The sequence below is a fragment of the Benincasa hispida genome, chromosome 10 (assembly GCF_027475165.1).
Source record: "Benincasa hispida cultivar pf3 chromosome 10, pf3_genome.v1.1, whole genome shotgun sequence".
NCBI lineage: Eukaryota > Viridiplantae > Streptophyta > Magnoliopsida > Cucurbitales > Cucurbitaceae > Benincasa > Benincasa hispida.
In genome coordinates this window covers 46,835,291-46,979,469 of record NC_143487.1, presented here as the reverse complement: position 1 = coordinate 46,979,469, position 144,179 = coordinate 46,835,291, and the positions used below count along the sequence as shown (strand labels likewise).

The 144,179-nt window shown below is 34.6% G+C and overlaps 7 protein-coding genes across 14 annotated transcripts; 4 read left to right on the top strand and 3 right to left on the bottom strand.

Annotated features, from left to right (window-relative positions):
• The first annotated feature begins 20,861 nt into the window (after positions 1–20,861).
• Positions 20,862–22,014, top strand: LOC120088701 (putative BOI-related E3 ubiquitin-protein ligase 3). Its single transcript, XM_039046124.2, has 2 exons — positions 20,862–21,210; positions 21,294–22,014. The coding sequence occupies exons 1-2, from the start codon at positions 21,004–21,006 to the stop codon at positions 21,807–21,809; spliced, it is 723 nt and encodes a 240-aa protein (XP_038902052.1). The 5' UTR covers positions 20,862–21,003; the 3' UTR covers positions 21,810–22,014.
• A 9,749-nt stretch (positions 22,015–31,763) lies between these two features.
• Positions 31,764–35,731, top strand: PIS2 (Putative CDP-diacylglycerol-inositol 3-phosphatidyltransferase 2). Of its 5 annotated transcripts, none has more exons than XR_016523722.1 (13): positions 31,772–32,002; positions 32,200–32,326; positions 32,472–32,602; positions 32,773–32,857; positions 32,962–33,011; positions 33,501–33,540; positions 33,712–33,756; positions 33,860–33,925; positions 34,032–34,146; positions 34,237–34,293; positions 34,378–34,476; positions 34,853–35,082; positions 35,513–35,731. XR_016523722.1 is itself a non-coding variant. In XM_039045454.2 (13 exons), the coding sequence occupies exons 3-12, from the start codon at positions 32,536–32,538 to the stop codon at positions 35,064–35,066; spliced, it is 855 nt and encodes a 284-aa protein (XP_038901382.1). In that variant the 5' UTR covers positions 31,772–32,002; positions 32,200–32,326; positions 32,472–32,535; the 3' UTR covers positions 35,067–35,082; positions 35,513–35,731. The 5 variants fall into 5 exon arrangements, 4 of the variants coding, with proteins under 4 accessions (XP_038901384.1, XP_038901382.1, XP_090161827.1 ...); XM_039045454.2 differs by having other exon boundaries at positions 34,836–35,082; XM_039045456.2 differs by lacking the exon at positions 34,853–35,082 and having other exon boundaries at positions 31,764–32,002.
• Positions 35,732–36,231: 500 nt separating this feature from the next.
• Positions 36,232–40,756, bottom strand: LOC120088271 (high-affinity nickel-transport family protein). Its single transcript, XM_039045451.2, has 2 exons — positions 40,232–40,756; positions 36,232–37,163 (listed from the first exon to the last, which is right to left on the bottom strand). Exons 1-2 carry the CDS (start codon positions 40,544–40,546, stop codon positions 36,324–36,326), a joined length of 1,155 nt encoding a protein of 384 aa, XP_038901379.1. The 5' UTR covers positions 40,547–40,756; the 3' UTR covers positions 36,232–36,323.
• Positions 40,757–55,241: 14,485 nt separating this feature from the next.
• On the top strand, positions 55,242–61,967 carry LOC120087926 (uncharacterized). 2 transcript variants are annotated; one of them, XR_005484726.2, is made up of 14 exons: positions 55,242–55,452; positions 55,817–55,954; positions 56,127–56,208; positions 56,727–56,803; positions 57,631–57,731; positions 58,121–58,247; positions 58,561–58,677; positions 58,763–58,848; positions 59,703–59,769; positions 59,978–60,056; positions 60,192–60,283; positions 60,966–61,109; positions 61,218–61,393; positions 61,734–61,967. XR_005484726.2 is itself a non-coding variant. In XM_039044938.2 (13 exons), the coding sequence occupies exons 1-13, from the start codon at positions 55,345–55,347 to the stop codon at positions 61,254–61,256; spliced, it is 1,257 nt and encodes a 418-aa protein (XP_038900866.1). In that variant the 5' UTR covers positions 55,242–55,344; the 3' UTR covers positions 61,257–61,647. The 2 variants fall into 2 exon arrangements, 1 of the variants encoding a protein (XP_038900866.1); XM_039044938.2 differs by lacking the exon at positions 61,734–61,967 and having other exon boundaries at positions 61,218–61,647.
• Positions 61,968–64,813: 2,846 nt separating this feature from the next.
• PIP2;8 (plasma membrane intrinsic protein 2;8) lies at positions 64,814–68,235 on the top strand. The gene is given in 6 exon segments (XM_090305700.1): positions 64,814–65,214; positions 65,216–65,267; positions 66,081–66,340; positions 66,423–66,432; positions 66,435–66,562; positions 67,987–68,235. Coding segments are annotated over 6 exon segments (822 nt in total). The 5' UTR covers positions 64,814–64,956; the 3' UTR covers positions 68,101–68,235.
• Positions 68,236–68,916: 681 nt separating this feature from the next.
• LOC120087927 (GCIP-interacting family protein) lies at positions 68,917–72,315 on the bottom strand. 2 transcript variants are annotated; one of them, XM_039044940.2, is made up of 7 exons: positions 72,127–72,315; positions 71,327–71,483; positions 70,852–71,063; positions 70,534–70,774; positions 69,907–70,043; positions 69,587–69,815; positions 68,917–69,142 (listed from the first exon to the last, which is right to left on the bottom strand). In XM_039044940.2, exons 2-6 carry the CDS (start codon positions 71,448–71,450, stop codon positions 69,588–69,590), a joined length of 942 nt encoding a protein of 313 aa, XP_038900868.1. In that variant the 5' UTR covers positions 71,451–71,483; positions 72,127–72,315; the 3' UTR covers positions 68,917–69,142; position 69,587. The 2 variants fall into 2 exon arrangements, with proteins under 2 accessions (XP_038900868.1, XP_090161825.1); XM_090305699.1 differs by lacking the exon at positions 72,127–72,315 and adding an exon at positions 71,912–72,052.
• Positions 72,316–82,279: 9,964 nt separating this feature from the next.
• Positions 82,280–87,016, bottom strand: LOC120089496 (uncharacterized). 2 transcript variants are annotated; one of them, XM_039046984.2, is made up of 5 exons: positions 86,627–87,016; positions 85,930–86,061; positions 84,908–85,054; positions 83,376–83,587; positions 82,280–83,264 (listed from the first exon to the last, which is right to left on the bottom strand). In XM_039046984.2, the coding sequence occupies exons 2-5, from the start codon at positions 86,051–86,053 to the stop codon at positions 82,452–82,454; spliced, it is 1,296 nt and encodes a 431-aa protein (XP_038902912.1). In that variant the 5' UTR covers positions 86,054–86,061; positions 86,627–87,016; the 3' UTR covers positions 82,280–82,451. The 2 variants fall into 2 exon arrangements, with proteins under 2 accessions (XP_038902912.1, XP_038902913.1); XM_039046985.2 differs by having other exon boundaries at positions 83,376–83,787; positions 86,627–86,978.
• Between the last annotated feature and the right edge of the window lie 57,163 nt (positions 87,017–144,179).

Below are 144,179 nucleotides of genomic sequence, written 5' to 3'. Positions count from 1 at the left end.
CTTGGTCATATGAGTGAAAAAGGGATGCAAATTCTGTCAAAAAGAGATCTTTTTTGTGGGCACAAGATGCAGGATTTTGAATTTTGTGAACATTGTGTATTTGGGAAGCTTCATCGCAGCAAGTTTCCAAGAGGTGTTCATCGTACAAAAGGGGCACTTGATTATATTCATTCAGACTGTTGGGGACCTTTCAAAGTTGAATCTATTGGAGGTAGTAGGTATTTTTTGTCTATAATTGATGATTACTCAAGAATGACTTGGGTTTTTATGATGAAACATAAAAGTGAAGCTTTCAAGAATTTCAAGCAGTGGAAGATATTGATTGAAAATCAAACTGGGAAGAAGATCAAAAGGTTGCGATCTGATAATGGTTTGGAATTCTGTGGATCTAAATTTAATGAGTTCTGTAAAGATGAGGGGATTGTTCGCCATCACACTACTCCACAGCAAAATGGGGTTGCGGAACGTATGAATCAGACGTCGTTGGAGAGAACAAGATGCATGCTCCCTAATGCAGGGTTGACAAGAAGGTTTTGGGCAAAAACAGTAAATACATCATGTTATTTGATCAATCGTGGACCTCATACAGCTATTGATTGTAAAACACCTTACAAGGTGTGGTCTGGTAAGCCTGCAGATTATTCTTTATTAAAAGTTTTTAGTTGTACTGTCTACTATCATGTTAATGAGGGTAAATTATAACCGAGAGCTAAAAATGATATATTTGTGGGTTTTGAGGATGGAGTTAAGGGATATAGAGATTGGTTACCTTCTGAGAATAGAGTCATACTTAGTAAGGCTATGATATTTGATGAAAATTCCATGCTTAACTCAACTGTAAAGCCTTTTGTGACATCTACTGATGTGGGAGAAAGTAGTAGTGTTGATAAACATATGGAGATAGAATTCACTTCAGCTATGAATGAATTACAACATCAAGGTGGAGAAGATCAACACATTACTACAAAAACTGATGTGCAACCAGAAATTAATGTGCCTAGAACGTCAGAAGTTGCTTTGCCTGAGAATTCTAGATCACGAGTAGATCAATCGAGCATAGCTCGTGATAGAGCTAGAAGAGTTGATGTTGGACCTCTTATGAGGTATGGTTTTAAAGATATGGTTACTTTTGCATTGCAGGTTGCTGAAGAGGTGGATCCTCATGAGCCATCCACCTATAGAGAAGTTGTGTCATATGGTGAGTCTACTCAATGGCTTGCTACTATGGAGGATGAGATGGAATCTCTTGACAAAAATCAGACTTGGGAATTAGTTAAACGACCAAAGGAGAGAAAAATTGTCACTTGTAAATGGGTCTTCAAGAAAAAGGAAGGAATATCACCTTCAGAGGGCATTAAATATAAAGCTCGAGCTGTTGTTAGAGGGTTCACACAAAGGGAATAAGTTGATTATAATGAGATCTTCTCACCAGTAGTCAAACATACTTCTATCAAGGTGTTACTAGCTATAGTAGCACATCAGAATTTGGAACTTGAACAACTAGATGTGAAGACAGCTTTCTTACATGGAGAATTGGAGGAAGAGATTTATATGACCCAACCAAATGGGTTCCAGTGTCCAGGTAAAGAAGATTATGTTTGCAAGTTAAAGAAATCTTTGTATAGGTTAAAGCAGTCTCCAAGGCAGTGGTACAAACGATTTGACAACTATATGATTGGACTTGGCTATAACAGGAGTCCGTATGATTATTGTGTATATCACAACAAAGCTGATGATGGTTCGATGATTTATCTACTTTTATATGTAGATGATATGCTCATAGTTGCAAAGTCCAAGTCTGATATTCTGAAATTGAAGAATCTTCTCAGTGTTGAGTTTGATATGAAGGATTTGGGTTCTGCTCAGAAAATTCTGGGTATGGAGATTTATAGGGACAGAGATAAGAATAAGCTCTTCTTGTCACAGAAAGGATATATTCAGAAAATATTGTCTAGGTTTGGTATGTCATCAGCTCAGCCTATAAATACTTCTAGTGCTGTAAATGCTCGTTTGTCATCTGTGCTTTCACCACAATCTGAAGCTGAGAAGGAGTACATGTCTCGAGTTCCTTATGCTAGTGCAGTGGGAAGTTTGATGTATGCTATGGTCTATACTAGGCCTGATCTTGCCCATGCTATTAGTGTTGTTAGCAGGTTCATGGGTCAACCTGGGAAGGAGCATTGGCAAGCCGTTAAAAGGATTTTCCGTTACCTTAGAGGTACATCTGATGTTGGTCTTGTTTATGGGAATTGCACAGAGTGTTTGGTGACCAGTTATTCTGATTCTGACTATGCTAGAGATGTTGACAGTAGGAGGTCTATGACTAGCTATGTGTTGACTCTGGGTGGTTCTGTTGTTAGTTGGAAGGCAACCTTAAATCCTACAGTTACTTTGTCTATTACTGAAGCATAGTACTTGGTTTTTACATAAGCTGCTAAAGAGGGAATATGGCTGAGGGGGTTAGTTGGTGATTTTGGTTTGCATCATGACCAAGCTATTGTATATTGTGATAGTTTGAGTGTAATATGCCTAGCCAAGGATCAAGTTCATTATGAGAGAACTAAGCACATAGATGTAAGATATCACTTCTTAAGAGGTGAACAGAGAGTTAAAATGATGAAAATTGGTACTGCTGATAACCCTGCTGATATGTTCACCAAACCGGTTACACAAGGAAAGTTCCAATATTGTTTGGACTTGTTGAATGTCTTGCCTTGTTAGTGGTCCCCTTTGTGAGACACTTTGAGGCATGAGGGAGAAGTATGGGTACGTATGACGATATTGATTTATGTTGCATTTGGTACATCTGTTATCTAGGAGATAATTCAAGTCAAGGTGGAGATTTGTTAAAATGCCTTAAATCTGTTTGCTGGCGCTTCAAACAACCAAGTACGATTATGATCCTAGGGTTTAGAGTAGTGTGCTATATAAATTCTCTAACCCTAGAGGCGTCGTTTTGATATAATTTCTGAAAACATTCTCTCAAATAATATTGTTCTCCCTCTGCCCGTGGACGTAGCTAACACACTGTTAGTGAACCACATATATCTGTGTGTCAGTCTTCTCTATCTCTACGTTCCTTTTTTTTTGTTTGTTCTTTAATTGTCGATTTCGCAACAGAAAAGACCAAGCGTTGGCATGACAAAAGCATCGGTAAGAAAGAACTTTTCATTGGTCAAATAGTTTTGTTATTTAACTCGTTCTTCTCTCTGTCTGTTTCTCCTCCCCCACCTTCATCTTCATCTCTACTGTCAAAACCTACTTCCTCTATCAAGAAATAAACCATGTCGTCTTTTTCCGGGAGAGCCACTGTCCAAAATAATCCCTCGACCCAAACAAAGCTAGAAAAAACTCCTTAAAAATCGTCCACCCTCCAAAACCCTCTCAAAACCCAAACCTTCCATCTCCTCGAAAGCAAAAAATCCCAAGTCCACAACTCCCTCCAAATCGATGCAGTAGCCTACGACGAAAGAGCCTACCAAATCAGCTATCATGAAGCGTTACAAAAAGCCAGCTCTTCCACCAACCATTCCAAGCATCACACCCAACGTACAGATGCATGACCCCATCCTTGAACACCTTAGCATAGCACCATCGCCTGTTGTGCGTTCGGCAGTACCCTTAGCCATTGAACCCTTACCCACCATTTTCCCCATTGAAGTGGCCCCTCTTTCTCCCATATCCTCACCCAATTCGCTGCATACACCATCCGACCCACCTCATGTTACATCATTACCACCATTCGTTGATCCTTCAAGTTCCAACAATCCTATGTTGGAACCAACTACACAACCAAACCTCAGCAAGCTTGCTCAAAGAGACGAGCAAGAGGTCTTTGGACCGATTCTACGTCACCCAAGCCTAGAAGAGTATAAACCTGCAAAACATGGACAAAGGAAAATCATTGTCCAAATAGAACTGGAGAAGGAGACAATGGTGTTGGCTTAAGAGGCATAAGAAAAAGGAGAAGGGAAAGAGGGTGGCATCTACATCACCCATGCTTATAAAGGGAAGAAAGCGACAATTCGCCGACATACTTGTAAAGAAGGTATTTTTCCCAGAATGCAATCCCCTGCAAGATTACATTACAAATACCATCGGCATAATGGGCTAGTGTCGACTCTATGTCGGCCCATCAAGAGTCTGGCCCCACCTTGTCCGCACGTTCTATAGTAGTGAATTCGATGAAGTAAAGGACGCGACGTTGGTGGAAGATTGTGTTGTTCACTTCTCTTCCAAAGTCATCAATGAAGTGCTCGACGCACCAAAAAATTCAAATGTTAAAGGTAACCATATCATTAAACAACCAATTTCGAACCAATTGGACGATGCAGTACGAGTAGTAGTCAAGCCAGGGAGATCATGGCACATTTCTAGAACAGGCAAGATGACCATGGCTTCTACGAACCTTCTCCCTGACGCCAACCTATGGTTGTACTCAATAAAGAATAGAATCATGCCAACAATGCATGATGGAACTGTATCGCGAGAATGATATTGGTTGTCTACTCCATAATGCAATGCATACCTCTTGAGTGGGAAAGCTCATTGTTGATCAAATCAAAGCTATCGAGGGGAAGCCTCGTGGGCAACTATACTTTCTATGGCTCGTATGTGCGTTGTGCGAATGCATTGGCATCCCACTGAGGGATGACTTTAAAGAGGTTGATGGGCTAATGGATATAAAGCTCATAAGGTGTCTACTACGAGGCTCACCTAATCTGCCTGACTTGCCTCCCAAGCCTAAGACTTCAAGGCCTCGACCTTCAAAGCACGAAACAAAGAAGAGACATGTTGGGAATTCTAATGACGAACCAAGTAATGAAGCTTCATCTGATGAGCAAGAATCAAAAGCTGAGATTACATTAGGATACGAGGACACCAACCTTGTGGACCTCAACCTACCCCTTCAACCTTTAAGCCTCTCAACCCTCACATCTCTTGTTAATGAACCAATTGATCCAAGTCACCACGATGAAACACATAGTGACCAAATTGGCGAAACAGAAAGTCCTCTGCATTCCCCTCCTCATTCTCCCTTACCTCTTATTTTTGACCCTCCAACAATCATCTATGAGCCAACTGTGTTGGGAACAAGCAACGTTCACACCACTAATAGCCCAATTAAGGAGATTCATAAGCAACAACCGCTCCAGTCTAACGCACCCACACCTTCTACCACATAAGCCAACATGGATGAGTTCAAACAGTTCATCCAAGCATAAATCAGGCCCCTGGCTGCATCCATGGACGCCCTTCAGCTGTAATTTGCGACTCTACAATGCCAAAACATTGTTCTAAAGGATAACATGTGTTAGCAGATGCAAAGGAGTCAAGACCAGTTCAATTTTACAATGCAACATATCAACCAAGTCTTGATGGGAATGTTCGCCCTACCTTCATTGCCACAATACTTGACCAATCTCTTTAGATTCATGGATGAAGACCTTGCAAAAAAAATTTGAAGGTGTTGGCCTTTTGAATTCATTCTCTCTCCCTTTTTTTTTTTTTTTTTTTTTTTGTAACTTCTGTATGCATTTATCTATGTTAAAATTTCATGTATAAATCTTTTCCAATGAATGAAATTTACAACACTTTGATCCTCACGTTTTTCTTTAGTATTCCTTTCATATTTCCTTGATCCTTATTCTTGTGTCTTGCAGCGTACTTTGATACCTCGATGATGACACTAATGTCTGATACCTTACATGTTTAGATAGGGATTAGAAATCTAAGTCTAAAAACCTCACCAAATGAAACATATTTTTTATTTCCCATGTGTGAAAGCCTCACCTCAAACCTCTTTTTCAAATTTCTAAGGCATTTTTGTAGCTCTTTTTCAGCAATGAGGACCTTGTTGACCTCCAAAATTTAAGGGTGGGGAGGTTCGAGTTAATGCGTTCTCGTTTGCAAAAATCTTCATAATTTCATCTAATTTTTCAATATATATATATATTTGACATAATAGAAAACTCCACTATCAAAGCACAAGCGAAAACCCAGCTTGATATGAGTTAAGATTGGGAATGGTACTTACTCGTAGTTGGATGTCCGCATGGCACCCGTGGGGGGCAAGCTAAAATGAAGGCGAGTTACCTAAATCGACGCATGGGTAATTCTCAATAAAAACATGCTCCTGTGAGGATTTTTGTAACAAGAAAACCTTCAAACGCATTACTGAACTTAAAAGATGGAAATGTTTTAGAAAGCAAAAGAATTTTTAAAGAATGTGCTTGCGGCATAAGAGATCAAGTATATATTTCTTTAGGAAGGGAACAAACTCATATTTTAGATTTCAATCTCAAACATGTAGGTTAAAGGACATAATGAGAGGTGGAACTAATGCGTTAAGACCATGAGAGTATATTAAGGAATTATTTTAGGAATGCTCGAGGACGAGCATTGTTCAAAATTTAGGGGTGTGATAACTTGTAGGAATACAAGTAATTTTTCTCTCAAAGTTGGAATAATTAGGATTATTAGTGTTGTAAATGCACTCTTGTTAAAGGAAAACGCATGAAATTCTATATATGTGATCAACTCATACAAAAGTATCCTTTAAGTGAAAAAACTACTTCATTAACACATTTTTAATGTAGGAATCAGAAAAATCTACTAGTTGTAGACATCAAGGGGTACACATCCTAACTACTCGACACATGGAAGATACATTTGGCTTGTGCAATCCACGTCAAATCATCAACTTGTAGGCATAGGCATCTGATTGATGGCATATGATCGAAGTAGAATGGTAGATGACTGTCTTAGGTTATGAAATTTAATGCAATCACATCACCAAGTGACTAAGTGATTGTCTATATAAAGGGAAGCTACCTGCAAAAGAAAGAGTTAGACAGTTAGATAGTAGTCAGTCAGCAAGTAGTTAGTCATTCTTCACCTCTACCATCTGCAAGCAAGGAATAGAAGGGATGAACACCATTTTCCACCAATGACAACGAGGTGTTGTTAGAGAAAAGCTCGATAGAGACATCTCCTTTAACTCCTCCATCAAGTTGGCCACAACAAGCATTAAAGAAGCCAAAGAGGACAAGAGCTTGAACTTTGCGGCTTGGCTTCTTCCTTTTTCTTTGCATTCTCATTTACCATTCACTTGATTGAATTAAGATGGTTTGTATCAAAACTTATATCTTTAATTCAATCTCATTTTCGACCATTCTCCACACCTCCATCTATTTATTTTCTAAGTTATTTGTGTTTGTGAACTTTCTGGCTTGATGAATGCATAAAGTTTATGCTTGAATCTACTTGATCAGATGATTGAAGTGAAAAAGCAAGTAAGTCATCTGAGAGAGTAATTCATTGTTGAATACATCAAGCTAGGGCATGAAGTAATTTTAGAGATAAAATTGTCCATGTCTTTTGTATGTTCTTTGTAACTAACACACGCACCCTAGAGATAGGATTAAGTGTGGCATCCACATCAAGAGATGTTGAACATGAATTAAAGAATATTTTTCCAATGCATCACACATACACTTAGATTTTAGCAAACATCCATACCATCTTCATATTCATTGTCATTGTGCTCATATAGGCTTGTTGTTCCCACTAGGAAATCAATGCATATTATCTATGCTTATGTCATTCATCCACGAACCCTTCTTCCCTCTCTAAACTCCTATATCATCTTGCATATGCGCCAGTAGTTAGTGTAAATAACCAACGCTTATCAAGCAATTAGGAACCCTCTGCAATAGATTCAAAGGTCAGCCCTACATTAGTATACTCTAAAATCCCTTCATTTGACCCTGGACTTACCAGGACATTTAAGTTAGATTTATACTTGAGTCTAGCAATCTAGATTAAGAAGACTTGTATGCATTAGTAAGGTGTGCACGCATATCATCAGTCCAACGCATAAACTCTTTTGCATACCAAGAGAGACTATATATCCTTATCATTTACCATCACAATCATTCATTCTCATGATCCTTCATCATTATAAACACGATCGAAAATTAAAGAAGGTGAACAACCCAACTTCCTACATGATGCGGCACAGTTTTGGTGGTGTAGGAAGCATGCAGAATGCGAGCGGGACCAATGCAATTTGCGAACTTGTGAACAATTCAAGTCAAGACTCTGAAAGCATTTTGTTCCCTACTTTGCCGACATGGAGGTAAAAGGAAAACTAAGACGCCCAAACCGATAGCATTCTCGATTATACAAAAGAAATTTACAACCTTTATGCTCAAGATAGATGAACTATCCAAAAAAGACACACTCTTTCATTTCAAGGATGGTCTTAAATATTGGGTGAGGATCGAGCTTGATCGACGTAATGTGAAAATGCTCGATAATGCCATTGCTACCGTTGAGATGCTCACAGATTACTCAACTAAGGAGAAGAGATCTAAGAAGAATGAAGGGGAAGTGTCGGAGTCTAAGGAGGATCACGGTCGTAAAGCTAAGGGAAGTTCCAAAAATGGAGAGAAGGATGGGAAAGTTACAAACCCGAGCGAAGGTAATCCCTTCAAGTTCAAGAAATCTAAACCATGTTTCTTTTGTGGAGGGCCACACTGGACAAGGATTATTCTAATAGGATGAAGCTAAATGCCCTAGTAGCTAAGTCCCATGAAGACGTGGAAGATGGAACAAAACCCATGGTAATAATGGGCTCAATGCAGTAGCTAGGCGCTCTCTCATTCTCCTTTCCAACAAGACCATAGAGAAATCCAAGGCACCCATGGTATCAATGTTGGATTGCATATCCTAAAACTCGCAGTTTGCAATCTTTAAACATACTCTGTTTGAAATAAAATTGTTATTAAGTTTTATTCAATAAAGTTGTCATTGAACATGTAAATTGCATTTGTAAAACCTAAATCTGATAAACTAACGAACCCCTAGCTATAGCATAAATACTTAAATTTTATGTAGAGACATAAAAGAGGAACAAGTTTGAGTATATAGCCAAAACAATCTACACATATAAGAATAAGGTTGGGTACCTTATCTTGGGGACACTATGGATATGAACTGCTTTGTATTTGACACAAACGATGTGATCCCGAAATCATTCATATGGAGACATACGAGTGGAGGCATCCTATGTAAAAAATGTTTGCATCAGACCGAACCACTAAATAGTCACTTTTTTTTATAATACCATTTACTGTTAAAACTAACTATTTCAACTCGATGACCTAAGGTAACTCAATCTCAGTCCTGAGCTAACTACGAACTCCTATTTATTCGTGATTATCCTTTAATGTACAACGGTGAGAGTGGCTCAACATCGCCACTCAATAAGCCTCCCATATTGATGGTAAAACTTGGTAAATAGTTGAGAATATAGTCCTGCATGATGGAATTCACTCCTACCCAATTTCAGGGTGAGCAGATAAGTTGTTTCCTTAAGTACTAACTCCTAGTCTTGACAAGAGGTCTTGCCCTCTCTATGACTAAGAGGGATTTGATTTATTGGCAGAACAATAAACTAATTATTCATTAGTGGTACAGTGGAGACTTAAGGAGCAAGATGTATTACAAAGGTGAAATGGTAATTTTAACCCAACTGTAAATATGAACATCCTATGAAGGATCGACTTACTAATCATGGTTAAATTAAGTGGACAAAAATATATCTACAGTGAGGAGAGTGCAACTACTGGGCTTTAGTGGAATGACCCGATAGTTAACAATTGTTGGTTAATTCAATTAAAAGATTTTAACCAATTAATCTCGGTTCGTTGAAGCTCATGATCTGTAGGTCCATTAGGTCTCTCTACTAACTCATAAATGGACTAAACCCTAGAATAATGTGATGAGAGAATTTCAAACGTTCACATTTGAATTACGGGAATTGTTAATTATATGCGATATAATTATACGTTAGTTATCGAATTGAACGAGATTGGAGAATTGAAAAATATTTAAATATGATTTAAATATTAAAATATGAATATGGATTTATGTTAAGAATTGATGTTTAATTAATCTAATATTTGATATTAAATTAATTAAATTAATTAAAATTGTTTAATTAATGGTTTAAAATTAATTGTTATAATTAATTTTATTTAAATATTAATTATTAAAGTATATTTTATAAAATTATTTTTTCATTTTAAATTTGAAATTAATTTTAAAATTGAAAATTGAATTTTTTTTTTTTTGTTTGTTTGAAATTCTATTTTAAAATCTTTTTTATAGTGGTTTTTCCCACTTTAAACACCTACAAATTCCATTAAATTGAGTGGATTTTGTGTCAATCTCACACGTAATTAAGTTTCATGGTTTTCTTCTATAAAAAATGGAAGAGAAATCAGCTGAAGAGGATGATGAAACTCAACTGATTTGAAGAGAATTTGAAGAAAATTAGCTTTCTAAAATCCTATCACCAAAAACTCAAAACTCTCAAAGTTTTCCCTAAAAATTCACTCTCATTTTGAATCCCACAATCCAATCTAAGGCCAGATGATAGTAAGGAAGATCTTGTGGTGGTCTACAAGCCATTGGAGATGAGAATTGAGCAGTAGATTGGAGCAAATTAGAGTTCTACAAAGGTATATATTGAAACCCTATTTTTCTGGTCATGCATGCTTGTTAGTTAAAATTGATGTAGTTAAAGTGCTTAAGATCCTAACTGCTTTCGCACGTTGATTGTTAATAGATCAATTGATAACAGAGCATGATTTAAGCACTCAATTTACGTTAATTTTAGCTTGGTGGGTGTTTTTCATAGGTTGTATGAAGTGGGTGCTGATATGGATATTTTTCAGTTTTGGCATTAGATTTCTCTTTAATTCTGTTGCAAATGTTGTAATTGGCTCTTTGTTTATAGGCCTTAATATGTGATTAAGAGTTTGTAAATTTGTTAGAGTCAATCGAGTTACAATTAGGTTGTAATTGAAGAAGATTGGAAGCAAATTCAGCAGCAGAAATTGGGATTTCAAGCCACTGCCTTCACAGCGTTGCAACGCTTCTTAAACAACGTTGCAACGCTATTCTTCATCAAGCCCAAAACGCACACGCTAGTTTATTCTAGTTCGGTTGGTGATGCATTAGAGGTTCGGTTTGAGCGATTTGGAGCCGATTCAGGTCAATTCAAGCAGTCTAGTGTCGGTTCAAGACTTGCTTTTTTTATTATTATTCTTGTAATAAGTAGCTTTTTTTCTTGTTTAGGATGCCAAAACTAGTCCATATCAATGTATGTCTAATTATTTATGCATTTGATGTATGTTATAATTAAATTAAATCTTGTATGTACAAAAAGTATGACATGTAGATTTAAAATCCCACCATAGGAAGCATTTATCATGCATTGAAAGTAAGTTATAATTTGTTATAATATATAGTATGCATGATTTAGGGTTTCATGTGTTTAATATAATTTGTTATATTAAATTGATATTTGCTTGGCCAATGTTATGGATTGATTAACATGTCTATAGTTTTATAAAGTGTTATAAAATGGATTAGACATTTAAAATCTATAATAAAGATAAGATGCATACTCACCTAGGGTTAACAATAAAACTTGTTTTAAATAGTTTAAATAGGTCGTTATCTTGTAAAACTATGGTTACAAACTCACCTGGGCTTAATCCTATTTAAGGTTGGAGGTATTTAAGTTGACAGTTTACGGAACACTTACTACCTGGGGATTTTAGCCGATTCTTGAGCATGCATAAGTGATGTGAGGTAATAAATTGGTTTATCACTTAGACATCGTAGGTTAAACCCAAATATAAATGTTATACTTGGTTAAACACCTAGACTTAGTTTGTATGATAAATTGCTCCCTTAAAGGTTGATTTCGGGTCTTGAACAATGTGGCATCACACCATCTCTTGGCTCGAGAGGGGTTTAGTCATAGTGGAACTATGATGTATTGTTCATTAGAGGGATTAGTGGTACTTAAGGAGTTAGATGTAACTACAGGGGCAAAACGATAATTTGGCTCAGTTGTACTTGCGAGCGATTTGTGAAGGGTCATCATACTATTGTTTGGTTATATTCAATGGACACAGAAATATATCTGTAGTGCGAAGAGTACAGCTGTCGGTCTTTAGTGCAGTGTCTGATAGTTAATGGATGGTGGATAATGTGATTAAAGAGTTTAGTCAGCTATTCACGTACCGTTGGAGCTTTAAGCTACAAGTCCATAAGGTCCCCTTGGTAGCTCAATGGATTCAAGTTGAGAATCAGTTTTTGGGTTAATTTGAAATGTTCAAATTAATAGGAGGGAATTTGATTATATATAATATAATTAAATTAATTCAATTATATATGATATAATTGATATAATGTATTTGATACATTATTATCTAATTGGAAGAAAAATATTTGAATATGATTCAAATATATTTTCTATGAATTAGATTCATAGTTGTTAAATTTAATATAAATATGATTTATATTAAATGTCATAAAATAGAGAAAAAGAACTATGGTTTATATATTGTATATGATGCAATATTAAAACTATAGGTTGTAAATATAATATGATAAGTTGGTTATCATATTGATTTATTTTTATTAATTATTTGATAATTAACTTCTTTTTCTCCATAACCACACTTAGTGGGTAGTTATTTAGTTTTATGGCAAATTGGGATAAATGAAATTGTTTTAATTATTCCAAAGACAAGTAAACGAGAGACAAGGCATTAGCAATCAAGTTACTATACAATCACTTGAGAGACTAAACGATCGAGTAGGAAGTCTATCTGATAGACTAGTTCGTCTACACGACAATGTAATTTCCATCTTGATCGTCTTCCTCCTTCCACACAAAAAATCCTCTCTAACCAAAATTAGCCAGAAGCCACCACTCCTGGATTCTCACACCGAGAATACCAAGATATTGAAGTGGTAGTGTCCTATTTGGTTTGGAGATGGAGTTGCTGCTTATTGTTGTTCGAGGGAGATCGTATTGTTCGACACGTTCGTGAACGATCGAAGGATTAACTTGAAGAACAGTTCTTCAAAGGTATAATCTCCTATCTTTTGTTTTTATTTCAAAAGCATGTTGTAATTTAAGATTTATGCATAATTTGTTCTGTTTGACTGTAAATATTTGAGTTCAATCACAATGGGATTTGGACGATCCGCTTCCGCTCAAAGATCCTCTGTAAACAGAGTTCCTTCATAAAGAAATTTACCCTTGAAGGCAAAAATTCTTTGCGTAGTCCCTCGATCCGGTCACGGACGTTTTGATCTTCCAATTCGATATCCAAGAACTGAGATCCCAAATGAAGACACCACCACTTGAGGATTTTTTATATTCTCTTGGGAGGAGAATTTGGCAAGAGTGGTGGGTTCTGCTTCTTTTGGAAGAGGGAGGAGAGGATGAGAGGAAGAAGAAAAACACTTTTTCTTCTATGTTATTCGGCAGTTTTTTCAGAGAGAACCCAGAGAGATTTTCTTTCTCCTTTTTTCGTCAAAATACAAGCCAGGGACCAATCCCTTGTAACCTTTCTCAACACCATAAGTGATGGAATGTAAAAGTAGGGAAAGAGTTATTTTCATAACTCCCTCATTTAATTAATTCAAAATTAAATTAAATATAATATATAAATATAATAACTAACTTATTATTATTATTATTATTATTATTATTATTATTATTATTATTATTATTATTATTATTATATAACTATATGCTATATCAAATATAATATATAACATATAGTTTTTATATTATATCAAATACAATATAACCTATAGTTTTATTTCTCTCAATTAATTATGGTGTTTAGTATAAATCACAATTATACCAAATTATATGAATCTCATCCATATAATTAATATTTGAATCATATTCAAATATTTAATTCCTCTCAAAATAAAGTTTATATTGTAATGTAACAAATACATTATATTAATTATATCACATATAAGTAATTCCTCAATTAATTAGAACATTTCAAATTAACTCAAAACTAATTCTCAATAATCTCTGTTGAGCTACAGAGAGTACCTTATGGACCTGTAGATTGAAGCTTCAGTGGTATTTGGATAATTAATTAAACTCGTTAATTAAGTTACCCAACATCCATTAACTATCGGTCACTCCACTAAAGACTGATAATTGTACTCTTCGCCCTACAGATATATTTTTGTGTCCATTGGACAGTCAACAATGTGATGGCCCTTCACAAATTGCTCGTAAGTACAACTGGACCAAAATTACCGTTTTGCCCCTGTAGTTACATCTAACTCCTTAAGTACCACTGATCCCTCTAATGAACAATAAGTCATAGTCCAACTATGACCAAATCCCTCTCGGGCCAAGAGAGTGTGTGGCCTCCTTGTTCAAGCCTCGGAATCAGTCCTTAAGAGAGCACTTTTATCTACTTACCCCGATATTAGGGAAAGAGTGAATTATATCTTGTGTAGTTGTGTTCCCAACTCCCTAATCAGACGAATCTCCCAAATGGTAGGTATATTGAATTGGCAATCTGGTCACTCTCACCTATACAAATCAAAGGACCACCTTTATAGGCAGGAGTTCACAATTCACTCAGGATTTAGGTCATGTCACCTATGGTCATCCTAGTAAAATGTAAGTCTCTATTATTAATGGTGTTATATAATGAGAATAAGCATTTCGTGGTCCAGTCTTATACAAACTTTTTGTATAGGATACCCTCGCTCATATGTCTCCACGTGAATTATTAGGATTAGATTATTTGTAGCACTTTATAGTACTTGTAACATCTACAAAACGGGTCGTATCCATAGTGTCACCAAGATGAGGTACCCAACATTATCCATTTAGTACAAACCGTTTAGGTTATCATTTAAACATGATCCACCTGTATGTCTCTACATACATGTTTAAATTACATAAAATAACCTAAGATCTTAATTTATTAGATTGAGTCTATGCTCATAAAATAACAATTATTTTATTAATAATAATTTTTTTATATAATGTTTACAAACTACGAGAATACAAGAGAGATTTAGGACACCAATATCTACATTTATCAACTCCTACTGGATCATGGTTAGATACTTCAATAGATTGTGCTTGGGTTACCTCGATCTAAGAGAGGAAAGGATAGCATTTTTATGGTAGTTGACCGGTTTGGCAAAATGACACATTTCATTGCATGTAATAAAACTAATGATGCTAAACATATGGTTGATATGTTCTTTAAGGATGTGGTTAAATTGCACGGCATTTCTAGAAGCATTTTTAGTGATAGAGATGTGAAATTTTTAAGTCATTTTTGGAAAGTACTTTGGGGAAAGCTTGGTACTAAGTTAGTTTACTTCACTACATGTCATCCTCAAACTAAGTTAGTTTACTCTACTAAGTTAGTTTTAGTTTACTCCACTAAATTAGTTTTATGGTGTTATCTGAATGAAAGTTCCTTGGTAGATGATAGAGTCTTGTCGCCATATTTTGCAATTCTTGAATAAATATTGCATGTCAAGAATATTTAGGTAAGTCTGATCATCTTGCTTGTGGAATGCTCGAATTTGGGGTAAAGAACTAGTTCTCCTTATTTATTTGTCTTCGATCAAAAGATAGTCCAAAATTTAATCCTTCCCTTTGAATTATTGTCCAATTGATTGGGGATTTTAGAATTTTATTTTAGGGTTCAAAAATTGATTTCCTAATTTTCAAATTCTAGGATTTTCATATCAGGGACCCTTGGACTTAAATGTTTTAATAATTTTATCAGTAGTTGGGTATGAGTTAATACACCATTTGAGTCGAATATACAAAAAGAGAGAAACATTGAGAATTTGGGTCATAATTTTGAGGACAACGAAGAGAGAGGGAGAAGAAATAAAACATGTGCATTGCCAAATGTGTATTGATGAAGACTTTTTGGTCCATTTTACAATTCAAGTTAGTCTACTTATTGTGATTAGAAGATATTCCTCATCGTTTTGCTAAGTTCTGAGGGAAACTTATTATCTTGGGATTTTTGTTGGATTTTATACTTTAACTTGAACTTTTGTTACTCTTTAGTTGTTGAGAAATTGGTGTAAGAATTGAACATAATGGAGAAAAATGAGTATATATAAGGAAAAATTTAAACTATCGAGTTGTTTTTAAATTGAAATGTGGGAGAGGAAATATAGAGGGAATTGAAATGTGGGAGAGGAAATATAGAGGGAAGGTGATACATTAACAATTTTTGTCCCATATACCAATGGGAGTATTTTAAGCCTTTTTTTTAGAGGATAAGGATTTTTTTTTAAGATAGAGAATAAAGATATTAATAGAGAATAAAGATATTAATACCACTTTTAAAGTATAGGAATATTTTTAAAAATGGTTACTAATACATGGTTTTTGTAACATCCTGCTTAGTTTGGAATGACACATTACACCATTAGCCGAGAATACTACACGACATAATAAGCTTGGAATGATACATGACATAGATTTAGTTAGATTTAACTAATTTTTAGGTCCTACTAACTTTAATGATTTTCAAACTCATGATTTTTATTAAAGTTATTTATTGAGTATTTTAAATATTCATTCTTTTCTTTAAAAATAATTAGGTAAGGGAAAGAATGTACCAAGTGCAAGATGAGAAATTTTGTTAGTGTTGTCATGAGACTTGTGTTACCACTTTCACTTAATGTGATATTTTCGAGTTGGTTTGAATATTTTAATGAAAATAATTGAGTTTAGAAGTCTTAAATTTAAATCATTCTTTTTAAATTAAAGTTTAAGAATCCTAAATTAAATTTTTGTCTTGGCCTTATATTAAGGTGTAGTTGAAAGAATAACAAAAAATATATATATTAAAATTTAAAAATAGTAAATTTAGCAATGGTTTTTTTATCTTTAAAAATATAGAAAAAAAATATTAGATTTAATTTTTGTTATTTATTATTCCAATTTTACCCAATTTAGTGTATCAGCATATATATATCAGTAGTATATATGATATACTTTATATTTGGTTATCAGTTAACTAATATACTTTAAATTTGGTATACTAGTCAACTAATATACTTTATATTTGGTAAGTCAATCTGTAATCGATATACCAAATTTCATTCATTATACCAAAATTATTAGTCAACAAGTGTTCATGAATTTTTATTATTCGTGGATTTAATTTTAATCCTTATTCATTTGTTTAAAAGTATATTATTTTTCTAATATATCATCACCAACTTATAATGGTTCAATTCGTCTTGTCGGTAAACATGATGAACATACGTTGATAAATATTGATACATTGTTGTTACACTCAAGATTAAATTTAAGACGAGTGGTTATCTACTTTGATATACTATTTTTAAGAAGATTAATATACTAATGAAACAACAATGATATACTTGAAAATGATTATTAATGACTACTAGCATATACTAATGATATGCTACTCTTAAGTTTTAGATGAATTTTGCATGAGTATTGGTAAATTACTGATACACCAATGTAATACTTAGTATTGCATTTTGAATGAATTATGAGATATTATTAATACACTAATGATATATTTGAAATGCATTTTGAATTAGTAATAATATAAAGTTGAAATACAAATATTACACTTTAATTATTTCATTTTGAATTGTATGCTTCATATTTTGTATGTATCAATCTACTTATATACGAAATATGAAGTATATGCATTCTATAATTGGTATACCAAATTAAGTGTAACTTACATGCCATGAAAACCATATTAGTGTTTCAAAAACATAACAAATTAATTGATATACTTTGTATTTATTATATTAGTTGACACATAACTTAAACTAACATAAGATAAACTATCAAAAAAAAATGAAAATTTGAAAACATAATAAACTAATACCAAAATGTAAATCAAATAATCAGAATCGAACTAATTGAATGAAAATGACTCCATTAATGAAACAAAAAACAATTTTCACCATGACACAATTAAATCATGATATATCAATTGCGTGGATGGTATACTTTACATAAAGTATATAAGTTAATTGATATACCAAAAATAAAGGATTATCAGTTGACTGATATACCAAATATATAATGCATATCTGATATACCTACCGATACACAAAAGAGGTAAAATTGGAGCATTAAAATAAACGGGAATCAGATTTAAATTTTTTGTGATATTTAGAATTTTAGAAAATTATTGTTAGAATTGTAAAATATATATATTATATATATTATATATATATATATATATATATTATTATATATATATATATATATATTTATTTATTTATTTATTTATTGCTATTCATTACAATTTCTTTGGTATTGAATGGACTTGACAATGTTTAATTTATTCCGAAATTTTTTATTTTATTTAGATTATTCAATTGTTTTATCTTGTTATATATTTTACTAATATTCAGGAAAGATTAGTGTATCTTCTTCTATCCACCCTATTATAAATGGGTGCTCATACTTCACTTCATGCTCAATAAAATCACACTAAAAATTAAATTATCTTATTTTCTATAATGACCTCAGTCAGAAATATCAGAAAGTCGGGTCACAAGAATATTTTTAAGTTTAAAGATTTATTGACAAAACTTTTGAAAATATAGATGTATTTTTTTAAACAAAATATATACTTAAGTTAGAAGATTTCTTAACGGTTAAATATATTATTGGAACTTCTTAAAGTAGAAAAGTTTATGAGTATTTTCTATAATTTAATTTACATAATATTAGTTGGAAACGTTATTTATTCAAATATAACACATGAATAATTTATATTTAGCCTTTGCAAATTTGTATATATAAAAGTTGATACTTTGAAATTCCATACATCATATTGGAGAGATTTTTACGATATTATTAATCTAAATCTTGTTGATAGAATATTAACACAAATAAAAAATGAAAATTATATATATTTGGTAACTATTTTATTTTTTATTTTTTATTTTTTGAAAATATTTTATTCCCAATTTTTTTACAATGATTTGTATCTTTCTTACCTGCAAAATTCTTAATTTCAAAAGCAAAAACAAAATTTTAAAAACTATTCTTTTTTCAAAATTTGACTTAATTTTTTAAACCATTAATAAAAAGTAGATAACAAATTAGAAAATTCGAAAGTGGAAGTAGTGTCTATAAACTCAATTTTCAAAAATCAAAAATAAAAAAACTAAGACCTCGTTTGGTATCCATTTGGTTTTTTGTTTTTGTTTTTTAAAATTAAACATATTTTATCCACATTTCTTATCGTATTTTGCATCTTTATTAAGTACAATGGTTGAGTTTTTAGCCAAATTCCAAAAATAAAAGATACTTTTTAAAAGTTACTTTTTTTTAGTTCTCAAAATTTGGTTTGGTTTTTTAAAACCATGAATGAAAAGAGATAGCAAAAGAATAAATTTGGAGGTAAAAGTAGTATTCTTATACTTAATTTTTAAAAACAAAAATAAATAATACAATGATTACTAAATTAGGACTAAATGATTACCAAGTGGGCCATGTTTTTCTTAAACTTTAAAAACAGAATATTTATTTTTAATTTTCTTTTTGAAGGAGAAAACAGAAGATTTATGAACGTTAAAATCAAAACACGTTTGATCAGTTCCCACGATCATCCCTGGTAAATTTATCCGTGAATCAATTCAATTTCCTTCGTTTCATAATTTTTATAAAATAATTAAATTTAGTTTTAATTATCCATTATATCCATAATATCTTTTAAATTTTAATTTAGGCTCCATTTCATAATTATTTAAATATTATTTGATAATTATTTGGTTTTCGAAATTTCAGTTGATAGAACATTACCTTCACCCACACATTTTTGTTATCTATTTTCTATTAATATTTTCTATTAATATTTTCAAAAACTTGTTTTTTTTTATTTTAAAACTCGACTAAAATTCAAATGTTTTTTAAATAAAAAAATAAAAATTGCAATTGAAAAATTTGAAAAGAAACAAACATAAATTCCAAAATAGAGACAAAAAATTATTAACAAACATGGTAAGTTCTTGGTTTTTAAAACTTAAGCCCTATTATTGATGCCAAACTTTGGACATAGGAGAACGCGCATGACCTTGATGTGACACTAGCAATTGATTTGTTTAAAGGAGAGAAAAATGTGGCATGGAAAAGAGAAAAATTCCTCATACGTGTGGTCCACTGATGTAGTGTTTGCCATACACACTTTGATGCTTAAGTCAAAGAGTGAAAGAATGTGGAAACTAGAGAGTTTGGGAGTAAGATTCAAGTTATCTCATATGAAGTTAAAATGATATATTTATAGAGAAAATTGACCTAGCGTATTCTCTAGATTTCTGAGTTGTCTAAGGATAATCAGATAACCAACCGGGCCAAGAGGTGCTCCCATTTTCATGTTTGGCTTGGGTTGGCCTTGGCCTCGGATCCGAGGTCGAGCATCTTCCTTAGGCTATATCTTCAACCTAAAATGTTACTTTGGATCGAGACATGTGTAAAATATGCCCTATTAGATATTGGGAAAGGGTCTGCCTCGACCTCGGGCCCGAGGCCAAGGCCAACCAGTCGGGCCTTCAATGCAACTCTCTTGTATTGAATCTTAGTTGGGTCTACTAAATATGTCTTAAATACTTTAAAAAAATAAATTAAATCCAATATTCTTTTGTAAACTTATAAAATAATTTTTTTAAAAAGAAAAAGAAAAAGAAAAAGAAAAGTATGTCCACTTTAAATATCTGACCCACCGGATTGTTTACTCACCATATCTGCATGCACTCCTCGGTGTTTACAGCCTCCCTTATTAAACTCCCATTTTAGAGAGAGAAACCCCCTCTTTCTCTCTCCTATTTTTTTTTTTAAATTATATATATATATATATATCCACACAGCATAGGAGAGGCAGTATCTTTTGTTATCATCCTTGGGAACATTATATGATTTCGTAAGAACAACCACTCTATGGATTCTTGAGTTCTTTCCTTTCTTCTTTGTTGTATGCAGAGCAGGCAAGGATTCCGCCCATTTGCGTTTTTGAAAGCGGGAACGCCGCGTAATTTCGTTTTCTTCTTTTTCTTTTGCCGTTTTGATTTCTGTTTTCGAACAATTACTCAACCACCACAAAAATGGCCATTCAATTGCAGTTACAGCGCCGGAATTTTGGCCTTCTTCCCTCCGATTCTACTCCTGCTGATCAGTTTCATCAATTATTTCATCCTAATCATCATCCTCTTCAACCAGGAAACGCTCAGTCCAGTTCTGACGATCTTCACACTCTCTCTTTCTTGCCGGAGATGTCGACGGATCAGATCGATCGCTTAATTCGATTGCAGGTCTTTACTTCGATTTCTCTCTGTGAATTAGTTATGTTGTTGATATTTTGTTCTTGAGTGTTTCGATTTCTCTACTGTAACAGAGTGAAAGATTCAGAGTACTTCTGCACCACAAAATAAATCAAGAAATCGGAGTGTTATTGAACCAGATCGAAACCAGAACGCGCGTTCTGTTTCAGCAGAAAGATGAAGAAATCGCTAATGCGAACGTGAGAAAAATCCATCTCGAACAATTATTGACGAGATTACAAATGGAGAATCAAGAACGGAAGAGAGCCGTACAAGAGAATCAAGCAATGGTAGCATCGCTTAGTCACGCACTCAATCAAATCAGAGAAAGGCTTTCATCGTGCGCGAACGATGCGGAGTCAAACAACAACAACAACAGAGACGGAGAAGACGACGCCATTGATTACGGAAAAAAGAGGAAGACGAAGAAGATGATGATGATTTGCCAAATCTGTAACTCTCGGATTTCGTGCGTGCTGTTGTTGCCTTGCAGGCACCTCTGTTCGTGTAAGCCATGCGAAAGTACTCTCGAGTTTTGCCCCGTCTGCAACACGACGAAGAAAGCCAGCATCGAGGCTGTGATTTTCTAGGCAAATTTTCCGGGAAAAAGTTGAAGTTGAAAACAAATATGAAAAGAAACCGTCTCACTTTTTCGGTAGGATTTTCGAATTTTATCCCTTTTTTCCTTCCTTTTTCCATTTTTTTTATTTTTCATTGATGAACACCAGTAATTGATTTTTTTTGGAAATCAAACTATACAGAAAAGAATCCAATAAACCTTGATGGATTATTCTTCGTTTTGTTTGTTACTTCTGCTTAGCTTACTCCATTTTTAGATTTTGCTGCAGGTCGGCTGATTTGACTCGATTCCATTGCTGTTTTCTTTTTATGAATTGCCTTTATTTCACAACCAGATTTATGACTTTTAGTATATAATAATAATAATAATACTAAATCATGAAAATAATGTTCAGTTAATTCCAAATTAGATTTAAATTTTGTTTTCTTCCTTAAAATGTCTTGATTCTTAAATTTGTTTGCATATATCAGCAGAAATCTTAGGTCATTTGATAACAAATTTGATTTAGGTAAATGTAAGAACGAAATTATTAATATTTAAGTGTATGATTTTTTTTAGTGATATTTAAAAGTATGATGGTGTGTTTTAAATATGGAAGGTTTTATAATTAAAATAGGATTTAAACTCATAACGAACTTTGTCATTTTGTTATATTTCTTTAGTTTTTTTTTTTTTTTTTTTTTAAATATGTTTCTTTAGTTGGATAGTAAGGTAAGAGTAAGGTGTATATTTAGCATAGTTTACTACGGATTAGAGGTTCAAATCTCTCCCTCTCCTAATCCAATATATATATATATATATATATATTTGATCCTTACAATTTGAATTTGATTATAATATATTTTTTTACTTTTTTTAAATTAATGAATGGACATTAACATTGAATTAGTGAAAAAATAATCTTTTTTAAAAAATAAGTGAAAATTAATTTTGAAATATATGGATCAAATTGAAATTGAATTCAAAGACTGAATAATGTATAACATTTTAAAAGTTAAAAATTGGGACTAAATGAAAATCAATCTCAAAATTTAGCAACCGAAAAGGTATTAAAAAAACTTATTTATTTATTTATTAAAAATAAAATTATTTTTTAAATTTATTTATTATGCTATCCAATTTTTTAAAAAAATAATCTTGAAACCTTAATAAAATTTGTTTTCAATTTTTATTCTTAAAATTATGACATGGAATCCAAAGTGCATTTTTAAAAAGTTGGGAAAAGGTGAACTTTTTGAATAATAAAATTTGAAAAGAAAACCTAGGCTAAAAATTACACTAAGCCAAAATGAATGTAGATGTAATGAAATTATAATAAGGTTGAATCACAAATGTAATTGGATTGTTTTGATTGCGTTTACTTAAAGTTATAAATTTGGTCACATTTACAGTTACCGTTATTTTTAATGGTCAAATAGTAACAGTATTGATAACAGTAAATGTGTCAAAATTCATAATTTTTGCTTTGAAACAATAATAATAATAATCATCCTAACGGTTCGACGTAATTTTCGGAACGCAATTAGATTCAGCATACTTCGCTTGTCAATCCGTTTGTGTTTTTTATTATAAATTTGGAAGTGTACCTCATGTGTCAATAAGATGTAGAACACAAGTAAACACTAAAGTCCTAATAGAGTCCATTTTTCACATTATCATTGGCTTATTATATTTTTTTCAAGGTAAATGTGGCCGAAATCTATTAGAAAGAGTTTAGCCTAGATGAGACTAGAAAGCAATTCATACTAGTCTTCATGGTGGTGGGCCTAGGAAAAATAAACTTAGAGAAGATATGTGACATCAATAAGACACAAAGTCCTAGGTGCAAGGCAAAGTAGTTTGTCAAATCCCTCCATTAGTGTAATATAACATTGTATCTAGTACCATTCTCGTACCTATTATAAGATTGATGTTAAATTATTACTCCACAATTTGACTTACGAGAAAAAAACTTATGAGAAAAAACTTAATAGTCGCATCCATCGTTCTACATTTCAACTGCACACTAATGAAACTTTGTTACGTGGCAGTTTTTTTTTTTTAAAAAAAAAGTTTGTTTTCCAGTATATTAAAATTAGTTGTATGTGATTAGGTGCATCTCACTAGTTGGACTTGCAAACCCAAGTCTTATAATTATATTTATATGAATAACACTATTAGGGGCCGTTTGGATTGAAATTTTCTCAATGCCCAGAAATTAAGGATATCTGGTAATTATATGTCTGAGAATAAAATTACTGGGAATCAAAGATGACTATGCTTGGTTGTGCATGGAAAACAATGTCTAGGAATAGTATGTGTGGGAATTAAAGATAACTATGTTTGGTTGTGTAGGAAATGTGTTTGGTGTTGCATGGGAATTAGGGGTGTTTAAAAAAATCGAAGACTCGAAAAAACCGAGCAACCCAACTGGTTTGGGTTAGTTAAAAAAATTGAGATTGTGAAAAAAAATCCAAACGATCGTTTACAAAATACTATACGATCGGTTAAATTATCTACATGATCGTTAAGCTCCGCTTCACAATCGCTGAATAACAAAATGCTATACGATCGCCTACCAAATGTTACATGATCGTTGAGCTCGGCTAAACGATCACTTAACTCTGCTACACGAACGTCGAGTAACAAAATGTTATATGATCACCTACCCAATGCTATACGATCGCCTACTCAATGCTATACGATCGCCTACTAAATGCTACATGATCGCTGAGCTCGGTTACACGATCGCCTACCAAATGCTACATGATCGCTGAGCTCGGTTACACGATCGCTTAGCTCTGCTACACGATCGTTGAGTAATAAATTGTTATACGATCGTCTACCCAATTCTATACGATCGCCTACCAAATGCTACACAATAGCTGAGCTCGACTACACGATCGTCGAGTAACAAAATGCTATACGAACACCTACCCAGTGTTATAGGCTTGCTTACCAAATGTTATACGATCGCTTATCAAATGCTACACCAATCGCTGAGCTCGACTACACGGTCGCTGAGTAACAAAATGCTATACGATCGCCCACCAAATGCTATACGATCGTTGAGCTCGGCTACACGATCGCTGAGTAACACTAAACGATCGCCCACGAAGACCCCGCGATCGCTTATCCGGCTACACGATCACTTAGCTCTGCTACCAAATGCTATATAACCAATATCAAAGTAAAAATACTAAACGTAGACAAAATAAGCATTTATATTATGTCAATATTCGTAGTTACAAACAAAAGTACAATGTAACATTCATTCAAAATGAAGATACTTAGCAAGCACTAACATGCTAGCTCAAAATAAGGAGTACGCATCATTTGATAAGAGCACCAAAATATATATATATATATATACATAATTGCCCATGTATAACATGTTATAAAGTCTCCTATTACATATAAGATACTACGATATTCCCACAGTTTAAGAATGAACGTCTTCTTGCAAAACCTCCATTATGAATTCATATCTTTCATCATGTGGAAGATTAAAGAAATAATCAATCTGAGATTGGTCTTTAGTGATAATCTCACCCGCTCTCACCCTTTGTCAAACACTTAATCCATCTACCTTTCTATTTCACTAACTAATGAGTTTCAACGTGCTTCTCTTGTAGACTCTTGTTCAGCTACTTGTCGATAAAACATAGCAATTTCTTGAATGTTATCATTAGCGCTTGAAAGATGATTGCTCATAACATTCTCAAGACCATTCACTGTCGTCACCAATGGGTCCATACTTCTTGCTTTTTTCTTACTAGACCTATTTGATGTGTGTGCATTAGATTATATATTTGTTACCGCTTCACTCATTGAGGTAGGTCCATCCACTTCTTCCCCTCCAACTATTGGTGAATCAGGCACATAAAAACCATCCATTTCTCTCCAAAAATCATTGTTGTCCATTTCTCGTTCTTCTACTTCAAACATGTCAGCTGGACCTTTTAATAGCCCAAATGCTCGTTCTATTACATCACATATCATAATTATGAAGTAAGTAGCAATATAGTAGTTCATAATGTTTCATAAAAGCTTATAACAAGGTGCATGTTTACATCATAATAATACATCCTAGTATTAATATCTAATGCCCCTCCACTTCTCAAACATCTCAATTGCTAAGTTATCTCTCCAATTTGTCCATTCATTTGAACTCTCAACATGTGTTATTCAATCACTATCCATGTCAAAAGTACTTGAATGAGTGTCTCCAATTTCATCTTCTTCTAACGGATCTACAGGCATTTCTCTTCTTATAAGATTATGAATGAGACAACAAGCTGTAATAATGCGACATTGAACTTTTACTGGATAGTAAGATTTCCCTCAAAGAATAGCCCATCGACCTTTTAGTAGGCCAAATACCCGTTCTATTACATTCCTTGCAGATGAATGCTTCATATTAAAAAATTCAGCTGGAGTTCTTGGTTGGTATCCTTGCATCCAATCTTTTGAATGATATCGTTGTCCTCTGTAAGGAGCCAAAAATCCTTCACCATTTGTATAGCCAGCATCATATAGATAGTAACAACCTAAATACACCAACTGAATACTTGAGAATGTATGTACAAAGTGTTTCTAATCCAAACTACATACCAATCCTAATATCATACATGTTACCTTTTGGAATCTTTAATCCATTCCTCTAGATATAGCATCTCGTAAAAATCTTGGGTCAGAATTAAACCTTCCCATCCAGGTAAAACATAGATAAATTGCATATCTTGGGAGCAAACTCCTAGGACATTAGTAGCAATTTCATTCTTCCTGGTTCGATACCTAGGTCTATCGAGAATACCCACATTGACTTTAATATAGGTTCCATCTAGTGCATCTAGACAATTCTACATACAAAGAAGACTCTAAATTAATTAAACCATCTACTAATATTTAAACATGAGCAAAACTATAAAACAAAAATTACCTTAAACCACTTCCATTTTTCATCCAAGTAGTTGGCAGGAACAGGCTCAGGATGTTTAAGTAATAACTCATGTAGTCGTATCACAGAGCTCAAAACTATATTAAAATGTCTATTAATTGTTTCTCCTAAACGTACAAAATATCGACATATAACTCTATTTTTAACGTCATGTGCAAGGATATGTAAAAATATTGCAACCATCTCCTCAACTTCTACATGTGTCGTGCCTCTTAATTTGCCAATTGTTTTAAGCATATGACATAATATAGTAAAACATCTCCTATTCATTCGTGTTGTCTCGAAACATGCTAAATCACTCTCATGTATTAGACGAAAAAAGTTTAGTTGTCTAATTCGATGCTTATAGAAAGAACTTCCACTCATAATTTTGTCACGTGTTTGTCCTTTATACAATAGTATTACCACCAATAGAAAAGATATTTTCATTGCTTACTTTATTATCTCTAAATATGACAACAAGACAATAAGAATTTGTTGTTCAGTAGCTGAATATATGTCATTCATATCTGCATGATAAACGAAATGTTTTATCCCATCATTAGTTAATTATAATAAATAATTCTTAGAAATAAATCACAATGTAGCAAATCAACTCATTCAATACATCAAAAGAGAACAAAAAAAAACGTGAAGAATGAATAGGATCCTAGTTACTTCAATTTGAACAATTAAGAAAAGTCAGAAAAAAAGGTAAAATCAAATAACCCATCAAACATATCTTAAATTTCACAAAACCAAAACCCAACCGAATTAGATAAGAAATCGAACAAACTCCACCAAATAAACCAATGAAAGCTATGCAATAATTATATTATGACAACATAGATAAAATGAGAAGCTAAGAGAATGATATTAGGACAATATAATTGAAAGAAAAAATTAAGAGAGAATGTCAATATCCTTCATCAAGAGAATTTTGGCTTTGGCTTTAATGACTGAGTTTCAGAAAAAATTCCCACATTTGGAATAGAGAAACATGTGTGAAGACGGGATCTGATTACAAAAGAGAATTTGCCTAAAGTAATAGTTTGATTACAAAGAAATAATGATAATAGAGAGAAATGATAATAGTTTGATTACAAAAGTGAATGATATTTTTGTGGGAACAGAAAAATCCCATATAACAAAAGTGTGGTTATCATAGTCGTCTTCCCCACATCTTAAATAGGGAACAATGGTTATCATATTCTTTTTTCCGAATGGAGTAGTTGAGATAAATGGAACAGAAAAAAATATATTCTACATTCTGTATTCCTAAAAAATGTGGTTATCATATTGATAACCACATTAGAATGATTATTAATAACATCAGAATGATTTATCATAAATTGAACAATGGTTATCACATTCGGAAAAAAGAATTATTCTCTGAAAAAAGAAGAGATAAATGGAACAGAAAATCAATAAATAGAGGAAAAAAGATAAATCAGTACCAATAGACAGTAGAAAATTGAAAGACATAAATAAACAACACTAAAAAAAGAATGTAATGACGGGAGATTGAAGTACCAATAGGCGGGAGGTTGAATAAAGACATAAACTGAAGTGAGAAAAAAGACATAAATGGAGATGGAAAGAATGTAAGTACCAAGAGGGAAGCAGAAAATCGCGTCGACGAGAAGAGAGAAAGAGAGACAGCAACACCGAAGCAGAGAGATGGGCGGCATTCAAAGCAGAGAGATGAATTTTCACGGCTGGAAGGAAATTCTGGTAGAAAGGGAAGACATGAAAACCCACACTTCTCAATGGGTATTCAATTCCTTCATTTGTGTGGGTAAAAGATACCTAGGAATTACCTTTTCTAAGATAAATAAACAAAACTCACCAACCAAACATGAACTTTGTAAGTCCATTCTCATTCCCACCCTTTTTTCCCTCAACCAAACTGTCCATTAAATTATAAGTTTAGTCATTAAATTTTGGATTTACTTTCACCTAGTCATGAGAACGTTTTGTATACTTTTAAATACACATAACTAGCTTAACTAGCTAAAAGTTATTTTTCATATTTAAAATTATTTATATACTTTTAAATATATAAATTTAATAAAGTATGATTGTGAGTTTAAATACAGAAAGTTTATAATTAAAATAATATTTAGACAATTTGGAGAATGCTAGATAAATTTTCATATTCATCCTTCATCCTACTTTATAAAATTGTCTAATACTTGATATATTCATTATTGAAAAAGTTAATCAATCTATTAGATATAAAATTGAATTTAGATCCTAAATTTTTTATCGTCTAATGCGTTTGCAGTTTCTAAAAAATTATTAAATATGAGGTGTATTGTATTTAAAAATCTTTAAACACAATATTGAAATTTTAAGAACCCATTAGAAATCTTATGCTAACTTGAACATAGTCTAACTGATTTAGACAAATATAATATACCTTTTCCAAGAAGTTAAAAGATTCAAATCTTTTTAATCTCGAACTATATATATATATATATATATTGAAGTTGTATATAAAATTTAAAAAAAAAATTGAGTATATGGTTAAAATACATTTTTAATGTTTAAGGTTCCATTAAACACAATCCACTATTTTTGGTTTTTGGAATTTAAATTTATAAATAGATTTAAATTTTATTTTGGTTCATGATCTTTGAATCTTGTTCTATTTTAGTCCATAAATTTTCAAAGTATCTATTTTAGTCCCTGAACTTTTAAAAGTGTTTGTTTTAATCCTATTATTATTTAAAATTTAGATATCAAAATATAACAAAATCCAAAGTTTAGGGCCAAGGATTTCAACTTTTATAAACATGACTTTTCGGTAGAGTTTCTTTGTGTTAAAATCAAAGTCAAAATTTACCAAAAATCCAAATGTTTTCTTAAGAGGGGGTGAAAACTATAATAAAGAAAACGTAAGAATCAAAAAACAATTTTCATAAATTAGAAGGCTAAGGGTGAAGGTCTATAACTATTTGACTTGTTGTCTTTTATTAAAAATAATAATAATAATAATATAAATACTAGCTCCACTCATGACTTTGTTTTTGTTTTTTTTTTCCAAATCTATTTTCTAAAACATTTTATGCCAAGTTTAAAAATTATTTTTAATTTAGATTGTGATTAATAATTCAAATAATTTTCTTTTTAAGAAATGAAAAATCATAGTAAGATACCACGAAAGAAAAAATGCAGTTTTCAAAAACAAGAAAATTAAAACACAAAATCAATTAGTCTAAAAATAAATATCGATAAAAATATCAAAGAAAGATGGAAAATATTAATAATAATATTTATAAACAATTTAGACTTTTAAAGAAAAAATAATTCAATTTTGATTTAACATATTTTTATAAATTTTTCATTTAGAAAAACACTCGTAGAAATCAACATTTTTTTTTGTTTAATAACGTTGATTAAAATGTCAATATCAATTTCAACATCTTAAACTTCGTTTATCATCATTTCACTTTTTCTATAGTCTTGTTATATTTTATTAATATTATCTTTGGTGAAATTTAATCAAACCATTGCCATAAATTTATTTGCTCATCAACCGAAATTTAATTTGTTGGAATGGTCATATTTAGTCATTAATATGACATTCGAATGATACTATACATGTAAGAATTGATGAAAGATAATTTTAATAAATCATCTAAACTAGTTAATTTATGAAAATTGAAATATTTATTGGATATAATTACAAGTTTCACATAAATGGATCACTAATGCAATGTTTTAATGGATCTGATTATGATTAATCCATTTTTTCAGTTCAATAGGGTTAGTAGATTTGAACCATAGACTTTTTTGTCACAAACACATATAGATGTCAGTTAAGTTATGCTCTCTTTAGCGATTATTATTAATTCATGATCTTAGTTGATACAACCATGGTGGAAAATTTCTATCAAAATCTTGAAATTTAAGTAGGAAAAATTTCGTTTTTTCTCTATATCAAGAAACTTTTTATTCTGTTTATTCATTTGTTTAGATGAATTTCGAATTTCAATAAAATTATGATTTTTTTTAAAATTAGCTATGTTAGCGCATTCAAGTTTTTCATTTTATGGTTCTAATTACATACAATTATATAATTTTACACACCAATGTCCTTTCCAATAAATGATGATGTTTTTTCAATGTGCTACTTTTTCTAATTTCTAACTTTTATCTATTTTTAGCTTTATTTTCAATCAAAACTCTTTTCCCTAAAGATATTTAATTTGGAAAAAAAAAAACAACAAAAAAAACCTATATTTATATTTAACCTCCTTCAAACTTTTTTTCCTTTAAATTTTCACATAATTTCCCCTTAAAATTGAATTGATCTAAGTTTTTTTTTTTTTTTTTTTTAACTATCCACAAATTTCATTTTCACATGTCACTTCAAATTATTCCTAAACTTATTATTTTGTAACTATTTTTCTATTTCTTTTTTAAACTTCAACATTTATACAAATATTTGCAATATATACCTTACTTTTGTAGAAATGATGAATAAATATGATCAACAACAATCCAATCAAGCTATAATAAAAAATTTATTAATCAATTATAATAGTTTGTATCCATTTTTTTCTTCAAAATTTATATTTCCTTCGACATCATGGAGTCTCAAATAGGGTATTCAAATGACCCGAAGAATTCGGACTACCCAACCGAAATTGTATGTGTCAGGTTGGGTCAGTTTTATGGTCGGGTTGGGTTGAATTTTTTATGTTTTTTTGGGGTTGAATTAGATTCGGTTGCACTTTTAAAAATTCGAGTTAACTTAACCCAACCTGAAATCTAATATTATTAATATATATATATATATATATATATATATTATAACTTATAAATATTATAAATCATATACATCTTTATTTGGATCATTTAGGTTGCCAATCCGATTAATCCGAATTTTTTGATTGGTCCAAAAAAATCTCTTAACCCAACCCATGTACACCACTAAGTTCGAATACAATCATAGAGTTTTAAGATTATAAATTATATTATTATTATCATTATTAATTTTGTAAAAAAGAATAAGTAGTAGTAGTAATAATAATAATAAAAAACTTAATCAACAGTAGCCCTAATTTTGAGTTTGATTTCAGTCCCTTTCTCTGTACTCATCGTGTCAGATTCCAGCTTTCTCATATGCAAAATTCCGCCATTGGAGCCCGACTTCTGAGTTCTGACGTTCTCATCAAGTTGGTCTCCTCCATTTCTCCACCACCATTTCCATCTCTCCGTTCTCTGTTTTTCAGCTTCTTTCCTCATTGATTCTCTCCTTTCTCCTCTTCCGACTGGTACGATTCAACTTCTCATCTCTAATTCCTTTGATTTAAGCCCTCATTCATCATCATTCCCTCTTCTTCCTCCTAATTTCATCACTTCCCCCCTGTTCCCGGCCCAGATTCCTAATTTGGATGGGCCCCATTTGGCCCACGATCTTTCTTCAAGCTCTATTTTATTTTAATCCTCTGTCTTTGCTTTCACATTGCAGTTATTCCGTTTCTTTGCTCCACTGTTATGCAAAGAATCCGAATAAATCATCGATAAAAGGGTAGCCAGCCAGCCAGCCAGCCAAGGGTTTTTGATCTGCGCACCCGGACCAGCCGTTTTCCCTTCAGGTTCTTTCTCTCAACCCTTCTATCCTTCTTTTGCTTCCTTGTTAGATTCACTGAACGTTTTCTTGATTAATTGGATTAGTTTTGTTTCCGTTTTTTGTGCGGATTTGGCTTTATACTTAATCTTGGAAATATGCGATGGATGCAGGAGGTATAAATTGATTTCGTGAGCAGTTCATTTGACTCAGTTTTGAAGTCTTTGAGAAGCTTCCATGGCTGATAAGTTGGTGCGGAAACAAAGTAAATTGTCTGTGTACCTTTACGTTCCCAATATTATTGGTGGGTATTCAAGTTTCTCTTGTTTCAATCAGTTTTAGCGCTAAAACCCATTTGTCTGTGGGAAGAAAATTTGTCTCTTGAATGTCCTGCTTCTTCTCGAGAAGTCTACTTAATTTCTGAAGGTGGACACATACACGATTTTTTAAAATGATTTCTGAACTGAAATGCAGGTTATATAAGGGTACTCATGAACATTGTTGCCTTTGCTCTATGCTTCTCAAATAAAATAATCTTCTCAGTCCTCTATTTTGTCAGGTGGGTGCTTAATTTCCCAGATTCCCATTTCTTTTCCAGTAATATCTTAATTCAAAAGGTGGGAAACTGGACATGTTTTTTTGACTGAAAATTCATGTTTTCAGCTTTGTATGCGATGGTATAGATGGTTGGTGTGCTCGCAAATTCAATCAAGGTACTTACCCTATTTTTGTTTTTGCCTGCTATATGCACATACGAGGAAATACTCGTGGAAACGTATACATTAGATGCAATTCTCTGGTTTTTATCATAAATGTTTATAGCCAATATTCATCTTGACTGTTATGGTTTTCTTCATTCTCTTTTGGTTATCCTTTTTTATTTTTCTGTCAATCTGTAATGTGAAAATTCTTAAGGTTGAAGAAAATTAAATGTTTATAATTCCGTGATACCCAGTGTTAAGTACTTTAATTGAACTAAGTGAAAGAATAACCTGTGGTTAATGACTTCCCAGTTTGACTTATTCTGGTATTGAACTATTTATGTTTTTTTGGAAGAAAATTATATTGGAGAGCCCTTGACTAACCTATGTACATTTGTATTGAAAGGGTGCTTCAAGTGCTTTCAATAACTTGACCTCTGATAGTTGTTTAAGTTGGACAATTATCTGTAAAATGTAATGTTTTTTTTTTTAATGATTCAGTTTCCACGTTTGGGGCTGTGCTGGACATGGTAACAGACCGGTACAATCTTCTTTAACCTTTATATCTATATCGGCGTCTAAAATATGGAAATTTAGTATACTACTGGATTTTTTGTGCTTGTTATTACAACTTTATATTGATATCAAGCCCTTCAGGGCATACAACCTTGCCCTTGATTGACAATTTTGATCAGAATCTGCTGTATCACAGGATTAGCACTGCTTGTCTACTAGTAATTCTATCCCAAGTATACAGGTAAGGATTATATATGTGTATAATATGTTTACTTGTTCCAAGTGATTTTTTGAATGACTAAAAAGTAGCAAATATTATAATGTACTCGATGGTTGTAATGCAGGCCTGGTTTGATTTTCGTATCATTGCTTGCCTTGGATATTGCTAGCCACTGGCTTCAAATGTACAGGTATCATATTTCTTTTATTTTGCTTGATCATGTGTTCATTTTTTCCTTCACTGTGCACAATTATATTGCGGCATCTCTGAATTTTTTTGGTTTACTATTACCTCAGTACCTTTCTGATAGGCAAAGCCAGTCATAAAGATGTCAAAGACAGCACCAATTGGCTGTTTAAGGCATATTATGGAAATAGGACATTTATGGCTTACTGTTGTGTGTCATGCGAGGTAATTTGAAATTCTGTTGTTTGATTACTCTATTTTAAATACCCATTGGTGAGCCACCACCTGTTCTCGATCCCCATTTTCCATCTCCAGGTTCTTTACATCATTCTATTTCTTCTTGCGGAGACACAAAATGAGAATTTGATGGATGTAAGTATAGCTTGTTGTTAGTGTCTTAATTTCATGATGTTGGTAGGGCAATTCCCAGTGGTTTGAACTTGCTACCTTTTTCAGGTTATATTACACTCAATACAACAAAAATCATTCCTCTCACTTTTGGTCGTAATTAGCTTGTTTGGATGGGCAGTGAAGCAAGCTGTTAATGTCATACAGGTAACTCATATAGCTATCTTTACCTCGTTGTAAAAGGCTAAATTCTACAGTGTCTCCGCATGAATGCTTCCCTTTTTAATTTTTGATGATGATGATGATGGTAAGAAACTAAGATAATTCATTCAAAAGGCTATAGCCAACAAAAACAACCTAGGGGCAAAGGGATAACTGGATGAGGCATCCCTTTTTCAAGGGAAGGATTACAAGATGACCTTTCGATTAAAAGATGATGCCATCAATGGACTAATTATAAGAAGAAAAAACCAATGCAGAGATCTCCAAGTAGATTTTGTATGCTATAAAAAAATTAAAAAAAAAAAAGAAAGAAAATGAAGACTTCTTGTCTGAGAAAACTTTAGAATTCCTTTCCTTTCAGAGAAGCCAACGGTATAGCTCTGACAGTATTCATCCATAGAACTCTTGCTTTGTCTCTGAAGAACCACCCAAAAAGAACTTCAGCGATTAACCTATCCGCCAGGCACCAACTTTGGTTTACACCCCTGCCAAGCCAACCGAAGAGATTCTACACACTAGCCGCAAAGTCAAGTCATGATGAAGTATTAGGTGGGAGAGAGTTTCCTCACTTCTGAAGCACATAGAACAATCGTAAGGGAAGTTTCTCACTTTTATGCATATTCATACTGTATGAATAAGGTTTCGTTTAGTACATGTCTAATGGACAATGCTCGTTTTATGAAATCTACTATTATCACTTTGTGTACTGTTCAACCCCTTGTTCAAATCCACTCATGCCTCTCTTGCCGCTGCCTCTATTCACCACTGTCGCACACCCTGCCACAACCTTCCTCTCCGCTCCTATTTTGTTTTAACCGTAGACCTCGCTGTGTTTTCCTTCCCATCACATTGACTTTTTGATTGATAGTATAAGAGTTAAAAGGATATCATTATCGTCTAATGTCTGTGGTGCATAAGGTATGAGAAGTTAGTCCAATGTTAAGTTGAGGGCGTGCATAAACATCGTTCGCTAAGAAGTAGCATCTCCCAGTTCTAATATCAACCGTGTTGCCTGTTTCAGATGAAGACGGCGGCAGATGTTTGTGTGCTTCACGATACCAACAAAAAACAGAAGCCATGATGAGAGACCTTTGTAAAATTTGTTTCAGTAAAACACTCCTGTCTTGCTCCCATGTCAAATATTTTGTAGTTTAAAATCATATTTATTTTGAAAATAATTGATGCAGCTGTTTCTCCTCGTATATGATCTATAAACTATTTGCGTTTTACTTTTTAGAAATTGTTCCCTCTTGGTTGGTTGCTACCATATAGAAATTGGGAAATTATACTTTCTAGTAATCTTGTATCATCCTCCCGAATATTGGCATTTCATTTCTTATTACTAACAATGAGCAGTCCAGCATTAAGTTAGTCAAAATTAATTTAAGATTAAATTGCAAATTCACTTCCTGTAATTTGGAAAAAAAATAAATATTTTTTTCTATGGTTTGATTTGATAAAATTTCATAAATGATAAGGACTAAATTCTAATTTTTAAAATTATAAGGGCTAAATTCTAACTTTACCAAATTAACCACCTTAATTTAAACTTCAATTTTGGAATACTATGGAAAACATTTTTGCAAAGTCATTCTCACTTGATAATTTGAGCGAGTCCAGAATGAATTCCAGATTTTCAATAAATTGAAGAATGATTTCTCTTACATTTCTATTAAAAGCGAATTTGACATGAAACTTGAGAATGCAGAATTTTGCTAATAGAAGGGGCGCTCGAGAAAATTTTGCTATAAGCATAATAAACAAACCTTTTATTACTAGCATATTCTTCTAACAATGACAAGGAAGCAAGAAAAGTGTCAAAATGATGAAATTTAGTAAAGGCTAAACCCAAAATACTGACTGATGAGAATGGCAAATCCAAGAGCAATTGCTATAGAGGAAGCAGCCCATGTGAGCTTCTCAGTAATCCTGGGCACTCTCTCCTTTAATGCCTGAGTACAAGAACCTATGAACACTGTATAACTTCCCATTGCAACTACAGTACCTACCAAAAACATCACAAGAAATGCAGCTCCAGCCACTCGAGAGGGCAGTGCAAGTGCAGGTAGTATCATCATCAATGCATCTGGTTGTAGCCCGTGGACAATACCCGTTGCGAAAGTTGCAAAACCTATCTTCTTCTTGCCTCCTGTTGGATTCTCTAATGCTTCATAAATACTAACATCACACTCGCCATTGTCTAGGGCGACGCAAGGAGTAGGAACCTCCGAAGCCTCCCTTATACCTAGTGCACCGATTACAAGCAGAGTAATACCGACAACTCTTGTCCCCCACGTACGAATAATTTCAATATGAAGGCGGTCTTTCAATAGGAGAAATATGAGCCCGAAGATAACCTGACCTGCATCATGGCCACAGCCCCAAAGAGCTCCAACAACAGCACTTTCCATGCGAGTACGCCCAATGGAAAGAGGAGCCAATGCAGCAAGATGGTCCGGCCCCGATAACGTGTGTAAACATCCGGCAAAGAAACCAGTCCAAGCACTGCTCAATAGTTCAGACTGGAAAAATCTTCCCCCAACGGTGGCAGCAGATGGACCCCCAGTCGTAGCTGCCGAGTGGAAGGACGCTAAAGCTGAAGGTGCAAAAACTGGTTGGATCAAGACCAGAATAGCAATACAGAGTGCCATTAATGTCCAGGTAGTTTTTGCCTAAAATTTTGTGATATGAAAACTCAGTAAGCTTCCAAACTAAAATGGTAATAATACTGATAATTGACACATAAATACAGTAGCTGAGTCAAAACTCCTGAAACAAACTATCACAATTTAAAGTATGATGCATTAGAATTAAGCTAGTCCTCTGCAAGCCAATAAAACAAAACAGTAATAAGATCCCAGGCTGACAATAAAATAGATGATAGAGCAAACCAAATATGTACTATCATTGGACTGCAAACTGACATGGAAGAGTTTAGTGGAAGAAGTCATGCTAAGCTTAATAAGCATCTTATCCCCACCATAAATTGATAATCAATACCATAAATTAAACAGAAAAAGTACAAGAAAATGAACCAAAAGGGCATTAGATTAAAATCCAGAAGATGTTGGTGTGTTCCTATCCAAATTCTATCATAAAATGATGTCATTTCAAAGTTTAGGAATAATTTCCAAAACTATAAAAGAAGCTAAAATGAAACCTGTCCAAACGTTGCGGCTCACTAAAGGATAGAGCAATTAACATAAAGACTATATCCCCACATTGTTCATCAAATTATTGCACTCAACTATGAAGCATGCACACTCCATTTTAGGCAGAGTGTCCGTGTCGGACGCGGACACGTTGGACACATGTGCAAGACACAAATTTACGTGTCCTATTTTTATTTATTTATTTATTTTTAATTTCAGACACGTGGGTTTAGGACACTTCCCAGACACGCCTGGAAATTTTTTTTCAAAGAGAAAATGGTCCAACCTTTCATGTTGGCCCTAAATTTAAAGTCCGAATCAGTAATTATATGTAGGAAAACCCATTTTTTTAACCAAAGAAAAAAAATCATAAACATAAAAAACTGAATTTAGTAACCTAAATGTTTCATCTCTTATAATTGTTAATTAACTTAACATTTTATGTTTCTTTTAGTAGAGTGCATTTAGTATTTTATGTTAAATTTATACGTATCCTTAAAAAGTAATAATAAAAACTTTATCCCCGACGTATCAGTGTCCTAGTATTTTTTAAATTGGCGTATTGTCGTGCCGTATCGTGTCGTGTCTGTGTCCATGCTTCTTAGGCACTCAACGAGGGAAAGTGAATTTAGTAAAAATTGATTACTGGTAGTCAGAGCAATATATCTGCAATTTTGACCTTGTCCTCTTTTTTCATCTTCCTTACCTTGGGAGTTGGGGTTGGGGGGTTGTGTCATAATCCAGTGGAGGGAATGAAGGAATAATAAGATTTAAGATTTAAAATCCAACAACGAAGTTAAAAATTAAAATATTTTTTTAAAACACACACACACACTCAGAGAACTTTCCCTTTAAGGCGCACGCCTTGTGAAGAACACTTGCTGACATGCTACCTTATCAACAACCCTCCCACGGTAATAATCATAACCCATCTCCTTTAGTTCTAATCTTACTTCTAACTTTTACCAAACCCAAATTGCATTTGAAAATAGTTCCTGATAGAAACCAAACCTTTTCCACTTGAAGAAGCCTAAAAGATGTTGAGAGCATTGATGAATGAATTGAATACAGATCAGCTCTAGATCTCTACATATTAAAGATTTAGTAGTGCCCCTGAAAGTGAAGTTAAAGAGTATGGGAAGTTCCACACTTGGCTTTTGTTTAGCCTTCACTTTGATTGGTTGTTCTTCCCCAGACTCTCATGCCATGTAAATATCCCATGAAATTACTCCATTGGAAGAAACTCCCAGAAAACTTATTTCTGAGGAAAATTTAATAAGATCCAAATTGCAGGTGAGTTTTATAGTTTTCCCCTATCTATTCAATCACTCACAATTTTTTCCCTTTTCTTTTCCCTCCAATTGGCCAAGACGGAATGCATTATGATTGTTTTACTTTGTTTGAACTTTGTGGAATAGGAATACAAAATAAGGGATACTTCAGTCCCCAAATCTCTATAGTGGAGCAAATAGGTCGTCCAGACTTTTCCTAGATTTACTACTCCTTCATGGAATACATTAATATTGTCAAGTTGAGATATCTCCGAGTGGACTTTCTTTTGTAAGTATTTATTTACTGGAAGATCATGGACCAAGTGGATTTCTTGGGCACATTGGATTTCCAGATGAGCTTTTTGATTTGCATGACAATGACATTCTCACTTTGGCACGGTTTGTGATAAAACTTGGGATATCTCTCTTGGATTTGTCATGTTGGTATCTATTTTCCGAATTTCCAAATCATTCGTTTGCTTTACCTATGAAAGAGATGTAGGGTCATATAATCAAAAAAAGATTTGCAAGAGAATTCATCTACTTCCAGCTTCCATAGTGTAGAATCCAAGTTTGATCAAAGTTGCAGCTCTCCTAATTGATGCCCAATTGAATCATCCCATTTCAGTATTTCGCTATCGTTCATCAGCCTTAAAAATTCAAGTTCTAAGGTTAAGACTAACACGTGTTTTCCTTGTGGCTAGAAGCAAGAGGGTGCAAATGTAAGTTTGGAGGTGAAGCAACAATCCACTAACTAAAATCCTCCCAAATTTGATTCGCGGGTATCCCAAGTACGAAGAATCCATCCATTAGTCCTTCAAGTTTGGTTTTGTTAGCAACAAAACTAAAAATTACTACTTCAACGTGACATCCAGAATGATACCAATTTCAATGGAAATAGTCTTAACCAACAATACCAGTATAACACTCTGTTATTTCTCTCTCTCCATAACACCCACATAATAGACACACACCCCAGCTTCCCAAAGAAAGCAACCCTTCTCTCTAAGAGGCGGATGGAGGAGGCTCCTCTGAGGAGCCAAGATAAAACCAAACTCCTGGAAAAAGCAGTTCCATTTTGACCTCATGGAATCATAAGAAAACTACTATAAGCCCCATTCTCTTTTCCCCTTTCCTGTGCTCTTAATAAGGACAAAAATTACGTTGCTCATCAATCAGTTTGCTAACCAGCAGTCCAGACACAGAGAGTTCATCAAACAACGCAGAAATAGATCATGTTAATTGCAATTATAATCAAATGCTTCATAAGCAACAATGTCTCGAAAACAAACCCATGGACTAAATTTGTCGACATACCTTTCGTTCACCTGAGGGAGAAACTTCAATCTGCTGAAGAAAATGAGGTTTCGGCGCCGACCCATCTCGAGAAACAGTCAGAGATAGCAAAGTATTGGAAGAAATAGGCAGAGGAGAAGGAGGAGAAGAAGAAGATAGAATTGGGTTTTCGTTTCTGGAAGAGAACGAATTGAGTCCAGCAAACTCGGAACGGGTTGATGAGGGGAAATGGAACTTTGATGAGTCAATGCGACCGAGTCGAGGAAGAAGAGGAAAGCGCTGCTTAAGATGGGGTTTTAAAGGGGTTGGAGAAGAAGAATACAGAAGCCTGTCCATGGCTTCTGCAGGAGTCTCTGGGTGTGAGGTAAAGATTTAGCAAAGTGGAGAAGAGGATTTGAGAAGATAAAGTTGTCGCTCAGACTGCTAAAGCTAGAAGAATTGGAGATGGCGATCCCATTAATTCACTCATAGTTTTCTGTTTAATCATGTTATCTAATCTTGAATCTTTCCTTTGTTTTTGTATGTCACTTTGATTTCCATAGTTATGAACTTTGTTGTTTAAATCATTTTAACCTAAAATAAGATAAAATTCGAAAAATTACCAAAAGAAAAAAAAAAGTACAACATATTTTTAAAAAGAATATATATATTTTTAATAATTATATTATAAAGGATAAAACTACTAAAAATATTTTCAAATATAACAAAATGTCATTTGTCACGGATATTGATAGACAATAAAATTTTGTTATATTTGTAAATAAGTGGTCTCATTTTCTTATATTTTAAAATAAATTTTTTTAAATAAAAAAAAAATACTTGATGCATCTTGAGCTATAATAGTCCACCTAGTTCAACCACATTTTGTTATGTGACAAATTTTGTTTTCTTTTATTTTTTTTTTCTATTCGATTAAAGGGGTGTAGAAAGATGAGTGTTGCTTAGATTGTATCTAAATATTATTCCGTGGAAAAATTAGGATTGATATTCAATAGAAAATCTAGATTATATTTTATGACAACCCTAATTCTGTTACTAACAACTATTTTCGGATTGATTCAAACAGTGAAAATTCTAAATACAACAATTTTATATTTTTGTTGTTCAAATATTAAACATTTAGAAATATAATACATCATATCATAAATTCACTTCATTTTTTTCTAAAAAAAATACAATATGTATTATGTAATGTATTATAAATTTTATTATATAATTTTTTTAACAAAAATAATATTCATTAATAAATTGATAATAATTTATTATCAACGAAATACTAGTGAAAATATTAGTGGATACCTACCACTAATGATTTATAAATAGTATCAAACAAATTTTAAACAATTCTTTAAATTAAAATTTAATCTTTGAATCCATTACTAAATACATATTAAAAAAAAATGAAGTATAAATATATTTTTATTAATTTATTTGTTTTCAAATTATCTACCAAAAGAGGCCCTATCAATTTAGTAGATTTCACAATCTTGTAATTTTTCAATTCTAAGATTTAGAAAATGATAGTCTGTATGAATTGGATTGAGTCAGAGAACTAAATGGCTTTATTTAAACGGTGGTTTTGAAATTTTACAAAATAACTTTTTTTATCACATGAATGATCAAACGATAAATTGGAGATAATTCAATGGATTAAAATGTCCTTCCCAAATTATAGTTTAATTAAAAATAGTAAATCAAAACAACTAAATACTGAGAAGATTTTATATATATATATATATATATATATATATATATATATATATATATTTAAATGAAAGAACAAGATTTAATAGATGATAATTAAACGGTCAAATTTAAGATAATTAAAAAGTAATCTTCTCAAAAAAAAAAAAAAAAAAAAATCAAAATCAAGATAATTTAATTGACATAATGTTTATGTATCAACCTTGAAATCAGAGGTTCGATTATTCCACCTTACATATTGTAAAAAAAAAAAAAAAAAAAAACCTAAAATAATAATGATACACATGACAATATCTTTCTCCTACTTAAAAAAATAGGTAAAATCTTCGTTTGCGATTGTGAGTATAGAATTGAAGTATATTTTAACCAATTTTTATCAAAAGTGTTCAAATAAAAATGAATTTTTTTAAAAACATTTTTTCCCTCAAATCAATCCACGTCGATCTTGTATTGATTATTTAAGTACCATACTTTCTCTCATCAAGAAAAAAATCTTTGTTCTTCTTTTGTGTTTGTAAGTGAATGTAGTTCTTTCATTTACTATATACTATAAATCATTAGTGTGAGTTGCACCTGTTATGTAGTTTAACACATATATTTTAAAAAAATTTAAAATATAGCTTTAAAAAAAATAAATTTTATTCGAAAATTATTCTTTTTTTATTGTTTTAATATTTTAAGAATAGTGGCTAGTTTTTAAATTAAAACCGTGATTAATTTAACATGATTAATTTTTATTTAATATTGTAAATATTATTTTAATTTTAACTAGTAAGATTTTATTATAGTCCAAAGTTTAAAAGTACATGTATTTGTAGAACTTTTTAATATAGAGTGTAAATATATATTTTTTATATATTTAAAAAGACCTTTTTTTTTTTTTTTATTAAAGATCAAAGTCATAAGATAGAGAGACGTTTAATCTATTTGATGCCTACACAAAAATAATAATAACACAAATATTATTATTTAACTAAGAAAATTCAAGTAATCAAAATTTCAAAGTATAGTTAATGCCTAGATTCTCACGACCATAGATCTATAAACAAGGCTTCGAGGAAGTAAATTGAAAAAAAAAAAAGGATTTTAGTTATAAGATATTAAATGAAATCATGGTTGGAATTGAGATCCCATTTAAAAAGAAAGATATCAAATATATAGATATTATTTTTGTATATTATATGTATGATTTAGATCTATAAGTGTTGGTGAAAATTTATTATTATTTTTTTTTTAAAAAAAAAGAGGGAATCGTCCTTGGTTGGAGAATCCCATATTGGATAATTTTGAAAAAGACGGCTATCTTTTGTACTCCAACCTTGGTAGGTTTGGGTTTAAGGGTACCCATGTTTTGGAGGGAGTGAGGATATAGACCAATGTGAATTTGGTGCACGTCTTACACACGTGTCTTTGTCTAAAGGTCATCTCACTGAAAGTAGATTTGTTATCTCATGTTTACTTTTGGCTAATGCAACATTGAAATAATCATCTTTACTAATTTCTACAATAGGATTTATGATGATATTTTCTTAAGAGTTCAATAAAATGTAGGAGGAAAGAATTTGGATCTTTGGTATCTTAGTCGAGAGTCTGTCAACTGAGTATAAGTTATAACTCAACTAGTTAAAATATACACTTTTAATCAAAATTTGGTAAAATCTAATATTAAAAAATGTATACATTTATACAATTAATTGTGAGATAAGAAAATTATAAAGAAAAGTTTGGTTAGAGAAGATAGGAAATTTAATATTAATAGGGCGGCAGAATGTGACATATGGGAAACTTTGAAGTTGTTGATTGTGACGTTTGAAAAAAATGGATAAAGTTATTTATATTAAAGGTAATGGGTTAAGTTTAGTCCACAATGTAGTGGTTTGGTGGAGCCGCGAATTCTACGGCCCCCGCGCGCGCGGTGGCCCTCGCTCCGCCACGCTCCAACCTCGCGCATTCCCGCGCGCGCCACACGCAGCCTCGGCCCCAACAACTCTTCACACTTGTACATGCATATACTACATGGATTGGATCGTATCTTTTACTTTTCTTTTCTCTTGACTCAACTATTCAAGATATTGAGAAATTTGTACGGAAGATTCAAAAATTGGATCCAAAATGTCAAATGACAATTTTTAAAAAATAATGTCAATTGACCCTCTGCTGACATCATCGCCATACCAAATTACTTAATTTGCCCGTACACCGGTCTCACGCACGAGGTAAATCTCGCTATTGTCTAATGACACACTCTCACTCTCTCTCTTGCTCTCGCTTGAAATTCCCTGGTTGATGTGATTATTTGTCAATGTATTATTGATTTGACAAAATGTCACGATGGAAGCCTCAAATCAAATCAATAATACCTAAACACAATACAATGGTGATTTCTTTGAACTCTAAACTCCATTTCAAAGTTGATTACTTCTCTGGTTTTCGACGGTGTTTTGTTGAACGGAGATTTTTCGAACGGGGATATCTAAGACGAGGCTTTCTCAGCAAGGAACAGAACAACTTTTTTAGAAAGGTGAAACATTATTATTTTGAGTCTGTTTAATTATTTTTTATGTGTTATTTCTACGAAATTTTGTATTGGGCTAGTAAGAAAGAGGAAGAGTAAGAGAGAGAGCGAGATTATGAGAGAGAGCGAGATTTTGAGAGAGAGAGATTTTGAGAGCGAGAGCGAGATTGAGAGAGCGAGAGTACACTTCAATTGCTTGTACAGCTTAATGACAAATGTTCTCTTGCTTTGTAGGATGATAGGAAAGTGTATATTTATTCGATTTAGAGGTGCTTGGGATGAGAATGAAAGTTCGTATATTGGGGGACAGTTGAAAGGAATCGTTGTGCCCCCTACAGTGAATTATGAAGAACTTAAATCTCGCATTTACAGGGCTACAAAAATCAGTTCTTCAGAGTTTGATCTTATCCTGAAAGTTAAATATAATCTTAATTTTGAAGTCTCTCCACAATGCATAACGGATGATGATGATCTTGAGTTCTTTCTTTTGCGAGAAGAGGTTAGTAGACTTCAGATAGTTGTAACGTTGAAGTCTAAACAGGATGAAAGGGTTGGAATGGGGTTTGGAGATGTGAGTCATGATGATACGACTGTGGACAGACAATACGAGGAATCGTATCAACTTCATTGGGTCAAGATGATATTCCATTGTCTACCAACACTGATATTCCACTGTCTACCAACATTGTATCATCAACATTCGATTATATGGATTGTGGTCCTTCAGTGGATGTGGATGTGAATGAGCAACCAGTTGGATTGAATGAAATGGATCGTGATCATGGAGATGTGCATCGTTCTACAACAGCTTCAGTGGGTTCACCATCTGTGTCTTCAAGTCATAGGACAGAGTTGATTATGCTTGGCACCTCTATTCGTGCATTTTTTCCCATAGCATTTCATGGATTATGCACATGGCATATAGAACAGGATATAATTACAAACTTTAAGGATAGCACGGTTGTTGGGATATTTAGAAATGCAGTAAGGCCATTTCGTATGATAGAGTTCCAAACAAAATAGGATGAACTCCGTAGTTTTAGAGACAGTACTGTAGGATATAATTACAAACTTTAAGGATAGCACGGTTGTTGGGATATTTAGAAATGCAGTAAGGCCATTTCGTATGATAGAGTTCCAGACAAAATAGGATGAACTCCGTAGTTTTAGAGACAGTACTGTCACAAAATATTTAGAAGACATCGGTCTTCAAAGGTGGGCACGGGTTTACCAAATAAAACGAAGATACAATAACATGACATCCAACAGTACAGAGTGTTTCAATTCCTTAACTAAAGAGTATCGACTGATGCCCATAGTATGCTTGATTGAACATGTTAGAGGAATGCTTCAATCGTGGTTCTATGAACGGAGGAATTACTGGGCATCTCGAACGACATTGCACTCTGACTACTATGAAATCCAATTGGCAAGTGAAGCTGATAAGGGCAGACGATATTGGGTGGAGCGTATTGATTGTTATCGGGTACACATGCGAGATAATCGATTGGACGGTATTGTAAATCTTCACACGAAGGAATGCACGTGTAGGGAATTCCAATCACTTAGTATCCCGTATTCCCATGTAATTGTTGTTGCCAAGGAAAGAAATATACCCATCCACTGTCTTTGTAGTCGATTTTATACAATGGACTCTCTAATGACTGTGTATGTAGAGCCTATAAATCCACTTGGCCACATATCTGAATGGAAAAAACCTTCTGGATATGTAGAAAAGATTATCCTTCCTCTGAAGTTTGTGCCACGAGCTGGGCGATGAAGAGTGAGGAGAATTTCGCAGACAAATAAAGTGTGGTCGGTGTAAGAATTATGGACATAACCGCCAAAATTGTACTGAACCGCTTACAACTGTGTGACGTGCCGAAAATGCCAGAGACCGAGACACAAACACCCCTCATCCAGTTTAGTTATAAATACCATTGACCAATTTTTCATATGTCATACTTGTAACATACTTCATACTTTTTCATACTTGTAACATACTTCATTGTTTTTCATACTTCATACTTATAACATTTGATACTTCATACTTTCATCTTGTAAACAAAAAACAATAACAAGCTGGAGTATTTATATAATAGCAATATTCACTCTCTCAATCTTCATACTCTCTCCATTGCCATACTCTCTCAGTCTTCATACTTGTAACAAAAATGGATAACTTCATACTCTCTCAATCTTCATACTGAAAACAAAAAACAATAACTTCATACTTGTAACAAAAGTGGATAACAAATACTCTCTCAATCTTCATACATGTAACAAAAAACAATGACTTCATAATCTCTCACAATCTCGCTCTCTCTGAACATCTTGCTCTCTAAATCTCGCTCTCTCTCAACCTCTCGCTCTCTCAATCTTTGAACTTTGAAACTTGAACCATATAATGTTCTAAGCTCAATTATGCATGTTCTGATAAAATTATGATGTTGAACTTTGAACTTTGAACTTACATGTTCTGATAAAATTCTGATACTGATAAGGGCAGTAGCAGAACACATCCAAAACCAATTATACAATGAATGTTTTTACAGAACACATTCTTGAAACAAAATAGATAATAAACAAAGATTAAACAATGAATGTTCTTTCAATTGGATGTGTTGTATAATTGGTTTTGGATGTGCTCTGTTCTAATACTGATAAAATTCAATTATACAATGAAAAGAGCAATAGCCAGGTGTTCTAATAAAATTCTGATACTAAACTTTGAACTTTGAACTTTGAACTTTCATAAAAAATATATGTTCAATTATACAATGAATGTTTTTACATACATAAAAAATAAATGAATGTTTTTACATACATAAAAAATAAATTAATATTTTTACAAAGAATAAAAAATACAATGTTACATATAAAAAATATGGAGTGTTTGCCCATAGCTGACATGCTAATTGCATCCTAATTGCATCCAAAAAATCATCCTTCGAAAAGGTGACAAGCTTCCCACAGACAGCGAATGTCATTGAGTCTGATTTTGTCCTCTTCACTTATCTGAGCAACATGTGATGGACAATTGAGCTATTGAACACCATATCAACGTCAACAAATCGCCCAAAAACTGTTCTCTTGGACATGGCCAACTGCGTTGGCGTGAGCTTTTCTTTGACAATCTTGTTTGCATTGGCAATGTGGGTCAAGCTGATTACTTAATTGGGAAATCTATCACCTTTAGCTATTCTGAAATGTGTAGCCATCTTAAATCACTCCTGCATTTATTAAAAAATTCAATCAATAAACTCCTTCAGAAAAAAAAATGTAAAAAAACATTCTGTTAGAATGGATTCACTGGCATCGCTCTCGCTAGAATGGCTATCGCTGGCATCGCTCTCGCTAGAATCTCTCTCGCTGGTGTCGCTCTCTCCGATGTCGCTCTCTCTCACAATCTTGCTCTCTCTGATGTCGCTCTCTCCGGTGTCTCTTTCCTTTATCTCCCTCACATTCTCTCTTTTTACTCGTCTTCAACCACATAACACATCGAAAACCAGAAAAACAAACAAAAAAACCATAGGTTCACTTATCTCGCTCACAAACTCTTTCTACTCATCTTCAACTACAGAACACATCCAAAACCAAAAAAACAAACAAACAAAACCATATTGAAAGAAAGATTTATCGATAAGATTTGATTGAAAGCAGGAAGTAGAATCGTTTGCAAGCCGGAAATAGTTTTTTTTCGTTTATGAGCAATACAGTCGTCAGCCTTGGAAAATTTGAATGAATAATAGTTTAGTTTTGGTGGGTTTTCTCAGCAAAAAGGTAAGAAGACGAAGTAAGGGCAAATTAAGTAATTTGATAGGGCGATGACGTCAGCAGAGGGTCAATTGACATTATTTTTTTAAAAAGGGTCATTTGACATTTTGGGCTCAATTGTTGGGTCATCCGTACAAATTTTCCAAAAATTATTCTTTAAACTTCAAAGAAAGTTTGTTCCAATCCTATTCAATTTTTTTAAATGCTTTCTTTCGAAATAATTTAGGGAATTTGGAAACTATAAAATAATCCTGTGAATATAATCAAAATAAAATATTATATTATCCGATAGTTTATTAATTAAGGCAGGGTAATAAATCTTGTCCTAAAGAAGATGTGTCTTTACTTTATGGAATTATTAAAATTTGTATAGTAGCTAAGCTCTTAAAAATCATTAATTAGCTATAGAAATATAGGACTAATTACTTAGGCTTCTAACGGTACTTAAAAACATGGATGAATAGAAGTTGTTTTGAGCTTATAAGCAGGTTGATGTGATTATAATCGGACCAGATAACTTAAGGCAGTTTATTCGCAGGATGAAGTTTGCCTTGAATTCCCTATTTCTTATCATTGTATATATTTATTATTTGTAAACCACCCAAAACCATTCATTAATGATTACCACTTGGTTTATATCGAAGAGCACTTTCTAAAAGGAATTGAATTACACAAATAGACTCATGGAAAAATGATACTTGGAATATGGTGTGAAACAAAAAATCTAATATTTTGAATGAATGAATATCTCCTCAAAATGAGGGAAAAGACTTTATTTATAGATAAAGATTACAAGTTTGTTCAAAACCAACAAACTAACTAAAGTTAAAGTCAAAACTAACAAACTAACTATAGCTAATTAAAGAAGTAAGGCTTATAGTTACATCAAATCCACCCCTCAAGATTGGACTCATTCGTGAGGCAATTAGGATGCTAAATGGAAGCTGTCCGGAGCAAAATAAGGCTTTAAGTCAGCCACGTTGAATACTAGATTAATGTGCAAATCTGTTGGTAATTCAATGCGGTATACATTGGTGCCATATTTCTCTAATACTTGAAATGGTCCAAGTTGTCTATCTTTCAATTTGTTGTACGTACCAGTAGGAAATCGAGCTTTGCGTAGGTGGATCATTACTAGGTTTCCTACCTCAAAATTAACTTATCTTCTAGACTTGTCTCTAGCTTCTTTGTAAGACAAGGTAGTTTTCTCCAAATGATCATGGACTTCTTGATGAAGCTTTTGAATTCTTTCAGCCATACTTTCAGCCTCAATGCTAACATCCAATATAGAAGGCAAGTTAGCAAGGTCAAAAGTTGGTCTTGGAGTTCTGGTATATACAACTTCAAAGGGGCATCTTCCTGTTAATCTATTCTTCATATTATTAAAGGAAAACTTTGCTAGCAAGGGACAAATCCCATTGTTTCAGCTTTGAGTTACTTAGACAACGTATAAGATTTTCCAATATTCTGTTGGTAACTTCTGTCTGCCCATCAGTTTGAGGGTGTGAGGTAGTGCTAAATTTCAATGTTGTATCAAACTTCTTCCATAGTGTATGCCAAAAATGGCTAAGGAATTTGACATCCCTATCAGATACAACGAACTTGGGCACTCCATGAAGTTGAACAATCTCTTTAAATAAGAGATTGGCTATATAAACTGTATCATTTGTCTTTTTGCAAGAAAGAAAGTGAGTCATTTTACTGAAACGGTCCACTATCACCATTACTACATCATACCCTCATTGGGTTTTTGGAAGACCAAGTACAAAGTCAGCTGATAAGTATTCCCAAATGGTTGTGGGAATAGGTAATGGTGAATATAGACCCACATTAGTGCTTGTGCCTTTTGCTTTTTGAAAAATAGAACATCTCTTAACAAAGTTATTTGTGTCCTTCCGAATTTGTGGCCAATAAAATCGAGCAGTCACTAGTTCAAAAATTTTATTTTGACCAAAATGTCCAGCCAATCCTCCCGAGTGTGCTTCTTTTAGAAGAGCTTCTCGAACGGAAGTGTGTGGAATACACAATTACTCTCCTTTGAATAAGAAACCATCCACTATATGAAAATCATTAGTCTTTATAAAGTGGGTGTAATTGTACCATATCTCAGCAAAATCAACATCTTCTTTATATAAGCATGGGAGATGAGCGAAAATAGTTACTTCGGTGGCTAAGATAGTAAGGAGAGAGTTCTTTCGACTTAGAGTATCAGCTACTTTATTCTCCTTGCCTGATTGGTGTTTGATCACAAAGTCAAACCTTTGAATGAAGGAAATACACCGTGCGTGCATACGACTGATATTCTTTTGAGATTGTAGGTACTTCAACGAAAAGTGATCCGCCAACAAGATAAATTCTTTAGAAAGAAGATAGTGCTCCCATAGTTTCAAAGCTCTAACAAAGGCATACAATTTTTGTTCATAAGTACTCCAGTTCTGCCATGAATTACTGAGTTTTTCATTAAAGAACTCAATAGGGTGCCCTTGTTGTGATAATACACCTCCAATGCCCACTCCACAGGCATCCACGGCTACTTCAAATGGTAAAGAGAAGTATGGTAGCTTAAGAACAGGGCTGAAACTCAACTTTCCTTTGATACATTCAAAGCTACTGTGTTATTTCTCTCCCCAATGGAAACTGCCTTTCTTTAGACAATTAGTAATAGGTGCTACGATAGAGCTGAAATCCTTGATAAATTTTCTTTAAAATGAAGCCAAACCAAGGAAGGCTTAAATGTCTTTTATCGAACATGGAGTTGGCCATTGGGTAATAGCTTCAATCTTCTTTAGATCAACTTTAATTTGACTGTGACCAATTAAGAAGCCAAGAAATGTAATTTCCTTTACTAGAAAAAGACATTTCTTATGATTGATATAGAACTCGTCAGTTGTTAATGCTTGAAAAAGGCTTTGAAGGTGCTGTAAATACTCCTCAATGTTCCTGCTATACACCAAAATATCGTCAAAATACACTACGATAAATTTGTTAAGGAAATGATGAAGTACTTGATTCATGAGTCTCGTGAAAGTGCTTGGAGCATTTGATAGCCCAAAGGACATGGCTAGCCATTCGAACAATCCTTCATTGGTCTTAAAAGTCGTCTTCTATTCATCACCCAGTCGTATTCTTATTTGGTGGTATCCACTCTTCAAATCCACCTTAGAAAATATCAATGCTCCTTCAAGTTGGTCAAGTAGATCACTTATACGAGGGATTGGAAAACGGTATTTCACGGTGATTCGATTAATGGCTCTACTGTCTACACACATTCTCCAGCTTCCATCTTTCTTTGGAGTTAGTAGGGTCGGGACTGCACACGGGCTTAAACTTGGTTGAATGTGCCCTTTGTTAAGTAACTCCTCGATGTGTTGATGAAAGATTTCGTATTTCTTAGGACTCATTCTATAGTGAGGCAAGTTTGGTAGTGTAGTTTCCGGGATTAGGTCAATGTGGTATTGAATATTTCTCAATGGGGGCGGTCCCTCGGGTTTTCCTTTAAGGAGGGGGAATTCATCAAACAATTCTTGTATCACCGAAGGGTTCCCATTCTCTTGTATTTCCTCGAACTTATCAACAACAACAAGTCCTAATATATCTTCTTCTTTTTCTTTCATCAAAGTTTTTCTACTTTGTTATAAACAAGTGGTTGTTGTCTTCCTTTTTCACCTTTACGTCTTTATCATTCTTCTTGTTTAGTGGAAGTAAGACCACTTTCTTGCCCATCCAATTAAACTCTTATGTATTCTCTCTCCCTTTGTGTAAGGTTTGAGTATCATATTGCCATGGTCTCCCTAACAATATGTGACATACGTCCGTTTCCAATACATCGCATACTATTTGGTCCTTGTAGTTATTACCAATTGAAAGGGGAATGATGCAAATTTCACTTACTTGTGCCTCGCCACCCTTCTTTACCCATGCTATCTTGTATGGGTTTGGATGAGTCTTCACTTTGATATTTAGAGCCGCCACTAGCTTTTTGGAGACAAAATTCTCGTTACTTCCACTATCTATGATGACATTGCATACCTTGTTGTTGATTGTACACCTTGTTTTGAAAAGACAATGTCTTTGGGGGTTCAAATCCTCTTTAGGAGTTATTAACATTCTTTGGAGAACACAAAAGAGTCTATCACCATCATCTGATTCAATGAACTCGACTTCCTCATCTTTCACTGTTTTCAGCCATCATTTCTTCTTCCTCTTCTATGTAAGCTACTGTTTTTCGTTAGGGGCATGCATTAGATAAATGAGCAGCTTGGCCACATCAAAAGAATTTGCCCAAAGAAGACCTATTGTAGGGATTTCGAGCTCTCTTCTTGAATGTGGTCTCGGTCTTCTTCTCTTCACTTCCTTCTTAATTTTCTTTATCTTTGTCTTTGGTCAAGGCTGGTGGATTTGGAGGATTTGGTGCTTTACTTGCAACACTAACCCTTTTGCTTGTGGAGGCTTCCCAAGCGGACCTTCTTGATGAATTATTGACTCAGATTTCGTTCATCTCCTCCACAGTTTCAGCAAAAGAGATAGCTTTAGTAAAAGAGTGGAAAGGTTGTAGTTTTACCTTTTCTTTGATATCCATGCGTAAACCTCCAATAAATCTTGCAATCAAATGTTGCTCACTCTCCATAAAGTTTGTTCTTGCTCCTAGTCGATAGAATTCTTCAATGTAATCAGCCACTGATCGTCCTCCTTGTTTATAATTTTGATATTGACGATACAAGTTTGTTCGTAATTAGAAGGTAGGAAGCGTTCCTTCATTAACCTTTTCATATTCTCCCACGAATAAATTGGTCTTCTGCCAATTCTTCTTCGATTGATCTCAAGTTGATCCCACCAAGCCGAGGCACCAACTTTTAACTTTAATGCCACGAGATGCACTTTCTTGTGCTTGGGAGTGTTCATATATGTGAAGAAATATTTTGTGTTCTTGATCCAATCAAGAAATGCTTCAATGTCTCGCTTCCCATTGTAACTTGGCAAGTAAATTTTCATCTTGAAATCATTGTCCTTACGTCTCTCGCCCCTTCCTCTTCTTGGCACAAAGAATTCTTCTTCTTGATCATATTCATTAGATGAATCCTAATCTTGGTTTTCTTGATATCTTTCTTGGCCAATTAGTTATCTTCTTAGATTTTCATGGTGCTGTCTTTGAATTCTTGGATGCCTTTCTTGAAATATTTCTTGTTGGTTTTGGCCATGTCTTGTCCGTTGCCGCCTCTTCTTCCTCTTCCTCCCCATTATTGATCAACTGGTTGAATATTCTCTCGATTTTGAGGTGCGGTTGCAAGCATTTCAACTTTTTTAGCAAGGGTTTTCATGCTTTCTTGAAGGTTTGTTAAGGTGCCATGAATTCCCTCTAATGAGTTCTCAACGAACAACAAGCGTCGGGTTGAGATTCTTGGAGAGAGGGTGGGAGTATCTTCCACCTCTTGTTCTTTCCCGTGTACATCTCCTTCGATTGGTTGATGTGCTCTCCTTCCCGCCAAAGGAGTTGATAGGCTCTCCTTCCCGCCATCGGTTCCCAAATCTTGGAGTGCTCTGATACCAATTTTGGTGTGAAACCAAAAATCTAATATTTTGAATCAATGAATCTCTCCTCAAAATGAGGGAAGAGGCTTTATTTATAGAGAAATATTACAAGTTTGTTCAAAACTAACAAACTAACTATAGTTAAAGTCAAAACTAACAAACTAACTATAGCTAATTAAAGAAGTAAGTCTTCTAGTTACATCAGAATACTTCTATATTACTACTTGCTAACAATGTATGCTTGAACTATAACTTGAATATTATGAATTATTTTTCATCCACACACATTTCGGTCGTCGGTAGATATAGGTACATGTGAAGAAATGATGGTTAGACTGAAAAAGAAGGTTAATATGTTGATGACGACAATTGAAGATAGAGATTATGACATCACATCTTTAAATAATCACATGGAAAATTGTGATGTTATCGAATCAAGCTAGACGCTTGTTGTCAATAATAATATGACAAATGAAAGACTATATCTTGCAAATAATAATAAAAAAAAGCCAACTGCTATTTTCAATTTCAATTGTTTCGTTGCTGTCCAATAACTAAAGGACATGACCACAAACTCCATCAAAAGGTCAATATGGTGATCCTTCTCAAAGTTTTCTCTTGAATTCTAAACCATATACACAAAGTATTGACAATGTAAGAATGTCAATTAGATAGCAAGCACCCAAGTTTCAACAGTTTAATGGGAACGACAATTTTCAAAGTAGTGTGTTGCCATTTCATCGAAACATGTGATAATATCGATACACAAGAAGACTTATCTATCAAAAAGTTCATTCAAACATTGGAAGAAAACATTTTTAAATGGTATACTGACATGGAGTATGAGTCAATTAACAGTTGGGAACAACTCGAAATAGACTTTCTAAATTACTTCTACAATAGAAGAAGAGTAGTAAGTATGATAAGGCTCACAACATAAAACAATGAAAAAGTGAGCTCATGGTTGACTATATAAATCATTGGGAAAGCCACAAGTTTAAATTAAAAAGATCGTCTCATCGAACCATCTGTCGTTAAGATGTGCATTCAAGACCTATATTGATGAATTCTTTACCTCTTCCTCCAAGATATAAAGTCTCATACCTTTGACGATTTTGTATCCACCCAATCAAAACTAAAATATTTCACAAACACATTTTTAAAATAGTATTGAAAGATAACATTTGATTTCTTGTTTTTGCAAAGGCACATGAATTGATTTCGACCGGATAAAACTCCATGTTTTGGATGAGCTGTAATACTTATTTTTAATACCACAATATAAAGAAGAATGCATGAAAGTGCAATATATATATATATATATATATATATTATTTTAAAATAAATTTCTAATTTAAAAAATAATTATAAAAAATAAGAAATTGAATCTTTTATTATAAAAAATCTGTAAAATAAATTAATATTTTGATTTACGCACTTGGTTTCTGTCCGATTCTGTTTCCAGCCAATGAAAAAACAGCACTGCATAAATAATGACTTCGGGCAACTGCGTTTATAGCGGAGCATATTCTTTACCAAACCATGGCTTTACAGTTACTTTGGTCAATTTGATCATTTTCCCTTCCTTCAGCCGTTTTCGCCGGAATCAATGGCCGATTCTCGACCGCTGCTCGAGAATCAACAGGAGTTGCCGGAGTCCAGTGGCAAGGCTCCGCGAGTTGTCTCACTCGACGTCTTTCGCGGCCTCAGCGTCTTTGTTAGTTCTCTCCTTTTCTCTCTGGATCTTTTGACTCACTAAACCCGCTGAATGCATCTCTTTCTTTGCCTAGGGTTGTGTTTTGGTTAACAGAAAGAACGCTAGAGATAAAAATGGATCTAGTCGAAGCTGAATCTTACTCTTATGTCGAAACGAATGCAATTGATTAGTTTGGAGCTCGCGTAGAGAAATCCTTATTTTCTTGTACCTTCTGTTAGTTCGGCTTTTGAGTTTTACTTGAATGACATTTTGACAATATCATTTCTTCAGCTGTTCAGTTTAGCGAGCAAAGTAAAATTTGTTACTACCTGCTAAATTCTTGATGATTGATTATTTGATTGAATTCCGTGCCGCGTATATCCAGATGATGATCTTCGTGGACTACGGTGGCTCGTTTTTACCAATTATCGCTCATTCGCCATGGAATGGACTTCATCTGGCTGATTTTGTGATGCCTTGGTTTCTATTTATTGCGGGAGTTTCGGTTGCACTTGTTTATAAAGTAAGTGAACGAATTCAACCAAGAACTTTTGGCCTCTTGTTGATTTCGTCATTCAACTAGCTACTGCCCTTTTCTACGTCTGGAAACAAAATTTCTGCAGCCGAATCATGGTTTCTCCTGTTTTTGTTAAATTTACCGGGATTTTTTTAACATAAAGAATTGCTTAATATAGGACGTAAAAAGTAAAGTGACCGCTGCGAGGAATGCAACATGCAGGGGCCTGTATCTCTTTCTCCTTGGAGTTCTTCTTCAAGGTAAAGTTATTGCTGGTAACTCTTGCACCGAATATTTTGATATTCATTACATTATGGAAATGTAATCGCATATGAACTAAGGGAGTGTTTGGGGCGTTGGGTTGGTTATTATAATCTGTGGGTTATAATAGTCTATAGGTTATAATAATTTGTGTTTGGCGTGCAGACTATTTTAGTCTGAGTAGAAAATAGTAGACACTTTAGCAAAAAGAGAAAGAGAGGATGAGTAGGAAATAGTAAATACCGTAACAAATAGTAAACATTGTAGTAAAGAGGGATTTGAAATAGTAATACTGTAGCTAATTGTAAATTATAATAGTTGGAAACATCAACTATTATAATTGGTGCTCCAAACATAGATAGCTCACTCCACCAACTTCAAGTTGGTAGCCCAAACACCCTCTAAGTTATGATTTACTTTTTATTTGAGTGTCAAGTTGTACTTAGTGATGTACTGTGGTTCAGATTTTCTACATTGATTGCATACGATGAATCATTATATTTCCAAATTATTCCAGGTGGTTACTTTCATGGAATAACATCTTTGACATATGGCGTTGATATGGAAAGGATTAGGTGGCTTGGCATTTTGCAGGTGTTTCAATTCGTCACTCTGTTTCTTTGGCCAATTGCTACAATTGATATGAAATGCCCATGGCCTTCAACTTATGATTCACTTTTTATTTGAGTACTCTTAGTCATTTTATTGCTTTTCAATTTTATTGTTTCTCAAAGCACAGTAGGGGTATTTTTTGTCCTTTTTTCCCTAGTTGATGATGTGGCATTTAGGGTTAGTTGGAAGGATATCAAACCCTTGTCACCATAGTAACAATGACTTGAGTTTTAGCCTATACGTTTTTTCTTTCAAATTTAGCCGAGAACACTTCTTTGATTTTGCAATTCATGTTTTGAGTTGCATACCAAGAATAGGACTGATCATTTTATCTTGTGAAGTGTTCAAACCTTGAGCCAAGGAACTTGTTTCTTGTTTCAAGAACTTTGATCTTTAAACATCCGTGTTTAACCAAATCTTTAGGGTTGAAATCGTATAGATTTAGGGGTTTTAGTGCTTGGAAATTAGAGGTATACATATCTCAAGGGTTCCTAGTCCCAAGCCACTTGGATTTTCATATCATTTGATGTCTGAGCATCTTTTATAATAATGGTCTAAGTTTATTCTAACCAGAGTACATAATGATAGGGTTTTAGTTACATAACCGGATGAATGGAAGAGGATTTGGATTTTGAACTATATGATTTGCTCTTCCTCTGAATACTTGCAGGATAGTGCAAATGGCTTCCAAGCTAGATTTTAAAAATGACCTAATATTTAAATTTATAGGCAGGGATTTGGACTAAATAACTTTTCTTCCTCCTTTTACGTATAAAATCATGTTTTATATCTATTTTGATTTATTGCAGAGAATATCTATTGGATACTTGGTTGCTGCACTATGTGAGATTTGGCTAACTCGTTCTAAACGTGAAGAAGCTCAACAAACTAAGAGTTTCAGTTGGCATTGGTAAGGACATGATTTTGGCACCATTATTCATATTTCATATGCATAAGCATAATATCAAGAGGTTATTATATAAATATCAATTTCATTCTTTTTTGAGGTTTAAAATGCTGTCAAGAAATGCTCTTATTTGATTTGATTTGATTTGATTTTTAATCTTTTACTAGATATGACCTCCTCTTTATATATTTGTATACATGATTTTAGTTGCAAAATTTTGCCAAGAGTGTTCAACGGATGCAGATATTGAGTAAAAGTGAGAGTTTCCTAAATTTGATGTTAATGGTTTATCAAACTATGTTATCGGTCATTGAAATTACCATTAACAATAAGCATTTATAAGAATGTATGAACTTCTCTATTTATTACATTTTTTATATTTAAATCTGCAGGTGTATTATATTTTTTCTGTTGTCATTGTATATGGGACTGTCGTATGGTTTATATGTTCCGGATTGGGACTTTCAAATATCAGCCACGAGCTCTTCACTTCCACCAAATGGAAGCTATGTTTACATGGTAAGGAAATGCTTAGTATCGCGTTCTTGTTCTTTTTTCTTGTAGCTTTATTTTTAATATCCATTATTTTCTATTTAGAAAATGAGACAAACCGATCTTCATGATTTAGTGTGAAAAAGGTGAGTTTAAAATTAAAATGCCGATGTACTTACATTTGGAATGATGCCCGTGCAAGTTTCGACTTCCAACAATGTACCAGTTGCTTTAGCCTCAAATCTATAGGGTGCCGAACTACAATGTCCTTTATTCGATAAAAGAAAGAAAGAGCTTTAGGCCATAACTTACGCTGAAAAAATGACCATTCTCGTTATAGGTGAATTGTTCTCTTCAAGGTGATCTGGGGCCTGCTTGTAATTCTGCTGGCATGATTGATCGTTATGTCCTTGGTATTCATCATTTGTATACTAAACCTGTCTACAGAAATCTAAAGGTATCAGTGATTCGGTTTTTTGATCTTGTAATGTTCACCATTGTTGTGCATTTTGATCAGCCCTAATGAAGAATGTGGTTTGAAGGAGTGCAATATTTCTTCCAGCGGTCAATTTCCTGAGACTTCACCTTCATGGTGTCATGCTCCTTTTGAGCCTGAAGGTCTTTTAAGGTGAAGATCTATGCTTCTTTCAGTAAACTGTATTTATAAAGATTTATGCATTCATTTTGATTCATGCGGGACTTTTTCAAGGGATGTGCACTCTTTCTTTGGATGAGATGTTTTGTGGAAAGGTTGGTGAGGAGAAAAATGCTTTGTTAAATGTGCATCTTCCGTTTTACTTTAGCCCGCTTGTTTGAGAGAATACCATAAATTTTAGGACAAATATGACATTGGGATGTATGCGATAAAGTTTAACCCCTTACAAATTGTAACTTGTGAAATCTTTAGATTGTGGCATTTGCATTTCTTATGCTTTGTTGAATTCAAGATGATATTTTTTTCTTTATGAATTACTGTTATTACCTGATTTCTCATCTTCTGGTCTCTTGTTTGTATTTTTTTTTAATCTATTAATATATTTCTTCTTTTCTCAAATAAAGAGACAGAACTTGCAACCAGACATTTAAATACTTCTACTTGTCCTTAGCATTCTGTCTGCATAATGTTGAACTAAGATTTAATTTCTAAAATCATAATGTGCTAGTTAGTGAAACGCATGTATTTCTTTTTGCATATCCTTGATCTATAGTGCAGATAAAGACCAATAAACCACAATCACTATTTTCCAGATCCATTTTCTCTTTTGGTTGATCCTTGATCAATCTTCTTTCTGTTTGTCGTCATTTCCTCAGTTTTGAAATATTTCCATTGTGTTTACTTCCCTCTTCTCTGGTCACCTTTCTATAAATAAAGAAAATGAAGGATGGGGATTTAGCAACACCTTTTATTTTATGTTCATTCCTTCCATTCGTTAATTACATATTAGTTCAGAAGAGTGATTTTACTGTTGCAAATGTTTTCAGCTCTTTAACAGCTACAGTGGCATGCATAATAGGACTTCAGTATGGTCACTTTCTTGCCAAAGCACAGGTGAGATTGAGCAATAACTTAGCATATTACTCATTACTCTGATTAGAAAGTTCACATTTCATCCAATTTACTTCTCTCAAAGGAAAATTTTGTATAGTGGATATTTTGTTTCTGATATAAATCTGAGGAAAAGCAGTTTGTCCATTCTTTGCTGCTTTTCTTTGATGACCTTGTTTCTGTCAAAATTTGCTCACTAAATATTTTCCAGGATCACAAAAGTCGCACCAAAAGCTGGTTCTTACTCTCACTTAAGATTGTGGCTCTCGGAATATTCCTCGTCTTTATAGGTACATTGTTTAATGAACACGTATCTATCATCCTATTAACTAGGCTAAAATTGTTGGCCTGATCACTGGTTATGTAACACAATCTTTTACAATATTGATTTTGAAATTGATTCTTGTCTTGGAATTGTCCTTCAGGTGTCCCTGTAAATAAATCCCTCTACACGGTCAGCTATATGTTAATTACTTCAGCGTCAGCAGGAATAATCTTTTGTGCTCTATATATCTTGGTGAGTTCATCAACTTTGAGATTTTGGATTGAAGATTAAACTATCGCAATGGAAGAAAGAACACACTCATATTTTTTTCTCTCATTTTTCCGATTCTTACAACAATTTTCTTCGAAACCAAATAGATCAAGAACTTCAAGTTAAACGTAAACTCCCATCGAATCTCTAAATCAAAATCCCCCCTCAAAACTTAGCAAAACGATGAATCGTCACTTTTTATCTTTTGTTTTAAAGATTAAGGGTATTAATGCAACTTTTGAATGTTCAGTATTATTTTTAAAATGAGATATTAACGATTTTCATTGTACTAACGGTAAGAGTATCTTTTAACCTTAAAAAGTTATAATATTGATCTCGCTTCATCCTATCTTCCTTTACTTATTATGTCTCATTGTAATTCGAGCATTAATCTCTTTTATTTCATCAATGAAATTTGTTGTTTCCGTTTTAAAAAAAATGCTCTTTTCTGAAAGTTTAAGACTATTAACGAAACTTACGTAAGTTCAAGAATGTATTTAAAACAAGTGTTTTCTATGATTTAGCCTAATAATAATAATATCAGCGGCATCGAATAAAGAACAGCTTTCCACCATTTTTCCTCAAAGTTAAATTCCATCCTATGATTTTTTTTCAACCAAAAGAAATGGACAACTAAGGTCTGAATATCTCTTAATTTCTATAGGTGGATATCCACGGCTATCGACGCTTGACATGTGTTCTGGAATGGATGGGGAAGCATGCTTTGAGTATTTATGTTTTAGTAATCTCTAACATACTAGTTACTGGCCTCCAAGGATTCTACTGGAAATCTCCTAAAAATAACATCGTAAGCACTAACAATTGAGCTGTTTTTTTTTGGTGGGAACTGGTAAGTCTATTATTTCTCACAATAATGGAGACTCAGTTCAATCTTGTTGGGCTTGAACTTTTACAGGTGCACTGGATAGTTAGTCGTGTCAAAGCTCAAAGTTGAACAACTGCTAACTTGCTGGGGGATAAATAATTCACTCATCAGTAAGATCATAGGGCTCGGGTCTGTCCACCATATTCGAAATTACACAGCAAATATTGAGCAAAAGTTGAGTAAGATGGTAACAGAACTCTTACCGGGTAAGAACATCACTTGATTTTTAGTGTTAGCATGTATTTTATATATGTTTATTGCAGACATTTGCCTGACTAATATTGTATTTGTTGTATTCTATGTGTGCAACTCCTAGAACTGAGAATTTTTTATTACTCCCCCCATGTAGAAATTTGAAGGCAAACCTTTATTAGCCAACAAGTTTTTTGACTTTGGAGATTGAACATTTGATGGGTGTTCAATTGTTTATAATGAAAATTTGTCTATATTTGTGAGAAAAGTTCATTGCTTATTCTGATTAAGTTGCATGCAATCCTATTGTTTAAATTTCATGGAACTGAATCTAAAACCTCTTTTGAATGGCAGGTTGTGTTTGGAAAAAACTTCTCACTATCATCCCAGGTATAAGCAAAAAAAAAAAAGAATTGAGAAATTAAAAATAATAAGGAATAACAAGGACAAAACTAGAAAACACAAGAATTTGCGTGGAACTTCGAAAGAAAAACTACAACCCACAAAAAAAAAATACACTTTATGAATAATTGTTACAAATCACATAGAATTAACTCTTTGATCCCAACTACAAGAGGATTCTCTCAATCTTTTGTATCACTCATTCTCTTTTTTCCATTGTCAATGTAGAAAATACAAAAAATAAAAATTTTAAATAAAATTAGCACACCTGATTTTAAAAATATTTTTAATTGAGACAATTTAAAATTAAAGTGATAACATTAATGGGATCTCCTTACTTCCTGCCCATTTTTAGAGTAGGAACTCACTCCTATTCTTCTTATTCCTTTCTGATTCATCTCTTTAAATATTTGGCCAAAATCTAACTTTTTATTGGTGTTACTATTCAAATCATTGGAACTTTCTTCCTTCTTTTAGAATAAAGTTTAGATATTTTGATATTCATCTTATCTGTAAATTAAAATATCAATTTATATCTACCTCAATATTTTAATCTGGGTTTATAGAAGTAGAACAAGGTTTGGATATTTTGCTATTCTTCCAAAATGGCGGAGGAATTTTAGTACGTGTGGATGATGTGTGGCAGCTGAGAAAGAAGTATGATCTGACATTTGTCCAAATGGAAGGATCATCATTTTCCAGCACACACTCTTCCCTAAAACGTGGCTCAATTCCCCTAACCTTCCAATCCTAAACATCACTAATTTCATTCTCTGTTCTAAATTATTTAATTATTAAGGGTCTGAGGGTAATTATTTGATTTTTTGGTTTTTTTTTTTTAAAATTAATTTTGTTTTTTTTTTTTCATTCACATTTCTTACACTAATTTACATATTTGTTAAGTACAATAGTTAATTTTTTAGTCAAATTCTAAAAACAAAAACAATTTTTTGAAATCTATTTTTTCGGTTCTTAAAATTTGGCTTGATTTTTTAACTATTGGTGAAGAAATGATAACAAAGGAAGAAATTTGAAAGTGAAAATAGTGTTTATAGGTTTAATTTTCAGAAAAAAACAAAAAATAAAATAATGATGAAAGGGAGACTAAGTTTCTTTGTTTCTTTATTTTTCACTTGTGAGATTTTTCTTTTTATCCTCTTTTATTATATTTTCAAAAACTGGATCAAGTTTTAAAAATTAAAATCTAGTTTTGAAAGAGATGTGTTTTTTCTTTTTTGAATTTTAATTAAAAAGTACTTTAATATATAGTAAAAAAATGGAGATAAACAAAACTTAAACTGTGAAAATTAAAAATTAAAATGAAATTATTATCATAATTTATCAAAAGGAGTATAATTCAATTGATATACAAATATCAAATATATTAGTGATCAAGAAGTTTGTCGTTGAAATCTCATTTAGATTAATTAAAATTGTTATCACAATTTAAAAATAAAAAATGGAATTGTTACCAAAACTGGGTTGAAGCGTCCAAAATTTATTTTGCCTCTTGATTTCTTTCTTTATCCCGAGAATAACTTTTCAATTTCCAAATAAAATATGCCCATACTTTTTATTTTAACTTCTTGTCGATTGAGCACAACCTATGTCTATGTGCATGAAACAAGTTATTTAAGAGAATTAAAAAAAAACATGCACTTACTTTCAGTAATTTGGTGTATCAGAATTTAAATATTTGGTACTCTAGCTAATGTATAGCGGTGGCACTCAAATCTTGCACGTGTTTATCGTTGTCGTGGGTTTTTATAGGCACGACTTCTAGTTTGCTTTTTTTGGTTTGGTTTCACTTTCCAACCTAATCTGCGTGAGAGATCTTCGCATAGATGTGGTGTTGAGCCTACCAATTTTGATGCGGTACAGAAGTATATAGTTTAGCTAATTAAACACGAAAAGAGTAAGGTCAAGACTCACCTTTGGAGATTACCTACTTTCCCTTTGGGATCGTCAAATGGGACTATTAGAATGCCTTTTTTCTAATAGTCGCCTATGGTTACGTGTAACTATGATGACTTTAGGATAGTTTATGGTGGTTATTTTTCAAATGGTATATATTTCTTGACTTGGCTTATTGGTCTAGAATATGAGATTCTAACTCTTTTTTGAGATGCATGTTCTCCCATGCCACTTCTTGATTTTCCTTAGGTCTGGACCCGTCCATGAACTTTGAATCTTGCCTAAAAAATCTTGATGTATGAGAAATTTAATAGATTGACCTAAATCTTAAACTCAAAATGGGATTTAACTCACCTTTGTGATATTAATGTTTTATTACTCTTTAAAAAAAGAGAATTTATGTAAACAGAAACCGGTACAATTAACTCCTCATTTATAGCACTTATCAACCGATGAGAGAAATCGGAATCCCAAAATGGAAGGACCGTGTAAAAATGATGTCATGAAAGAGAAACAATAAATGATGCTTCCCCAGTTTATATCAAATGATTGTTAGCAGGTACCCAGAGGCATTATATTACAATATTTATGATTTAAATGATAGTCATGTATTACCTTTTTTTTTGTTTATCATCGATAGGTCTGATTCTCCTAGGCAAGGTCTAGGACCATGGGCGGGGGCTTAGATCCAAGTAAATTCTGCGAGTCTCAAAAGAGAAATAAGTTGGTCTAATCCAGTCGGTTTGGTTTCACTTCAAGAAAAATGAGCGGATCAAAGATCCTACAATTTCGATAACCACATTTATGCTAACGCTGCGAACATTGCACATATCTCAAGTGAATTTAAGACCATGAATTCTATAAATAATCTTATTTCAATACCTCAAAGGTTAAGCAACATTTCGTGTGCACAATGAAATCAAATATTCTTAAACTAACTTAGACATCAAAATATACTCGATTTGGCACGAGTTCTCTTCCGGCACCAAGGAATCTGCGCGCCAACAAGTATGCATTCTCTCTAAAGTACAAACCCACAAGAGAACGAAAATGTAAGTGGACAATGTCGAGAGAAAGAGAGAGTTAGAAAAAGACACCAAAGATACATAGTACCTTTGTAGATGAGTGACACAGAGACCCTAAAAGGCTTTCAAATTCTCTATCTTCTCTGTGTAACCTGAAAGCTCTTTAATTTAAATACCAAAGCATTATTGAGATAGGTAGCTGTGAGAAGAAGTTAAGTAAAAGAATCAAGTTAATAATGTCTGGTTCAAAGGAAGGACTGACCGGAGAGGGGGAGAACAATAACGAGGAGCAGAGGAAGGACTATGTGGATCCACCAGCAGCTCCATTGATGGGATTTTCAGAGTTGAAGAAATGGTCGTTTTACAGAGCTGTAATTGCAGAGTTGATGGCAACACTACTTTTCCTTTATATCACAGTAGCCACTGTCATCGGAAACAACAATGCACAAACAACAGGGCCCTGCTCTGACGTTGGGGTTTTGGGCATAGCATGGGGCCTTCGGCGCTGTCATCTTCGTCCTTGTTTACTGCACCGCCGGTATTTCAGGTACAATCTCCTCCCCTACGCCACTACTCAAATTTCAACCATAAAATGATAATATTTTCAAGCTTCCAAGCTTTGAAAAGACTAAATGTGTAATATTTAAAATTTAGTGGTGAAATGACAATTAAATCTAAAATTTAAAGACAAAAAAATGTATTTTCCTCTATTCTTAATGGGAAAAAAATAATTTTTTTGGTCTCTAAGGTTCCGATTGGTAAATATGTTGCTTTTTTGTTTTTGGTTTTTAAAATTTAAGTCCATTTCCTCACTTTTTTTATAATAGGTTGCCTTTCTGGAGTATAAGAGTTGAATTCTTAGCCAAATTTAAAAAACAAAAACAAGTTTTTAATTTTTTTTTCCTCTTAATGTTCAAACTTTAGTTTGATTTTTTAAAATTGGGTAAAAAATAGACAAGAAAACCAGACATTTAAAGAGATGAGAAATGTTTGTAGGCTTAAAATTTAAAGAAAAATATGAGTATATTGGATAGTACCTATCTATATGCATCCCAATAAATTGTTTAATCATAATTTGTCATATGGTAAATTCTTTCTACTCCCTTTTTAGAATATTTTAAATATTTTTTTATGTGTAATGTGAGTTGAATGTATAAAGGATGGGTGATGTTTGGTTGTTACCATTTCTGAAAACTAAAAATAAAAAATAAATTAATTATCAAATGGACGATAAGTTTTGGGTTTAATTTTTATTTGGTCTCTTACATTTAGTGCTTAAAAATAATTTCAATTTAGTTCTAAATACTAAAGTTTCCGTTAAAATTAAATTTAGATTTTACTTCATGATTTTGATTTTGAGGGGGCCATATCAACCCCGCCATCAAGTTCGGGATGCCATTGGCCCGAAGGGTGTCGCTGATTTGCGCGGTGGCCTACATGGCAGCGCAATGTCTGGGAGCGGTTGCCGGTGTTGCATTGGTCAAAGCTCTCATGAGGCATGACTATAAGAACAACGGCGGCGGAGCCAACCTTGTCGAGATCATCGGCACTTTTCTACTGGTTTACACTGTATTCTCCGCCACTGACCCAAAAAGAAACGCCCGCGACTCCCATGTTCCTGTAACCCTCTGTTTCCTTCACATTTATTCTCTAAAATTTGAAATTTTGGCCATGCTTCATAAATGTATGATTTTGAGTTCAGGTTTTGGCTCCATGCCCATCGGACTTGCAGTCTTCGTTGTGCATCTAGCTACGAATCCGATCACTGGCACCAGCATCAACCCTGCTCGGAGCTTGGGCGCTGCCGTCATGTTCAACAATAGAAGAGTTTGGAGTCAACATGTAAGAAAACTTTCGGCTTGCTTAAAAAAGCTTTTTCTATTTTTTTTAAGTGTTTTAAGCTATTAAAAAATTTCCTGCTCTTCCCATACTCCTCATTTCTTTTACTCACACAACAAAAATTATAAAAAAAATATTTAAAAAAATATTGTACCACTAGTACCATGTCATTGGATGTTGATCAGATTGCACAAGAGATAGATGTAGTTCGGTTACACCTGAGTTTTTTTCTTCTGAAAATAAAATTTTAACTTTCATCATAGGACCGGTTTAATTAGGGATGGTAAAAAAAAATTCGATGAACCCAATGAACTCATGAACCTAATAAGATCAGAACAATTTGGTTGAGTTTAGAACAATAAAAATTTTATAATTGTTTTCAAATAAAGAAAAATGAGTCAACAACTTATTTATAAATATAGCAAAATATTATCGTCTAGACTACAATATAGAAGTCATTGAACTATACTTGAAAATATTTTCAACGGTTTTACCCATTAAAACAATTATCCAAAATTTTAAGGATTTAGTTGGTTCATGGATTCACTTAAATAATTCAAACCTACCCGAACTTATTATTAATTTAAAAAAGTATGTTTTTTTTATTACAATTCTACATATATTTAATTCATTTTATATCATGATCATTTTTTAATGACTCTTAAAAATAATTTTTTAAACATTTTGAAAAGAAAAAAATCATAATAATTATGTTAAAATACTATTTCAATCTCTATATTTCAAAATTTATTCAATTTTAGTTTTTGTACTTTTAATTGTTCAATTTGTCTCTACGCTTTCAATAAATTTTAAATTCAATCCCTCAAATTTAATTTTTATCGAAATTAGTTAAATAGTCACCATGATAATTTCATCCAAAGAATAAACCACAATATAGTTGAATATTTTTCAAAATTTATAGTAATATAGATGACAAAAAAAAAAAAATTAAAAATCAACAATAAACTAGTGGAAATTAAATCTAAAATTTAATGAAAATATGAAGATTAAAATTAAACAATTGAAAGTACATGACAAAGTACAGAGATCAAATTGGTATTTTAATTTTAAATTTTTTAGAATTTATAATATAAATTGAAATTGAGTTGGTAAACTTAATTCAATATATAAAATAAAAAAAATTTAATGAATGACTTAGAACAACTGAAACCAATCAAATCCAAATATTTTATGGTTCAATTAAATTAAGTTTGTTATTTAACAAGCGGGGTTTATAATGAAGAAACTTACCGACCGAATGATTGAATTGGATCTTAAAATGTTTCAACTCTACCCAACCTAACTTATGAACAATCCCTAATTTTAACAGCTTGTTTTGGTTTTTAAAGATGAGAACATTGAAAAATAAATAATTTAACGTAGGGATATTATCTAATATAATGGGGTGTTTGTGTGTGTTGTGGCAGTGGATATTTTGGGTTGGGCCATTTGTTGGGGCGGCGGCGGCGTACAATCAATACGTCCTCAGAGCGTCGGCTGTCAAGGTTCTTCGATCCTTCCGCAGCAACCCTTCTGCTTAACAAACGTCCATCCTTTTCTTTCGTTTTTTCTCAAGTTTTGAAGCCTCCTAATTTTGCTTATTTGTGGCCTATAGTTTTGATTAAATAGGATAGGATGTTCTTTGTTTTCATTCCTATTCATAAGCATAAAACCAATCTCTCTCTTTCTCTCTCTCTCTATTCCATCAATTCTAGTTAAATAGTAACTAAATGTAAATATCAAATTTTGAGTATTCCTAAAAACTTCAGAATTGAAAGACGAAGTTGACTTTCTGTCCAAATTTTAAGGACAAAAAAAGTGGGTTTTCATTTTTTCTAAAGGACTTTTAAACTAGTGAAGTGGTCTTGCTTGAAAAGTAAGTGCGGTAATAGGTTGCAAACAATGAAGTAGTGGTACCCAAAAGCATTGTGTTTAGTTGTATTTCTTGTGAGGTCAAGAAGGCCTAAAAAACCAACATAGAAAAGAACAAACAAAAATGCAATTTCAAGAAGGATGAACGACATAACTAACTAATCTCAAGAGTGTGCGAGTGAATACAGGATTTATAAACAAGCTTACCAAATCTATGAAGTATTTCTTCGCTGTCGTGGAAGCCCAAGTTGCCTTAGAAAGAAAACTAACTCATACCTTGATGAAACGGAATTGTGAGCTGCAGCTGCTGGCCTGCGAGAACAGCATTCGGGTCTTTGGAACTCCAATAAGCATTGCTTCAAAACTAAAAAAGTTGGGAGTCAAACTAATTCGTCCTTGTACCATCTTCGGGAAGGAGAAAGAAATGGAAAAAATGATAGCCTTTGTTTGGATTTGGGGTAATTCGTACTTGTTGAAACAAGGTATTCACAGTGAAACAACCTCAATCAAGTGAGTTGCTTTTGTCAAATATATTGCTACATGGTACATTACACATATCTAAGAGATGTGACCTTTAATCTCTTTTCTCACTTGAAAGGAGAATTCTGTAGCTTTGCTAGAAATCTTTTACAGGATAACTTCTTTTCGAAATTTAAGGAGAAAAGCGTTAAATACTCCCAACTACTTGGATTCCAAACTTCCCCGAGAATCCTACAGAAAAAAGAACAAAAGAATATAAAATTCAATCACGCAAAAGAAGCCATGATTAGAAAGAAAAATGTAATTTCAGTCGAACAATGAGCATGAAAGACACATTTTGTTCTCTCCTCATGACAAGCAACAGAGAAAGGGGGGAAGGGTAAAAACATGCGATAGCACCCATCTTTATGCATCTCATCCAATGCCTAATCACAAGTTGGCACATGGCAAACCTTTTCTTTTTTAAAATATTTTTTCCTTTGTAATTGAAAGGGATACATGGAGATGGTGTAACTTAGGTTGTACCCAAGAATTACTCAAAAGAAGCACATTTTTAGCAGAGAATGGCAAACAACAAAAAAAGGAAAACATGCATCATGCATATGGAGAGAGAAAAGAAAAGTTGCATATAGAAAATGACTTGACTTATGAACCAGAGCCTCTTCTAAACAATACCTTAATCAGGTAATGCAGTTCCTCGTTCAAGATTGTTTTTGATCTCCAGAGTGTATCTACCAAAGGCTCGCTCAATCTTTTTGTTGAAATGCTCATTGCGGTCGTTGATAGAATCAATATCCTTGTCTTCATGGAACTTCCTCCTACGACTAAATGATTTTCGCTTCTCATCTCGGTCCTTGAGTTCTTTCACCATGTTATCAATCTTATCCTCTGAAATCTTAGGTGCCTGCAAAGTAATGGGAAAAGATACATCCTCAGAAATCTAATAATTGCAGATATGGTCGAGACTCAAAATTCTACAGTGGAACTAACATTACCTTTCCATACTGAAGACTTGAAGCCTCACGGTAGAACTCAGGATCAGATTCTTTCATTTTATTATATTCCTCAAGGTCGACATTTACATTCTTCGTCCTCTTTTTGTATGCATTATACAATGTTTTCTGGTTAAAGACTGTTAAAACCAACGCAGTTTAGCTTTTCTTAAGATAAGCGTTAACATATTAACAAAAAATAAATGAAATACAACAAAATTAAACAATCAATTTAAATGGCTCTATACAGAGAGAAACACGGGAGACTACGGCCATAAAATAACATACTACATGAACAAGAAAGAAGATATCAGCAATGATAAGAGTTCACAACAATAAGGGCAGGGGCATGCAAACATCCTTCACATCTCATCTTGCCGCATAATATTTATATCCTAGAATCAGATCATGTTTCCATCATCAACCAACATAATAGAGAACCTTGTCAAATTATTCAAAAATGCATCTGTCTACACACAAACACACACACGCAAGCTAAAACCAGCTTAGTATAATTTTATGTCACAGGGGAACATAGGTCAGCTGCACGTATTCAAAGAGCCCATGTGCACAAGAATTGCTCAATAGGAATTATAAAATTTATAGTACAGAATACAGATATAGACTCACCATCCCACCCATAGGGAGCTGGATCCTTCTCCCATTTCTTATATTTGGCCTCTGCTGCCTCTTGTGTATCTAACATATATGCTTTTGTCATATCCAAGCCATTTGCATCCAAAAGCTTCCCAATTTTCTTCTTTCGATCCTCAAGCCACTTTTGTTTAGAAATGCCTCTTGATTCTGATGGAGGTTCCATTTTCTTTTTTTCAGCAGCAATTGCTGTTTGATTAGCTTTCCGTGCCTCATTCTGCATCCATCATCCATATGTAATGACCTGATACTAGATAGTAATTGGTTTACTTTTTAAAAGATGTAAAAAATTACCATCTTAAGCCTAATTTCAAACAATTTCTTTTTCCTCCCCGTGAGTTTTGTGAAGTCTCCTTCCACATTCTCCTCGCCACTAAATTTGTCAATATCACCATCACTGTGCCCTTCATCAGGCTTTTCATCATGAAGATCTTCATACTCATCAGGAGGCACAAAATTGGAAGAACCACTATGACCAGCTTGAACAGCTTCTGATAAAGTAGGAACTGTGATCGAAATTCACAAGAAAAGAACTTAAATAAGACAAAGGGACATAATGATATCATCCAAAATTGGAAGGTGGACGGAATCAATGATGATTAATCAATTTATAAAGCCAACTGTGAGCAATGTAGAAGAAATAAGTAAATTCAAGAGAGCATTAATAATTTGAAGAAATGATAAATAGTGGGATGAAACTGTCGGCTACAATTAGAGAAAGTTATGATGCTCAAGGTAATTGCAAGGAAATTGTAGCATGCCAAAAGACCTGGTTCATTTTTCTGACTCCGGGCTTTGACTTCAGCTATTACTTTAAAGCAGTACTCGCTACATTCATGATAAGGATTAGAAGCATTCCTACAATCAGGGTGTACTCTTCCTTCATCAGACATCTCTGCAACAACTTCTCTTACACCAGTAACACACTGCAAATACAGAGTCATAATTAAACAGAGCTTAAAAATCTTAAAAAGAAAAAAAAAAAAAAAAAATTCTGGACTCATCACCCATAAACAAAAAACAACTGTAAAAGGCTATCATTGGATACAAAGGTTACATGATCAATCAAACGAGTAAAAACATTCAAATTTCCAACTGAATCTTGTTAAATCAACCGAATTTATCGAACCAACGCCAACGATAATCCTCAACTTCTCAGGATATACGATGAGCGCAAAGTTATCGACAGAAAATTGATTTTTTTTAATATCTGTCTTTGAATGTTGCAAGAGTGATTCAAAGAAGCACAATCAATTCCTGCGCCAACTATAACAATTCAATTTCTGGGTAAAAAAAGCCAAGAACAGCAACATAACACACCATTGAGTCCACTATAACATCCAAAAAAACCCACCCAATAAATGGGGGAAACAACAATCCTTTTTCTCGTTCGTATTCTCGAAAAGAGATAAAGCAAGGAAAAACAATAAACAGCAGCATGAAAACAATCACTACTTCCAGTCAAATCTTGCGATGTCAAACCGAAATTCAAGCGAAATCAAGCATACGAACCAATGAGTAAATTAATAAAAGAACCCGTGATGGTAAAAGAGAGCTACAGAACTGTACCTGAAAGCTAGGTTTTCCGCGTGGGTTAGAACACGAAGAAGAAGGGAACAGATTCTCTTCGCGATTTGGGAAGAACGGAGAAGAATTGCAAAAAATTTCTCCCAAAAATAAAAATAATAACCTATAATCTTTTATCTACTCCTTTAATATTAAAAGTAATGAAAATCAATCTACTTTCTTCTTCTTTTTTTTTTTTTTTTTTCGGTCGGTATATATATATATATATATATATATATATATATATATATATATTGATTGTTTTTAAAAGTATGGTCCATGTATTTGAATCCAGTTTCAATATTAGTCTGTATTTTCTAAATTTTAATAAATCTTAAATTTAATCTAATAGAATATTGGAAAATTTGTATGGATGACCCAAAAATTGGATCCAAAATGTCAAATGACCGATTTTTAAAAAATAATGTCAATTGGCCATCTGCTTACATCATCGTCATACCAAATTATGTAAATTGCCCTTATTTCCTCGTCTTCATACCTTTTTACTGAGAACCCACCAAAACTAAAAACTATTCTTCATTCAAATTTTCCAAAGCTAAAGACTTCGTATCGCTCATAAACGAAAAAACTATTTATGGCTTGCAAACGATTCTACTGCCGCCGAAAAATCGAATCTGATCGGTAAATCTTTCAATATGTGCCTGAAAATGTCTTACACTAATCGGTATGAGGCTTTGTGGGTCATTCTGGGTTTAGAAATACATTGATATGGTTTTTTTTTGTTTATTTTTTTGGTTTTCGATGTGTTATGTGGTTGAAGACGAGTAAAAAGAGCCTGTGAGCGAGATAAGTGAGAGTGAAATCGGTAGAGCGACATCGAAGAGAGCGTGTGAGCGAGATAAGTGAACCTATGATTTTCTTGTTTGTTTTTCTGGTTTTCGATGTGTTATGTGGTTGAAGACGAGTAAAAAAAGAGAATGTGAAGGAGATAAGTGAGAGCGACACCTGATAGAGCGACACTAGAGAGAGCGATACCAGAGAGAGCGACACCGGAGAGAGCGACACCAGCGAGAGCGAGTCTAGCGAGAACGGGTCTAGCGAGAGCGAATCCAGCGAGATTTAAACAGAATGTTGTTTTACATTTTTTTTAAGGAGCTTATTGGTTGAATTTTTATTTCATGCAGGAGTGATTTAAGATGGCTACACGTTTCAGAATAGTCGAAGCCGACCGATTTTCCGGTCAAGTAACCAGCTTGGCCCACATTGTTAATGCAAACAAGATTGTGAAAGAGAAGCTCATGCCAACACAGTTGGACATGTTCAAAATAATAGTTTTTGGGCGATTTGTAGACGTTGACATGGTGTTTAACAGCCTAATTATCCATCACATGTTGCTTAGAGAAGTGAAGAGGACAAGATTAGACTCAATGTCATTCTCTGTCTGTGGGAAGGTTGTCACTTTTTCGAAGGATGACTTTTTGTTGATGACTGGTTTGTGGCAATCCCCAACACGAGTTGATTGGAACTAGCAGTCCTCATATAAACTTGCTATCAAGTATTTTGGTAATCGAGTGATGAAGGACACTTTACACCACCGTCAACTTGAAGAAAAATACAAGGATTTAGAGTTTGAAAATGATGATAATGCTGTGAAGATCAACCTAGTTTACTATACTGAGGTCGCAATGATGGGGAAAAATAAACAGAAAAATGCAATCGACCTCAAAGGTTTCAAGGACGTTCAAAACTTAGAGTATTACAATAGTCTTGATTGGGGTACCATTATTTGGGAGAGGACATTGGATGCCTTAAAGACTGCATTGAAAGAGGTTAAAGCAAGACCTAATTGAAAATGAAGCGAATTATTGATTGTGTCATAAAGACCTTTATGTCCACGCCCCAATCGTCCCCCTGGCGGAATATGTGCTTCTAAATGTTGACTAATCTGAGTAACATTGAACTTGGTAAAATGAAATGGTTGAATAATTGAAAAATGAGATTATTCAGGAATACACATTGATTGCTAAGATTACGCATTGAGTTTCTAAGAGCAGTCTATACAAGATGAGGGTCAAAGCAAATAAAAACTACGTTGTGAAGTACTCCTTACGTGGATTTTCACAAGCGTTCCAAGTAAATTTAATTAATATACTAATCTTATTGTTTGATCTAACATTACTATTGTTCTTAATATATTTTAAATTTTATTTAGGAATGGACGTACGAGATTCTAGCTTCATCGATAGCTGGGAACATTGCGAAGCGAAGGAGCAAGGTGGCCTTGCCTCTCATATTACGATGGTCATGCTCCCACTCAGTGTCCTTCAAAGTACTCGAGAGAGAGATATTCAAGTCTAACAATGTGCGTTTACTCTATGCATAATATGTTTATCTGGTTGTTAAATTGACACTAACACTTTACTGGGTTGTTAATGCAAATAAAAGTTAAAGAAAGCACTGCCATGTCAAATGCGGGATACCCCAGTGGAACGACGACCTATATTTGAGCTAGGTACGGATGATGATAGTTCTGAAAGTGGAAATAGGTCGACGAGTGAGGGGGGTAGTCTTGAAAGTGAAAGTGACGGTGATGATCATCGTGGAGATGACAATGATGAGGTTGTCAGGGTGGAGGGAGGGGATGAACCTGAGCATTCTAAGCACGTGGATGCTGAATATGGAAGGGTAGAAGGAGGGACATACACACCTAGTGATGATATGTTCCATGATATGATGTGGGACGTACGTGAGGAGGACGAGTTGAACCAACTTGATGTCTATCTTGCGGCTCCGGTAGAGAGCGAGATGTGGATGAGGAGTGTCCTGAGTGTGCTGCTCGCCGCAGGGAGGGAGCCAATCCCAAGAAGTCTATTTATTCGTACTTGCGGTCCATTGACAGCTCACTATCAAGGTTAGATGACCGTATATCGGGTTTAAATAGTCGTGTATCTAGTATGGAGGAAAACATGACTGACATAAAAGGGTAATTGTCGGCCATCCTGTCATTATTGCAGTCTATGTGCAAGGTTTGCATCATTTTATGTCTTTATGTGTTTAGTTTTACATGTTCGTGAACTCATCATTTTACTTTACTAATTGAAGGGTTCCACGGTGAATAAGGAGACGACCAGGTCACCCATCCCATCTCGGGATCCCGATATGACTGCGATTGCCTCTGACACTCCCATCCCCATCCCCCTTCTACAGCCCGATACCACCATTTCACCTACTCCCACCCCCATTGTACAGCCCGATACCACCACTACCACGACATCACCAATTGATGTCGAACTTATACAGGCCGACGTCAAACAAACAGAGCCCGACATGTCTGTCTTACTCACCTTGCCACATACAGAGGCTGACATATCTGGCATCCCAGAGGCCGACACTTCTGGGATTGTTATGACCACAGAAGAAGTTCCACTAATGAGTAATTTATTGATCAGTAATCTTTGTTTATATTTTTATATTTCTTGATGAGTAACGTTTTGTTATCTGTTTATGTAGGAATCTCGAAGAATTAGTCGTAAGAGAAAGCCTGTTGATAAATATACACCCCTAGCCTAAGTAAAGAAGAAAAGTGTGGTTAAACATCCTCTCCCAGATGTAGCTACGTCAATATCCAGATCGATCGTCACATATAATGTAGCACACGATGTTCCACACAATATCCTGACAAAAATGATGGACTGGATCTCGGACAACAATACGGACAACGAGGTTCGAGAGAACTCTTTTAAACCACACGCCAAGCAATTCTTCAAGGAATTGATTACCCCGAATTCGTTGGTCGAGTGCGATGTAAATGTCCTAGTCTTTACGTCTTTACATGTTGGCTATCTTGTACTTTTATTTACATATTAATTTTTCGTGCAGACCATAAATATTTTATTTTATTTTATGAAAGATAAATTTTATATCTGGCCCGACATGTGCATGCACAAGTTCACCATCTTGCTAAGTGGTGTAATGGTAAATTTTGATATTTCGTTTCTTAACTTCTCATTTCGTTAAGTTTTCTGGTCTTTACTTCTTTACTTAACTTCTCATTTTATTTGATAGAGTCACCTTAATGCTCGTGGCGGGGTATTTAAACAAATAAAGAATAAGTCATTTCTGGAGGCTGCCCTAGCATGGGAAGACGAAGACACGTATAAAGACTATGTCACCAGTAAATTCGATGTCAAATGGGTAGATGTGGAATTCGTTTATACGGCGATGAATATCAGTGACCACTGGATGGTCCTTGTAATGGACATTAATAGAGGCCACATATTCGTGTTTGATTCACTTCTGTCATACACACCAATGAAAAAGCTGGTGAATCAGCTAGAGCCATTGACGGTCACAGTATCATCCATACTTCACTACTGTGACGTGGATAGATCGAAGCCGGACCTTTCCACAGCCCGTTGGAAAATCTCGCGACCTATGAACGTTGACATACAACACGGGTCGCTTGATTGTGGCATCTTCACAATCAAACTACTGGAACACCTGGTGACTGGTGCTGATCCATCCGTAATCACTCATGAGAAAATGAGTGAATATAGGATGCAATTAGCGTGTCAACTATGGGAAAACACTCCATATTTTTTATATGTACAGTACATGTATTTTTTATTGTATTTTTTATGTATGTAAAAACATTCATTTATTTTTTATGTATGTAAAAACATTCATTTATTTTTTAACTATGTAAAAACATTTATTGTATAATTGAACATATATTTTTTTATGAAAGTTCAAAGTTCAAAGTTCAATATCAGAATTTTATCAGAACATGCATTTTTTATGTATAATGGAGCTACTGCTCTTTTCATTGTATAATTGAACATGTATTTTTTATATAAGTTCCAAGTTCAAAGTTCAATATCAGAATTTTATTAGAACATGCGTAATTGAGCTTAGAACATTATATGATTCAAGGTTCAATATCAGAAAATGGATAATTGAGATTGTGAGAGAGAGCGAGATTGAGAGAGACCAAGATTCAGAAAGAGCGAGATTGTGAGAGAGAGCGAGATTGAGAGAGAGCAAGATTGTGAGAGAGATGGAGATTCAGAGAGAGGATATTGTGAGAGAGAGCGAGATTGTGAGAGAGAGAGATTTTTAACTATATGACAAACACTTTGGCATATAAGTACCATACATCACATGTATAAGCAATAAGAGTTGATGAACCGGGTAAAATTGCCTTAAAACACCCCGCGATCGTCTAGACGATAAAACAAACTCTTTGCTCTATCGTTTACCAGCGCTCCCAGAGTTGAATGATCGTTTAGCTTTACTATACGATCGTTTATTTATTAGTATACGATCGTGTACCTTTACTAAGCAATGAAGCCTAAAGCACACGATCGTTTAGCACGCTCTGCACAATGCTTGCCTTCCGTGATCGTCTAAGCGACTACGATGCCGCGAAGCACTATCGCCTAAGCGATCGCTTAGCTAGCGCCTCCATATCGCATACGCATGATCGCATAGGTAGTAACTAAACGATCGTCTAGTGCCTTCTACTAAATGACGAGCATCGCATGCTCCCACTACGATCAGAAAGAGCGAGATTGTGAGAGAGAGCGAGATTGAGAGAGAGCGAGATTGTGAGAGAGAGTGAGATTCATAGAGAGCGAGATTGTGAGAGAGAGCGAAATGTTCACAGAGAGCGAGATTGTGAGAGAGAGCGAGATGTTCACAGAGAGCAAGATTGTGAGAGAGAGCGAGATGTTTAGAGAGAGCAAGATTGTGAGAGAGAGCGAGATGTTCACAGAGAGCAAGATTGTGAGAGAGAGCGAGATTATGAGAGAGGGCGAGATTGAGAGAGTACTTGTTATCCATTTTTGTTACAAGTATGAAGATTGAGAAAGTATGAAGTTATTGTTTTTTGTTACAAGTATGAAGATTGAGAGAGTATTTGTTATCTACTTTTGTTACAAGTATGAAGATTGAGAGAGTATGAAGTTATTGTTTTTTGTTACAAATATGAAGATTGAGAGAGTATGAAGTTATCCATTTTTGTTACAAGTATGAAGATTGAGAGAGTATGAAGTTATCCATTTTTGTTACAAGTATGAAGACTGAGAGAGTATGAAGATGGAGAGAGTATGAAGATTGAGAGAGTATGAATATTACTATTATATAAATACTTCAGCTTGTTATTGTTTTTTGTTTACAAGGTGAAAGTATGAAGTATGAAATGTTACAAGTATGAAGTATGAAAAAGTATGAAGTATGTTACAAGTATGACGTATGAAAAAATGATCAATGGTATTTATAACTAAACTGGATGAGGGGTGTTTATGTCTCGGTCTCTGGCATTTTCAGCACGTCACATGGTTGTAAGCGGTTCAATACAATTTAGGGGTTATGCCCATAATTCCCACACCGACCACATTTCATTTGTCTACGAAATTCTCCTATGGATGGTATTCTTCTCACTCTCCGTCGCCCGACTTGTGGCACAAACTTCAGAGGAAAGATAATCTTTTCTACGTATCCAGAAGGTTTTTTCCATTCAGATATGTGGCCAAGTGGATTTATAGGCTCCGCATATGCAGTCATTAGAGAGTCCACTGTATAAAATCGACTGCAAAGACTGTGGATGAGTATATTTCTTTCCTTTGCAGCAACAATTGCATGGGAACACGAGATATCAAGTGAGTCGAATTCCTTACACGTGCATTCCTTCGTGTGAAGATTGACAATACCGTTCAATCGATTATCTCGCACGTGTACCTGATAACAATCAATAAGCTTCACCCGATATCGTCTGTCCTTATCGGCTTCACTTGCCAATTGGGTTTCACAGTAATTAGAGTGCAATGTCGTTCGAGATGCCCAGTAATTTCTCCGTTCGTAGAACCACGATTGGAGCATTCCACCTTTGAAGATCGATGTTTTCCAAATATTTCATGACAACACCATCTCTAAAACTGCAGAGTTCGTCCTATTTTGTCTGGAACTCTGTCATGTGAAATACCTTTGCTGCATCTCTAAATATCCCAACAACCATGCTATCCTTAAAGTTTGTAACTAGATTCTGTTCTATATGCCATGTGCATAATCCATGAAATGCTGTGGGAAAAAATGGACGAATAGAATTGCCGATAGATACCATCCGATCAGACAAAAACACCAGATTATCGAGTTCTCCGATACTACATTTCAAGTTTGACATAACCATGTTCATGATCGATCGGTTTCATTGTCCACTATTGCATATGCTAGTGGGTATAATTGATTGTTCCCGTCCATAGAAATCGCAACCAACATGGTGCCTTTGTATTTTCCTTTCAAGTGCGACCCATCAACAATAATACAAGGCCGACAGCTTGTAAAACCTCTAATACAAGGCCCTAATGCCATAAACATATACTTGAAATGCACCTCATCTTCAAGTTCGATCTCAAAGACTGTACTCGGATTCTCTATTTTTAGCGCTTCTACATAAGCATGCAGTATGGAGTATGAGTATTCTGGAATACCTCTAGTGAGATCATATGTGGCTTCCCTTGCACGCCACGCTTTATCATAACTTATGTTCACGCCATAATCTCTCCTCATATCCTCAACGATATGACAAGGTTTATAAATACGTTCTATGCTCGTGAACTTATCTTTGATGAATTGACCAACAACCATAGCAGTTGCTTGTCTATGGTCGTGATTCAAAATTCCTATGGAACATGTGTGCGAACTGCAGTACTTTGTGATCTTGAATATATCAGACCCTTCCATTTTGACTGCACGAAGGCTCCACTTACATGTCTCCCCAATGCATTTGACAGTGAACAGAGATTTGGTTGATTTCCTGACCTTAAATTCAAAATTTCTGTTGATGGACAGAATAGATAATCTCATTTTTAAGTCCTTTTTGCTCAAAAATAGTTGATCAACTTTAACATCCTCTGTCCCAGATGAAGAGGTGCCAGGCATAATCAACTCTATCCTATGACTTGAAGACACAGATGATGGAACCACTGAAGCTGTTGTAGAACGACGCACATCTCCATGATCACGATCTATTTTATTTAATCCTCCTGATTACTCATTCACATCCACATCCACTGAAGGACTACAATCCATATAATCGAATGTTGATGGTACAGTGTTGGTAGACAATAGAATATCATCCTTTTCCTGACGAAATTGATATGATTCCTCGTATTGTCTGTCCACAATTGTATCATCATAACTCACATTTCTAAACCCCATTCCAACTATTTCGTCCTGTTTAGACTTCAACGTTACAGCTATCTGAAGTCTACTAAGCTCTTCTTGCAAAAGAAGGAAGTGAACATCATCATCATCTATTATGTATTGTGGAGGGGTTTCAAATTAAAGATTAAATTTAATTTTCAGGATAAGATCAAACTCTGAAGACTGACTTTTGTAACCCTGTAAATGCGAGATTTAAGTTCTTCATAATTCAATGTAGGGGGCACAACAATTCCTTTCAACTGTCCCCCAATATACGAACTTTCATTCTCATCCCAATCACCTCCAAATTGAATAAATAGATACTTTTCTGTCATCCTACAAAGCAAGAGAATATTTGTCATTAAGTTGTACAAGCAATTGAAGTATACTCTCGCTCTTTCTCAAAATCTCGCTCTCGCTCTCTCAATCTCGCTTTATCTCAAAATCTTGCTCTCTCTCAAAATCTCACTCTCACAAAATCTCGCTCTCTCTCGTAATCTCGCTCTCTCTCGTAATCTCGCTCTCTCTCTTGCTCTTCCTCTTTCTTATTCTGTCCCAATATAAAATTTCATAATGCTACCTTTTCAGAAATAACACATCAAAAATAATTAAACAGACTCAAAATAATTCACCTTTATGAAAAAACTGTTCCTTTCTAAGAAAGTCTCGTCTTGGAAATCCCCGTTCAAAAAATCTTTGTTCAACAAAACACCGTCGAAAACCAGAGAAGTAATCACCTTTGAAATGGAGTTTTGAGTTTAAAAAAATCACCATTGTATTGTGTTTAGGTATTATTGATTTGATTTGAGGCTTCCGTCGTGAAAATTGTCAAATCAACATTACACTGACGAGCAATCACATCAAACTAGGGAATTTTAAGTGAAAGCGAGAGCGTATAATCAGACGAGAGTGAGAATTACCTCGTGAGGCCGGTGTAAGGGCAATTTACGTAATTTGGTATGGCGATGATGTCAGCAGAGGGTCAATTGACATTATTTTTAAAAAATGGATCATTTGACATTTTGGGTCCAATTTTTGGGTCATCCGTACAAATTTCCCTAGAATAATATTGTTTGGCTTCTTAAAAGAATTATTACCTATTACATTATTAGTATTTTCACTTTAAATTTTAGGAACATGTCTATATATTATGATATGGATAAATACCCAAGAGTTCAATTGAGCATGAGCAGAAGAGAAGAGAAGTCCAAACTCACCTGCTCGATCGAGGTTGAGCCCCTTCATTTGTTGGACAACGCATGCATTTATTAGCATGTACTAACCCATTTCGGCTTGGGCAGGAGGAGAGTTTGGGTCAAAAGTCCAAATTGACCTCTTGACCTCAACCAAGACCAAGGTCGAGCTTCCCCACTTGATAAATAGGGCATGCTAAATGCATGGCATGTCCCATTTAGCTTAAGAATTAATCTAATTTGATCCCTAAACCTTAATTTGAACGCCTTGACTTAGGTATTATAGACGTTCTGACAATTACCATAACGATTCTCAGATTCTTCTTGTTTTGCAGGTCACTTCTTCTACGTGAAGGTCAAATGCGTTTTTCCTGGCTGAATTTTGACATCAACACATTGCATTTTTTTTGCCTTAATATTATTATTTGACCAATTTTGATTTTTTTAATTTTTTTTTAATACACTAAATTTAAGATTTATTGAAAGTATAGTTACTAAATTTACCAAGTCCTAAAGTCAGGGATCAAAATGATATTTTAACCGATTTGTTCCGTTCGATTGACATTCAAACCTTTCAAGTTTTCACCACCACTCACACTCTCATCTTAAATGAGCATTATACTTTAACAAATTATAGTCAGAAAGTAAAATGGTGATTATAAAGAGACAACAATTTAGCACAGTTCATAACATTTTAAAAAATTTAGAGTTAGAGAAAATGCTCTAGTTTTCAACTCTACAAAGTAATAAAATACGAGCAACCAAGGAAAAGTATAATGAAAATAGGGCAAAACAAAATATATGCAACTATAATGATATTTATTGCCATGAAAGCTTAATACTTTTTATTCATTACATCAACTTCTTTCTGTATGATAGTATTTCTCTCTTCTAGCTTGCCTAAAAAGAGCCTCTCAAGAGGCTTCATATGATCTCTAAATGACAGCAAATCATAATTCAGTACCAGAAAATTTACAAAAGTTTATCAATCAAATCACTGCATTTTAAATCATTAACCTTGAACTGCAGAGATGAAATCTCCTTGTTCAGATGAAAATATTTGAACTCAAGTTCACTCAACCGAGCTCTGGTATCGGCAACTTTTGCCTTTGCGTCGTTCATTTCCTTTTCTTTTTGTGTCAAATCCTGCATTCGAGATTCAAGTTCTTTCTTAATCAGTTCCAACTCGTGGTCACAATTAGCCTTGGCCACCTCCAGAGTCCATTGTTGGCCGCTGGATTCAACAGCTTCTGCAATATCATTGAGTATACTATGCAGCCAACCAACATTCATTTCTGAAGACACTACATCATTGAGAATGGCCAAGAGTTCTCTGACTTTGGACTTGGACACCTTCTGAGAGAATTTTGTGTCCTGCAACTCATGAATGATATAGCACACACACTCGAGGTAATAAGAACGAATCGAAATCGATTCCAATTTACACGAAGCTGCTATGTCTCCATGATTGTTGAAGATTGACTGCAGAATGGGAGCTAAACTCGCTTTAATGTAGTACTTTCCCACAGGTACAGAGGGTTCAGATGATACAGACTTAACCTCTTCCTCGTCACCTCCTTTGTGATTAAGAGCCAAAGTGGGGACAGGAAAGCTAGTAATATTGGGTGAAGTAGTTTTATGATCACTTTCTTCCTCATCATGAACTGAAGGATCTTGTACTAATTCAGAAATTTCAGGCCTTGTATTAATGGCTTCTTTTGATTTCACAGAAGTAAATGAGGAAGTGTCGGTTTTGCAGAGCTTTTGGAGATTATCAGCCTCAACCTGCCATGAAAGATACAGGAAATATGTAAGATGGGAGATATATTCGTTATGAAAAAGATGCACAAAGCCAGGTGTTCTCCTGTTTTTTTTATCTGTGGGCCAGAAAGAGACCTTCAAGGCATTTGCAGAAACTAGAATCAACTTTGAGAACTTGTTTTGCTCCTCAATCGTCAAAGAGTCTTCACCGAAGCGAGTTTTTTCATCTGGGAGAACAGGTTTTTTAGTTGCTTGAGGTTTAGATGAAACAGCATTTGCCAAAGGAACATCGAGTTTTCGGGATGATTTTGGCTGGGAATCCTTCCTTGCTCCACCTGAACCTACAGCTGAAAAATGCATCTGCAGATTCAGATATAGACAGGCATTCTGACGATGTCACCTCAAACTGCTACTTATTGTCATCGTCATCAATCTTAACAAGTTCATTTCGATCATCCTCTATTTATTTGACTGGGTCTGTGCACTTGTTTTCTTCTGGAAAAAATACCTTCAGTCTCTAGATTTTGGGTTAGTTTCCGATTGGTTCCTATATTTCAAAATGTTGATTTCAATTTAATCCTTAAGTTCTAAAATGTTACAATTTTACTCTTAAAATTTGAATTTCATTTCAATTTGGGCCCTAAGTTTCAAGATTTACAATTTTAACCTTAATTTTTCGCTAAATACACATTTCAATCTTCAACATTAATGTCTATCAATTAAATTAGTTTATAATAATTATGAAGTGTAATTTTTAAATTAATTTTAATAGGGATGAAGAAATAGTGGAACTTAATTAATAGCCACTAACGCTAAAGACTGAAAATGAGTATTTAGTGAAAAATCAAGGTTAAATATGTAAATCTTGAAACTTAAGGATCAAATTGAAATAAAACTCAAACCTCAAGGGTAAAATTTATAAGATGTTGAAACTTAGGGACTAAATTGAAATCAAACTCAAAACTTAATGACTAAAAGTATAACATTTGAAACCTAGAGACAAAATGGAAACAAGACCCAAAACCTAGAGACCAATTTTTTTCCCCCTTTTCCTTTCCTTCTATCTGCTTACAACTCATAGTTATTGAGTGTCTGGACCAGCTTTAAAAAAAGGTTTTTTCTTTTCTTTTATAATGGCTCACTTTTTGTATCAGCGTCTTTGGAGGAATAACTAATTTAAAGTGTGTACAATATAAATTATTAATTAATTTTAGATAACTAAAAGTACTTTTTAAGAAATGTTGATACATAAAAAAGCACTTAATAAACTAATTTGAAAACTCTTTTCAAAGAAACACAAGATGATCATCCAAAAATGACTTTTCAATGTGATTTACCAAAAATTTTTAAAATATGTAGTAAGAAAACATATTTGTAGTTCAGAAAATCACTTTTGAATGTAATGTAACAAACAAGTTTGCCAGTAAAAGCACTGTTTATAATATAAAAGAATTAAAAGATTTTAATTAAAAGTATTTTAAGAACAAATTCTTAAACTAGAGAGTATGCCAAATAGAACCTTAATCTCTCAAACTTATATAGTTAACAATAAAAGAACTGTTACTTGCCTATCAAATCCGCATAACTTTCCTAAACTGTTCGTGATGATCATGATTTATCAAGGTTCCTTTTCCTAGGAGAAACAGAGCTAAGCCAAGGAAAAATACCTGAATCCCTTTCTGCTTTTGGCCTAATAGATTGAGTGGTTATGCTGGAGCAGAATTCATCACAGTCATGGTAAGGATTAGATCCACTAGTGCAATCTGAACGAACTGTCTTTTTGCGTTCTGTACCATGCTTCGGAGCACCATCGTCTTCATAAAGAGGGATTGAGACAGAAATAATTTTCACTTCAGTCATACTTGATGAAAATCAATTTACAACACGCCTAAAATTGAATCTTTTAAGAAACTCAATGATTAAGTCATTTCTCTTAGAACAAAATATGTTCAAAATTTAGGAATGAGACATCTCGAGAAAATTTCAAGTCAAATTGTCGGTTGATGTTAATGGTTGATTTAAAAAAGATGGATAAATAAAATCATATGTGAACATTTGGCTAATAGTTTTAATATATATTAGATTTAAGCTCAACTAGTCCGAGCATATACCCTCGACCACATGATCAAAGGTTTGAACCTCGCCACTTAGATGTTGTTGAACTTAAAAAAAAAAATTCATAAACCTAAGTTTGAATAATCTATATTTAGATTGCCAAAAAATGAATAACAGAAGTTCGGTTTGTGGATTTATCATATAGAAAAGTTAGTATGCAAGATAGAAAGTGAGCAAAGTTATGTAACTTGGGGGATTAGTAATTTTGTAGTCTATCTTAAATCACCAATTGACCCAAAAGCTTAAGTTGATGGGTGAAGGAAAATTGAGGAAATAACATTGCAGGGATTTAAAGTTTGGACACATGACTTTCCATACCATTTGCTCTGATACCATCTTAAACTACAAATTGAGCTAAAAGCTTAAGTTGATGGATGAAGGAAAATTTAATATTATATCATCTTCAGCCTGCAATAAGTCCTCGTGCATTAAACATAGTCTCGACTTCTTAACAACGTAAATCTAACCCAATAGTCAAATGTTACAAGGTTCAGAAACATAGCCAGACAGTTTAAACTCATATTTGAAAATTAGCTGACAGTGAATGAATCAATAAAGAGTAAAGTTAAAGAACCTGAATCCTTCCTAACTATCTGCTTCTTGCTTTCACCCTTCTTTTCAAGACAGTGTTCAGTGCAAACATGGTAAGGATTGGAAGCATGTTTACAATCTAAACTTCCATTCCCTTTACCAGCCATTGAAAATCCTGTGGAAGCCAAAGATTGATCAATCTTAAGAAAAAAAAAGACCATTTCTAGATCATTACTTTGACTTGAATAACATTGCATTCCCAGATTATCGAGTTTTTTGTACACATGATCCTTTCACGAGCGCTTTTATGATTAATGAATCGCCTGTGTGAAATCTAACCTTATGCTTAAGTTAAAGTGCACTCTTGCCTATTATAATGTATTGCATTTAGGATGACCATGTATATTGTAACCTGAACACAAGCCATGTCAACAGTAATCTTCATTTTTCTTCTCTAATGAGAAAAATGAAGATGGTGATAGATATTGTCATCCATAGAATAAAGGTTAAATTTCATACAAGGCGTGTCACTGATCATTTAAAGGGCCAAAAAATGGTCATCCGTACAAAAATCCACAGATTTTCAAACAAAGACCTTAAAATCGCAAGAAAAAAGACATTCCCATAATTTTCTAACCAAATGAATCATCAGTAGAGCAGACCAACACGCAGAAAAAACTTAAGCCAATAAAACAGTAAGTAATACAAAAAAAATTTAGGGTTAGAGAAGAGCGAGGAACCTGATTAATCAAATTTGTTAGAATGGCGGTGGCTTCCTTGTTTCAACGGGATATTGTTACAATTCGAGATGCTATAATCCAATGGAATTGTATATCGCAAAGTGTTTGCTCCTCTAACCTACCTACCAACACTGAGATTCTCGTAGCCCGTTGAAAATCTGATCCAATAATGAGAAGGAAAAAAAAAGGAAAATGAGGTCTGTCGACAGAATTTCCAGAGCAAAAAGAAGAGGCGATGAAGCCTCCACTTGTGGAGAGTTGGTCGGAATTATGGGTGGAAAGTGGAAACTCCATTAAATTGAAAGCGAGGAAAGTTAGTCCGCCTCCGATATGGTTGTTGGTACAGTCTGATAATGGAAGTCAACTCAGGGAAATTGTTTGACTTCTCCATTTGATTTCTTGAAATATTTTTTTCACTAATGCCCTTCAACTTTGGAATAATTGTACAGAGGGCTCCAAAAGTGGGGTTTTTGTACAGAAGGGCTCTTTTTAAGAGCTAAATGAAATCTGGCTCAAGATTCAAATTTGATCAAAAATTTTTTTTTACTTACTCAGCCACATGTGAAAGTACCATTTCCCCAAATTGTGCTTGAGAGTCTGACGCTCAAACGAATTCTCATTTCTTGCTCATGCTTCTCGCTCTAACTTCTCATTTATTCCTCTCACTTCCTACTTTTTTTTGTTACTCATCGGGCACAACTATAATTTTTTTCTTTGTTCACTTCTAGTCTCTCGCTCCTTTCTGTTGCTACTCATCAGATGCGATGAGTAATTTTTCCTTTGAAAAAAAAAAACTACAGAATGAAGAAGGAAGAGAAAAAAAATTTGGAGAACGAAGAAGAATAAAAAGAGAAGAAGAAGAACACATAAAAAGTGGAAGAAAAAGATGTAGAAGAAAGAAGAAGACAAAAAAATGGAAGAAGAAGAATAAAAAGAAGACAATGACGACGTAGAACCAATAAGAAACAGAAGAAAAAGAAGCAAGAGAAGAACAAGAATGCATAAGTGAAAGAAGAAGACAAATGCATAAATAATGCAGATTTTTGTTGTTGTTGTAGATTGAGCATTGAGCAGTTGTAAACACAAAGAAGAATGTAGATATGCATTGAAGTTAAAGTGATAATTTCTCATGGTGTTAACGTAAGCAAAGAGTCAAAATCTATTAATTTTTAAAATTGGATTTTAAGTTTCAAAATCAATGAAATTTGGTATTTTGTAGATGTCATCACCCTATGAAATTACCATTTTAACTCTTTTTTTTTTTTTTTTTTTTTTTTTTTATACGTTTCTTCTTCTTTCTCCCTTTTCTTTTTGATGGCTTATTCAAAATTTCAATTTCTAGAAAATTCTCATCGCAGGAATGGAATTTTGTCCCCATTTATTCATAGTCTCCGATTGGTTGCAGTGGGGTGGGGTTATGGTCAACTTTGGTTGAATTGAAGCTTTTGTTCTTTTAGAAATCTCATTTTCAATTATGTAACAAGTACATGAAGTCGATTTCAAATCTTGACAATTTTTTTAAAAGGTTAATTGATCTCTTCCATATAAGGTCACGTTTATCCGATGAAAATATGATAAATCAATAGTAATATAAAAAATGAGTTATATTTGATTGTCTTTGGTGTTGTTTACTTGTATTCTACCTTCATACTGAAGTAGGGCTCATAATCAAGAAACGTAAATTGATTGACAAGCAGAGGACACTTAATCTAAATGTGCCTAAAAATTACGTCGTATCATTATTGTTACTATTCCAAAGAAGCAAATATGAATTTTGACATCCTTACTGTTACGTTACCCTCCAAGATAAATGTAACAGTAAATATAACAAAATTCATAATTTTAAGTAAACGGATAATAAACAATCCAATTACATTTGCGATTATGACCCATGACGATTGATCTATCATTAAGTTCCATTACAATTATATTAATTTTTATTACTTATTGGTAAACTTGACCTAAAATTGAACTCGATGTTTAATAGAAACCTACACTTTTTATTTTTATTTTTAAAAAAATGTTGAATAAGTCAATAAGTTATTAGATAAAATTGAAAATTTATGGATGTATCAAACATAAAATTGAAAGTTTAAATACTTTATAAATATTAAAAAAAAAAATCATTGATCAAATAAACATAAATTTGAAATTTTTTGAGTATTTTTTTAGGAAATTGCAACATGTTGAACTTTTAGGTCTAATAGTTAAGTGTATAATAATATTTTTAAAAAATTACAAATATAGCAAAATCTATCAATGATAGACTCAAGGAATTATATCTAAATTTTATTATATCTACAAATTTTTTAATATTGTATTGTATCTACTAATATTTTGAATCTGATTGTTACATTCATAATTTTTTTCCGACTAAATTCATCACTCTTTTCTTAAAATTCAACAAGTGGTTTTTTACACCAAATTCATCATTTTTTTTTATTCAATAAATTTGAAGATTGAATTAATCTATTGGGCGATGATATATTTTGAATTATGTTCCGATTCACTATTTATCCTTTGTTATGGACTTCCTCTATGTGTGTGCACCAACTCCAAGGCTTCAAGAGTAATTAGATTAAAATATGGGTACCTAAAGGCTGCTATTTCAATACTCGAACACCTTTTGTGCAAATATGGAAAGAAAAACGTACTTCCATTTAATTCATTGCGGTGCTATCTTAGTGTTTGACAAAAAATACAAGAAGGCCGCTTGAAAATTAAAGAGAACTCTAATTAAAATGACATCAAAGTTATTAACAAATATTAAATCCCTCCAATTCCAAACATAGAGATTTAAAAAAGAAAAAAAAAAAAAAAAAGCTCAAGAAGCAAACTTTAAACCAAAAAAAGACTAAATTATAAAATTGATCCCTATAGTTTAGAAAAAATTAAAATTTAGTCCACTATGATTTGAAAAGTTAGAATTTAATCGATTTGGTTAAACCTTATAAATAATTTCTATGGTTTTGATAAACCCCGCATAAATAGTCTTTACAATAAAAACTATTTAAAAGAATTTTATTAAACTATAGAAACTAAATTCTAACTTACTTCAAATTATATGGATCGATAATGTAATTTAACTTATAAAATAAAATAAAATAATGAAAACTATCATATGATGCATATGAATGGACTATAAGAGTGAAGGGAAGCACATTATAAAATTTAATTTATTAAAACCTGTGAACTTAAACATTTTGGTTTGTTGGTGATTTAGAAGATAATTTGTTTGAAAGAGAACAAACCATAGGAAAATATTGTTAAAAAATTAATTTAAAATTGTGTCAAATCCAACGTATTTAGAAAGGAAAAAAAGGTTGATATATAACACTAAATGAAAAAAGATTGAAAGGATGAAATATCAATAAATTCAAACATAGTTTAGTGGATAAGATATTAATTAGTATTTTAAAAAGCATACTTCAAATCTCATCATACAATCGTTGAATTAAAAAAACGAAATATAATATTTGTCAACGCATCCATCCTACTCCCATCCCTAAAATTAACTAATCTTTTGAAATGTGACGAAATCAAGCAATTGTGTTAATTCATCTTCATTAAATAATTGTCCCAAAGTCAAATTTTTATTTATGATTGTTACATATTTGGTTGAGAAAAAAAAAGAAGTTTTCACTTTTAACGTACATTTATTGTGCAACACTTTTCTAATCAAGATTAATTAATTGATATACCAGTAAAAAGAAATTAGGGGAAAAAAAGTCCAGTATACCACTATTATTCGAGATTATATGTCAAAATGAACATAATTCATGAATTGACATGGTGTTTGTACTATCAACTTCAAAGTTAGAAGTTTATTTTAAAACTATTAATGTTTAAATTTCATATGTATATAAGATTTCTATAGAAGCAATTATTAATATAAATTAGAAAACAAAATGAGAATCAAATAGATGCTAACGTTTTTTCATTGCTTCACTACCACTATTTTTCTCTACTTGTAAAGAAAATGTTACATAATAATTTTGATTTTTTTTGAGAAGAACAACATTATTTAAGTGATTTTGAGGTAGTTTTAAATGAAATGAAAATAGATACAAATCACTCATTGAAATGTCTAATTGGTTTACTAATGAAAATTTAGGATTTAAATTGATAGTACAAGTTTATATTAGTCGGGTTATGTCTTAAATCATCAATTGACCCAAAAGTTTAAGTTAGTAAGTGAAAATAAACTTAATTATATATCATCTAATACTCTCCCCGCTTATGGATTTGAAATACAAAGAAGATCCAACAAGTGAAAATGAATATTAATTGAGAAGAAAACAACAATTGCAGGGGGTTTGAATAAAAGATCTCACTGGACTACTTGCTCTGATGTCATCTTAAATTACCAATTGACTCAAAAGCTTAAGCAAGTGAGTGAAGGTTAATTTAATTATATATTATCTAATAGTTATGCTTATGTCGGTACTCGTTTGAGGGACAAAGTTAAGGAAAACCTAAAAAATTCTTTCAATATTGGACCTTGGACATATAATAGTTTTGAAAAGAATCTCTTTAGAAAGAAGATATTTTCTTTGTTTTTATGGTTGTCTGCTCCAGCTCCCTTACGAAACTTTTATTATTGTTATCTTGATTTGGGTAGTCACGGGCTCTTTGAGGGCCTCCACAAATGAAACATCCCCAACCTTTTGTTAGGTTTACCAGACTTGTTCCAAGCTTTTTGGTAGTCGTTCGCACAAGATTTTTAGAGAAACTTGTTTCGTGGAGTTGAACTTGTGTTGACGTAGATTTGATATGAATGTGGTTCGATCTCTAGTACTTAATCCTTTCTCTCAGTTGAATATATATGCTTGACTTGAGGAAGTGGAGCGCGTGTTGTTCTTGAAGTCAAAGTCTTGGAAGAAACTTAGCCAAAGTCTTGGATACTTTGTATCTCCAGGATACTTGTGTGTGCAGAGAATTCTCTCTGGACTCTCTGGAGTGTGAATTTTCTTGCCTCTACAAATGAAGAGAACTTTATTTATAGATTCTTTAGTGGGCTTGGGTTTGGTTAGTCCATGGACCTGGCCCTTGGGCCCAACTAGTTGGTTTTGTGTCTTAATTGCCATTGGGTCAAATTAAGCCTATTTTTGAGTTTAGTTGGACTTTACCCCAAATAATAATATCATATTGGATCAAATTAATTTTATTCAATCCAACGATCATAGTGAGAACACATGGCATCATTAGAATTTTTCTATGTCTTCAACTTTAATTTGGAATACATGTCAACTTTCGATTAGTCTCAATTCAATTATTTATAATTTCGCCATTAACTTTGAGAAATGACATAGCAATTTGTGATTGGTCCAAAATTTCTCATTCAACCAATGCTTTATTTTCAAGATTTATGCACATGTATGAGTGAGTGACTCTCGAAAAAGACAAAGTTGGAATCAAAATACAGTTTACTCACTCTTGATTTTGACTATATTTGATGTATCAAATTAATCAAACTATGAGTTGAGTACATAAGTTTGATTTGAAATTTGAATAAAATTTGGATTATGGCCAAACTTTAATTTGAGATAAGATTGATATTTTACCCTCAATTTTAATTGTGCAAAAGTCTAAGCTTGATGACTTGAAATTGAGATGAAATTTGGACTATGACCAAAACTTATATTCTAAACTTTAATTTGAGATAGATCTAGAGATTTTACCCTCAGTTTGAATTTGTTGAAGATAAAATATGAATGATTTGAATTTGGATTAAAAAAGATTGGAATGTGGCTAAATTTGGTTGGAGGTAAATTTAAGATTTCATCTTCAATTTGATTTGCTTGATTTAAATCGAGAACGAATTGAGATGATTTGAATTTGAGATAAAATTTGAATTTGGAAGTTGTACTCACAAGTTATTTTTGACATGAAGATAAAGAGTTAAAATTGAATAATTTGAATTTAGGATAAAACTTAGAATGTTGACCAAATTTTAAAAGAAATTTAGATAAATTTGGATAGCCATAATATCTAATTTAGAGCCAATACATGTAGATTCACATTATCTTCATATATATATATATTTTTAATTTAAGCAAAAATAATCGAATTTAAATCTAAATCAATTCTTTAATTTGAAAAGATTTTGCTAAAATCTTTCTATACATTGGCTCAACCCAATATTTTTTTTTCATTCTCTCCATGGTTAGGTCCAGAAGGAACATTAAATTCTCCATCATCATGGAGTGTAGGAAAGATGAGATAACACATAATTCGACGGGGTGGAGGTTCAAGCAGGGTCATCGACGGAGGAGCTAAAGATGGTTGTGTTAGCATAATTACTTTATATCTATATTGAATAAATAATCTCTAGGATCATTCATGCGTAAAAAATATATCTGTACCAGATTTTATTGACGAATTGATAATGACTCCAAATTGACTCCAAATTGATAATGGGTCTAAATGGCTATTGTCTTCCTCAACAAAAAATCTGAATGCCCTAAGTTAGATATTTCTCTAGATGGGATTTAAGAAAGATTGATTGCTTATTGTTTTGGTATATTGGGGACCATAGTCTAAGGTATATTTATATACTAGTTCAATTAGGATTTAATTAGGGTTTCCATTAAATTCTAATTATCTAGGAATGAGATCCATTAAGTCCATACTCAATTAGGAATCTAGGGCCTTAATTAATTAGACCCAATCTAATAAAATAATAAATTATTAATCCACATACATAGAACATACTTTAATTAAACATATTATTATTTAAATATATTTAACAATCTCCTACTTGGACTATGTCTGTGTGTCTAATATAATTAAATCATATAAACATTAAGCGTGCATAAACAAGTTATTTCAATAATAGAATTCTCCTTTAGTTCAATCTGGCCCGTCTCCTGTATTAGCAAAAAATCAAGGCGACTTTGTCACTACCCTCGTAACTAGACATTCCTTTATCACCAATTCCAATATATTCAATGACATAGATCAAATATGGATGGATAGCATGGAAACTACATAGAAAGTGATCTAGATTATGCCTATTCGCAACTGGTTCAAATTCCTTAGTGAGATCATTCTTAAAACTTTATGCTAAACCGTATTTGCAAAATCACATGCATAATAAACAAGTTCAGATAATAAAACTTAAACCATCAACTTTATTCTATATAGAAAATAAACAAATTAAGGTCAAAGAATATCCTTAATAACAAACTCCCACTAAACCATGGAATCAGAATAGTGACTGACACCCATGCGAGCAACATGCTCATGAAAAACTTTAGATGGTAAACCTTTTTGTCAATGGATCTACCACCATATAGTTTGTTCCTATATGTTCTATCGAAATTTGACCATTCTGAACTTTTTCTTTAACAACCAGAAACTTTACGTCTACATGCTTTGACTTTGTATTGCTTCTATTGTTGTTGGAATACATTACTGTCGACTTATCATCACAAAATAATTTTAGTGGTCTTTCTATGCCAACCATTATCCGCAGCCTAGTGACAAAATTTTGCAACCATATTCCATGATTGGATGCCTCATAACATGCTATAAACTCTGCAACCATGGTATAAGAAGCCACAAGTGTTTGTTTAACACTTTTCCAAGATAAAGCTCCTCTAGCCAACATGAAGATATAACCTGAAGTGGATCACAAAGTGTCTTGGCATCCTGCATAATCGAAATCAGAATATCCAATGATTTCCAAAACTTCTGATCTCCGATAAGTGAGCATATAATCTTTTGTTCTCTATAAACACCTCAAAACCCGTTTGGCTGCTTTCCAATGATCCATCCCCAAGTTGCTCAAATATCTGCCTAACACTCCAACTATGAACATAATATCTGGACACGTACACACTTGAGCTTACATTAGACTTCCAACAACCAATGCATAGGGAACCTTCTGCATCTCCTTAGTCTCGATTTTGGTCTTGGGGCATTGACCTAAATGAAATTTATCACCTTTAGCGACTGGGGTATCTCCTGGTACACAATCTTTCATGCCAAATCTACTCAAAATATTTTCAATGTAGTTCTTTTGTGACAATCTCAAAATACCTTGAGAATGATCTCACAGTATTTCAATTCCTAATACAAAAGAAGCATCACTAAAATCCTTCATCTCAAAATTTCTTTTGAGAAATCTATTAGTGTCATGCAATAAACCTATACCATTACTTGCTATGAGTATGTCATAAATATATAACACCAGAAAGATTGATTTACTCCCACTGAACTTGTGATATACACAATCTTCCACTATATTCACCTCAAAACCAAAGGAGGCAATAACTTTATAGAATTTTTGATACCATTGACGAGAGGCTTGCTTGAGACCGTAGATAGATTTCTTTAATTTGCACACCATAGACTTTGAATTACCAGACACAAAGTTCTCTGGTTGCACCATATAAATCGTCTCATCAATGTTCCTGTTGAGAAATGTAGTTTTTACATCCATTTGGTGTAGCTCTAAATTAAAATGAGCTACCAGTTTCATGATTACCCTGAAAGAGTCTTTCGATGAAATCGAAGAGAAGGTCTCTTTGTAATTAATGTGTTCCTTTTGAGTAAAACCCTTTGCAACAAGACGAGCCTTATATATTTGCCATGTGAATCCCTTTTGGTTTTAAATATCCATTTACAACCTATGAGTTCCTCTCCTAATGGAAATTCGACAAGTTCCCATATGTCATTGTCTTTCATGGACTTTATTTCCTCTTCCGCAACATTTATTCCTTTTGAGAGTTAGAACTTTGTAGAGCTTGTTGGAAGTTGATTGGATCATCTTCCATTATGCCACATCATCCTGATGTTGGATTTTATGTCCTAAAACTCGTAGTTTGTAAATTAATAAATATATTCTGTTTTGTTTTTCGATAAAATTATTATTGAAATTGTAATCTTGAATCCAATAAACTAAGGTCCTGAGGCTATTTAACGTAGTTTGAACTTTATGTAGTGACATAAATGTGAATCAAGTTCAAATATATAGCCAAAATGGTCTATAGTATATGAATAAGGTTGGACGCCTTATTCTGGGGACACTATGGATGCGACCCATTTTATAGTTAGTACAAACGATGTGATCCTAAATCGTTCATGTGGAGACATGAAAGTGAGGGCATCCTATGTAAAGAGTTTACATAAGACTGAACCATGAAATAGTCACTTTTTACGTTCTAAACGCTGTTTTATGTATAAAACTGGCTATTTCGTTAATTGATGACCTAGGTAACTTAATCTTAATCCTGAGCTAACTATGAACTCCTGTTCACTTGGAATTATCCTTAGATCTGCATAGGTAAGGGCAACTCAATATCGCTGGCTCAATAAGCCTCCTATTTCAGGGGTAAGATCAGGTGGATAGCTAGGAACATAGGGTGCAAGACGGAATTCACTCCTACCTATTATAGGGATAGTAGATAGGTTGTTCCCTTTAGTACTGAATCCAAGTCTTAAACAAGGGGCCCCACCCTCTCCTTGGCCCGAGAGGGGTTCGGCTTATAGGTTGGACCTTAAACCAATTGTTTATTAGAGGATTAGTGGAACTTAAGGAATAAGATGTAGTCTCGGGGGTAAAACAGTTTTTATGACCAGCCGAGATTACAAACAACCTGTGAAGGATTAACTTATTAATCATAGTTATATCATATGGATACAAATATATCTATAGTGAGGGGAATGCAACTATGGGACTATAATGGAATGACCCGTGAGTTAATGAATGTTGATTAGCTCCATCTAAAGAGTTTAGCTAGCTAATCTTGAATCGTTGGAGTCCATGATCTATAGGTCCATTAGGTTCCTCTACTAGCTCATATAGAATAAACTTAGAACAATATGATAGAATGATTCGAATTAGGTGAAGAGAGAGAAACCGACAAATATATGTGATATAGTGGTCGGGTTTTTCAGTTTAGAGATATAGTTTTAATATTTAAATGTGATTCAAATATCAAGAATATGAATACGTTTATATTCGGAAGCTCAAAAATAATGGAAATGGTCAAAGATGTAAAAAGTCAAAGAGTTGACTTTTGACTTTGAAAAGTCAAACTTTGACCGATCTTATATTCAAATGTGATTTGAATTTCGAGAAAATGAATGGGGATTCATGCTCAGGAGGTCAAAATTAGTCAACACAGAAAAAATCATAAAAGTCAAAATGTTAACTTTTTGGTCAAAGTTTGACTTTGACAAAATGACTATTTTGCCCTTTGACTAAAGTTAGTTGGAAAATCCAAACTTTTGCTGGATAATTCCACTAACAAAATAGTGGGTTAGGTGTTGGCTTATAGTGGAAACATTAAGCCCACTTAGATAGTGGATTCTAGATGTTGGGTTTTTATAAATTGATTTCATGCAATTTTTGCATGGCTTTTTTCTATAAATATGGGCTTTGAATTTGGATTAAAAACTTTTGGCCATTTTTCCAAAATTGTTTTCTAAATTTGGGCTGGAAAAATCACTACTTTGGAGCAAATTCAAAACCCAAACCTAACCCAAAATTTCATTTATTTCTCCATCTCTTTCTCTCTCTCGGTTTCTTCATCCACCAGGTCTTACAATCCGGTTCTGAGTCCAGAGGATAGTAGGTCAACTCTAGTGGTGGTCCGGAAGAGTTTGGGTCGAGATTCATCGAGGAAAAGCGGTTTTCGGGAGCTCCAAAGGTAATTTTTAATTTACTATTTTTTCCTTCAATTGCATACTAATTTCCTTTTAATTAAAAGCAATTAGAGTGTAATTAGGTCCTTTTTTCGCTGCGTATGTCTTGTGTTCCATCACTTGATGTTCTTGAAGAAACACAATATAATCATCTGGAATTGCACTTCTTCTTTCTCTAGTAGATTTCATTAATGACACTTCTTGAGGTTGTTGAGTTTGAATCTCAAGTTGAATAATGGGGACTTCAATATTTCTTGATCTATAATTGGTTCAATAGTGATGTCAGGAATTGGAGCCTGAGCATCATCTATAACCACATTAGGAAAAGAAACTAATTCCTCTTCAAAGACAACTTTCCTTATGTTACCTTCCCCCCAAACTCAACATCCTCAAGGAATCTAGCATTTCCTGTCTCAAACAATGATCTAAAAGTGGGATCATAAAACTTGAAACCCCGAGAGCGCTAAGAATACTAAACAAAATAGTAGCTAATAGTTCTTGAGTCTAATTTTCCGTTATTAGATCTGTAAGGCCTAGCCTCAGTTGGACAACCCCATATGTGAAGATGCCTAATACTAAGCTTCTTTCGTGTCCACGGTTCATAAAGGGTGTTAACTATTGCTTTACTAGGTACCCTATCGAGGATATATGTTGTAGTCTTTAGTGCCTCACCTTAGAGAGATTCTGATAAAGAAGAATGGCTAATCATACTTCTTACCATATTCTTAAGTGTTCTATTTCGTCTTTCTACCACACCATTCATGTTGAGTTTGCCCCGCATAGTGTATTGTGGGATGATTCCACATTTCTCTAGGTATTTGGCAAAGGGCCTTGGAAGTGGAACATGATCTTTTCTAGTAGCTTTGTTTAACTTCCCATAATCGATACAAACACGTCATCATATCACTAATCTATTATTTATGAATTCATTTTTATCATTCTTAATCACAGTCATACCACCTTTCTTAGGAACAACTTGCATAGGCCCCACCCAAGAACTGTCAGAAATATCACAAATAATCCCTGTATTCAAAAGTTTCAAAGCTTCCTTTTTAACCACATCCTTCATGGTGGGATTTAGTCTCCTTTGATGTTTTACTGAAGGAGTAAAGGAATCTTCCATCAATATTCTGTGCATACATATTGATAGACTAACCCTCTTAAGATCCTCAATAGACCAACCAATAGCAGATTTATTGTCCCTTAACACTCTTAATAAATTCTCTTCTTCACATTCATTCAGATTAGCATAAATAATAACAGGAAAAGAAGAAGAACCATCTAAGAATTCATATTTCATATGAGTAGGCAATTGCTTTAAATCCATAATAGATTTCTCTATCTCACTCACAACATGCAAATACTCAAGAGACATGAGCTTATACATTTAGCTACAAACTTGTAGACTATCTAAATATTTAGCATACCACGCAATGTCATCTAAACATATGTCAGCATCATCACAACCAAAATCTACAATGCTCTGTTCTAAATATCTCTAGCAAGTAAGACATTAGCATGTTCCTCAACAGTTCTATCAATCACATTTATCATATTGCAAGAGCTAACCTCATCATGGTGTTTCAAAGACCTGTAGATATTAAAGGCTACCTTTTCATCATTCACCCTCAAAGCTAATCCACCTTTTTGGGCATCAATTAAAGCTCTCTAGTGGCTAAGAATGGGCACCCCAACATGATAGGAATTTCAAAATCCTTCTCCATGTCCAACACCATAAAATATGCAAGAAAAATAAACTTGTAAACCTTAACTAAAACATCTTCAACAAGACTTTTAGGATATGTCAAATATCTATTAGGTAGGTGCAAAGAGATCGTAGTGGGTTGCACATCTTCAACATTAAGCATCCTGAAAAATATATAAAAGCATCAAATTAATGGAAGCACCAAGATCACACAAAGCTCTAGAAACAATTAATGAACCAATGGTACAAGGGATAGTAAAACTCCATGAATCTTTGAGCTTTTGTGGTAGCTTTTTCTGCAGCACAACACTACACTCTTCAGTCAAACCAATCATCTCATATTTCTTAAATCCATTCTTCTTCGACAGAATATCTTGCATGAATTTCACATAATTAGGCATTTGCTCTAAAGCTTCTAAGAAGGGGATATTAATATGCAATTTCTTAAAAATCCCTAAAAGCTTAGAAAATTGCTCATCTAACTTCTTTTTCTTGAACCTCTGAGGATAAGGAATATTATTAGGCACAAAAGTTATAGGAGTAGAAGACTTACTTGAAGATGATTATGGTTCATTTACCTTTTCCTTTGATTGCTATTCCTTAGCAACTTCCCTAGGTTTATGTGTTTCACTAGATTCATATTGAGCTCTTCTACTTCTTATTCAAGTGGCTCATCATCATCGTCATCTACCAAATGAGTGGCCAGCTTTTTCCCACTTCTCAATGTTAAGGCCTTTCATTTCTCTTTTGGATTCTTCTTAGGACAATTGAGGAATTTACCTTTTTGCATTATTTGAAGGGAAGTGGCAATTTGACTAAGATGCACCTCCATATTCCGAATTGTCTTCCCATGAGTCTGAACTGTGTTCTCTAAAGTTATGGTTCTTTCTCTAGACTCTTTCACAAATTCTAACATTGTTTCCTCTAGAGCGGATTTCCTTTTTACATTTGATATGCCTGCACCAGAAAAACGATGGGGTGTCTACAAAACATTCTTATTATTAGCATGGGAAAAATTCTCATGATTTCTTAAACTAGGATGATAGTGAGTAGGAATTTGTTAGTGGCCTCTTTAATGTCCTCTATCAACATAATTGGTCGTCTCACTCTCTTGTGTTTCCCAAATTTGTTGAGATTCAGATGCCACAACTGCTTGGGAGACTATGGATGGTGAATTAAAAGCTTGACCTTTTACAACCAATTTATTCAAAGTGTTAGTAATTGTGGACAACTGAGTCTTAATGATGTTAGGTTGTATATCCTAAAACTCGTAGTTTATAAACAGTAAACATACATGAAGTTTATTCAGACAAATTTTGTTGAATGAAAATGAATTGATAACTCTAAATTCAATAAACTACGAACCCTTGGCTATTGTTATGAATATTTGGATTTTATGTGGAGACATAAACTGGATCAAGTTTGAGTATAATAGCCTAAACAGTCTATAGTACTTGGATTAGATTAGGTACCTATTTATGGAGATACTATTGAATATGGCCCGCTTTATGATTATTACAAATGCTGTAAAGTATCATAAATGAAGTGATCAATTCGTTCATGTAGAGACATGTGAGCGGGGGTGTTTTACACGATGAGATTGTGTAAGACTGACCACGAAATAATCACTGTTACATATTAACACCGTTTACTGTTAACACCGATTAATTTCACTTCTTGATAACCTAGATAACTTGTTTTGAATCTTGAGCTATCTATGAACTCCTTTTTATTCGGGATTGTCCCTTGATCTGCATAGGTGAGGGTAAGCTCAACAGCGCTGCTCAATATGCCTCCCATTACAAGGATAAGACCGGGTAGATAACTAGGGACAGAGAATTTGCAAGATAGAATTCACTCCTACCCAGTTTAGGGATAGTAAAAAGGTTGTTCCCTTAAGAGCTAATCTTAAGTCTTGAACAAAGGGCTCTATCCTCTCGTTGGCTTGAGAATGAATAGATTTAGTGATTAAGACACTAAATCAATTGTTCATTAGAGGGACAGTGATACTTAAGGAGAAAAGATGTAACTCAGGGGTAAAATGGTAATTGACCTAGCTGAGGTTATGAATAACCTATGAAGGAACAACTTATCAATGACGGTTATATCAAATGGACACATAATATATCTACAGTGAGGGAAGTGCAACTACAGGCTGTAGTGGATAGTCCCGTTAGTTAACGAATGTTGATTAACTAGGCTAAAGAGTTTTGCCGGCTAGTCTCGGATCGTTGGAGCCCATGGTCTATAGGTCCATAGGGTCTCATTACTAGCTCACTACGGACAAAATTGAAGAACTATGTCAAGTGAGAATTTGAAATGTTCGAATTCAGTCTTTAGGGAAAATTGTATTTTATATAAGATATAATTTACAATTAATTAATTATTTTTGGATAGTATCTTTTAATAAAATATTAGCATGAAAGTGTTTTAAAAATTTATTAATGTAATTAATCAAAATTAGATGTAAAAGTCAATTTAATATATGATATTAAATTATTTATTTTATTTAATTAAAATTTTTTTTATTAAATAATTTCTAAAATTTGAAAAATTTATTTCATTTTTTTTTAATAAAAAATTAGTTAGTGGAAAAATCAAATTGTTGGATTTTTCCACTAAGTGGATTATGAAGTGTTTCATGCTAAGCTTGACACCTACATTATTCATGCTAATGGAGTTTGAGGTGTAAGCCATGCAAGAAGGCTTTTTGCATGTGTTTTGTTTTTAAATAGGTTTTGATTTCCAAATGCAAAAATCTAATGCTTATTTGACTTTTGACATTTATCCTTCCATAAAACTCTCTTTGACTCAACAAATTAATTAGTGAAATTCCCCATCTTTCATCAAAAATTCGGTCCCACAACTGTGTTCTTCAACTGGAGAATAGCGAAGATTTATCGCTGGTGATGTTGATTGCTCACGGAGAGGAAGAATCTTGTGGAAACTAAAAAGGTTGTATTTCTAACCCTTTTGCATGCTTAATCCTTAGTTAATTACTTGTAATTAGAGCGTTATGATCCATTGCTTCTGTTGTGCATGCTTCTTTTGTTCCATTAATTGGTATCAGAGCATGCTTATAACGTTCTATTGCATTTGGTGGGTGCTATTCATATGATGAATGCGTTGTGGACCAAAGTGGATACATTATGGTTTTGGCATTAGTTTTTTCATTTAATTTGTTGATGAAATTGTAATTGCTCACATGTATATGAGTTTTAATGTGTTGCAAATGTAATTTTTATGGAGTCATTAGAGTCCAATTAGGCTTTCATTTGTACAAAAGAATTGGTTGAACTCAAGCTGGCCAATAGATTTGAAGAAAAGATGCCTTAGAGACCCATTTAAGCTTTCAGATCCACTTTCGACCCGACCCGCAGTGCCATCCGACCTGATTCGTTGAAGCTTCCTCGCGCGTCTACTCATAGTGTCCAACCTAGTTTGGTAAGTCCCGCGCGCACCTGCTTACCTCCATCTGACCTGCTTCGCAACCCGCTCGCCAACCTACGTGCCTAGATTGCTCCAGCCGTTGACCTGATCTGCAAGCGTTGACCGGTTCGATTCGGCTTGGTTGAGCCGGTTTAACCTAGTTTTTTGAAGTTTTTGAGCCGGTTCGAGGGAGCTGCTTGCTGAATTTTGTAATAATTTAGTTAGTTAGTCTGTTTTAATGCCAAAACCAATCCATTTTAGTGTTGTTTAAGTATTATGCATGTGATGTATGATATTGGTTTTATTATGTGTGCATAAAGTACAGTTTTAAAAAACCCTACTATAGGATAAAGCATGTGGCATGTATTTGTTATATGTTATAAGTGTTATAATGTATAAAGTATGCCATATAGTTTTAAAAACCCCACCATAGGATAAAACATGATTTTCTTTAAGGAAGCATGTTATAGATGAATTGAACATTGCATGTGGAAGCATGTTAGTGTTAACCTGACTCTGATACCAATTGAAGGAAATCGAACACGAGGATTTCCATGAGCAGTGAAATGATCTTTTGAAATTTCAATCATATATGAACATTACAATTACAATCACAAACAGAAACATACAGTTATGCATAATATAGAAATTACAACATGCTTTACTATAGATCAAGGACAAGAATCAACAAACCTTTGTAAACTCATCTTCAAATTCCTTGATCACGAACGCTCGATCACAACAACATATGAACGTTCGTCCAACATGACCGCTACATTGCACGAACACAGCGAACTCAAACTAAGCGATCACCACGGTCACGAACACCTCGAACATTGCGAACGACCTCCACAGAACTTCGACTGTGTCAAGTTGAGTATAACACCACCAATAAGGTTATCTTGGTATTCTTGGTGTGAGAATCCAGAGGGTGGGCTCTGTGTGGACTTGGTCAGAGGTAGAAAATCGGAGGAAAAACAATTGTGTAAACGATTGAGCTAGTGGGAGATTAAACAATCTATTGTATATGTCGATGCCCAATCGTTTAGGAAAAGCTATACGATCGTCTAGCTCGTCGTCTAGCTGAGTGTCTATCGTGTAAGAAGACTCCACGATCGTTTAACTAACTCTAAGTTGTCGTTTAGTAAATCTGATTTACTTGACAACTATCTGTGAGTACTTTCCGAGATTGGAAATCTCAAATCAACATTTTGCAAATCTTCCTAAAATTAGGAAAATATTTTTCCTTTTATCTCACGGTTACCATGAAACCACCAATAACCTCCCACTCAATTGGTTATTAAAGAAAAAGAGATAATTATCCAATAATTAATATTATTATAAATATAAATGATAACTAATTTACCATAATATATTTATAACCTATAGTTTTAATATTTCATCTAATGAAACGTATAAACCAAAGCTCTTTTTCTATTCCATGGCACTTAATGTAAATCTCATTTACATTAACCCTCCACTAGATGTATCTCATACATCATACCGATCATATCATATATAATCAAATAACCTCTTGTCAATTTGAACATTTCAAATCAACACCAAGAACTGATCCTCAGTTTGAATCTATTGAGCTATGAAAGGGACCTTATGGACCTGTAGCTCGAAGCTCCAATGGTACGTGAATAACTGACTGAACTCTTTAGTCACGGGATCCACCATTCGTTAACTGCCAAGCACTCCACTAAAGACCGACAGCTAAACTCTCCTTAGTACAGATATATTATGTGTCCATCTTAACCAATCAGAAGTGCGACGACCCTTCATAGATCGTTTGTAAGTACAGCTCGACCAATAACCGTTATGCCCCTGTAGTTACATCTAACTCCTTAAGTACCACTGATCCCTCTAATGAACATAAGTCATAGTCCTACTATGACTGAGTCCTTTCTTCCAAAAAGAAGCTGTGGCCACTATGTTCAAGCCCCAGAATCAGTCCTTAAGGGAGCAATCTATCTACTTACCCCTACATCGGGGAAGGAGTGAATTCCATCTTGTCTATTGAGTTCCCAACTCCCAAATTAGACAAGTCCTAAAAAAGGTAGGCATGTTGAGTTGGCAATTTGGCTACTCTCACCCATACTAATCAAAGGACCGCCCTTAAAGGCAGGAGTTCCCAAAACACTCAGGATTGAGGTTGTGTCACCTATGGTCGTTTAGGTGAGATGTAAGTCTCTAGTATCAACGACGTTATATACAGAGTCTAATCATCTCGTGGTTCAGTCTTATACAAACTCTTTGTATAGGACACCCCCACCCCCATGTCTCCACATGAATGGTCAGGATCTACCATCTGTAGTAGTTTACAACACTTGCAAACTTCTACAAAGCGGGCCGTATCTGTAATGTCACAAGGATCAAGTATCCCACCTTAATCCTTATACTATATACCTATTTAGGTTATCACTTAAGGCATGATCCACTTGTATATCTCACATACATGCTTAAGTTTACATAAGATTAGAATGGAGCTTTGTTTATTGGATATGAGTAAATGCCAGAATGAAATAACAATTATTTTATTCATAAAACAATGTGTATAATTATAAACAACGAGACTCCGGGAGAATTAGGACACCGATCCTAACATGTTCTAGGGTTATAATTGTTATAAAAAAAAACCTAGACTTTTAAAATCTATATCAAAGACAAATTGCATGCTTACCTAGGGTTAACAAGTGCAATTCAATCGATTTCTTTTTAAGAGTTAAAATAGGCCGATTACTTATAAAACAAGAGTTGTTTACTTACCTGGGGAGATCTTGTCTAAGGTTGGGGGTACTTAAGTTGACGGTTTCATAACACCTCCTACATGGAGATGAAACTGGCTTCTAAGTCAATAACCCTAGTTTTTTGAGCATGCATGATTGATGTAAGGTAATAAAATTGGTTTATCATCTAGACATCATAGGTTAAATCCTGGTATAAGAGTTATACTAGGAAAAATTACCTAGACTTAAGTTGTTTAAAATTAGTCGGTTAATTGTTGGGATTAGTGTCCTAATTCTCCTGGAATCTTGTTGTTTTGTAAGGATACACATTATTCAATGAATAAAATAAGTGTTATTTAATTCTGGCATTTACTCATATCCAATAAACAAAGCTCTTTAGTTATCTTATGTGAACTTAAGCATGTATATGTGATATACAAGTGGATCATGCCTTAAGTGATAACCTAAATAGGTCTGTAGTATAAGGATTAAGGTGGGATACCTGATCCTAGTGACACTACGGATAGGACCCGCTTTGTAGAGGTTTGCAACTATTGTAAACTACTACAGATGGTAGATCCTAACCATTCATGTAGAGATGTGCGAGCGGGGGTGTCCTATACAAAGAGTTTATATAAGATCTGAACCACGAGATGACTAGATTTTGTATATAACGCTGTTGATACTAGAGCCTTACATCTCACCTAAACGACCATAGGTGACACGACCTCAATCCTGAGTGTTTTGGGAACTCCTGCCTTTGAGAGGCGGTCCTTTGATTAGTATGGGTGAGAGTGGCAAGATTGCCAACTCAACATGCCTACCTTTTTGGGGATTGTCTGATCTAGGAGCTGGGAACTCAATCCACAAGATGAAATTCACTCATTTCCTGAAGCAGGGATAAGTAGAGAGATTACTCCCTTAAGGGCTGATTCCAGGGCTTGAACATAGTGGCCACAACTTCTCTTTGGAAGAGAAGACTTTGTCATAGTAGGACTATGACCTATGTTCATTAGAGGGATCAATGGTACTTAAGGAGACATATGTAACTATAGGGGCATAACGATTATTGGCCCAACTGTACTTACGAGCAATCTGTGAAGGGTTGTTGCACTACTCATTGGTTAAGATGGACACATAATATATCTGTGGTAAGAAGAGTTCAGCTATCGGTCTTTAGTGGAGTGCCTGGCAGTTGGGATTTAACTAAGCGATCTGTGAAGGGTTGTCGCACTACTTAGTTGGGATTTAACTAAGCGATCGTTTAGTAGTTTTTTCTAGACGATCGTGTAGTATTTTCTAAATGATTATTTAGCTAATGTTAAGCGATGGGGTAAATCGTTTACCATATCGCGTGGCATTGGTTGCGTGATTGCGTAGGCGTTAGAGGTAGACGATCATAGTGGGAGCATGCGATGCTCGTAGTTTAGTAAAAGGCACGTGCTAGACGATCGCGTATTTAGCAAACTTCATCACTTAGTTACTACCTATGCGATACAAAGATGCTAGCTAAGCTATCGCTTAGGCGATGGTACTTCGCAGTATCGTAGTCGGTTAGACGATTGCGGAAGGCGGGCGCTGTGCGGAGTGCGCTAAGCGATCGTGTACTTTAGGCTTCATCGGTTAGTAAAGATACACGATCGTGTAGTAATAACTAAACGGTCATTTAGATTTTTCTATACGATTGTATAGTAAATGCTAAACGATCGTTTAGCTCTGGGAGCATTAGTAAGCGATAGAATGAAGGGATTGTTTTATCGTGTAGACGATCGCAGTGTGCATAGTATATGATGGTCAGAGAAGCGATGCTTTGCTGAGCGGTTCAAGACACGGTTCGCCTTTTTGAACTGGAGACTCCTTGTCTTTGTAATAGTTAGCTTTTCTTTTTGTGTTTTTAAGGCAATTTTACCCGGTTCATAAACTTTTATTGCTTATACATGTGATGTATGATGCTTATATGTCAAAGTGTTTGTCATATAGTTAAAAAAACCCACCTTAGGTTGTGCAATTATTCATGCATCATGTATTATAAATGTTATAATATTGCATGAAGAAATTACTTGAAAGCATGCGCATGCATCATTAAATATAAGAGTTATATTTTTCATGCAGTGAGCATTATCATGCATCATCCTTTTATTATAAATGTTATAGTCTAAGGGTGAATGGAAACATGTTTTGCTTGTTTTATTGCTGTTTTGTATAAGTGTTATATAAAAGAAGTAGCAATGAATGGACAATGCATTGAACATGACGCTTAGGCTGTTTATAATTGTTATGAATGCCTTGCATGTGTTAGCTTCGTATTATGGTGGTTTTTTCCGTTTATAAGTTTTATAAAGGGACTTAGATCTAAAATCAATAATTTAGAGTTGCATGCGGACTTAGGGTGAACTTAAGTTTTTTTAAAAGGGTTTTAAAACTGGATTGAGATAGACCTAAGTTTAAGTAGTTTTAAAGAGTTAAGTAACCTAGATTAATCTTTTAAAATCGGTTTAATAGGATTAAATTGGTTAGAATAGAAGATTAAATTTGTTGTAAATCTATCTACAAAGGACCTTTTGTCTAAGGCAGGTTCTGGCTAGGCTGGGGTTGTTAAGTTAACAGTAACGTAACACCCTTACCTGGGAACCTACATGGAAAGGTGAATTAGATAGATTTTCAACAAGCAAGCGAAGTTTTGGTCAAAGACTCCGTTAAAGAGTTTAATGGATGATGATCAAAAGTTGTTTCATTATTTAAGGTAAATGTTACTCTTGGAAAAACCTAAAAGTCACTTAGTTAAAATCCTTAGCCGTGTTTTTTCTAAGTAAGCTAAACTCTAGGTTATAAAATACTCAGTGGGAGGAAGAGGCGTATCAGATATGTCTATGATTCCATTCATGTTTCTCCCTGCATGTTCACATCGTGAGATTCATGCTTGGCCTCGAGATGCCTAGGATGCATCCCCCTTCGGATGGTGTTTGCATGAGTCAATATCAAGGTGGACGGAGAGAGTGTTTATAGTAAGTGGATGAAGGGTGTATGTCAACACGTCCTATGGTCTCTGTCATTGGTTCACACCGTGAGATCATTCTGTACGCCCTCGTGTCGCCTTCGGAGCGTCCCCCTTCGGATGGGTTTTGTGCAGTTGGTCAATATCAAGGGGAACTCCAGAAATGGATAGGGTCGCTTTAGGTTTTGCCCCAATCGGATTTTTTCCCTTTGGATTGGCCTTTTGGGACGGACCTCTAAGGCTTAAAATTGTGGGTCACACTTACGGGAGATTGTTAAGTAAGTTAATGATTTCTTGGCCAAATCAATGATGGCTTGTCATTATAGAAACAAGAGTTGTTCTGATATTAGTGACTGGTTGATAACTTCTCAATTCAGAGGAGGGATAACTGACCTCCCTTTGGCGACTTTTGTCCTAAACCTTTGAAGTGTCATTGCTAGAGTTCATGTTAGTTTTGCTAAAACCTTATTGGATATTGTGTTGTTTTACAATGGGTATTTTTTTAAAACGTAACGTAGGTCAATATGTTTTACTTTTCAGCAACTCGTTAGTATTTCCGTTTAAAGCTTTTAAACATGACCGATTATTTACAATGGAAAGAATCGTGTGAAATGAATTTTGTGGCAAACGACCTCCATCCCACTACTCTCCAAAAGAGGAGACAAGACAATGATTTATTGGTCTTGGAGACATGTCTGGTAGAGAATGATGATTCTGCCTGGATCCTTGATTCAGGTGCTACCAATCATGTCAGTTTCTCTTACCAAGGATTTAGTTCTTGGTAAACGTTGCCATAAGAAGAGATGACTCTTCGAGTCGATACTGGTGAGGTTGTTTCAGTTGCTGCTGTAGGCAGGCTGAAGTTATTTGTTGACAAGAAACGTTATCCGTTACTGGATAATGTTTTTGTAGTTCCGCATATTAAGAGGAACTTAATCTCAGTTTCTTGTCTCATTGAACAAGGTTATATTGTATCCTTTTCTAAGAATAAAGTGTTTATTTTCAAGAATGGAATGGAGATTAGTTATGGTTCAATGGAAAATAACTTATATGTACTAAGGTCATTAGTCATAAAAGCCTTGTTTAACACTAAAATGTTCAGTATGACAACAACAGCTAAAAGACCAAAGGTTTCTCCAAAAGAAAACGCCCATCTTTGGCATCTTAGATTAGGTCACATCAACCTCAATAGGATTGAGAAGTTGGTGAAAAGTGTACTTTTAAAGAGTTTAGAAGAAAACTTCTTGTCAGTATGTGAATCATGCCTCAAAGGCAAGATGACCAAACGACCTTTTACTGGAGGAAGCCTTGGAGCTTATACATTCAGACCTCTGTGGTTCGATGAATGTTAGAGCTCGAGATGGGTACGAATATTTCATCTCTTTCATAGATGATTATTTAAGGTTTGGGTATCTCTTCCTAATGCAACATAAGTCTGAAGCCCTTGACAAGTTCAAGAAGTATAAGGCTAAAGTTGAAAACTTGTTAGGTAAGAAGATAAAAACACTACGATCTGATTGTTGTGGAGAGTATATGGACCTCTAATTCAAGAACTATGTTATAGAACATGGGATTGCATCCCAACTCTCAGCCCCTGGTACACCTCAGCAGAATGGTGTATCAGAAAGGAGAAACAGGACCTTGTTGGACATGGTTCGATTTATGATAAGTTATGTTCATCTTCCAGACTCATTTTGGGGTTATGTAGTGAAGACTGCATGTTATATCCTGAACTACGTTCCCTTGAAAAGTGTTTCTGAAACACCTTTTAAGTTATGGAGAGGCCGTAAAGGTAGTTTACGCCACTTTAGGATTTGGGGCTCTCCGGCACATGTGCTAGCGACTAATCCAAAGAAGTTGGAACCACGTTCGAAGGTTTGCCTCTTTGTAGGTTACCCCAAGGAAATGAGAGGAGTGTACTTCTATGATCCTAGTGAGAACAAAGTGTTTGTTTCCACTAATTCTATCTTCTTGGAAGAAGACCATATGAAGGATCATAAGCCACGAAGTAAGCTTGTTTTATGTGAGATCTCTAGTGAGACTGAGACTGCTGAGGGTTCAATAAGAGTTGTTGAATAGCCCGACAGATCAACAAGAGTTGTTGAGGTCGAAACGTCTAGTCAACCGACTCAAGAGTTGAGACTGTTTCGACGTAGTGGGAGGGTTATGAACCCACCGGATCGCTACATGGGTTTGACGGAGCCCAAAACGTCATTACGAATGATGGGGTCGAGGATCCGTTGTCTTTTAAGAAAGCAATGGATGATGTTGACAAAGATGAGTGGGTTAAGGCCATGAACCAGGAAATGGAGTCTATGTACTTCAATAACGTCTGGGAGCTGGTTGATCCATCTGATGGGGTAAGACCTATTGGGTGTAAGTGGATCTATAAGCGAAAGAGAGATGTAGATGGAAAGGTGCAAACCTTTAAGGCTAGACTCGTGGCAAAGGGTTATACTCAAGTTGAGGGAGTTGACTATGAGGAAACTTTCGCACCTGTTGTCATGTTGAAGTCTATCCAGATTCTCCTGTCCATAGCCACATTTTATGATTATGAAATATGGCAAATGGACATCAAGACTGTCTTTCTTAATGGTAATCTTAAGGAGACCATCTATATGACTCAACGAGAAGGGTTCATAGTTCCAAATCAAGAGCAAAGAATTTGCAAGCTTAATAGGTCCATTTATGGGCTGAAACAAGCTTCTAGATCTTGGAACATCAGATTTGACACTGCTGTCAAATCATTTGGCTTTGACCAGAACGTTGATGAGCCTTGTGTTTACAAGAAGATCATCAATAACTCAGTAGCTTTCCTAGTACTGTATGTGGATGATATCCTACTCATTGGGAATGATGTAGGGTATTTGACTGACATTAAGAGTTGGCTAGCTGCCCAGTTCGAAATGAAAGATTTGGGTGAGGCATAATATGTTCTCGGGATCCAGATCATTCGGGATCACAAGAACAAATGGTTAGCCCTGTCTCAGGCATCGTACATTGATCAAATGTTGATCAGGTACATGATGCAAGATTCCAAGAGGGGTTTGTTACCCTTCAGGCATGGAATCGTTTTGTCTAAGGATCAACGTCCTAGGACATCTGAAGAAGTTGGGGAGATGAGACGAATTCCCTATGCTTCTGCTGTAGGAAGCTTGATGTATGCAATGCTATGTACCAGACCTGAGATTTGCTATGCAGTAGGGATTGTCAGTCGGTATCAGTCCAATCCAGGATTTGATCACTGAATGACGGTCAAGATGATCCTCAAGTATCTTCGGAGAACGAGGGACTACATGCTTGTGTATGGAGATAAGGATCTGATCCTTACAGGATACACAGACTCTGAATTTCAGACCGATAGAGATTCTTGCAAATCGACATCGGGGTCAATGTTTACTCTGAATGGAGGGGCTGTAGTCTGGCAAAGCATCAAGCAAGGATGCATCATGGACTCCACTATGGAAGCCGAATATGTAGCGGCTTGTGAAGCAGCTAAAGAGGCTGTTTGGCTGAGGAAGTTCCTTTCATATTTGGAAGTTGTTCCAAATATGGATTTTCCGATCACACTATATTGTGATAACAGTGGGGCTATGGAAAATTCGAAGGAGCCTCGGAGTCATCGTCGGGGTAAGCACATAGAACGAAAATATCACCTGATCAGGGAGATTGTGCGTCGCGGTGATGTGATAGTTAAGAAGATCGCATCAGAGCACAACGTTGCTGATCCCTTTACAAAGTCCCTCACGGCTAAAGTGTTTGAAGGTCACCTAGAAAGTCTGGGTCTGCGGAACATGCGACATCTTGTCTAGGGCAAGTGGGAGAGGATACTGGGGTATGCCTTAGTTTATTATATATTGTACATTTTTATATTGTATTGCACATTCGTCTCCCGAGTCATTAGGATAAGTGGGAGATTGTTGGGATTGGTGTTCCAATTCTCTCGTAGTCTCGTTGTTTTGTAAAGATACACATTGTTCAATGAATAAAATAAGTGTTATTTAATTCTGGCATTTACTCATATCCTAACAAAGCTCTTTGGTTATCTTATGTGAACTTAAGCATGTATATGTGATATACAAGTGGATCATACTTTAAGTGATAACCTAAATAGGTTTGTAGTATAAAGATTAAGGTGGGATACCTGATCCTGGTTACACTATGGATACGACCCGCTTTGTAGAGGTTTGCAAGTGTTGTAAACTACTACAGATGGTAGATCTTAACCGTTCATGTGGAGACGTGCGAACAGGGGTGTCCTATACAAAAAGTTTGTATAAGATCTGGACCACGAGATGACTAGACTCTGTATATAATGCTGTTAATACTAGAGACTTACATCTCACCTAAATGACCATAGGTGACACGACCTCAATCCTGAGTGTTTTGGGAACTTCTGCCTTTGAGGGCGGTCCTTTGATTAGTATGGGTGAGAGTGGCCAGATTTCCAACTCAACATGCCTACCTTTTTGGGGACTTGTCTGATCTGGGAACTGAGAACGCAATCCACAAGATGGAATTCACTTCTTTCCCCAAGTAGGGATAAGTAGAGAGATTGGTCCTTTAAGGGCTGATTCCAGTGCTTGAACATAGTGGCCACAACTTCTCTTTGGAAGAGAAGACTCAGTCATAGTAGGACTATGAATTTTGTTCATTAGAGAGATCAGTGGTACTTAAGAAGACAGATATAACTATAGGGGCATAACGGTTATTGGCCCAGTTGTACTTACGAACGATCTGTGAAGGGTTGTCGCATTACTCATTAGTTAAGATGGACACATAATATATCTGTGGTAAGAAGAGTTCAGCTATCAGTCTTTAGTGGAGTGCCTGGCAGTTAATGGATGATGGATCCTGTGACTAAAGAGTTTAATCAGTTATTCACGTACCGTTGAAGCTTCGAGCTATAGGTCCATGAGGTCCCCTTGGTAGCTCAATGGATTCAGTTGATGATCAGTTCTTGGTGTTGATTTGAAATGTTCAAATTGACAAGAGGTATTTTGATTATATATGATATAATAGGTTTGATGTATGAGATACATCTAGTGGAGGATTGATGTAAATGAGATTTACATTAAGTACCATGGAATAGAAAAAGAACTATGGTTTATATGTTTCATGAGATGAAATATTAAAACTATAGGTTATAAATATAGTATGATAAGTTGGTTATCATTTATATTTATAATAGTATTAATTATTGGACAATTAATTATTTTTCTTTTAAATAACCAAAGTAGTGGGTAGTTATTGAATCATGGTAATCGTGAGTTTAAAAGAAAAATGGTTTTCCTATTTTAAAAAGATTTTTTACAAAAGATTGAAAAGAATTTTGAGTTTTCTCTCTCGACAAAAGAAACTCACGAAGTTGTCAAGTAAATTCGGATTTACTAAACGATGGCTGGGCGAGCTAAACGATCGTACAATATTTATTAAATGATTGCATAGTTTAGCTAGATGATCGCTAGCCCAAGGTAAACGATCGTGTAGTGTCTGTAGGCGATAGACTGAGCTAAACGACGAGCAAAATGATCGCATAGCTTTTGCTAGATGATCACTTAGCTTTATCTAAACGAAAGGCATTGACCTATACGAAGGTCTCCGCCATCTCCCACTTGCCCAGTCGTGTACGATATCAGTGTTTCCTCCTTTGTCTGCCTCATACCAAGTCCAAACAGAGCCCACCCTTTGGATTCTCACACCGAGAATACCAAGGTAGCCTTGTTGGTGGTGTCAGACTCAACTCGACACCATCGAGGTTTTCTAGAGACCGTTCGTGTTGCTGAGGAGTTCGTGGCCGAGGCGATCATTGAGGACGAGTGCGAAGAGTTCGTGCTGAGGCGATCGTTGAGAACAAATGCGAAGTGTTCGTGCTATGTTATTGTGGTGTTGGGGTCGTGTAGATCGAGCGTTCGTGGTTGCTGTTGTTCGAGCGATCAGAGTGCGCAACGGAGCGTGGAGACGTTCTGCCTATGTGCGTAGAGTTTTTCTCATTGTTCATTTGTTGTTCATGCTGTAATTTCTGCTTTTGAATTGTATAACCATTTGTTTGAAGTTTTGTTTATTTATGATTATAATTTGGGTAGTCTTGTTCTGCTGCTCATGGAAATCTCATATCCGATTTCTTTCATTAATAACCAAGTCAGTACCCAAGTTTATAAAATAGAATGCTTCAGTTGGAGAATAATAATATATGAGATATATTATTTCTAGCTCTTACCTTTTTAAAAGTTCACACCATGAGATCCATGCTCGTCTTCAAGTTGCTATTTAGGCAACCTCCCTTCGGAAAGTATTTGCATGGGTCAATAACAAGGTGAATAGAGGAAGTAGTTCATAGTAAGTGGGTGAAGGGTATGTGTTAACACGTCTTATGGTCTCTTCCATTAGGTCACACCATGAGATTTCTATGTTGCGCTTGCTGTCGTTTTTAGGCAGCACTAGCTAGTCGTTAACCGCGATGATCCCTTTGGAGAGTTGTAATGCAGGATTCAGAACACCGTGAACTCCAGAAATGGATAAAGTTACTTGGGTTCATTTTCAAACAATTGTTTCTCCTTTGAGGGCTTGTTTGATTTCGATCTCTGTAATTTGAAAATGGTTGGTTTAAACTGATAAGACTTACTAGTGTTAGTAAAGTTCTTGACCAAATAAACGGTAACTAAGTATTATAAGGATAAGAGTTATTATGGTATTAGTATTTAGTCAAGAATGTCATGATTCAGTGAAGGAGTAGTCGACTGCCCTTCGGTGAAGGCTATTTTGACTCACTAAAGTATCGTAGCAAAAGAATATTGAGTATGGGTACATTATTATTTTCTTAATAAATTGGATTTAAAAATTAGAGTTAATCAATTTACTAATAATTTGTTTACATTTCAACAATGACAACATTAATTATACAACAGCTAGCTTCAGAAAAATTTGACGGCAATAATTATGGAACTTAGAAATCGAATATCAACACGATGCTAGTAATAGATTATCTCCGATTCATTTTAATAGAGGAATGCCTTCCAACCCTTAGTCCCAACAAAAACCGAACAGTTAGGGATGCGTATGATCGATGGGTCAAAGCTAATGAGAAGGCTCAGGTTTATATTTTAGTTGGTATATTTGATGTACTGTCTAAGAAACACGAGCGGTTAGCTACTACAAGAGAGATCATGGACTCTTTGTAGGGCCTATTTGGACAACCGTCCACATCTGCCATGCATGATGCAATTAAATTCGTTTACAACTTCATAATGAAGAAGGGAACCTTCGTAAGGAAACATGTTTTGAACATGATGGTTCACTTCAATATTGTAGAAGTGAACGGAGCCATCATGAATGAGAAGAGTCAAGTTGGAATCATCATGTTGTCTCTTTCGAAGAGCTTTTTTCAATTCAAAACGAATGCTATGATGAATAAGATAGAGTACAACCTGGAGACTTTTTTCAACGAACTCCAGATTTACGAATCGTTATTGAAAAATAAAGGTTCAGAGGCAGAAGCAAATGTTGCTTCCAACTCAAAGAGGAAACCCCAGAAATAATCATCTTTTGGGAGTAAATTTGACCTTTCTTTCTCCAAGAATAAAGATATTCAAAAGAAGAAGAAGGAAACTGGGAAGGGGAAGGCTTCAGCTGTACAGAAAGGGAATAAGGTAGTTGCTAATGGAAAATGTTTCCATTGCAACGAAAATGGGCATTAGAAAAGAAATTTCCCTAAATATCTTGCCGAGAAGAAAGCTGAAAAAGAAAAACAATGTAAATTAGATTTACTAGTTATTGAAACATATATAGTGAATAATGAAGATTCTACCTGGATATTGGATTCAGGGACCACTAATCATGTTTGTTTTTCTTCTCAGGAAACTAATTCCTGGAGGTAGCTTGAAGAAGATCAGATTACTCTTCGGGTTCGATCAGGGGAGCGTATCTCAAGGAAAGTAGTGGGAGCAATTAAGTTTTGGAAATAGATATTTGTATTTAGAAAATGTTCTTTATGTACCTTCTTGTAAAAGAAATTTGATATCTATTTCCTATTTTTTGGAACGTTTGTACAATGTAAATTTTGGTCACAATGAAGTGTTTATTACAAAAAGAAGTGTACAAATCTATTTCGCAAACTTAGAAAGTAACTTATACAAGTTAAAACCATCTAAAGTTGAAGCTGTATATAACATAGAAATGTTTAAAACAGCTGAAACTCAAAGAAAAAGGCAACACATTTCTCAAAGTACCTATTTTTGGCACTTGAGACTTTGTCACATTAATCTTAATAGAATTGAGAGATTGGTTAAAACTGGACTTCTAAACAAGTTAGAAGATAACTCTTTGTCGCCGTGTGAGTCATGTCTTGAAGGAAAAATGACAAAAAGATCTTTTTCTGGAAAAGGTCTTCAAGCCAAAGAAACCTTAGAGCTCGTGCATTCGAATCTCTATGGACCGATGAATGTTAAATCACGGGGAGGTTATAAATATATCATTAGCTTTATTGATGATTATTCAAGGTATGGTTACATTTACTTAATTCATTATAAGTTTGAATCTCTTAAAAAGTTCAAGGAATTTAAGACTGAGGTTGATAACCAATTAAGTAAATCTTAAGACATTTCAATCAAATCGAGGTAGGGAGTATTTAGAATTGAAATTCTAGGACTATATTATAGAACACGGGATTTAGTCACAACTCTCTGCACCGGGAACACCTCAATAGAACGGTGTATCTGAATGGAGAAACAAAACCTTTTTAGACATGGTTCAATCCATGATGAGTTATGCTCAATTGCCTAACTTGTTCTAGGGGCATGCGATAGAGACTGCAACATACATTTTGAATAACATTACCTCTAAGAGTGTTCAGAAACACCTTACGAGTTATGGATAGAGCGTAAAGCTAATTTACGTCATTTCCAGATTTGGGGTTGCCCGGCACACGTGTTGGTGTAAAATCCTAAGAAATTTGAACATTGTTTAAAATTATGCTTTTTTGTGGGTTACCCTAATGGAATGAGAGGTGGTCTATTTTATGATCCTTAGGATGATAAGGTAATTTTATCGACAAATACCACATTCCTAGAGGAAGACTACATACGAGATCATAAACCCCACAGTAAACTAGTATTGGAAGAGATTTAAAAAATGCTACAGACGGATCAACAAAAGTTGTTGATCAGGCTTGCTCACAAGTTGATAAATCAAGGACATTTGGTCATTTACTTGTTTTACTGCCGTTAGGATTGTGTTGTTATAGTGCTTGACAGTGCTTTCTGTTTAATATCTGTATATCGAGGGGTGAGCACCTTAGCACCTTTTCAATTGATATCAGAGCGATCATCTTTATCTGAGGTGTTTCAATCATGGATGGGATCAAAGAAGGTGGCTCTACCACTCGTTCTCCACTTCTAGATGGAATTAATTATTTGTATTGGAAAGCTTGAATGATTGCCTTCCTGAAGTCAACTGATAGCAAAATATGGAAAGATGTAGTTACTGGGGTGGACTCATCCTACCATTAAAACTGATGATGGGAAAGAAATCTTGAAGCCAGAGTCACAATGGTTTAGAAAAGAAGATGGAGCTTTAGTGATGAGTTCTTGTGCCCTGAACGCCATATTTAATGGTATAGATCGTAACATATTCAGACTAATTAACACGTGTGTCTCTACTAAGGAGGCATGAAACATTTTGTCCGTATCACATGAGGGAATTTCAAAAGTCAAGATGTCAAGGCTGCAGTTGCTGTCATTAAAATTTGAGAATCTTAGAATGGATGATGATGAGTCCATTGCTGATTTTAATGTCAGACTATTATATATTGCGAATAAGACCTTCGCTCTTGGTGAGAAAATTTCAGAAGAAAAACTTGTCCGAAAGGTGCTTAGGTCTCTACCTAAGCGGTTTGATATGAAAGTTACTGGTATTGAGGAAGCTCAAGACATGGCCAAGTTGAGAGTAGATGAATTGTTTGGTTCATTGCTTACTTATGAGATATCGCTGGATGAGAAGATCGAAACTAAGGGTATTGCTCTTCAATCCTCTGTTAAGGAAGAGCTTGTTGATCACGATAAGGAGTCAAAAGATTTCCTTGCTGAATCAGTTTCATTGCTTTCAAAATAGTTTAATTATGTTCTAAAACGTTTTGAAAAGAGGTCTGACATGTCCAACAATAACCAGTCTAGCAATTCTTCTCCCCCCTAAACAATTTAGAACTCAGAGTAGTAAGAAGAAAAGGAAGCCGACAAGTCAGATACTTTATTTTTCCAAAAAGAAAAGTACTTCAAATGTAGAGAATGTGACAGCTGTGGACACTTTCAAGCAGAATGTTCTAATTTTCTAAAGAAGTAGGGTAAAAATTATGTTTTAACTATGTCTGATATTGAGTCTGGAGACAACAGTGACTCAGAGGAAGATGTTAAAGTACTTGTTAGTAACATCTCATCTGACACCTTGTCATGTGAGGCTTTTGCGTATGATGTGTATGCAGAAAATGTTCATGACACTGCCAACCATGGCTCTACATATCCTTTTTATCAAGCCCTGTTTATAAAATGGCAAGACGATCAGAAGGCTCTTTATTTTCAGAAAGAAAGAATTGAGACCTTGATTGCTGACAATCACATGCTTATGTCTATGATTGCAGAGTTGAAGCTTAAACTTTCACAGGTTCAAGCTGAAAAAGACACTATGTGTAAGAATGTAAGAATGTTGAACACTGGTACTGTGACTCTTGAGAAAATCCTAACAAAAGGAAAAACGACAGATGATAATGCTGGGCTTAGTTTTTCAGAAGGTAGTAGTAAGCATGATAAACAGTCTAAAGGGAAGCAAAATATTGAGTTTGTTAGAGCTCAAGAACCAAAGTTCTATGGTTTTATTGGAACTCCCTCCTTCAATCCTATTGAGAAAGGCAACTGTGTATGTTAAGGTTTATATGGATTTGTCACTATTGTGGCAAAGTTGGGGATAAATGTCCCTTTTGTTATCAGTTATAAAAAAATCTTTACAGACCCTCTTTTCCCAAAAGAGTTCCTTACTTCCATCAAAAGTATAGACCAAGACAAAGAAGGATACAACATATACGAAGATAGAAGAACACTTAAAACAGATGCAATGTTGTCTTGACATCCCTCAGATCACCTGCCAAAGGTTATTGATACTTTGATAGTGATAGCTTGCATCATATGACTAGTGAAAAGAGCTATTTATCTTATCTCAAATCTGTCAGCTCAGGAAAAGTCACCTTTTGTGATGGCACGTGTAGTAAGATCATTGGAAATGGAACTCTGAATTATCCAAGTCTTCTAAAATAAAACGATGTAATGTTGGTTGAAGGGCTTACAACTAATCTCATCAGAATTAGTCAGCTATGTGACTAAGGTCTGAATGTGAGTTTTACCAAAGACAAATGTGTTGTTACAGACGATGTCAATGTTTTTGTCACGATAGATATGCGCTCGTTTGATCATTGTTACCTGTGGAGTTCCGACAATTTCTTGCAGGTTTATAATCTCTCAAGTCAAGATGAGCTAGCCTGTGGTATAAATTCCTTAGGCATGTAAGCATCAAGACTATACAGAAGGCTCTTAGTAAGAATGCTATATCTGACCTCCTCTCTCTACCTGTATCAACTGGAATTATTTGTAAGGATTGTCAATTGGGAAAACAGCCTCACACTCTTCACAAACAGATAGGTTATTCTGAATCATCTTGTGTTTTCAAACTTCTTAATATGGACCTCATGGGTTCTATGTAGTCAGAAAGTTTAAGTGACAAATAATATGTCTTAGGTGTTGTTGATGACTACGTAAGATTCACTTGGGTCCATTTTCTTTGTGATAAATCAAATATATTCTTTGTATTTCAAGCTTTTTGTCTTCAATTACATCGCAAAAAGGACTTATTTTTTAGTGATCATGGTAGGGAGTTTGAGAACTCTCAATTTTCTGAGTTCTGTCAATCAACTGGAATTCATCATGAATTTTCAGCTCTCATTACTCCCCATCAAAATTGAGTTAGGGAAAGGAAGAACTGAACTCTTTTGGAAATGACTTGTGTGATGATGCATGCCAAACATATATCGTACCAATTTTGGGTAGAGGCATTAGACATAACTTGTCACATCCATAACATGATTGTTTTGCTACCAGGAACTTCAAGCACTCTTTATGAGTTGTGGAGAGGAAGGAAACTGAATATAAAGTATTTTCATATCTTTGGAAGTAATGTTACATTATGGCTGACAGGGAAGCCAAAGGAAATGGGTCTCAAAGTCAGATGAAGGAGTTTTCCTTGGGTATTCCTCAAATTGTGGGGCCTACCGTGTCTTTAATAAATGAATGCGCACTATAATGAAGTCCATTAACGTTGTGATTGATGATGTGATAACAGACAGAAATGCATGTTATCATAGTGCTAAGTTCTTAAACAATGTTGGCTTGCGTTGATAAAATGTGTTAGATTGTGTCAAAAAAGCATTAAGTTTATTACATTGCGGTCACATGCATTCATCGCATAGGAACAGTTGATTTTCGTATTTTTATGCAGAATATGCATTGACGCAAGGCGGAAATTGCAATCATAGGAAATCATTGGTCGAACGCAGCATTACCGCAAGGCTTTGTGGTGATTGTGTTCGCAAACATTTGCTCAAGAAGGATTACCGCAACTTGGTGAGCGCAATTGGGTGAAAGGCATAATTAATCGTGATGGGACAGAAAGCTGATGACGGTCGAATCCGAATTAAGCTGACAGCCGCTAACGATAACAAGTACATTCAGCTTTTTGATGACAAATATTCGGTGCATCAGTCAGGGAATTAAAGCCATCCCATCTAAGTAATCATAAGAGAGAAGTCGCCTTCACCCCAAAGCTCTATAAATACCAAAGGTATCCTTCAGAAAAGGGATTCGAAAATTCATAAGTTCGGATCAGTTAGCTCAACACGTCTTTGTCCATTGTTCTTCTTTTTATTTTAGGCAGAGCAAGAGAAGAGTAGAGATGCCGGAGATCGCTCAGGGTAACTCGAGAGAGAACCTTGAGGCATAGAAGCAGAGAGTAGGCCGACTCTCGCGAGAGCAAGATTATCTTTTGAACACGAGTAGAAAAATAGTGTAAAAGCCTGGGTAGCAAGAGATTGCTACCAGGCTTTTTATTCTATTCTTGCATTGTTATTTTGTACTTCATCTTTATATTTATACAATGGAAGTTCTTATTCTACATCTATTCACTCTCTTCGCTCGCATGAGTAGCTAAACTTGTCGAATGGGTTGAGAAGAACTAAGCTAACATGACTTAGGAAATTTATTGCTTGCGATTATCTTGTGTTATGCTGTGCCAAACATCCCTTTAGAGCTACTCGAGAGAGAGTCTAAGAAAGAACCTAAGACTTGAGAGAGTTAGGTTAAAATCTAGACTCGAGAGAGCAAGATTTGAACTGCATAAACAAGAGATAGGGACTTAGAGATAAGCTTTGTTTGTCAACCTGCATCGCATGCATCCTAGAGATAGGAATGATATTATGTGGTCGCCTTATTTGTGTGTGTGTCATTTTGTCATCACATAAATAAGAACAGAGGCTTATGTGTAGGTCCTAAAGACTTATCGCATATATCGCATGCATTCTAGCCTTAGAAGCCGTGGCATTCGCATCGAAAGGTGGTTTACTGTTGTATGCATGTTGCATGATTGCATAGCATGAACGCATCTAGGAAGTGTTAGCCGAAACTTTTCTCGACCCGTTCACCGCATACTCATCGCATCTTCTATTTATTCAACTCTTTTCAAACTCCCCCGCATTTGTTTATTTTTCATTACCGCAGATAGCAACCTCAACAACTATTGATTTATTTGGTTACCGTAAAGTTTTCTTAAAAATTACCATCGCAACCTATTTTCCCAAGTCCCTGAGTTCAACCCTGGACTCACTAGGAAACTCGGTGGGGTTTACACTTGGATTTCACTGAGAAAACTTGAGTGCTCAACGCATTTTCTGTTGGGTTGTATGTCCTAAAACTCGTAGTTTTTGTAAATAAGTGAATTTTAGTACATATGAAGTTATTCAAGTGAATTAATTGTTTATTCTAAATCCAATTAAACTACGAACCCTTGGCTATTATTATGAGTACTTGGACTTTATGTGGAGACATAAACAGGATCAAAGTTCGAGTAAGTAGCCTAAATAGTCTATAGTACATGGATCAGGTCAGGTACCTCTTCCTGGAGACACTATTGAATACGACCCGCTTCATGATTGTTACAAATGTTGTAAGGTATCATGAATGAAGTGATCCTGATTTGTTCTTGTAGAGACATGTGAGTGGGGTTATTCTACACAATAAGATTGTGTAAGATTGACCCTGAAATAATCACTGTTACGTATTAACACTGATTAATTTCACTTAAGGATGACCTAGATAACTTGATCTGAATCTTGAGCTATCTATGAACTCCTATTTATTCAGAATTATCCCTTGATTTGCATAGGTGAGAGTAAGCTCAATAACACTGCTCAATATTCCTCCCATTTCAGGGATAAGACCGGGTAGATAGTTGAGGACATAGAATTTGCAAGACGGAATTCACTCCTACCCAACTTAGGGATAGTAGAAAGGTTGTTCTCTTAAGTGTTATTCCCGGGTCTTGAACAAGGAGCCTCATCCTCTCACTGGCCCGAAAGGGAATGGATTTAGTGATTAGATCCTAAATCAATTGTTCATTAGAGGGACAGTGGTACTTAAGGAGAAAAAATGTAACTCAGAGGTAAATCGGTAATTGACCTAGCTGAAGTTATGAACGACCTGTGAATGATTGACTTATCGATGACGGTTATATCAAATGGACACAAATATATTTATAGTGAGGAGAATACAGCTACGGATTTTATTGGAGTGTCCCGTTACTTAACGAATGTTGGTTAACTAGGTTAAAGAGTTTGGCCGATTAATCTCGGATCGTTGGAGCTCATGATCTGTAGGTCCATTAGGTCCCTCTAATAGCTCATAAATGGACTAAAATCTTAGATAGTGTGGTGAATGAGTTTGAACCATTCAAATCTTGGCTTAAGGAATGAAAGTAAGATATATACGATATATCGACATTTAATTACGAATTTAACGGACAAATAGAGTTAATTATAATATTTAAATATGATTTAAATATTAGGGATTCATATCGTTTTTTTTAGAAAAATCGGGACAAGTGGGAAAAAATAATATTATTTTATATTAAAATAATATTATATTTAGTTAAATTAATTAAATATTAAATTATTTGTATTTATTTAATTATTTTTTTTAAAATTAAAAATCAATTTTAATTCAATTTTTGGAAATTCATTGAAAAATTGATTTTAAATTGATTTTTGAAGATTGAATTTTCCCACTAATTTTCCCACTAACTAAGCTAGGAGCTTGGTTGTCTTCTTCAAAATTAACCAACAAATTAACCATTTTATGTTGTCAAATTTTGATGCAATTGGATTGCATGTTATTCTTTAATAAATAGAGATGATTTTGGCATAAAAATGGTTAAGAATTTTGTGAAATAAAAGGTTAATTTTGCAAAATTCAATCCATTATTCATCTTCTTCCCAACCTTCATTCCTTCTCAAATTCACCACAAATTTGGATCCCACCACCCAATCTAAGCCTAGAGAATAGTAAAGAAGACTCTTTCGGTGGTCTACAACCAAGTGGTGCTGAAATTCATCAAGAACTGAAGGAGAATTTGGAGCTTCAAGGGTAAGTGTTCTTAAAATTTTGTTTTTCCTTTTTTAATTGCATGTTTAATCCTCTAAATTGAGCATCTTAGAGTAAAAATTGATCAAATCAACTTCCGCTGCATGCTCATTTATCCTGGAATTTCATCATCGCATTTCATCCACAATTCCACATTATAACAATGTCACATCCATAACAGGATTGTTTTGCTACCAGGAACTTCAAGCACTCTTTATGAGTTGTGGAGAGGAAGGAAACCAAATATAAAGCATTTTCACGTCTTTGGAAGTAATGTTACATTATGGTTGACAGAGAAGCCAGAGGAAATGGGACTCAAAGTTAGATGAAGGAGTTTTTCTTGGGTATTCCTCAAATTGTTGGGCCTACCGTGTCTTTAATAAATGAATCCACACTATAATGAAGTCCATTAACGATGTGATTGATGATGTTGCTGCTTGTTTCGGGTCTTCCTCTACTGTGGAAGAAAATTCCTGTTCCGCTCCCCATGTCAATAATGTTGTCTCTAACATTCCATTTGACATGTCATTTGACATGGTTCTGGATGTTCCTGTGGAAAATAACTTGAATGTTCCTGAGCAAATAGAGGATAATAACAAATGACCTTCTAAAATGGTTCTTAAAAATCATCCATTAGTAACAAATCCACCTCAAGAGTTTAGGGAACCTCGACGTAGTGGGAGGGTTGCGAACCCACCTGTTCGCTATATGGGTTTCACTGAAATCTTGGCTATGGTAGCCGATGGTGAGGTTGAGGATCCGTTGTCTTATCATAAGGCAATAGAGGATGTTGATCGGGATGAATGGGTCAAAGCCATGGATCTTAAGATGGAGTCTATGTACTTCAACTCAGTATGGGATCTTGTAGATAAATGGATGCCAAGACTGCCTTTCTGAATGGTAATCTTGAGGAGACCATTTATATGGTGCAACCCGAGGATTCATAGCCCAAGGTCAAGAGCAAAATGTTTGCAAACTGAATCGGTCCATTTATGGGCTAAAACAGACATCTCGGTCTTGGAACACAAGGTTTGATACTATGATCAAATCTTATGGCTTTGACCAAAATGTTGATGAGCCTTTTGTCTACAAGAAAATCTTCAACAGTTCTTGGTATTCAGATCTTTCGGATCGAAAGAACAAAGTGCTAGCGCTGTCTCAGGCATCGTATATTAACAAGATGTCGATCAAGTACTCGATGTAGAACTCTAAAAGAGGCCTATTGCCTTTTCGACATGGAGTTACATTGTCTAAGGAACAATGTCCTAAGACACCTCAAGAGGTTGAGGAAATGAGACGGGTTCTCTGTGCATCTGTCGTTGGTATTTTGATGTATGCGATGTTATGTACTAAACCTGACATCTGCTATGTTGTGGGGATAGTCAGTTGATATCAGTCTAATCTAGGAAAGGGTCACTGGACTGCCGTCAAGAGCATCCTCAAGTATCTTTGGAGAACGAGGGACTACATGCTCGTGTATGGATCTAAGGATTTGATCCTTACTGGATACACAGACTCTTATTTTCAGACTGATAAGGATTCTAAAAAATCCACTTCAGGATCAATGTTTACTCTGAACGGAGGAGCTGTAGTAGGGCGAAGCACTAAGCAGGGGTGCATCGCTGACTCCACTATGAAGGCTGAGTATGTAGCGGTCTGTGAAACTGATAAGGAGATCGTTTGGCTCAAAAAGTTTCTGACTTGGATGTTTTCCAGACATGTCTAGGCCCATCACCCTTTCTTGTGATAATAGTGGTGCTGTGGTGAACTCCAGGGAGCCTAGGAGTCATAAGCGCGACAAACATATAGAGCGAAAGTATCATCTCATCCGCGAGATTGTGCATCGAGGGGACGTGATAGTCACGAAGATTGCTTCGGAGCACAACGTTGCTGACCCATTTACGAAGGCTCTCACGACTATAGTTTTTTTAGGGTTACCTACAGAGCATGGGTCTACGGGATTGTCCGCGGTTGGACTAGGGCAAGTGGGGGATTTGTACTGGGCCTCAGTGCACTAGTTTATTGTTTTGTACTTGTTTTTATCTGTTCACTCACTCACTTTAGGACAAGTGGGAGATTATTGGGGTTGATGCCTTAAATCTCGTAGGGCCCTGTAGTTTGTAAACACCTATATGAACAAACACTTGTGATATAATAATATGAGATATTTTCTTTACTGTTGTGTATTAAATATGAGATATTTTAGTTGCATTAACCACAAACCAATAAACTAAGATCCCTGGTTATCGTTGTAACTTAAGCTTGTATGTGGAGACATACAAGTGGATCATGCCTTAAGTGATAACCTAAATAGTCTGTAGTATATGGATAAAGTAGGGAAATCTTATCCTGATGAGACTATGGATACGACTTGCTTTGTAGATATTACAAATGTTGTAAAGTGTTACAGATGGTCTGATCTTGATCATTCATGTGAAGACATGCGAGCGGGGGTGTCCTATACAAAGAAGTTTGTATAAGACCGGACCACGAAATGTTTAGTCTCGTTATATAACGTCGTTCATGATAGAGACTTTCATTTCACTAGGATGACCATTGGTAACATGACCTTAATCCTGAGTGAGTTGGGAACTCCTGCCTATGAGGGTGGTCCTTTGATTTGCATGGGTGTGAGTGGCCAGATTACCGACTCAAACTTACCACTTTAGGAATTCGTCTGATTGGGGAGTTGGGAACTCAGCTACACAAGATGAAATTCACTTCTTCCCCGAAACAAGGGTAAATAGATAGATTGATCCTTTAAGGGCTGATTTCGGGGCTTGAACGATGCGGCACCACGCTTTCTCATGGCCTAAGAGGTGTTCATTCATAGTAGGACTATGATGTGTTGTTCATTAAAGGAATCAGTGGTACTTAAGGAGTTAGATGTAACTACAGAGGCAAAATGGTAAATTGGCCTAGCTGTACTGATGAGCGATCTGTGAAAGGTTATCGTACTATTGATTGGTTATATCCAATGAACATAGAAATATATCTGTAGTGAGAAGAGTGCAGCTGTCAGTCTTTAGTGGAGTGCTCAATAGTTAACGAATGATGGATTTTGTGATTAAAGAGTTTATTTAGTTATTCACATACCGTTGGAGCTTCAAGCTACAGGTCCATAAAGTCCCCTTGGTAACTCAATGGATTCAAGTTGAGAATCAGTTTTTTGGTTAGTTTGAATTGTTCAAATTAACAAAAGGGAATTTGATTATATATGATATAATTAAATTAGTTCAATTATATGTGATATAATTGATTTGATGTATAAGATACATTAATTGGAGGAATTTGATATAAATATGATTTATATTAAATAAAGAGAAAAGAACTATGGTTTAAATATTACATATGATGTGATATTAAAACTATAGGTTATAAATATAATATGATAAGTTGGTTATTATATTTATTTATAATAAAAACAATTATGAGATAATTGTTTAGTTGGTTATTTAATTTCTCCTTTAACCGTGCGAGTGGGAGCTTATATTCAGTTTTAATAACTGAACAGTAAAATGAAAAGGGTTTACATTTTATTGAACGATCACTTCATTTGGTGAATTACTAACCATTTGCTCACGATAGACTATACGATAGTCCTCACGAGAGATTAAATAATCTAGCGAGAGACTAAACGATTGATCGAGAGACTAAATGATCGAGCGAGATTTGCAAGATGATTGGCTAGACGATTCTCACGAGAGCGAGAGATTACTAAACGATCAAGTACTCTCAGTCTATGCGTTAGACAAAACTTTTCTCCCACTTACTTGATCGTGTAGTTCAATCATTTTCTTCCTCCTTCCCTCTACCAAATTCACATAGAGCCCACACCTCCTGGATTTTCACTTTGAGAATACCAAGGTTGCCAAGTGGTAGTGTCGAGGGGTTGATGTTCGTGGATCAGACAGTTCGTGATTGCTTGACGATTGGCTAGACGATTGCTCACGAGAGCGAGATATTGCCGGACGATTCTCATGAGAGCGAGATATTTCCAGAAGAAGAGTTCTTCAAGGGTATGTCTCTCAATTCTTTTTGTATTTGATTAAGAAAACATGCTGTAATTTTGTTTAAGATGCATAACTATTCTTGTTTGTTTGTGAATGTGTTTATTCTTTCACAATGGGCTTGGAAAGATCTTGCTTCCGCTCACTGGTTCTCTTCTATAAGAGTTCCTTCATATGTAGTTCCTAATATGAAAAGGAGTTTAATCTATGTTTCTTATTTGATTGAGCAAATTTATTCTCTTTCCCTATCTGAAAGTAAAGTGTTTATTTTAAAAAATGGAATGGAGAAAGGATTTGCTTTAAAAGAAAGTATAAGTTATAGTGCTTGTCAGTATCCTATTGTTACAGTGCTTTTCAGTGGTTTCTGTTTAACATCCATATGTCGAGTGGCGAGTCACCCTAGCACTTTTCAAAAATCATATTAAAAAACCACCCTAAATCTAAGGCAAACGACACACATTTTGTGTGCATTCAACCACGAAATATTCCTTGCTATTATCAAGGATGGCAATCAACAGATAATTGTGGGCTTATGTGAATTAACTTCGTTAAAAGGGAGAAGAGATTTGGCTGAGTGAATTTTTCTCCAAAGAAGAAGAGAGAGATCAAGATCATGCAGTAAAAAACAGTTTTCAAGTTGTGTTGCTTCTCTCTGTATTTTTTCACGTATGTGAGAGAGTGAGTTGAGGGGGTTGAAGGAGTTATCAAAATAACTCCCTCCGCTTTTAATTTAAATCAATGAATTTTAATTATATATATATATATATATACACACATACATATATACATATACATACATATATACATATATATATATTATATACATATATATATATACATACATATATATAAACTAATTTAATATATATCATATTAAACTATATGTTATATCACATATAACATATAACCTATGGCTTATAATTATATCATATATAATATAACCCATAGTTTATTGTTCTCTCATATAACATATAGTATTACCATGAATCATATTCACATTAATTTTAACTTACAGTTTTTATATGAATTATATTCATATAATTAATATTTGAACCATATTCAAATATTTATTTCTCCCGGTAAAATTTTATATTATAATGTATTAATACATTATATTAATTGTATTTTATATAATCAATTCCCTTTAATTAATTTGTATAGTTCAAATTAATCCAAAATTAATTTGATTCTCATTAATTCTTATTGAGCTAACAATAAAACCTTATGAACATATAGATTGAAGCTCCAATGATAATTAATTAATTAATTAAACTCTTTGATTAAATTAATCAACCTTCATTAACCACTGGTCACTCTACTAAAGACCGATAGCTGCACTCTTCGTACTATAGATATATTTTTGTATCCACTAAATATAACCAATCAATAGTGCTTTAACCCTTCACAAATTACTTGTAAGTATAGTTGGGTCAAAATTATCATTTTACCTCATATAGTTACATCTAACTCCTTAAGTACCATTGATCTCTCTAATAAACAATTAGTCATAATCCAACTATAACTTAACCTCTCTCGGACAATGAAAGGGTGTGGCGCCACATTGTTCAAGACCCAGAATTAGCCTTTAAGAGAGTAATTTATATCTACTTACCCTAACAATAGGAATGAGTAGATTTTTTCTTATGTAGATGTGTTTCCAGCTCTCCAATCAGAAGAATCTCCAAAATGGTAGGCCTACTGAGTCGGCGAATCTAGCGACTCTCACCCATGAAGATTAAAGGACCACCCTCATAGGTAGAAGTTCACAACTCACTTAGGATTAAGGTCAAGTCACCTATGATCATGCTGGTGAAATGTAAGTCTTTTCTAGTAACAGTGTTATAAAGTGAGACTATTCATTTTGTGGCCTGGTCTTATACAAATTCTCTATATAGGATACCCCCGCTCACATGTCACCATATGAACGATTAGGATTAGATCATTTGTAGCACTTTACAATAATTGTAACAACTATAAAGCGTGTCGTATCCGTAGTATCACCAGAATAAGGTACCCAACCTTATCCATCTACTACAGACCGTTCAGGTTATTACTTAAATATGATCTACTTGTATGTCTCCACATACATGTTTAAGTTACATCAAATAATCATGGATCTTAGTTTATTGGTTTTTGGGTTAATGCGACACTTATTTTATTAAATAAATAATATGTTTGTACAAATAAAATTTACAAACTACAAGACCACGAGATTTAGGACATCAACCCCAACAAATCCTGGTGACACTGTGGATATGGTTCACTTTGTAATTGTTACATGAGTTGTAAGTGTTACAGACAATATGATCCATATGGATACATGTGAGTGGGGTATCTTGTATAAAGAGTTTATATAAGATCGGACCACGAAATGATTAGTTTCTCAATACAACACCGTTGCTTGAAGAAACTAACTTTTCACTAGGATAATCATAAATAACTTGACCTTAATCCCGAGTGAGTTGTGAACTCCTATCTATAAGGGCAATTTTTTAATCTGGGTGAAAGTGGCCAGTTTCGCTGACTAAAAATGCCTACCATTTTGGGGATTTATCCAAGTAGGGAGCTGGGAACACAGATACACAAGATGAAATTCACTTATTCCTGTCATTAGGGAAAGTACATAAATTACTCCCTTAATAGTCGGATTTTGAACAATGAGGCCTGATCCTCTCATTGGCCTGAGACGGGTTAGTTTATAGTTGGACTATAAACCATTTGTTCATTAGAGGAACTAGTGGTATTTAAGGAGTTAGATGTAATTATAGGGGTAAAACGAAAATTTTGACCTAACTGTAGTTAAGATCAATTTGTGAAGGGTCAACTTACTATTGATTGGTTATATCCAATGGACACAAAAATATATCTGCAGTGCGAAGAGTGTAGCTTTGATCTTTAGTGTAGTGGCCGATAATTAATGAATGTTGATTAATTCAATTAAAGAGTTTAGTTGATTAATCTTGTATCATTGAAGCTTTTAATCTGTAGATCTACAAGGTCCTTTTGTTAGCTTAATAAGGATAAACACAAGGAATAATTGTTTTTGAAAAATTTTGAAATTTTGAAATTATTTATAGGAATTAAGTAATTAATTATATTGATATGATTAATATAATATATAATGTATGTTGATACATTATAATATATAGTTAATTATAAATATGACTTATAATTAAAACTATATAATATTTGAGAGAAAAATATTTGAATGAGATTCAAATATTATATTTAAATAGGATTTATACTATATATTAAAATTTAATATGAATTTGATTCATATAAAAACTATAGGTTATAAAAGAAAGTTGCATTATAATATGATTATCAATGCATATAATATGGTTCATTAATAGTTATTTAACCATATTATAAATATTATATTAATATTACTTATATTAATATAACATTAAAATAACTCCCATGATAGGGAGTTATTTCAGCAAAACATGAGAGGGAGTTAACGTAATTCCGTCTCATTCCCTCTTCTCTTACCTATGTTGTTGAGAAAAAACACAGTACAGAAGAATTGGAAAAAATCACACAGATTTCTCTCACTCTCTCAATCTCTCTCCTAATTCCCTCTGCCAAAAAATATTTTGGAGCCCACACTTCCATTTTCCTTGTTTCCTTGAGAATAACAAGGTGTCTGCTTGGTAGTGTCCAACTTGGAGGAAGAGTTCCTGTGATTTTGAAGCAGTATTGTTCATGATCTCGGAGGGGACTCTAGTGAAGTTTTGTGGTTTGTCAAGGGTGAGTTTCTTTCTCCCTCAATTCTCTGTAGAAATCATGCTTCGGAGTTGAATGTTTGTCCTATTTTGATGCATTTTTCTTCTCAGTGTACAGATTGAATCTAATTTGTATGGTGTTTACACATTTTTGCGAGGAATTCTATTCCTTCACTTATTTTCTGTATGTCTTGTCGTGATGATTGATCTCCAAAGGTTTTAAACATTCGTGCTTGGTAACATTCCAATGCATGCTAAGTTTCTAAGCTTTTTTCATCAAGTGCTTCTAACTCTTGAAGATGTAACATGATGTTGTCTTTTGTGGTCAACCACTTTTGCACTGCCATTCTAAGTGAAAGGATTTCTTTTTCTAGAGGGAGAACAACATCCACTCCATGAACAAGAGAATAGGGTGTAATTCCTGTAAGAGTATGATGAGTAGTTCGATTAGCCCATAATGCTTCTCCAATCTTCTCTTGTCAATCTTTCTTCGACTTAGAGATAAATTTCTTTAGTAGATTGCACAATGTTTTGTTGAATGCCTCTATCAACCCATTTACAACTGCATTGTACATGGATGATTTGTACTTGAACTTGAATTTCTCACATAATTTATCCATCAAGTTATTGGAACATTGCCTCCCATTATCTATCACTATTTGATGAGGAATACCGTAGCGGTAAATAATGTGAGTTCGGATAAAGTCAACCACATTTTCTTTCTTGGCTTCTCTCAGTGCAATAGCCTTGGCCCACTTGGAAAAGTAATATGTTACTACAAGGATGTAAGAATGTCTTGCTGACGACTTAGGTGTTATTAGACCAACAAGATCAAGTACCCAAGCATCTAAAGGCCATGAAGCAATAGTTGGATGTAGAGGTTCTAATGGTTAATGGATAAAGTTTGCATGATATTGACAAACTTAACACTTCTTTACATATTCCATCAAATCTTGGATCATCTTGGGCTAGTAATAACCCATTCTCTTTAGTTGGAACCAAAGCTTTGGTTCAAATTGATGTGCGCCACAAACACTTGAATGTGCCTCTTCTAAAGCCTTCATTGAATCTTCTTTTCCAAGGCATCGAAGAAAGAGCCCTTCAAGGGAGCGACGATATAAAACCCCTTAATAAATGATGTGAACAGCTCTTCTTCGCACCTCAATTTTATGTTAGAGGTCTTCTGGAAGCTTTCCGTGCTCGAGATAATCTATAATGAGTTGTCTTCAATCTTCCTCATCAGTTATGCAGATTGATATCACGTTCATTTCTTCACATTCAGTCTTGGCTGGTGGTATAACCTGCCTTTGACAAAGTGATATATTTAGAGTTTCATCATCCAAAATTTTCAAGACAATAGCCAGGTTTGCCAGTGTTCTGCCTTCTTATTCTCTATCTCGGGACATCTTCCAACATTACACCATTGAACTTTTCCATCAACTGCCCGACATAAGTGAAGTAAAGCTTTAAGCCTTCATACTTCACGTCATACTGGACTAAGAGCTAACTAATTATCAATTTTGAATCACCATATATTTATATGTATGATACTCTAATCTTTAACACCATTTGGAGGCCAATATCAAGGCCTAATATTCTGCAACATTGTACGGGTATAATTTAGCAAGCATAAAGCTACAAGGAAATATATGTTTCTCAGGTGAGATGAGGATGATGTCTACTTCACACCACTCATTCCTGCTGCACAATCAAAGTACATGGTCCAAGGATCTGTGATTTCTATGAAGAAAACTTCTTCATCAAGCAAGTTTTCATATAACTTCCAATCTGATAGAATTGGGTGATCTGCTAAGAAATCCGCCAATGTATGTCCTCGATCGCCTTTTGTGACACATAAAGAATATCATATTGCTGGAGCATAATCACCCATTTGGTTAGACACTCGGAGATGAAATGCCTAGATAGAATGTACTTGATGGGATCGACTTTTGTAATTAGAAAAACTATGAAAGCCTACATATAGTGTCTTAACTTATCGATAGCAAAGAAGAGTGCAAGATATGTTTTCTCGATAGGTGAGTAGTTTATCTCAGCTCCAGTTAATGTCCTACTTAGATGGTAGAGAGCACGTTCCTTTTCTTTCTCCCCTTCCTGCACCAACAATGTCCCACAATGATACTTTTTGCACGACTATGTAACAAATCAATGCCTTGCTTGCTATGAGAGCACCTAGGACAAGTGGATTAAGCAGGTATTTCTTTATACTGTTGAAAGTATTCTGATAGGCCTCTTCCCACTTGAATTTTTCTCTTTTTCTCATTAGTCTTTGAAAAGGTTGACATCAACCAGCCAAGTTAGAAATAAAGCTCTGGATGTAAGCTACATGACCCTGAAGACTTCTTAAGTCATATAAATTCTTTGGCCTTGGCACCTTTTGAATGGCCTCGATCTTGGATTGGTTTATCTCGATCTTTCGATGTCTTACAACGAAACCAAGAAAATTTCCTGTGGTCACGCCGAACGCGCACTTGAGAGGGTTCATCCTTAGCTGATATTTTTGCAGGCAATCAAACAGAACTCTTAAATCCCTCAGGTGAGCTTGTTGTTTCTAGGACTTGACCACGAGATCACCAACATAGTATTCAACATGCTTGTGTACATATCATCAAACATTTTTTGCATGGCACGTTGGTATGTAGCACCAACATTCTTCACTCAAAGGGCATCACCTTGTAACAGTATATTTTCTTTGGAGTTCGAAAAGTTATCATTTCCTCATCTACGACAACCATTCGTATTTGGTTATATCTAGACGATCCATCTATAAAGGATAATGCCTCGTGTCGTGTAGTCGCATTAACCATGATCTCAGTGATGGACAATGGAAAATCGTCTTTTGGGCATGCATTATTTAGATCACGAAAGTTTACGTAGACGCGATCCATTCTTGTTTCTAACAGGAACAATGTTGGTGATCCATGTATGGTATTGGACTTCACAGATAAATTGTTCTTCAATCAATTTATTCACTTCAGCTTCAATTTGGGGAATAAGCTTTGGTTAAAAGTGTCATTGAGTTTGTTTAACTGGTCGATACCTTTGTTTGATCGCGAGATGTAAACTACTACTTTTGCATCAAGCTCTGGCATCTTTTTGTATGACCAAGCGAATGTCTCTATACTCAGTGAGTAAACTCATGTATTCGCCTTCCTCTTCACTAGAGAGGGATGCATTAACGAAGCTTGGGCGCGGTTCTTCTACTGTACCAAGATTCACTTCTTTAAGTTCATCCACAGTAGACTGTGAACAATAAATCATAGTTCAACTATGATCATACTTCTCTCGGGGCAGAAGAAGGTGTGGCGGCACATTATTCAAGCCCTGAATCAGCCCTTAAGGGAGCAATTTATCTACTTGGCCTTACATTGAGGAAGGAATGGATTCCTTGTTGTGTAGTTGTGTTCCTAGCTCCTCAATCAGACAAATCCCCAAAATGGTAGGCTTGTTCAGTCGGCGATCTGGCCACTCTCACCTATACAAATCAAAGGATTGCCTTCATAGGTAGGAGTTCACAACTCACTCAGGATTCAGATCATGTTACCTATCGTCATCCTTGTGAAATGTAAGTCTCTATTCTGAACGATGTTATATAATGAGACTAAACAATCTGTGGTCTGATCTTATACAAACTTCTTTGAATAGAATATCCCCATTCACATGTCTCTACATGAATGATCACGATCAAAGATAGATGCATCAATACACAAATGTGGGCAACGACGCAAATTTAGGGGTGTATTCTTCCTTATCTTTATTTCAAATTTTGCGCTATCACATCGCATTTTAGTTTTAAAAGTCTTATCACCGCATCCTCTTTGATTACCACAATCATTTGACATGGATAAATTTAGTAAGTTACCGCATAATGTCTCTTTGCCAAGTATGATTTCAATGATGAAAAACATGCTTCTATTTCTTTCGTATATACTAGAGTCAACTTAACTTTAAGATAGTCACTTCATGAAATATTTCTAGAAGTTAGGGGTTTGCTAGCTTTCTTTCAAACTCTTTTTACAACGCATTCTAAGAACATCGCATGACTCATTTCATTCTTTTGGCAATGAGGACATTGCCGCATTTTAAATTTGGGGGTGAGGTATTTTGTTTCGACCTTGTTATTTTCTAAAAAAAAAATTGAGAATTAACAACTCCACTGTCAATGCAATGAGAAACCCACGTTGATAAGAGTTAAGTTGTGAAAAGCACTTACCCGTAGTTGGATGTCTGCATGACACACGTGGGGGTAAGTTAAAACGAAAGTATCCTTGAGAAATCTAGGAAAAGGACATTGCGGTTGACTTGCTAAAGGAAATCTTTAGCTTATGCTTGAGGACAAGCATTGTTTAAATTTGGGGGTGTGATAACGGGCAGAAATGCACGTTATCATAGTGCTAAGTTCTTAAACAATGCTGGATTGCGTTGATAAAACATGTTAAATTGCGTCCATTAAGCATCAATTTCATAATATTGTGGTCACATGCGTTCATCGCATTAGAACAAATGATTTTCGTATTTTTGTGCAGAATATGCGATGACGCAAGGTGGAAATTGCGATCATAGGAAATCATTGGTTGAACGCAGCATCACCACAAGGCTTTGCGCTGATCGTGTTCAAAAATATTCACCCGAGAAGGATCGCCGCAACTTGGTCAGCACAACATGGTGGGCGCATCTGGGTGAAAGGCTAATTAATCGCGATGGGACAGGAAGCTGATGGCAGTCAAATCTGAATTAAGTTGACAGCCGATAATGATCACAAGTACATTCAGCATTTCGATGACAATTATTCGACGCATCAGTCAAGAATTAAAGCAGTCTCATCTGTACAATCATGAGAGAGAAGCCACCTTTCACCCTGGATGCTTTATAAATACCAAGGGCATCATTCAGAAAAGGGGTTCAGTAGTTAGAGAGATTTCATACTTCAATTCGCACGTCTTTGTTCATAGTTTTCTTTCGTTTTAAGGCGGAGCAAGGGAAGAGTGGTGACACCGAAGATTGCACAGGACAACTCGAGAGAGAACCTTGAAGCGAAGAAGCAGAGAGCGGGCCGAATCTCACAAGAGCGAGATTATCTTTTGAGCACGAGTAGAAAAATAGTGTAAAACCCTAGGCAATAAGAAATTGCTACCAGGCCCTTTATTCTATACTTGCATTGTTATTTTATATTTCATCTTTATATTTATACAATGAAAATTCTATTTCTACATCTGTTCACTCTCTTAGCACGCATGAGTAGCTAAACTAGTTAAATGGGTTGAGAAGAACTAAGCTAACATGACCTAGGAAGTTCATTGCTTGCAATTGTCTTGTTTTATGCTATGCTAAATACCCTTTAGAGCTACTCGAGAGAGAGTCTAAAGAAAGAACCTAATGACTCGAGAGAGCTAGGTTAGAATCTAGACTCGAAAGAGCAAGATTAGAACTGCATGAACTAGAGATGGGGACTTAGAGATAAGCTCTGTTTGTCAACCTACATCGCATGCATCCTAGAGATAGGAATGATATAATGTGGTCGCCTTATTTGTGTGTGTGTCATTCTGTCATTGCATAAATAAGAATAGAGGCTTATGTGTAGGTCCTATAGACTTTTCACATATATCCCATGTGTTCTAGTTTTAGAAGCTGTGGCATTCGCATCGAGAGGTGGTTTACTGTTGTATGCATGTTGCATGATCGCATAGCATGAACACATCCTAGTAAGTGTTAGCCGAAACTTTTCTCAACCCGTTCACCGCATACTCATCGCATTTCCCGTTTATCACTCTTTTCAAACTTCGCTGCATTTATTTATTTTTCATCAACGCAAACAACAAACCCAACAGTTTATTTATTTATCCGGTTACCACAAATTTCTCCAAAAAAAATTACCAACGAAACTTGTTTTCACAAGTCCTTGAGTTTGACCCTAGACTTACCATGAAACTCAGTGGAATTTACACTTGGATTCTGCTGAGGAAACTTGAGTGCACAATAGAATTTCATCAACGTATATCACCCACATTTCCACTTCATAAAATCGAGCATCACATATCTCCTTCTTGCCCTAGTCTAAATGTCGCTTGTCCCATAGATTCGTACTCTATAGGTGACCCTCAAACACCTTAGCCATGAGGGCTTTTGTAAATTAATAAGAAACATTGTGCTTTGAAGCTATCTACGTGACAATCACGTCCCCTCGACGCACAATCTCTTGGATGAGATGATACTTCCACTGTATGTGTTTCCTGGGCTTATGACTCCTACGCTCTCGAGAATTAGCCACAACACCACTATTATCACAATAAGTGTGATGTACTTTGACATGTCTGGAACGACTTCCAAATTAGTCAAGAATTTCCTGAGCCAAACAGCTTCCTTAGTAGCTTCAAAAGCTCCTACATACTCGACCTCCATAGTGAAGTTAGCAATGTACCCTTGCTTGGTGCTCCTTCAGACTACTGCCCCTCCGTTAAGAGTGAACACTGATCATGATATGAATTTCCTAGAATCCTTATCAGTCTGGAAATCATAATCTGTGTATCTAGTAAGGATCAGATCTTTAGAACCATACATGACCGTATAGTCCCTTGTTCTCCATAGATACTTGATGATGTTCTTAACAGCGGTCCAATGATCAAATCCTAGATTAGACTGATATCTACTGACTATCCCCACCGCATAGCAGATGTCAGGTCTCGTACACAACATTGTATACATCAAGCTACCAACAGCTGATGCATAGGGGATCTGTCTCATTTCCCCAACTTCTTGAGGTGTCTTAGGATATTGCTCTTTAGACAATATTACTCCATTCCTAAAAGGTAGTAAACCTCTCTTAGAGTTTTGCATAGATTACTTGACAAGAATTTTGAGCTATCATTTTGTTCTTTTGATCTCTAAAGATCTGAATTCCCAGAACAAATCGAGCCTCTCCCAAATCTTTCATTTTGAATTGGTTCACTAGCCAGTTCTTAACTTCAGTCAGTAGACCTACATCATTCCCAATGAGTAGGATATCGTCTACATATAACACTAAGAAGGCTATTGAACTGTTGATGATCTTCTTATATGCAAAAGGCTCATCAACATTTTGATCAATGCCATAAGATTTAATCGCTGTATCAAACCTTATGTTCTAAGATCGACATACTTGCTTCAATTCATAGATGGACCGATAAGCCTACAAATATTTTGCTCTTAACCTTGGGTTATGAATCCCTCGGACTGCTCTATATATGGTCTCATCAAGATTGTCATTCAGAAAGGTAGTCTTCACATCCATCTTTCATATCTCATAGTCATAATATGAGGCAGTAGATAGAAGGATCTGGATAGACTTTAACATGGCAACAGATGAGAAAGTCTCCTCATAGTTGACTCCTCCAACTTAGGTATAACCCTTTACCACTAGTCTAGTCTTGAAGGTTTGCACCTTCCCTTACACACCCCCTTTTCTCTTGTAGATCCATTTGCAAACTATAGGTTTAACCCCATCAGGTAGATCTATAAGATCCTAAACTAAATTGAAGTCATCGACTCCGTTTTGAGATCCATAGCTTTGATCCACTAATCTTTGTCTTATTCTTGGGTCTAAAGTGTTGGATTATATCAATAGCAGCAGAAGCACGAGGATCATCTAAGCATTCAAATTCACTAATTTTGGCATAATATAAAGCATGCTTCTGTAGGATAAATGGGTTTCAAGACATACCTCTTGTAAAACTTCTTTAAAGCTCCATCTCCAGCTTCAATCTTCTCCAAATCTTGTTGTAGACCACCTCAAGATCTTTCTCACTATTCTTTTGGTGCTCTAGATTGAGTTGTGGGACTCAAAACAAGCTTGAATCAAGAGATAAAGTAGAAAAGCTCACTGTTGCAACCTTGTTGAAGAACCTTTCTTCAAACCAGTTCTTCTCTCAAAACTCTTTTGATTACTGATAACGGGCAGAAATGCACGTTATCAAAGTGCTAAGTTCTTAAACAATGTTGGATTGCACTGATAAAACATGTTAAATTGCGTCCATCAAGCATCAATTTCATAATATTGCGGTCACATGCATTCATCGCATAGGAACAATTGATTTTTTTTTTTTTGTTTTTATGTAGAATATGCGTTGACACAATGCAAGAATTGCGATCGTAGGAAATCATTGGTCGAGCGCAACTTCACCGCAAGGCTTTGCGATGATTGTGTTCGCAAACATTTGCTCGAGAAGGATTTTCGAAACTTGGTCAGCGCAACATGGTGGGCTCATCTAGGTGAAAGGCTAATTAATCGCGATGGGACAGAAAGCTGATGACAGTCGAATTCGAATTAAGTTGACGGTCGATAATGATCACAAGTACATTCAGCTTTTCGGTGACAAATATTCGGCGCATCAGTCAGGAATTAAAGCCATCCCATCTGTACAATCATGAGAGAGAAGCCGCCGTTCACCTTCGATAGAGGCATCCTTCAGAAAAGGGATTGACCAGTTCACCATTCTTTAGTTCGAAGTTTCATACGTCCTTGTTCATAGTTTTCTTTCATTTTAAGGCGGACGCGAGAGAGGAGGTTGTGTCAATAGATCGTTCCGGTAAGCTTGGGAGAGCGCTAGAAGCTTCAAGGACAGAGAGAAGGCCGACGCCTGTGGAAGCGGAAACATCTTTAGAACCGAATACATATTATAGTGTAAAAGCCTCGGTCAGTAAGGAATTACTCCCAGGCTCTCTACCTTTAACTTCCATTGTTATTTTTACTCCACTCATTTATCGAAATGGAATCTATTTCTCTATATTTGTTCACTCTCTATTATTTACGCATGAGTAGCTAAATCAGTTGAATGGGTTGAGAAGCATTTAGCTAGCACAACTAGGGAATCTTCACTCAATGCGATTATCTTGTATTATGTATGCTTCATTCGTCCATTAGAGATACTCGGGAGGGTAGTCTAAAGACAAGATCTAGGCTTGGGAAGGTTAGGTTAGAATCTAAGCTCAGGAGATTCAGATTAGAACGCATAAAAAAAGAGATAGAAGCTTAAGAATAAGCACTATTTGTTATCAAAGCATCGCATACATTCTAGAGATAGGATATGATTGTATGCGGTCACCTTGCTTTTATGCATTTTGCATCATCGCATAGGACAAGAGTAGAGACTTAGGGATAAGCTCTATGGACACTTTTGCATTCAACACATGCGTCCTAGACTTAGAAGCATCGCATTTGCATTGGAAAATGACTTGCTGTGCATGATGGTAGCATTGTCTGACGCATTTCAAAGTTACGCTAGCTAAAGATCTTCTCAACTCGTTCATCGTATACTCAGTGCATCTATCACACAACTGAATTTTCTTAAATCCGCTGCATTTGTTTATTTTCTCATTAACACAATCAACAACAAACCAACAATTTATTTATTTGGCCACCGCAAAGTTTTCATAAAAATTACCAACGCAACCTGATTTCACAAGTCCCCGTGTTCGACCCTGGACTTACTAAGAAACTCAGTGGAATTTACACTTGGATTCCGCAGAGGATACTTAAGTGCACAACGCAATTTCATCAACGCATATCATCCACATTTCCACTTCATAAAATCGAGAATCAATTACATGCCCGATTTTCATTCCAATCTCTTCATTATATTGCAAATCAACATGCAAAGAGAAGAGCTGCATGAGTTGCGGCTCATGCTTGGAGAAGACAAAGCAAATATATTGTTTCATGTGTGAGCTACTTAGGTGATGGATAATGGAAAAACTCTTTTTTCCATTTTGTGCATTTTTAGTTTTCCAATTTTTCAATTTTATCCAAAAATCAAAATTTGATTTTAAAAAATGAAAATTTAATTAATTTCATAAATTAATTATTAAATGAAACTTAATTAATATAATATCAAATTAACACATATCCATCTTTATATATTTAAATCATATTTAAATATAAATTCTTCTATTCCATTTAATTCTAAAATTAAACATATAATTATATCTCATATAATTACTAATTTCCTTAATTCTAATTTGAACGTTTCAAATTAACTTATCACGCTATTCTAGAGCTAGTCCGTTACGAGCTAGTAGGGGGACCTCCCGGACCTACAGATCATGGACTCCAACGATTCGAGATTAATTGGCTAAACTCATTAGACCAAATTAATCCCTATTCGTTAACTAATGGGTCACTCCACTAAAGCCCATAGTTGCACTCCCCTCACTGTAGATATATTATGTTCACATGATTTAACCATAATTAGCAAGTCGACCCTTCACAGGTTGTTCGTAATAACAGCTAAGTCAAATATCTGTTTTTCCCCCGAGATTACATCTTATTCCTCAAGTCTCTACTGATTCTCTAATAAACAACTGGTTTATGATCCAATCACCAAACCAAACTCTCTCAACCCAGTGAGAGAGTGGGGCCCCTTGTTCAAGACCTAGATTCAGTATTTGAGAGAACAACCTTTCTCTAATCCCTAAATCGGGTAGGCGTGAATTTCGTCTTGCACCCTATGTCCCCATCTATTTATCTGGTCTTACCCCTGAAATGGGAGTCTTATTGAGTCGGCTTTGTTGAGCCAACCCTTAACTATGCAAATCTAAGTGCAATCCCAAATAAACAGGAGTTCATAGTTAGCTCAGGATTAAGATCAAGTTACCTAGGTCATCTAGGTGAAATAGTCAGTCTTAAACAGTAAACAACATTATAAAGTAAGAGTGACATATTTCTTGATCCTGATCTTATGCAAACTCATTGCATAAGACGTCTCCACTCCTCATGTCATAACATGTACGAATTAGGATCACATCGTATGTAGCACTTTATAACTCTTTGTAGCAACTACAGAGTAGGTCGCATCCAATGGTGTTACCAGAATAAGGTACCCAACCTCATTCAAGTACCATATATCATTTTGACTATTTACTCGAACCTGATCCACTCTTATGTCTCCACATAAAGTTCAAGTATTCATATAATAGTCATGGGTCTTAGTTTATTGGATTTAGACTTTCATACAATTTCTGAGATCAATAACAAGTATATTGATAATAGAAAATGTTTATCATTTTGCAAACTGTGAGTTTTTAGGACATAAAACCCAACAATACTCCCACTTGGACTAAAACTTCAGTGGATCAATATATACAAATATATACAATATTGAGTTTACATGGAGAGAATAAAATGTACAAATACAATAAACTAGGGCATCACAATACCTATCAATTCTCCCACTTGCCCTTGTGATACGACCTAGTCCTACTAAGTGACCCTCGAACACTTTAACCGAGAGGGCCTTCGTAAATGGATCAGCTATGTTTCTTTTGTTGATTCGCTTACAGCAACATACTCAGCTTCCATTGTGGAGTCCGCAATACAACTCTGCTTGATGCTTCTTCACACAATTGTTACTCCGTTCAGAATGAATACTGACCCCGAAGTTGATTTTCTTGAATCAATATCGGTCTGAAAATCAGAATCAGTGTATCCAGTAAGGATCAGATCCTTAGGACCATACACGAGCATATAATCTCTCGTTCTCTGAAGATACTTGAGAATGTTTTTAACAGTAGTCCAATGGTGATGACCAGGATTGGACTGAAATCTGCTGACGATTCCTACAGCATAGCATATGTCAGGACGAGTACACAACATTGCATACATTAAACTCCCAACTGCAGATGCATATGGAATTCGATTCATCTCCTCAACCTCTTGAGGTGTCTTAGGACTCTGCTCCTTAGACAAGTGAATTCCATGCCTGAAAGGTAAAGATCCTTTCTTGGAATTTTTCATTTTATACCTAGACAACATCTTGTCTATATAAGATGCTTGAGATAATGCCAATGTTTTATTCTTGCGATTTCGAACTATTTGGATTCCAAGAACATACTGTGCTTCTCCCAAATCTTTCATTTGGAATTGTGAAGCCAACCATCTCTTAACGCCAGCTAGATATTCTACTTCATTCCCAATGAGTAGAATATCATCAACATACAACACCAGAAAAGCGACAGTTTTGTTGACGATTTTCTTGTAGACACAGGGTTCATCAATATTTTGTTCAAGGCCATAAGATTTGATCGCAGCGTCAAATCTCATATTCCAGGATCTAGAAGCTTGTTTTAATCCATAAATGGATTGATTAAACTTGCAAACTTTTTGTTCTTGACCCTGCTATATAACCCTTCTGGTTGAGACATATAGGTACTCTCTTCAAGATAGCCATTCAAAAAAGCTGTCTTGACATCCATTTGCCATATTTCATAATCATAAAATGTGGCTATGGACAAGAGTATTCTAATAGACTTTATCATGGCAACTAGAGAGAAGGTTTCTTTAAAATCTAACCCCTCTCTTTGGGTAAACCCTTTTGCCACTAGTCTAGCTTTGTAGGTTTGTACCTTACCAACTTGGTCTCGTTTTCTCTTGTAGATCCATTTGCAACCGATGGATTTTACCCTTTCCGGTTTATCTATAAGATCCCAGATAGAATTGAAATACATAGATTCCATTTCAAGGTCCATGGCTTTAATCCATTGGTCTTTGTCCACATCGTTCATTGCTTATTTGATGCTTTGATACCAATTGTA

Excerpts from the sequence above, each read along its gene's own strand:
- LOC120088701 (XM_039046124.2), top strand. The coding sequence starts at position 21,004 with ATGGCCATTCAATTGCAGTTACAGCGCCGGAATTTTGGCCTTCTTCCC. Across the intron at positions 21,211-21,293 it reads ATCGCTTAATTCGATTGCAG|AGTGAAAGATTCAGAGTACT; the intron begins GTCTTTACTTCG and ends CTACTGTAACAG.
- PIS2 (XM_039045454.2), top strand. The coding sequence starts at position 32,536 with ATGGCTGATAAGTTGGTGCGGAAACAAAGTAAATTGTCTGTGTACCTT. Across the intron at positions 32,603-32,772 it reads TTACGTTCCCAATATTATTG|GTTATATAAGGGTACTCATG; the intron begins GTGGGTATTCAA and ends ACTGAAATGCAG. Across the intron at positions 33,012-33,500 it reads TGCTCGCAAATTCAATCAAG|TTTCCACGTTTGGGGCTGTG; the intron begins GTACTTACCCTA and ends TTAATGATTCAG.
- LOC120088271 (XM_039045451.2), bottom strand. The coding sequence starts at position 40,546 with ATGGACAGGCTTCTGTATTCTTCTTCTCCAACCCCTTTAAAACCCCAT. Across the intron at positions 37,164-40,231 it reads CTCCCTCAGGTGAACGAAAG|GCAAAAACTACCTGGACATT; the intron begins GTATGTCGACAA and ends ACAAAATTTTAG.
- LOC120087926 (XM_039044938.2), top strand. The coding sequence starts at position 55,345 with ATGGCCGATTCTCGACCGCTGCTCGAGAATCAACAGGAGTTGCCGGAG. Across the intron at positions 56,804-57,630 it reads GGTGGCTTGGCATTTTGCAG|AGAATATCTATTGGATACTT; the intron begins GTGTTTCAATTC and ends GATTTATTGCAG. Across the intron at positions 58,248-58,560 it reads ATGGAAGCTATGTTTACATG|GTGAATTGTTCTCTTCAAGG; the intron begins GTAAGGAAATGC and ends TTCTCGTTATAG.
- LOC120087927 (XM_039044940.2), bottom strand. The coding sequence starts at position 71,450 with ATGTCTGATGAAGGAAGAGTACACCCTGATTGTAGGAATGCTTCTAAT. Across the intron at positions 70,775-70,851 it reads TTGAAATTAGGCTTAAGATG|AATGAGGCACGGAAAGCTAA; the intron begins GTAATTTTTTAC and ends TGATGGATGCAG. Across the intron at positions 70,044-70,533 it reads AGCTCCCTATGGGTGGGATG|TCTTTAACCAGAAAACATTG; the intron begins GTGAGTCTATAT and ends TGGTTTTAACAG.
- LOC120089496 (XM_039046984.2), bottom strand. The coding sequence starts at position 86,053 with ATGGCTGGTAAAGGGAATGGAAGTTTAGATTGTAAACATGCTTCCAAT. Across the intron at positions 85,055-85,929 it reads GATAGTTAGGAAGGATTCAG|ACGATGGTGCTCCGAAGCAT; the intron begins GTTCTTTAACTT and ends CTCTTTATGAAG. Across the intron at positions 83,588-84,907 it reads AAAAGCAGAAAGGGATTCAG|CTGTAGGTTCAGGTGGAGCA; the intron begins GTATTTTTCCTT and ends TGCATTTTTCAG.